Source organism: Manihot esculenta, chromosome 9, assembly GCF_001659605.2.
Source record: "Manihot esculenta cultivar AM560-2 chromosome 9, M.esculenta_v8, whole genome shotgun sequence".
NCBI classification, from domain to species: domain Eukaryota; kingdom Viridiplantae; phylum Streptophyta; class Magnoliopsida; order Malpighiales; family Euphorbiaceae; genus Manihot; species Manihot esculenta.
The window spans coordinates 4,927,510-5,071,688 of NC_035169.2; the positions used below are offsets into that span (position 1 = coordinate 4,927,510).

At 32.2% G+C, this 144,179-nt stretch overlaps 7 protein-coding genes across 19 annotated transcripts; 5 read left to right on the plus strand and 2 right to left on the minus strand.

The window, feature by feature from the left end:
- Positions 1-13,175: 13,175 nt before the first annotated feature.
- Positions 13,176-18,530, minus strand: LOC110622829 (calcium-dependent protein kinase 32). 2 transcript variants are annotated; one of them, XM_021767498.2, is made up of 9 exons: positions 17,340-18,530; positions 16,507-16,630; positions 16,254-16,397; positions 15,481-15,633; positions 15,245-15,360; positions 14,949-15,116; positions 14,589-14,819; positions 14,121-14,316; positions 13,176-13,611 (listed from the first exon to the last, which is right to left on the minus strand). In XM_021767498.2, exons 1-8 carry the CDS (start codon positions 17,841-17,843, stop codon positions 14,161-14,163), a joined length of 1,596 nt encoding a protein of 531 aa, XP_021623190.1. In that variant the 5' UTR covers positions 17,844-18,530; the 3' UTR covers positions 13,176-13,611; positions 14,121-14,160. The 2 variants fall into 2 exon arrangements, with proteins under 2 accessions (XP_021623190.1, XP_021623189.1); XM_021767497.2 differs by lacking the exon at positions 13,176-13,611 and having other exon boundaries at positions 14,010-14,316.
- A 7,705-nt stretch (positions 18,531-26,235) lies between these two features.
- Positions 26,236-31,971, plus strand: LOC110622108 (pentatricopeptide repeat-containing protein At5g27110). Of its 2 annotated transcripts, XM_021766498.2 has the most exons (3): positions 26,236-28,871; positions 29,113-29,255; positions 31,671-31,971. In XM_021766498.2, exon 1 carries the CDS (start codon positions 26,414-26,416, stop codon positions 28,721-28,723), a length of 2,310 nt encoding a protein of 769 aa, XP_021622190.1. In that variant the 5' UTR covers positions 26,236-26,413; the 3' UTR covers positions 28,724-28,871; positions 29,113-29,255; positions 31,671-31,971. The 2 variants fall into 2 exon arrangements, with proteins under 2 accessions (XP_021622190.1, XP_021622189.1); XM_021766497.2 differs by having other exon boundaries at positions 26,236-29,255.
- A 342-nt stretch (positions 31,972-32,313) lies between these two features.
- Positions 32,314-34,199, minus strand: LOC110621974 (remorin 4.2). The gene is made up of 2 exons (XM_021766294.2): positions 33,332-34,199; positions 32,314-32,830 (listed from the first exon to the last, which is right to left on the minus strand). The coding sequence occupies exons 1-2, from the start codon at positions 34,016-34,018 to the stop codon at positions 32,639-32,641; spliced, it is 879 nt and encodes a 292-aa protein (XP_021621986.1). The 5' UTR covers positions 34,019-34,199; the 3' UTR covers positions 32,314-32,638.
- Positions 34,200-54,700: 20,501 nt separating this feature from the next.
- On the plus strand, positions 54,701-69,855 carry LOC110608418 (putative disease resistance protein RGA1). Of its 2 annotated transcripts, none has more exons than XM_043960058.1 (2): positions 54,701-56,130; positions 68,222-69,833. In XM_043960058.1, the coding sequence occupies exons 1-2, from the start codon at positions 55,013-55,015 to the stop codon at positions 69,546-69,548; spliced, it is 2,445 nt and encodes an 814-aa protein (XP_043815993.1). In that variant the 5' UTR covers positions 54,701-55,012; the 3' UTR covers positions 69,549-69,833. The 2 variants fall into 2 exon arrangements, with proteins under 2 accessions (XP_043815993.1, XP_043815994.1); XM_043960059.1 differs by having other exon boundaries at positions 55,189-55,315; positions 66,689-69,855.
- A 7,112-nt stretch (positions 69,856-76,967) lies between these two features.
- Positions 76,968-80,956, plus strand: LOC110607577 (putative disease resistance protein At1g50180). 2 transcript variants are annotated; one of them, XM_021746719.2, is made up of 2 exons: positions 76,968-77,341; positions 80,820-80,956. In XM_021746719.2, the coding sequence occupies exons 1-2, from the start codon at positions 77,039-77,041 to the stop codon at positions 80,844-80,846; spliced, it is 330 nt and encodes a 109-aa protein (XP_021602411.1). In that variant the 5' UTR covers positions 76,968-77,038; the 3' UTR covers positions 80,847-80,956. The 2 variants fall into 2 exon arrangements, with proteins under 2 accessions (XP_021602411.1, XP_021602412.1); XM_021746720.2 differs by lacking the exon at positions 80,820-80,956 and adding an exon at positions 77,890-78,225 and having other exon boundaries at positions 76,972-77,341.
- A 17,119-nt stretch (positions 80,957-98,075) lies between these two features.
- On the plus strand, positions 98,076-101,598 carry LOC110607575 (putative disease resistance protein RGA3). Of its 5 annotated transcripts, none has more exons than XM_021746715.2 (3): positions 98,076-100,555; positions 100,973-101,047; positions 101,343-101,598. In XM_021746715.2, the coding sequence occupies exons 1-2, from the start codon at positions 98,080-98,082 to the stop codon at positions 101,002-101,004; spliced, it is 2,508 nt and encodes an 835-aa protein (XP_021602407.2). In that variant the 5' UTR covers positions 98,076-98,079; the 3' UTR covers positions 101,005-101,047; positions 101,343-101,598. The 5 variants fall into 5 exon arrangements, with proteins under 5 accessions (XP_021602407.2, XP_021602406.2, XP_043815857.1 ...); XM_021746714.2 differs by having other exon boundaries at positions 100,973-101,042; XM_043959922.1 differs by having other exon boundaries at positions 100,976-101,047.
- A 9,864-nt stretch (positions 101,599-111,462) lies between these two features.
- On the plus strand, positions 111,463-114,940 carry LOC122721244 (putative disease resistance protein RGA1). 5 transcript variants are annotated; one of them, XR_006352037.1, is made up of 3 exons: positions 111,463-113,862; positions 114,339-114,417; positions 114,739-114,940. XR_006352037.1 is itself a non-coding variant. In XM_021746713.2 (3 exons), the coding sequence occupies exons 1-2, from the start codon at positions 111,505-111,507 to the stop codon at positions 114,368-114,370; spliced, it is 2,442 nt and encodes an 813-aa protein (XP_021602405.2). In that variant the 5' UTR covers positions 111,463-111,504; the 3' UTR covers positions 114,371-114,417; positions 114,739-114,940. The 5 variants fall into 5 exon arrangements, 3 of the variants coding, with proteins under 3 accessions (XP_021602405.2, XP_043815858.1, XP_043815859.1); XR_006352038.1 differs by having other exon boundaries at positions 114,342-114,417; XM_021746713.2 differs by having other exon boundaries at positions 111,463-113,914.
- Positions 114,941-144,179: the final 29,239 nt, after the last annotated feature.

Here is a 144,179-nt window from a genome sequence, read left to right on the forward strand (position 1 = left end):
ATCTCCGAGTTTAGGTCGTCTCTCTCTCTATCATCAAGAGGTAAGAGCCGATCTTAAGCTCATTGTATGTTTTAAGTAAGTTTTAAGTTGTTTTATGGGGTAGAATGGCATGTATTGGGTTGTATGAGTTTTTAAGCAAATGTTATGTTTTTGAACAATGTGGCATGTTTGAAGTGTTGTAGTTGGGGTATTTGATAGTTTGAGACCCCTAGGTGTGATGTATGATGTGTATGCATGTTTTAGAACAAGTTTATGCATGATTGGTTAGTTTTGGAGGCATAAATGCATTAGGGAGCCAAGTTTCTGCCCTTTGGCAGAAACCAGGTTCGGCAGCTGAAGGAGCTTTTGGCCGCCGAACATGGCTGGGGAGGCAGGCCTTTCGGCTGCCGAAGTTGCCCCCGAAAAGAGACTTTCATCTCTGTCTGGGAGTTTTGGCCGCCGAAGGTGCCGCCGAACCTGCCTGACTTTCGGCTCTGGAGGGACTTTCTGCCGCCGAACCTGCCGCCGAAAGTGCCCTGTCCAGCCATTTCTTGCATGTTTTTATGTAGTTGTTTTATGAAGTTTTAGGGAGTTTTTGGGGAGTATATTAGAGTTATGTTTATGTATGTTTGGTCCCTCATTGGAGTCCACCTGTGTAGGTTCGGACCCGAGGAACCGAGGACCCCAGCAGTGAGCCAGCTGCTACAGAGTTTGTTAGAGCTAGCCAGAGGTGAGTGGAATAAACCTTAAGTTTTAAAATAAATGAAATATAAATTTTGAGCATGATCCATGCATCATGAATGCCATGAGATGTAATAGGTTGTTTGCATTAGTATTCACGAATATGTTGCATTGCATTTATGATGTTGATGTGGATTGGTTATTGGATGATCCTTTAGTCCTCATATGGTATGATGATGTTACGGCATGATATGGTATGGAAGTCCAGGTTGTACCCATTCTACGTCCCTGGCACGATGTAAGAGAAAGTCCAGGTTGTACCCATTCTACGTCCCTGGCATATTGGTATGTATGATATGTTATGTTAAGAGAAAGACCGGTTGTACCCATTCTACGTCCCGGCACTTTGGAATGTAGAGGACTATTGGTGACAATACCATCCGAGATGTGATTAGTTGTGATGTGTTGCATTACATAATGGCATGAGATTTTTAAATATATGATTTCACTATTCTGCTCATTGGGCTTTGTAGCTCACCCCTCTCCCCTAACCCCAGCTGTGCAGGTACAGGGTAGACCAGGAGGTTAGCCAGAGTTTTGAAGTATGTTTATGTAATAGTTAGATGGTGGACATGACAATTGTACTATGATGTAATGTAAGAGATTACAGTATGTTATGTAATGAGGTATATTGAGGTTATAGATGTGCTTGACCCTATGAGTATTGTTATCCCTTTTGATGCATGATCTTAGATATTTGATGATACAGATGTTAGCCAACTCAACACATGTTTATCGCCCATTGGGGCATTGATGAGATCCCACAGAGGGGTCAACTTTATGATTATGAGTATGTTTAGTGCATGCACAGGTTGAGTTTGGTGTATGAGGAATGAATGAAAGAAAAGTTTAAATTTTTATGCATGTTGTTGATCATGTATGGGATTATACAGGTTTACAGGTTATATGTCAGGCTTGCTACGGGTCCCGGCGGCCTTAAGCCGATCTGGATCCTAGCGCCGGTAGCGGTTCGATTTTCGGGTCGTTACAACAGAGGCAGGGGCATTTTGGATAGGAACATCTGGGACTTGGTCCTCTATGAGGATGATCTCCATCCCTGTCCCAGAGGCCTCCTTCTCTTCAGTAACGGGGGACTTAGATTTTCCCCCTGACACCCCTTCCGGAGAATGGACAAGACCCGACTCCACTTGTTCAATGACTTGGGTCTGCTCCACAATGGCTAGGGAGGTTTTCCTCGCACCTTCCGAGGAAGCTGGAGTAGATTTAGACTCTTCAGCGAGCTTAAGAGTTGAGCTCGATCCACCACGGCTAGATGGCCGACCTGACTTGGTGCCGCGCGAGCTTGGTTTAGAAGCCCGAGAAGAAGCTTTGGCAGGAGGTCGGCCAATCTTTTTGGAGGAAACAGCTTGAACCACCTCCGCCGCAGCCTCAGACACCGAACGCCCAGCCGAAAAAGCATCGAAAACTGCGTGCATATTGTCCCGAGACAGGACAAAGTTCTTGGAGAACTTGATGTCATCCATTTTAACCTCAGAAGCTGCAAAAAACACGAAATTATAAAGAGTCAGCATACTTTCCGATATCATGAGCAAAGAAGAAACAGAATCACTAGACAAAGCAATATACCCGTGTCCCGGATATCCCTAAGGTTGGACACGAACATACACTTCTCGATGTCATACTTCCTTTCAACGGAAGTCAGTCGAAGCAACCCCACCTGCTCAATAAGGCTCAATTGGGGCAGCTCATTGCAACCCGGATGGACCTCCTCCCAACTTAGATCCACCTCCCACGATCGGGCGGACTCTAATTTCAGCTCCACCACAAGGAAATTCTCTACCCATCCCTTTATGGAATCCTTGTAGCCCGTGAAAAGAGACAACCCACTACGGGGGGAAAAGTAATAAAAATTCTGAACTGCTCTAACCAGACGGAAAAAAGTGACAAACAGACACGCTGTGGGAGTAAAACCCCAACTCAGGCAGATAGACTCAAAACAGGACAGAAACAAAATGGAATTTGGGGATAACATCCGAGGGGTTACCCCGAAGTACCAGAAAACCTCAATAAAGAAAGGGGTAAAAGGAAACGGTAGACCGAAATCCCTCTGTTTGAGAAAGAACACTATACAGAGACCCCTTTGGGGATCAATCAAACCAGGAGGAGGAGGGTTAGGAAGGACTATCCTTTCGTTTGGAAAAGGCGCTCGAATGAGATACAGAGGAGTATCTAAGAGCCTCTGGGAAATGTGCTTAGTTATGTTGGAAGAAGTAATATGCGACCTAATATTAACGACATCAGGGAGCTTTGGACCCTCCATAGAAGAGCAAAGAAGCGTACCTGAAAGCACGATAAGATGGAAGAAACAGAAGAAGTTGCAGGAAAACAGAGAGCAGAAGAGAGCGAGTTTCTTCAGAAGACAGGGAGAATTCGAAGGAAAAGGCAATAATGAGATGAAACGTTGTTCTGAGCAGTTTTGTCTTGGAGCGGCGCGATCATTAATTGCTCTCGAAGTTTACCCTCTCAACGGTTAGATAGTAACCGGCGAGAAGGTAAAGGGGCAAGGAGATGACCGCTGGGCTTCTCCACCTCTACAAAGGGCTAGGCCCACGACAATGGCCCACCAGCTGAAGGCCTATAATACCCGGCTAGACTCCAGTATCGGAATTCCTACCGTCCGGTGGGATCTCGGATGTCGGAGACCTCTAGAAGGGTAAAATCATGTTTTTGTAAAATGTTTTCATGTTTTTAATGGTTTTAAGTATGAAATTAAATGAGTTTTGCATGAAAAGTCCTTGGAGGAAAACCCAGGTTCGGCCGCCGAAAGTCAAGTTCGGCCGCCGAACATGCATGCGCTTTGGAGGCACGTTAGGCCCCCGAAAGCATGAGTTAGGGAAGTCCAGGTTCGGCCGCCGAAAGTCAAGTTCGGCCGCCGAACATTGCATGGATGCGGAAGCGCATTCGGCCCCCGAACGTGGCCTGGCCAGCCACCTATAAAAGGGGCACTTAACCGAAATGGGCGAGTTTTCTCCCATTTTCGGCCACAGCAAGCTTCCGACCTTCCCTTTTGCAACTCTCATGTTCTTCCTCCAAATCTCTTCCATTTTCTTGAGTTTTAAACTCACGTTTGCAAGTTTGAGCATTTAAACCAAATTTTGGAGCTTTGGGAACTCAGGAGCTCATTTTCGTGGATCTCCAAGTTTAGGTCGTCTCCCTCTCGATCTTCAAGAGGTAAGGGTCGATCTTAAGCTCCTTATGTGTTTTAAGTAAGTTTTATGCAAGATCTATGGGTAGAAATGCATGTTAGGTTATATGTTGAGTTATGGGTTAATATTGATGTTTTGAACAATGTGTGTGGATTTTGTGTGTTTGAAGTGTTGTAGTTGGGGTATATGACTGCTTGAGACCCCTAGGAACTTGTATGCATGTTTTAGTTGAGATTTATGCATGATTTGAGGTTTTGGGAGGCAAGAGGTTCATGTGAACCAAGTTTCTGCCCTTCTGGCAGAAACCAGGTTCGGCCGCCGAAAGGAGTTTCGGCCGCCGAACCCCCTTGTGGAGGCAGCATTCGGCTACCGAAGCTTGCCCCCGAAAGAGGACATTCGGATCTGTCTGGGACTTTCGGCCGCCGAAAGTGCCTGACTTTCGGCTCTGGAGGGACTTTCGGCCGCCGAACCTGCCGCCGAAAGTGCCCTGTTTAGCCATTTCTTGCATGTTTTTATGTGATGTTCTCATGATGTTTTAGGGGGTTTTTGGGGAGTAGTTTATAGTTATGTTCAGGTGTGTTTGGTCCCTCATTTGAGTCCACCTGTGTAGGTTCGGACCCGAGGAACCGAGGACCCCAGCAGTGAGTTCAGCTGCTTCGGTGTTGTCAGAGTCAGCCAGAGGTGAGTGGAACTAAACTTAATCTTTTAAATTAAATGTTTTATCATGTTTCATGCATCATGATTATGCAATAGGGTGATTGCATTAGTTTCACGAATATGCCGCATTGCATCATGTGTTGTTGATGTGGGTGAATGTTGGATGACCCAATTAGTCCATGACAGGAAGACCAGGACCCCATTCTACGGCCTGGCACGGAAATGAAAGACCAGGACCCCATTCTATGGCCTGGCACGATTGTGGACTCGAAGACCAGGAGCCCAGAGGAGGCCCTGGAATAATGGTAAGTAATGTATGTATGACAGGAAGACCAGGACCCCATGCTACGGCCTGGCACTATGTTAGCTTGGACTAATTGGTGACAAGTTCACCCAACCCTTATGTGAATTGTTTGTGTTATGATGCATTTCATAGAGCATAGTATTTATGTGTTTTAATAGTTCAGCTCACTGGGCTTTTAGCTCACCCCTCTCCCTTTACCCCCAGGCTTGCAGGTACAGTATAGTGCAGGAGTCTGGATAGAGTAAAGAAGTCATGCTTATGTAATAGCTAGCAATGGACATGATCAAATTGTAATGTAAAAGTACAGTATAGTCATGTAATGAGGTTTGTGGATGTTAGTGTGTGCTTGACCATAAATTGTGCTATCCCTTTAATACATGATCTTAAAGATTTTGATGATGTTTATGTAAACCAACTCAACAGATGTATGTCACCCCTTGGGGGCACTGATGAGATCCCACAGAGGGATCAATGTTATGTTAATGTTTATGCACAGGTTGAGTTTGGTTGATGTTCATGTAAAGAAAAGTTTTAATTTTTATGCATGTTGTTGATCATGTATGGGATTATACAGGTTTATAGGTTTTATGTCAGGCTTGCTACGGGTCCCGGCGGCCTTAAGTCGACCCGGATCCTAGCGCCGGTAGCGGTCCGATTTTCGGGTCGTTACACACACGCTATTCGCATAAGACAAACAAGTTGTCAAAACCTCAAAACCGAGCTCCAGTCGAATCTCTCCCTCAGGACGACCTGACGCGCAAAATGCACATCATCACCGCTCAGGCAGTAAAAACCAAGGAAAAAGAATAAGTCATAGAAAAGCCCAAGGAGACAAACAAGAGGAAGCATGGTAAAGGTCCGACCAGCCCATCACCTAAGAAGGATCATCATTAAGCAAAGGCCAGGAGCCCAAAAAGACGCGATGAAGACGTCTCGGAATCTTACAAAGTTAGGGGTCAGAAGCTCAACCTCTTTGATTAAAAACAAAGCTCATAGGTCAGTCAGATCAGCTCGAAAAAAGAAAAATCGAAAGTTAAGGAAACTTAGAGCTCGGATCAGTGAACACAGATAGAGCTCAGAGGTCGGATTAGTCTCGCTCGGACAAAGTAAACCGAAAGTAAGCTCGCAGGTCGGTCGGTACAGCTCAGAAAGAGCAAACTAAAAACTCAGACTGGCTAAATAGATTCCAGGTTGGATCAGAGAAAACCATGAAGAAAAAAGTCATCTCATGCATAATAAAGAGCAGATCGGATATGAACGAAAAAACGAAAGTTTCATTACAGCGCGTTACAAATACCCACATTACAGAACAAAAAGCTATCCTTAGAGGATTTACATGACTAGATACATCGTCTACGTTTACATCACTATCGCCTATCACTATCCTAGTCTCCGACACAGAGAACCTCTTGAATACGGGAAACGAGCTCAGTAGGTCGGCCGAACCCTGCGTCGTTATTATAGGAGAACTAAACAAGTTGATTCCCATAAGCATTTCTCACTGTTCCCCTATGGACAAACATTCGGTTGCCCAAATGTGATGCGCAATACATTCGAACAAGCTCAGATATTATATGCTGTCCGGATGTCGCGCATGAAAAACATAAGTCTTCGAGTTACGGCCTCAAGAGGATCACAGAGCATATATTCGAAGGCATCGCCAAAAGCTTGACTGAGTGCAGCAGATCTCAGCCTTTCATAATACAGGTACTTCACACCAGAGGGGGTAATAAATTGATCATTTTCGCCACTTCCATTTATATCAAAAGCAGACAACATGGACATCGGGGAAATTTCCTTCTTGAAGGAAGATAAAGTCAAAACAAACCTCCCAACAGCCCATAGCCTCTTTGGAGCCCGAACAACAACCAAAGGGGGAGGCCAGCCAGACGATCTGGGTAAAACAGTTTCAACGACCTGCCGGATGACTCCACCCACCAACCGCCCTGCTAGAAGGACCTCAGAAGCAACATTCATACTCCCTCGAGGTAATATCATATTTTCAAGAGTTTTGGACTGATCCATCTTTATCTCAGGTACTGCAAAAAGTTCCAAACAGAGAAGTCAGGATAAAGAAAGCAAGGTTGAAGCAAATCCCTGGGACAGCAAAGCAATGAAGCCTCCAGCTCACCTTAATCTGCGTGAAGAAAACATCAAATACATCCTTTGCGGAAAAAACAGGAGAATCTCGCTGGAAGGAAAGACTCCTTTTCTCCGACAAAGGACCTAGAAGTGAAGAAGAGTCCACACTGATATATACTCGAAGTCCGAAGTCTTAGCGCAAAGTAACTCTAGACCCTAAGACCACAATGTCAGGATCTTTAACAGATATTCATGGAAAAGGAAAAAGAAGTGCGTCCAGGCAATAATGATAAGAAAGTAAAGAAGAGCAGAGTATTTGAGAGGTAAGGAAAGGCCAGAAAGGGAAAGAGGCAGATAGAATTCAAGAAATGAGGAATGACAAAAAGATGAAAGGGAGTTATGAAGGCATCTGTACGCGAACAGACGCGGTCATAATGGCTCTCGATATTCGCCCCCTCGGCAGTCAAAACAATAACTACCGAGAAGGCGAAGGGGCAATTGATGACCGCTGGATCCCTTCATCCCGGCCCAGGGCCTCGACCACAACCTAAAGCCCACAAAGTAAAGACCCATGTACTTGGCACCCAAAGTAGGTCCGGCTCATCCAACTTCCAAGGTCGGGCTCGACCAATCCTCCTCACTCAGATGGGCTCAGTCTGCGCAAAACAGGCCCTTTCCTCTCTGGCCCAACTCTCAGCCCGACCCAGTATCCAGAATGATACTCACCAGACAGCCTGGCAGATCCGTTCGAACGTACGCCCAGGGAGAATCAGAGGCCGTTACGCATGGGGCAGGCGCCTGATACCCTCGTACGCCCGAATCTGTATGGCAGAGACGCGTGGCCCAATCCTGGAGAGACCTTTACACGTCACCAGCAAGCAAGACGAAATGGATAAAAGGGGAGTCCCCTCCTCAGAATGTTGAAGCTTTATTCTCTAATACAAAAACTCTTGTAAAACCCTATTCTATTGGATCTCAGATCATCAATATAATTAAAATTTTATAGATTGAATAATATAAATATTTAAGATAAATTAATTATTTTTTGATATAAAAACTAAAGAATTTCATTTTAGGTGACTTTCAAATAAAACCAATTAATAAATTTTAAAAAATTAAAGAAATTAATAATAGTTTTTTTGAGTAAAAAAAATTAAATTCCTCTAAATATCTTAGAAGATTTCAGGAGGTCATGGTTCGCCTTGTTACATGGCTCCGCTCCTGACTCCACCATTGGTTGGGGCCAAAATTAGATAAGTAGGTGTTTGATGCATGACCTGACTGAACCACCAACTTTCACTTAAGTGCATGACTGTTGATATTTATACGTGCATGGTTCTCTGAGTTCCCTCTTCCCTATTTCTTCGGGCGTTCTTTAATATTTAAGGAGAATACATCAACTACATATGGTTTTTATACTTATTGCTATCTCTTATCATTTTTGCTATATAAATAATAATTTTTTTAATAAAAATTACTTTTTAAATGACTGTTTAACCCTTTTCATTTTATTAATTAAAAAATCTAAAAATTAATACAATAAATATATTACCACTAATAAAATAAAGAGCGTTAGATAATTATTTTTATAAATATTTCTCTATATAAAAAAATTTTAATTTTTCTTCCTAAATCTTTACATGAAATTATAACCATGGGCATATTATATAGCATACTACTGGAGCATATGACTTTTCCTCTTATTTTTCCTATATTTCTTTCTGGCCTTTGACTTCTTTTACAAAACAACGCCGTTTTGATGCTTGGATGTTTTTTCTTTTTTTTGTTTTTTCTCCATGGACAAAGATCAATATTTAGTCGGTTTTGTTTAAAATTAAACCGAATTGAATATTTCGAAAACTGAAATTTTAGTATTTATAAAAATCAAATCGAATTGATTTTGATTAAAAACTAAATTGAATCAAACCGATTTGATTCGATTCAATTTAATTCAATTTGATAGATTTAAATTTTTAATAAATTTTTTATTTTTTATATTTTATTTTTAATATTTTAAAATTTAATTAGAATATTTTAATATTGATTTGATTTAATTTCTTTATATTATTAAAAATAATATATTATTATCGCTAATCGGTTTGATTTAATTTTTTTAATTTTTTTCAAATTAAAATCGAATACTGAAATAACTGAAATTTTTAAAATTAAAAACTAAATCAAATTGAAATAATAAAAAATCGAATCAAATTGAAATAACTAAAATTTTAAAAATTAAAATCAAATCAAATTAAAATAAATAAAAAAATCAAATTAAAATTTTAAATTAATTCAATTCGATCATTTTTTTGATTTAAACCGAACATTACCCCCTCCCTTTTACATTTGTGATGCTTCTAAACTTCCGAGAGGCCACGCTTTGCATTTGAGTCCGGTTCTGCTGTGCTTTGTCTTCTGCAATCTCAAATCCATTTGAGAGAAAAATTAAAAATAAATTATTTTTCGTGACAAATAACAAGTAAATTTGATATTAAAAACAGAGAAGGTTGTTCAACACATTTTTAACTTATTGAGTATTTGATTCTCATGTATCAAATTGAAAACATTTATTTGTTAATGTGTTAATTTGATGCGAATAAAAATTAATTTTATAATTAAAATTAAAATATAAAAATAATTTATTAAAGTAAAAATTAACCAGTTGTGAATCTCTAGCAGTTATTTTTCTAAAATCAAACTGTGATTGTGGAATTTTGGGATAGAAATTGAAGATGAAAATGCATCATTGAGTGAATTATGTATATACCATTATGAATTATTGATTTGAAAACAACAACTCAATCTTAGAATTTTTCATTTCATGCCAATCCTAAGCATGAATGGATCCATTCACAAATCAACATTTGTCATCTGCCAATTTGTCCTGATTTGGAATGTCTACCTCAAGACAATAAGTATTCATAATATAGGCTTGTAAAAGTACGGAGTAACCATCAATGGATGAAGACAAATGAAAATGTGGACACAGTAAAATCCATGTGTATGGCTAATCTATACCCAATTCATTGGAATGAAAATTGCAGACAGCAACTTGCTTCATCTCACAAATTCTCGGAATCATGAAGGTGTTGATGATAATGATGATGATAAGGATGATGTCTGAGTTTAGAGAATACAACACTATTCATCCAAATGGAATTTGCAAAGCCACATTTTCTTATTAATAATTTACAAGACAAAAGGTAAACACAATCCTTCCAAATCAATCCCATTCAAAATTGGAGCCGAGCTTTGATTGTTGGAGTTTTCAATCACACGTAGACCGTCATCAATGATACTGTTTAATCATCGTTAGAGTTTTCAATTGCCCATAAATTGTGTCATCAATGTTGTAATTGTCAAATTTATTATATTTTGAGTGAGACTGGATTCTAAAAAAGAACACAGACCCAAAACTCATCAAACCATTATCAAGCAGACCGACCTAATACTATAAACTCTATTCCGAATATGTAGAGCAGGCCATGCCAGCCATGAGCGCAGGTCCAATAGAAAATAATCTAGTTTGGTAATATGACGTGAGAGAGAAAAGCAGACCCAGTCATTTTACAGTCCTATCAGCATGCGTGTTGAGAAAATTAAATGGTCGTCTGGCATGAAGAGGTGCTCTGACTCGTCCGTATGTACGATCTGAATAATAGAAATAAGTGGCACTCTAACAGGAATATGGTTATATGTCGCTAGCAGACAAAAGGAAAATTGGTGATTTTTCCTAGCCAATCTTATACACACGATAAAACTATTCACAAAATATCAAACCTTACCGTCTAATAATAATAGTGTTTAGTGTTTAAATTAAATTAAAATATTATTTTTATTATTTATTATTTTATTTAAAATTTAGATGGATGATTATAGAAAAGTTATCATACCATGATATTTAGTGTTTGATAATAATTAATTATACTTTTTTTTTACTTCAATTGGTTAAAATAATTCAAATTTTAACTACCCAATATCAAATAAATTTTATATATATATACATATATATATATATATATTTCGATAAAAAGGGAATTTAGATTCTTAATTAGCTGGATTACAGGATAAACATGTATGTATTTATCACCAATTTAATTAAAATTCTAAGTTATCAATTAGGGATTTGCATAAAAATAAAAAATGATTCCAATAAAATTTGGCAATCTCCATTTTATAAGAGAATTTTTGAAAGTGGACTTATACTTGATTTGTCTTATCAACATTATATTATTTGTCAATCTTATGTCGATTTGAGTCATTTAAAGTTTTATAAATTTTATGCTCTAAATATTTAATTTTAAATTTAAATATTTTAAATTTATTAATTTTAATATATTTTAGGACGTAAAAGTAATTTTTTAAATAAATATATATGTCTGAAAGGAATATTAATTATGAGATATAAATGCCCAAATTAATATGAGAATAATTCATAGTGAGGGTGGTGAGTCCCAGAATTAATATTGCGCATCTAGTTCTCTCCCTGGATATGCCCTTTGTACATAGGAGAGGCTAAGACTGAATTAAATTTTCTTTCATAATGGAGCAACTGACTCCATGTCCTATATTAATAATCTCTTACTTTACCCAACTCAATAATTGTCATAATTCCTTTTTTTTAAACAAAAAATAATTTCATTTGAAAAATTTTTTATTTAATTCTATAAAAATCTCATTATTTAATTTTTAAATTTTAAAAAATATATTAAAAAAATTTTTAAAATTTATTTATAATTTTAATCGAAAACTTTAAAATATTAAAACAATATAGAGGTAAACGTGGCCAAAGCTCAATTCTAAATCAGTTTCAATTTGAATTGATTTATGGGTGGAATTAAAATCAATTTGATTTATAAAGGATGGAAAATGATTTTAATTTTTTTACCGTTTCAGTCTAATTTTATAATGGTTATCATTACGATTTTTTACTGGTTATCATTACGATTTTTTACGATTTTAGTTTCGGTTTAAATTAAATCTAAATAGTAAATGACCAATTCGATTTTAATCTAAAAAATTTTTTAAAATAAAAAATTTAAATAAAATATAAAAAAATAAATATGAGCCTTAAATATTATTAAATATATATTTTATTAAATAAATAAAATATATAAAATGCATCCATTTATATAATATAAAAAATAAAATAATATTATATTTAAATGTAAACAATATTTTTCACAGTGGTACAATTTTATAAGAAGATTTATTTTAAAAATTAAAAATTAGATTAAAATTAAACTGAATTGTCAGATTAACTGGTGTTTATAAAAAAAAATTGGAATTGACCTCCTTTTCAATTTATTTTGGATTCGAGTTGGTATATACGAAAAACTAATTAATAGATATTTTTAAAAAATTAAAAATTTATTAATAATTTTAATCGGTTTTGAATTTGAATTTGAAATGATTAATTAATAGATATTTTTATAAAATTAAAAAATTAACTAATAATAATTTTTTTATATCATAAAAATTAAATAATAAAATATTTAATGTCTAAAGACTAATTAATAAAATTTTATAAATATTTTAATATATTTTTTTGAAATCTAACAATTAATTAATGAGTGTTTTTATAAGATTAAATAAAAATTTTCTATTTATAGGGACAACAGACTAAATAAAAATCAACAATTCATTTTATAACATAAAGAATTTAAATAAATTCTTATAAAATTATATATATTTAATTTTTTAAATGAAAATTTTGTTAAATTAAAAAAATAAAATTTTTTTCTTTTAAATAAGAAAATTAATAAAAAAAACCCATCAAATTAAAATCTTGCTAAATTGTTAATTTCAAATGATTTTGAAAGAAGATGACTGATCTTAATTAATTTTTCATATCATAACTAGCAAATATTTAATATTTCCTGTTCTCATACAGATAAAGTGGTATTTATTCTTATTATATAATAGAATATAATTAAAATAATAAATTTTATTTTTTTTAATATATTTTCCACTTAAATTGCTTACTAAAAAAATCAAATAACTTGTGTTATTTGGGATATAAAATTAATAAATAAATTAAAATCTCAAAAATAATTTGAGAAGAATAAGAAAAAAATATGCATATATTTATAGGCTATATTGATTTTTTTTTTCATACTAATTAAAGAAATGTAGTTAATATAGTTTTTTTTTCAAATATTTAATATTTTTGTAATATACCATCCACTCAAATTATTTTCTTAATATTTAAATAATTTTATGTTAATAAAAAAAATTAAATAATTTTATGTTAATAAAAAAAATTAAATAATTTTATGTTAATAAATTACAATGCTTACGTCAATTGAAATAAGATACTCTTACAATCACAATCCTTGTCTAAACCAAACACCATAAGTCCACTGGTTTTCGACCTGGATTCCCATCTTCTTAGATGCTCATCTTCCCATCGTCCCTATACTGTCGCCGGGCTGATTTGAGATCAATGATTGAAGCAAGCTTCCCTCACCATCACCCCATCGCTTTTCCCTAAGGGTGAAGAGATGACTGCAACTAGTCCCAATAAAATTGGGACTTGAGCCAATGCTAGAATATCGGTAGGCAGATATGGTGCATTCAGGAGGAGAGAAGGGCAAATGATCCATTTTCAACGACCAGCCAATGGTAGCTACAACCCTTGAAATCCTTCGTTGGAGAGGAAAGAAGGTACATGCAAGCATTCCACTGGAAAACAAAACTAAACATCAACTTTGTTTTATTTTTATCGATTTATTATAACACAGAGATTCCTTCCACCATTTTCGAACAGAGAGGTAAGAGAAAAGTGCTAGAGAGAGAGAGCTCTCTTTCAAAGTAACTTTGGTAATTTTTTATTTTTTTAAATGAAATTTAGAAATTGAAGGAGTAAAAAACCGAAACCTTTCATATTTACTCAGATGCACTTAATATTAAACTAACTCTATTTTATAGTTGAGGAAGTGGTTATAGCATTTAATACTTGTTAACTACTATAACTAATAACTAATAACTAAAATAATCTCAATTAAATCAAAGTTTTTTCATGTAAACAAAAGCCAGTTAATTAATTTGATGGAATTTAATAACTACATTTACAAAGAACATTCCAAACCAACAAATTCTAATTACTAAAAAGATTTTGCAAAAGGGACCAAGAATTAAAAATAGAACAAGATAGGAGAAAATCTGAAAAAAAAAACAAACAAATAGTGTACTTTTAGCCTTTTCAATGAGTCATGATCCTCTCATGTTGAGTTATCTGGCCTCATTGTTCAGCTGTAATGAGCCATCCTTCATTAACTTGAGGCTCAGACTATTGAACCGCTCGCGTGAATACTGCCTTGATGCTTTTCTCCAATCTGTACCAGCTTTCATCATTGTGGCAAACTCATCGTAACTTATTCTTCCATCCTGCAAGTTTTAAAGAAAATATCAGGCGAATTCAAGAATGCAAAATACGAAGTGAACTGAGAATTCTGCGAGGCATAAAGGGAAATGAGATTGATTAGGCTGCATAAGAACACTAATTCTAGATATCCCATGTCGTCTCTGTATGTGTATTCGCAAAGATGAAATAACTTTAGCATAGATCTGCATGAGCATGCCTATGCAAACGCAGAAACTTGGAAATGCATATGCTATAGAACTAAAAGCTGACCAATTGACAAGAAAGTAGGACCAACCTTATCTGTGTCCACATCATGAATGATAGCATTAATGATCTCTTCGCTGTTTTGATCTACTTCATCAGCCAAGGCATCTCTTAGCTCTTCGATTTCTATATACCCACTTTGGTTTTTATCAAAGAATTCAAAGGCTTTGCGAAGGTGTTCATCGTTGCCCATCTTTCTTAGATGAACAGAAATGGTCACAAACTCCCCATAGTCCAGATGCCCATCACGATCTACATCACCCTGTAAAAAAATTATAAAAAGCTTGTTCAGAACAAATTTTCTGAGACCCAAGTGCAAGTTCTCATTAAAAGAACAGTACATAAGCATGTATAAAAGCTTTTTGCAATCAAAGATATTATAAGCACTTACAGCTTCCATTAGCATTTGAAGATCAGTTTCAGTGATCTGATGACCTAGTTTCTGCAACCCAATTCTTAGCTCATCAATGTTAACTTTGCCTTTATTGCTTGTATCAATCACTTGGAAGCCCTCCTTTATGCCAGCAACTTCCTCTACTGGCAAATGCTCAGCTATTACCTGTTATTTTGAAATTGAAAAGAATTAACAAATGAATTATAAGGATGGAAATGAACTAAACTTGGCATCAAAACAAAAGGAAAAATAAAGGTTTCTTTTAATTGGAAAGCAAAGATTCAAGACATTACCCTAAGAGCTCTTTTCTTGAGTTTGTTCATTACAGAGAATTGCTTGAGCCTTGCTTTCACTGTTTCACCCAATGAAACATTAGGCGCCTTCTTTGCATTCTGCAACCAAGGATGATCTGCACTCAAAGAACAAGCAACTATCAATTTTGGGAAATTTCAAGCGTAGTCACTTGATGCTGTAAGCAATATAAGCTCCATAAACACAAGGCACCCATTTCATCAGAATCCAACTTTACCTAGCACTTGTTGTGCTGTAAGCCGACGCTTTGGGTCAGGATTAAGCATCTTCTTCACGAGGTCTTTGGCATTATCAGAAACCTTTGGCCAAGGATCCCTTTTAAAATCTAGAACAGACCTAATGATTGCCTGTGCAACCCCCTGTTCAGTTTCTGCATAGTTAAGGAGGAGAAATTATGAGATCTCATACGGGAACAGATGCAAATAATTTATTTATGAAAGATTTTTTTAACATAGAAGTTTTAACAGTTCAATTAAACCCTATTTATCATTTTTTTTTCATTAACTTGCACAAACAGATGCAAAACATGAGTATTGTAGACTATGCATGATATGCTGCCCCATGTAGGATGTGGATAGTTCAATGAATAATAACCTCTAATGAAGGTCATATCTGATGTGTTTTGGAGCTAAAAGACATTAATGATCCAAAACAGGAACTCAGATTTTCAGATAATAAATTCATGATACATCAATTTTAGATGAGAGGCCATTCTGACTTTTTCAATTTACATTGTCAATAACCAAGTGGGTGGTGATTTCTTGGCCATTCAGAGATTGCGATGGATATGAAAGGGAGATGAGAAGATTATATAATTAGAGGAACATGTCTTCCTCAAATGTTTGTACAGATCAACATCAAGTTGGTTTCTTCTGTATGAATACAAATGCATTTGCATTTACGTATCAGCATTTTTTTCTCATGCACTTAATAAAACTTTCCTGACATTTAGAAATTATTTTTTCTCTAACCAAAACACAAGATACCAACCTGCCCAGAAAGGTGGGACACCACAAAGTAAGATGTAAAGTATGACACCTGCACTCCAGACATCTACTTCTGGGCCGTAATTCCTCTTTAACACCTCAGGAGCCATGTAGTATGGACTTCCAACAATTTCATTGAATTTTTCACCTGCAGAAAGTAATCAAACTTCAGCATATGTACATGGAAGGTGAACACCCACTCATTGTGGCTAAAAGGTGGAATCACAAAATACTATAGGTAATAATAGTGGCATTACCGGGTTTGAAAAACACTGACAATCCAAAATCAATTGCCTTCAAAGCTGCAGTCTCCTTCTTGTTTGCAAACAAAAAGTTCTCAGGTTTTAGATCCCGATGCATCACTCCATGCTTATGGCACATCTGGCAGACAACAAAATATAATTAGAATCAATAAGAAATACACTGCAAATCAAATAAAAAGTCTCTGTTGGGATGTTATATAACTTCAGCATTTAGCATGCTACATAAACAGGGAATCAACTCTCTATTAGCCACGACTCCAATAAAAGTATGATAAAATAGACCAAATTGACATGAAATTAATAACTTATAGCAAATTCTACCATTTCCCAGAATTTTATTCGGCCTTTTATGGATTCCCAGCTCTCAACAACAATACAAAAGTGATAAGAGGACATAATAAATAAGGCTAATAAGGGACGATACACAAAATAAGCACAAGAGGAAAAGGGAACTTGGAGAATAGGAAGTCTATAGAAAAGGAACCCATACAATAGAAGTCAAATTTGCAGATCACTAGAATCATATCATCTGCCTTTGCCATGTATATTCTTCAAAACAAATTACCTCTAAACAACAAAAACTCCATAATTCAATCAGATAATTTTCCATTAATCACATCCAAGTTATCAGATTTTTCTCAATTAAATTTCCGGATCAGTCCTAGGGACCTACACTCAGGAAGAGCAAACATCATATTTCATCAAAATAGGTAGAAGCCTCCAATTAGATCCCTCTCGTTTGGCCAATACCCACGTAAATTGAAGATCAAAAGCAACAAAAGATCTAATCCCCAAATCAAAAGGAGGAGAAAAAAAAGGGTTCTTACCTGAACAACTTCCACAATGGTCTTTGTAACAGCAGCAGCAGCTCTCTCGGTGTAATGCCCTCTAGCCACGATTCTATCAAACAACTCGCCACCCTCGCACAGCTCCATCACCAGATGCACTGCGTTATCATCCTCATATGTGTCCTTCAAACTCACAATATTAGGATGCTTAGGCAAATGCCTCATGATCTGTACTTCTCTCCTCACATCTTCGATATCTACTGCTGTTCTCAGCTTCTTCTTAGAGATTGATTTGCAGGCAAAATTGTCTCCAGTCTCCTTGTCCGTACACAAATACGTGACTCCAAATTCACCTCTACCGAGCTCTCGGCCTAGCTCATATCTTTGCTCGATTTCTCGCCCTGTTGGGTCTTTTAAGACGGTGAGTTTGTGCTGGACTCCATTGCTGTGACCATAATCGACAGCAAACGGATTTTGTTTCTTCTTGTTCTTCTTATTATCGTGATTTACAGCTCTTGACGGGGTCAAACAGCAATTACCCATGAATCAGAAATTAAAAAAGATATAAATTTGACGAGAGAATTTCTTGTTTGTTTGGATTTCTGTGGCTCCTGGTGAGATGGTGTTTGGATTTGAAGCGAAATCTTTTCAGTCAAAATCTGACGATTTGATAAAAAGAAGAAAATGGGTATATGTAATTATGAAAGAAGATCCAATATCTAGCTATAAATTATCAAATCTCAGGAGAATAAGTGAAACGGAAAATGAAGAATTTGACTTTCTAGGAAAACTATAGATCAGCAAAAGAGAAAAATACATGAAGGCAAGTGTGAACAACAAAGGTAGAGAATTGAGACCAGAAATATAAGCTTAGGAGGTGGGGAATAAATTTAAAGAAAGGAATTTACAAGGCAAGAGACATGATCATGAATATGAAGATGAAGAAGAATTCAAAAGGAAGATTGGATTGATTCAAAGAGGAGGAGGAGGAGAGAGAAAGAGAGGTCAAATCTCTTTCCCAGAGACTTCCCTCTCTAACCTCTTTTTCCTTCCTTCCTTTCTCTTGACAAAATTTCTTGTTTTATGCAATTGTTTATTGATTTTGATTTTGTTTTCTCCCCCTTTCTTGGAAAAGAGAAAGAAAGAAAGAGGAGGGTGAGAGTGATTGTCTCTGAATTTTCCCAAAATATCCACTTTAATTTCTCTCTCTCTTCTTTTTTCTCATTCAGGATTCCCTCGTTCATACACCACTTTCTTCCCTATTTATAGTTTTTTTTACTATATATAATCATTAATTAATATTAATTATTTAATTTGATTGATAAATACCAAAATTTCATAAATACTTTACTTAAATACAATAGTATGAACCCATTAAACTTTCTGTAAGAAAATTTGAATAATTAATAAATGGTTCATAATTCAAGTAAAAATATATGAAATTTTATTAATAAATGGTTCATAATTCAATAATTAATATTTTAAATAATCAATAATTTATTTTATTAATTTTTTTAAATAGAAATTAGAGATTAAAAATTAGAGAATAAAATATAAAATCTCACAGATTTACTTATATGTATTAATCTGTATTTGCTACAGGCTTTGCTATCAAAAGTATGTGAGGATTCAATATATATTTTTTATAATTGAATTAATAAATTTTATAATTATTTTTATTTTAATTTTAATATTTATAATTATGATCAGTAATTAGTCAATTCGATTTAAAATCAAATTAAATCATATAAATCAAAAATTAAAATTTTAGTATTTATAAAAATTGAATCAAATTGATTTTAATTAGAAATTAAATTGAACTGAATCAGATTGATTCAGTTCAGTTCGATTTGATCGTTTGAATTTTTGATAAATTTTTTTATTTTTTATACTTTATTTTTAATATGATCTAATTTTTCTATAGTATTAAAAATATTATATTATTATTATTAATCGATTCAATTTAATTTTTTATTAAAATTAAATTAAAATAATTTAAAATTAAAAATTAAACTAAATTAAAATAAATAAAATTTTAAATTAATTTAATTTGATTACTTTTTTTCTGAACATAATACTGCTAGTTTTAGTCACATATTCACTGCTAAATAATGGAATGCAAACAGTGAAAACGGTGATGTATTTTGACTAGAAGACAAGTATAATTTGAAGGGGTTAATGAACTTTCATCAATGCCATTCAAGAGTATTAGCAACACAATCATCTTCATTTCTATCATCATTTTGGGTTTTTGTGGTCACCTTCTTCATCATCACTCCCATATCAATTCAAAAAATATCAAGAATGTGAAAATCAATAGAATCTAATTTCATGTCTAGAATAAAAAAATTAATATAAATTATTTTTTTAAAAAATACATCCAATATAAATTTGATGAAATGCTAAATTAAATATTTATATCCAATTATAAAAATTATATTAATTTAAATATAATTTTTTAAAATTTATTATTATTATGTAATCCAAATATAATTTCTAAATTAATTTTAAAATTAATAAATTTATTTTTAATATAAATTAAAAAATAATAAATCATTACATAAAAGAAGTGGCTTTTTAATTAATAAGAATTAAAAACGCGTTATTTATAAAAAGTAGTTACCGAACAGGGAATGGAAAATGAATTGTGGGTAAGATTGTAAATTCGTTGAAATGGTTCTCAGTCAACATCCTTAACCGACACGGTGGTGCTTTTAGCTGAAAAAGTTATAACTCGGTTTTAGCCGTTTGGCCGTTTTGGAGGTGACGTCATCTTCTAGAAGTCTACGTCTTCGCATTACCAAATAAACCCAGTCTATTTCTAGTGCGAAATTAAAATCAGATCAATATAATTTAAATTCAAAATTAAATTTTAAAAAATTAAATTAATTAAAAATTCACTTCAAAAATCAATGGATTTATTTCTTAATATAAATTTTAATAAATTTATTCAATTTAATTAGAAATTATATTGAATATAATATTTAATACAAACTCTGATTTTTCCAATTCAAAGAAAAAAACGATTTTTATATGAAAATAATGCTTAACTATAAAAATTAAATAACAGAATATTTAATATTTAAAATTAATAAATGACGAGTCAATAATTTTTTTAATACATTAAAAATATTTTAATAGAGTGTTTATATATTATATAAATTAAATAATAAATTACTGATTTAAAAATAATTAAATAAACATAATAATCTAATTTTATTTTCACACATTACTTTTATTAAATAAATCGTGCAAGTAGATAAATAAAGTTATCATATTAAATTTATTAAAATTTATATATAAATTAGAACTCAAACTCATTATAATCATGATAAAGCAAAATCTAATTATATATATATAAAAATCAAATAACAACACGTTTTCCATATGATTATTTGTTTGTAGATTAATAAATTAAGAAGGAGAAGAAGACTTGACCTGTAAATATATTTTATTATGTAAATCCATTGACCGTTGACTTGGTAACTATGTATGAATTTTTGCAGTCGAAAGCCATAAAAAAAAAAAAAAATTTTTTTGAATTATTTATATTTTTAACTTTTAAACGATAACTATTAACTAAATTTTACTTTATAATAAATTTTACATTCACAATTTTTTTTTAAAATAAAAATTAAGAGAATAAAACTTAAAATCTCTTAAATTTACTCAGATACACTTATCACCAAATTAAATCGCATTCACAAAATTTAATGATCTCTTTTAATAAAAAAAATATTATAAAGTGATTAGAGTATGCACTCCATTAGGTCAAAAATAAACATTTATGCTTTGAAGGGAAGCCAAGATATCTCAATGCCAAAGGGCAATATAATTGCAAAATGTGCAAACACTTATGACCTCTTTTTAAAGATGCTCTTTATTTAATTTTTTATTTATTACAATTAAAGAGTTTTTTTTCATTTATATTAATTAAAATCAATGTACAAATAGAAATAAAATTAAAATATTGCATAAGTAATTATCCCATTGCGCTATAGGAGTGAATGACCAAAATGTGATTTTTTATAATTAAAACTTATTCACTAATGTTGAAATCTATTTATTCAAAGGTGATTCTTTTAGATCGTCACGATTTCAAATTGCGATAATATTTAGTCGTGATGGTAAATTGTAATCGGATTGACGCATTACTATTAAAATTAATAGTAACTTAAATTATAAATTTAAAAATGGACGCAACTCAAAATTAAAGTCGAAAATTAAGATTAGATGTGAATTTAAATTATATTTAATTCCGATATATCATTCTAATTGTAATTAATTTTTTAATAAAAGAATAATCAGACATAATTTTGAATTGTAAAATTACTAAATCTTAATAAATAAGTTTCAACTCGATACTTTTGTTAAATAAGTTTTTTTTATCGATTATTCTTTTTGCTATAAAATAAAATATACCCAATTGAGCATTGTTTGCACAAGTTGTGCAAAGATCCATAGAGACCAAAAGGTGAGCAAAATCTATGAGCAATGGAATATATGAGAAAAGATGAATAGAAGAAGCGATGGGTACAATGGCATGAGAAAAAGAAGAGAGGGAGTTTAAAGTTTGAATTTTGGTAGGGTTAGCAAGAAACAAGGGTGGATTCAAACCTAAATAATTAAAGCACCACAGAGAGAGAATAAAGCTAATCTATTTCATTGGTCAGACAAAAGATAAATTTATATAATATTGATTTTAATATTATTAATGTAGTCCAAATAAATCAAAACTTTTAAATGTGAACATATGAAATTGTTTGGGTATCAAATTGGAATTTGCATCTTTGAAACTTCCACTCTGTGGGCTTTCTTAACTCTTTATGCCTCTAGATTATGATTAATAATTATATAATAAAAAAAATTCAATTTTAGTTTAAGAGAAAATCTATATGTTGCAGAGATAATAATTTTCTTTGGCAACTTTTTTTTCTCAAGTGGTGTTTTATTTCTAGAAGTGCAACATTGTCTTTTGAAAGAGAAGAAGTTTCTTTAATTTTTTTTTTCCACACTTTCCTTTCTAGAAGGGCCATAGTCTGTCTTATAGTCAAGCCATAATTAATGTTACCTTGTCTTATAAGATAGGACTAGTAAGAGCATCAAGACTAGTGTTTAATGAAATGAAAATTATTTTTATGCATACTTTTTAATGGGAAGGAAAAGCAGTCATTTGCTTTTGTGTGTTTGTTGTTTTTCATAAAAAGTCATATTGCTACACTATTTATCTTTGATGATTAGGAAGTCGAGTTAGTTATCCCTGCTTCTGTTCAGGTTGAAACATCTGAAAATTATGAATTATGTTTGGTTGGGCGGTTTCTTAAAAAGATTATAGACCTATTGTTTTATGTAATGTGATTTATAAATTGATTTTAAAAGTATTGGCCAATCAATTAAAAATGATTCTACCCAAAATCATATTTTGCGATCAATATGCTTTTGTGACCAATATGCTTTTGTGTTTGGACGAATGATTACAGATAATATATTGGTTGTTTTTGAATTGATTCATTCTACGAATAGGACGACAATGTGATAATATGATGATATGACTCTTAAAATAGACATTAAGTAAAGCCTATAATCAAGTCAATTGGGAGTTTTTAAGAAGAATGCTATTGAAATTGGATTTTGCATAAAAATGGTTAATGCAATGATCCTCTATGTAACATTAATTCAGTGCTACGTGTTCTTTTTCTTTTTCTTCTCCTCTTCCTTATAAGGAAAAAGATGAGAATGATGAACTATTTTATTAATGAAGAGAAAATATAAGAATATTTTAATAAATTTTTTAAAATTTAAGAACTGATTTGTTAATCATAAGCATAAAATTAAATTTTAAAAATTTTTTCTCTTATTTTATTTATTTTTAATAAAAAAATGAAAATAATATTTTATTGATAAAATTATTTTAATAAATTTTTAAAAATATAAAAATTAATTTTTGAATAATAATAATAACGGAAGAATAAATAGTAAATCCATCATACCATTAAATTTTGTCACATTGAATAAATGACAGAAGGAGAACAAATCCAATGGAATGTTCATAAACCCAATGCCAATAATACCAAACAGAAAGAATAATAGACAACTTCTTATATTAAAAAAAATTGTAAAAAATAGCTACATAAGTTCATAGATAAACCTTCCTTATTTCATATAGTCGATAAATAATTGATAATTTATTTATTAATTATTTTTGTATAATTTAATTAATAATTTTTATTATTATTTATTTTTATTATTTTTATAATATTTTTTAAAAAAAATGAAAAAAATAAAGAAATAAAATTGAAATGAGAAATACTCTATTTTTTTATTCTCTTTATAGACATTGAAGTCTAGGGTAAATAAGGGGAAGCATGAATAATATATAACATAGTAAAGAAGGAAGCTTCATTTTTCATATACTCCATAGAAAATGAATCTCTTTTCTTTAATTTCATGTTGTTGGTTGGAAAATTAGGTCAATAATGGTGTGTGGTAATGTGAAGAAGAATCTTTCATACTTGTTCACCACACACTTGTCTCTCAACCCTTCATTAAAATCAATCACATCCACTGAATTATTGTCCCTAAAAATTCTTAATTTTATTTTCAAACATTTTTTTTTCTAATTGTGTGTACTATTATTTATTTTCTTTTTTAAAAAAATATGATTATTAAAGGGTTATTTAATTACATAAATTTAACAAAATTATTATTTTATTAATAAAATAGAAACTTAAAAATTAAATTATTTAGTATTAAAAATATATGAATTAAATTGCTAAATATGATGGAATAATATTCAGATAAATCTAAAAAAATTAAACTTAAAAATGGATTTTTTTTTCCTGGACGGTAATGTCAATAATCTATACCCATTTGAAGTCAACTGTATTAATTGGCATGTGATGGAAGATGCCTACCTTTGCTTAATTTGTATTTATATGCAAGTACAAAAAGTCTATGGTTTAGAGAGATGGAGTAGTCATTCACGTCATTGATTGACTCTCCATCAAATAAATAACAAAATTTTAATTTTCAAAGTCCTTCGTCAGTTTTCGATTTAAATGAGAAAAATTAATAAAATTAAATTAATTTAAAATTTTAATTTAATTTAATTTTTAATTTTAAAATTTTTTATTATTTAAATTTAATTCAATTTTAATAAAAAAATTAAATTAATTAATAATAATATACTATTTTTAATAATATAAAGAGATTATATTATATTAAAATTAAAATATTTTAATTAAATTTTAAATATAAAAATTAAAAATTTATTAAAAATTCAAATCGATCAAACTGAATCGAATTAAACTGGTTCGATTCGATTTAATATCTGATTAAAATTAATTTAATTTGATTTTTATAAATATTAAAATTTTAATTTTTGATTTATTCGATTAGGTTCATTTTTAACCAAATCGATCGAATATTCATTTATTTAATTTATTTTATTTAAATTAAAATAATTTAAAATTTTAATTTAATTTTATATTTATTTAAATTTAATTAAGTTTTAATTTTTAAAAATTTATTTTAATTCGATTTATTTTATATTTTTTATAAATTTTAATAAAATCAAATTAAAATAATTACTTAGTATTATTATGTCTTTTTAATAATATTGAAAAATTAGATTTTTATTAAAATTTAAACTTTAAAATATTAAAAATAAAAATTTTAAAAATAAAAACATTATTAAAAAATTTAACAGATTGAATTAAATTGAGTCAAACTAATTTGATTCATATTGATTTATTCTTATAAATATAATCTTATTATATAAATAATCCAACATGATAAATTTGTGCTTAGTTGTTAATTTTTTTTTATATATTTAGATTTTTAATATATTTTAATTCAGATTAATTTTAAAAATTAGTTACGTGGATTTTATTAAGAAATTAAAATAGGACGTGGACTTGCTAACCATCAACGGATACATGCATATGTGAGGTAGTTGGCAGGACGGACGGCTCCTTTAGTCTTTTCTGCCATCACCAATTAATCCCTTTGCTGTTGAAAATTGATTTGTTTTTAACAAATCATATAGGTAGTTTCCTAAGCTTCTTGGTGAGCTAACTCTTTGCCTGAACTTCTATTTTCCTAACAGGACAAAAAAATATTTGACCATTTCAATCTATTGTTTATGCTATTTTCTGGGTTTATGAATTCTTTTTCTTCAAAATGTCATGACGTTTTTACCAAAAATATTTCAAGACATGATATATAATAACTCCAATCAATTTTCTTTCGATAATAATCTCGAATCGATTAAATAGATAATGAGGTGTAATTGATTAAATATTTAAATGAAATTATAAAAAGAATTTAAATATAAAATTAAATTGCTATTATTATTATTTTTTTGAAATGGAGATTGAAATTGAAGAAATAGAACTGAAATTTCTTAAATTTATTCAAATGCGCTTATTAACATATTAATTCTTCTGAGTGCAAATTGCTATTATTTTATTAATTTAAATTTTAAAATATAGAAAATGATGTAGCATTTGGGTCTAGATGAGCTAAGACCAGTAAATCCCAAATGGGTCCATACAGTTGGGTGCCATATCACGAGAGCCCAAGCTTAGGGCTTTAAGCCCCAGCTCAGAATCCATTTGGAGGGCCTTTGGGGGATTAAGCAGCTCAAAAAACAGTTGAAAGCCTTCAAAATTCATTTACTCGGAAAATTAAGTCAGGAAAAGGTTAGAGATCCAAACGCCCACTTTCAATACCTTTGCTGGTTCAAACTGAAATAACATACCAAATTAAATCAATTTAGAACTTCAATTAGATTTTATATATTTTTTTCGATTTAATTTTAATTTTTAAATAATTTAATAATTTAATTTAATTTTAATAAAAAATTTTATTAATATCAAACTGAATAGATTAGTTGATAATACTATATCATTTTAATTTTTACACATTCTTAAATTTGGTTTCCTGTACATTTGACCGAAACCCTGGACCCAGACATTTTCATATTTTAGTTCTGGAGATGAGATGCTAAGTCCTGGGATTTATTGAATTCTTGATTTTGTCATTTTGCAATTTTGCATCTTTTATTTACTAATTTGATTGATTTTCCATCTCCTTGAATTGGGAGTTATGCAATGACTATCCTTCTTCCTCCCATTTCACTTCCTTGTCTTTCAAAACCCCAGCATTTGTTCCTTCCATTTAAACCAGAATCATCCAAAACCATCTTCACTGGCTTCTCCTCTTGTAAACCATTACCCAATTGCAGTGTTCAAAACCCAAAACTAAAAGTAACCCAATGCTGTACCAGCTCAGGTGTATTTCCCTCTGAAGACACTTTTCTCTTTAGTGACTGGCCTGAGCTTGTAAAAATCTCAACTGAATTTAGAGATTTTTTATTGGGCCAGGCAATTCATGCCTACCTAGTGAAATCTGGCTCTCTAAACGATGCATTTGTAGGCAATAATCTCATTAGTCTTTATGTAAAATTCAATAGATTAGATTTGGCACAGAGAGTGTTCGACAAAATGCCTGTCAGAAACACAATTACTTGGACTTCATTGATGAAAGGGTATTTGGCGGATAACGATTTTCAATCTGCGTTTTGTATTGCGGGTGATATGTTTGAATTCGGGGAGAAGTTCAATGAGCATACTTGCACTGTGATTTTACAAGCATGTAGCACCTCGGGCGATAAGATACTGGGGGAACAGATGCATTCTTTTGTCATTAAATCTGGGTTTGTCCATAATGTTTATGTTGGTACTTCCTTGATTGCTATGTACGCAAGAAGCGGACCCTTTGGTGATGTGGAGAAAGTGTTTGATTGCATGGCTTGTAAAGATGTGCGGTGTCTAAATTTTATGATTTTGGAATGTGGAAAGGCCGGAAATGGGAAGAAGGCCTTTAAGGTTTTCATAAATTTACTAAATTCTGGTCTGGAGCCAAATGATTATACATTCACCAACATAATTAGCTCGTGCAATGGAGATTTAGGTGTAGAGGAAGGTAAGCAATTGCAGGGGCTTGCTTTTAAGTATGGTTTTCTGAATGAAACTTCAGTTGGAAATGCAATTATTTCCCTGTATGGAAAAAATGGAATGGCAGATGAGGCCAAGAGGATGTTTTCTCTAATGACTGAGAGGAATGTGATTTCATGGACTGCCCTTGTATCAGGCTACACGAGGAGTGGCTATGGAGAAAAAGCTGTTGATGCATTCATGGAATTGCATTGCCTTGGTGTAAACTTTGACTCTAGTTTGTTAACTACCATTCTTGATTGCTGCTCAGAATACAACAAATTGCAATTGGGACTTCAAATCCACGGGTTGGTGATAAAGCTCGGTTATAAAAGTGATGTTAATATTGTGACTGCTTTAATAGATTTATATTCCAAATCTGGGAAGCTGCAGTCTGCAAGAATACTTTTTAATGGTCTTTCAAGTAAGAGTACTGCTTCTTTCAATGCCATTCTGGCAGGATTTATAGAAGACAGAGGAAATGATGAACAAGATTCCATGGTTTTGTTTAATCAGCTGAGGATAGCTGGTATTAAACCAGATTTTGTGACTTTTTCACGATTCCTTTGTTTGTCATCTAATCAAGCTTCATTACAAAAAGGGAGAAGTTTTCATGCTTATGCTATTAAGACAGGACTTGAAGCTGATTTTTCTGTAGCCAATGCTGTGATTACAATGTATGCCAAATGTGGAAGCATAGAAGATTCACATAAAATGTTTATGGCTATGAATGGGCGTGATTTTATATCTTGGAATGCGATGATTTCTGCTTATGCTCTTCATGGCCAAGGCCAAAAGGCTCTATTGCTATTTGAAGAAATGAAGAAGAAAGGAGTTGCTCCTGATGAGCTCACAATATTGTCCATTCTCCAAGCTTGCACTTACTCTGGTCTGTGGCAAGATGGACTAGGCTTATTCAATGTGATGGGGCCAAAATATGGAATTAAACCTTTACTTGAGCACTATGCTTGTATGGTTGATCTTTTAGGTCGTGCTGGGCACTTGTCTGAAGCAATGGATATAATTAACAAAAGCCCCTTTCCAAATTCAACCCTGCTTTGGAGAACTTTAGTCAATGTGTGCAAGTTATGTGGTGATTTAAATTTTGGCAAGTTGGCTTCAAAACGTTTGCTTGATTTGTCACCTTCTGAGGCTGGTTCTTACATACTAGTTTCAAATATGTATGCTGGAGAAAGAATATTAGATGAGGCAGCAAAGGTTAGAACAGTTATGAATGACTTGAAGCTAAGCAAAGAAGTAGGTTGTAGCTGGATTGAGATAGAAAATAAGGTACACCATTTTGTGGCAAGTGACAAAGATCATCCAAAAAGTAGAGAAATTTATGCCGGATTGGATCTATTGAGGGATGAGATGAAATGGAACTATGATAGAGCTGATATTCATCTGATCTCGGAACTTGTATGAATATGAAAGAAGAGCACCTGTCCTGCAGACTTACTCACAATTCATTGGCAAGTACTTCATAATCTGTACAGACAATTCTGGGTGATACCCTTATGGATCAACTGTTCAAATCATGGAGTAGATGCCATTATCAAGAAATCCTCCCCCTGTAAGTAGTGCCATTTTTCTAATTCAGAAAGGATACTGCGATTCCAAATGGCAAGTTATGTTTCCAGCTAATTCACATGCTTGAGAAAACTCATGCACTCAACTGATCATAATTATGTTTTAACGCTTGAATGATAAGGTGAGGAGAAGACTTTCTGTCTTGGACAAGATACTCATTCTTCGGGATACAATAAAATTACTCATTGGTGATGCTCATACGGATAATGATTATCTTATGTCAGTGTGCTTAGGTGCAATGGAGACATCTTTGAATTATATGCACATTAAGTGTTCAGCCAATCAGCTTGAAGCCTCATTGGTGGGATCGTGCTGCTCTCTGGCCTCAGTTATAAGCATATGGCAGTTTGTAAATTACAAATTCAAGGTTTGTGAAAATTGATTTATGCCTTCAAATGTTGTGAAAAATTTGAACAGAAATATTTTGTTCCCAAGGGAAATTAACAACATCATACCAGCATTACTAGTCTGTTTGTGTTATGGCTAATGGATAGACTAAATCCATAACAAATAGATTATGTTTATCTATTAGTTTATTATCTCTATTATCTTATCTTATTAGTTTGTTATTAAATTTTGATGATCTTATATTAATAATTTATTATCTAAATAATTACTTGTATTAGTCTTCTATTTTTATTAGAAGTCCTATAATTGTATGAACTTCCACTGTACAAGGGGTTTATTGTTATTCAATAAAATAAGTAGAAAAATTACAAACACAATTGAGATTTAGGATTCTCTCATAAATGAGTCTAAGGTGTTAAAGAGTTTCCACTAACGAGCTTCTTTTCTGTCAATCATCCCGCGATGCGATCTATGACCTGAGACTCTAACAAGTTGGTATTAGAGCAAGGTGTCATAGGAGATCAATCTAGTTTACAACAAAAAATGGATTTTTATATCTAAGTATCTAAAGAATTGTATCAACAATAATGTCATGAGCACAGAGAGATATGAGCTTTGTTTGAAACTATAGCTTAACATTTAACCTTGGAAGAAAAGCCGGACATCATGGGTGATTCAACAAATCTAGAAGAGAAGCTAAATTCCTTTATGCAACGATGTGATGCACGTGTGGATGAGTTAGCTCAATAAATTTCTGAATTAATTCGAACCTTCAATAAGGATCGAACTAGAATCAAGATAGATTGAATAGTAGTCAGTAAAATTTTAGTCAATAAGCAAATGAGAGGATGGAGGTATCTATGGTGCCTCAAATTGCTCATCAATTTTTGCTCATGTGATGAATTCACAAAGTTGTTGTTTTTTATTCAGACACCCGAATTTGGAAAGCATTAGTTAGTTGGTAAGACTATCCTGAATCCGAAGTTATATGGGAGTATATCAATTATTTTCAGACTGTATATTCTATCTTTGAACTTGAGAACAAACTCCTTTTCCTAGAAGAAAGTAATCTTGTGGATAACGGATAGACCAAATCCATAACAAATAGATTATATTTTATCTACTAGTTTCTTATCTCTATTATCTTACGTTATCTTATTAATTTGTTATTAGACTTTGATTATCTTATCTTAATAATTTATTATCTAAATAATTACTTGTATTAGTCATTTATTTTAATTAGAAGTCCTATGATTGTTAGAATCTGGGTTTTATTTTTATTCAATAAAACATGCAGAATTTATTTTCAAAATTGTGAGTTTCAAGACTCTCTTATTAACGAGTCTGAGGTGTTAGGAGTTCTCTCTGATGAGCTCCTTCTTTTTCCATCGTCTCATGACGTGATCCATTACCTGGGACTGTAACAGTTAGATTTGGGTAGGATTCAGTTAATTCCTTTTGTATATTTTAGGTGGATTAAAGAACTACATGACAATTTATTTATCATCAAAGGCCACTAGTAGTCTATATTAATCATGGTGCTCTTTATTGTATAATATCATACTGTTAGCTTTTCAACTGCTTTTTATACCTTCTCTGCATAAAATAATGAAGTTGGGAAGCCAAGACAAGAACATCTTCTCTTTTCCAACTTTATAATGCACCTAGTACTGCTGGACTTTTACTCAAGATCACATGAAATAGCTGCATAGCCCAATACCGTACTAGTTATGTGCATTATTAGTCATGAGGAGATAATGCGCAGGCACTGAGATTTCAAATTGATACATGTGAATTAAAAATATCCTCATATGATCTTTTTCTTCCAAATTTGGAGACAACACAAATCACGGTCAGTAAAAACCAAGTTTTTTGTTTTTTATATTTTTTGGGATGCTGAATATGATATTTTATATAAAAGTGCTTTCATGTTTGTAATAGTTACGCCATGGATGATCTTCAGGTCTTAGTTTTGCATTATACTGTTATCCACCTATCCCTAACAAAATCCCAGACTCATTTAAAAAGTTGATCTGTTGTTTGAAGATACAGCTATGAAATTCTCATTTGTTGAAATGCAAAAGATTGAAACATAGTTTCCAGATTGTTGATGGCTAAAGCTAAACTATTTTTCATTTGAGTGATGAATTTTAATTCCCAAGCATGGGATTTATTTTCTCAGTCGACTCGATGTGGTTTGTCTGTGCATATATCTATTCATCTGTCTGTGTATATTTACATTTTCATCTTAAAATGCTTGCATTTCTGTCATCTAGAATGTAGTACTAAACCTACAGATTTGTTGACAGGTTCAATAAACATGAACAGGCAAGGGCATGGTACTTGATTACTTGTAGGGACAATTTCTCATTTAGAATGTTAAAGGAGAAATTAGGTGCATTTTGTTCTTGACATTTTTTTCTCGCTTTTGCAGGATAAGGGCTATGATACCTAAAAGTTCAAGTTTTACATTGAAGACCCATTTTCAGAGACTAGTAGCCAGTAATTGATTCGACATGGTGATCAGTGATGCTGTAAAATTGTTCAACAACCTAGTTGGAAACATGGTTTCAGGTCATTATAAGTTTAAATTTGAAGAGCAGATACAGGAAAAATGTTACAAGGGTTTTGTTGAAGTGATTCCTATGATGGTAAATGTTGAAACTTGTACATTGGCAAGAAATCAATATTGTACAAGACCATCTCATTGCAAAAAGATCAGAATTTTAAATTGATACTCTTTTTTCCCCAAATTCAAATTATTAAACTCCCAAACACATTGTTTTCTTATGATGGCCAAAATACTCCTATTTAAGGGTTGAATGAGTAAACTATAAAAATTTCTTTCATATAATTTTTGGCTAGCTACTACTATTTGTACTAGAACAATAATCCGTTACTAAAATAACTAATATTACCGAACAAACCGAACCGATAGTGGATGTTCAATACCCAGCACAACTACCAAGTGGGTATGCAGTTGAAACAAACATTGCTAGAGCCAATGTACTTTCTCAGAAAGCACCTTCACAAGAACATATGCATATAAACAAACAATTTATCCATTGAGTGGTAGATGAACCAAAAACTGAAAATCTTGATTAATTATCTTTAAAACAAGTATTAATTGGCATTTAGTAACTTGGTTTCTATGAATAAGAAACAGTATAACTGTACAAGGCAAAATGTTTGTTCCACCACTTTCAACCAACAAGCACTTACCATAAACACACTTGAAAGTTCAAACTCTTCATTGCCCCATTTCGTGTAGGGTACCCTAAAGTTCAAAAGATACAGACACCCTAATTTTTGGGGGCAATTATTTTGTGCACCACTCTTTTTCTTTCTAATTTTGTAATTTTTTTAGTTAAGAATATGTATTATAGAGTAAACTAAGACTCATCAAAAGAAGGACCGTTTTGCAGGAGCTCTCCCAACAGCTCTCATCAAATTGGCTATTTCAAGAACTCTAGCAACTTTTGTTCCTCTTTTAGCTTCAGCTGATGCCCTTCTTTCTTCAGCTTTTCTATGTGCTTTTGCTATCTCATTCTGCATCTTCTCAAGGGCTCTTGCCCTTTTCTCCTCCAGCTTCCTCTGCGCATACAAAATTTAGTTCAGTGGTATTGGAGTCTTCTTATCTCCAAAAAAAAAAAAAAAAAAAAAACAAATAGTAGAAAGAACTAGCTTCAGAAATAAGCCAATAGGAAAAATTCCTTATCATTTGAGCATAACTTATCATTATAGTGCTTCAAGTTTCAAAAATCACTTGTCTTGTGGAAAAGTTAACTGTGTTTTTCTCAGTGCAATAAGTACAAAATTAGAAAAAATTGAGCCAGAAACCTTCTTCTATTAGGTAAAATTCTATCTACTCAATCATTTGACCATCAACTAACTCTCCATTTTCACCTTGATAAATACAACTGATGAAGATCTTGTTCTAAAATTCAACTAAGAAATTATGATGGGTATCTCTTTAATTAATCAATTAATTATTCCACAAGTCCTTTGTACATCAATTCAAAAGTTAATCAACAGCAAAATTATATAATTAATTAGTTAATTAACTAACTAATTACCATAATAATAATAACTTACCTCAATTTTCTTCATCCAAGCACTAGACTTCTGCACTTGTTCATTCTCCCATCCATTAATTATAGCATCTTCTCTCTTGAATCTGTTATTGATCTTAGCAACCTTGGCGTTTTGCCATGCAGATATCTTTGTTTCAACCTCCTCTTTCTTCACTCTCTGCACTGACACCTCCATCCCACCACCACCACTACCCCCGCCGCCGCCGCCGCCCCCCACCTGATTGTTCCCAACTCTTCTTGAGCTTGAGGTGGGGTCTAAGGCCAAAGGGGTATTATCAGGCACAATAGCTAAAGGGTTAGTCTCTTCAGGCACATCATCTTCTCCAATCATAGCCAACAAGTTGTTTCCATGAATATCATCGTTATTATGATCAGAGCTACTGTTGTTGTTGTTGTTCATACTGGTTCCTATAGCAGAACCAGCAAGAACCAAAGCATTGAATTCTCTGCTCATGGTAGTAAAGTTCTCACTTGAAGCTCCTTCACTGCTCATGGACATGGAGTATGACTGGTGGTGGTTGCCAGTTTCCCAGTGGCTACGAGATACAGGAGGCGGTTGCGGTGGGGTTAGAGCGTGGATATCACGGATATGTTCAGTTTCATGATCTTGGTCTTGGTCATGGTGGTGTTGATCGGTTTCTACGGTGGTAGTGGCGGTGCTGGTGGTGGGTCTTTGAGCACTTAGCATTGAGAAAGGTGGTTTAGTTTAGCTTTAAGAGAGGGTGGAGAGGATAGTGATGACGGAGTGGGATTATTTGAGAGATGAGATGATTTGGAGATGGCTTAATTTTTGTGATTTAGCAAAATGAATCACACACATGATAGAGGAGGAAAATTTATTAATTATTTCTTAATTTGGTAGAGTAATTAAGTCTAAAATGAAGGGTGCATTGCAATTAGCATAGCTCAGGATTTTTCTTCTTCCTTTTTCCTTTTTCTGTTTGTTTTACTCCCAAAAGTATTATAATTTAATTGATTAATAATAATTTAAAAATAAATTTAGATCAATTTAATATTTTTTGTTTTTATTATATAATCTAAAAGTGAATTTAATTTTTTATTAGATTTTATTTTCTTTGTGTTTCATTTAATTATATATAGTTAAATAAATAAAATTAAGTTTCATGGAACTTAATTCGTTAAAATCTTATTTTTTAGAACAATTTTTTGTAAATATATAATTTTTTAATAATCAATTTTGACAAAAATTTAAATCATTAGATGAATTTAGTACTAACTATTTTTGTCATAAAAATATAAATTTCATAATTAATTAAGAAATGAAGATACTCAAACTACTTTTGACATTTTTAGGGATTAGTAGTATTTGATTTAAATGAAAAAAATTAAATTGAATTAATTTAAAATTTTAATTTGATTTTATATTTATTTTAGTTAGATTTTTAATTTTAAAAATTTTTAATTATTTTAATTTGATTTTAATTTAAAAAATTAAAAAAATCAAATCGAATAGATAATAATATATTATTTTTAATAATATAAAAAGATTAAATTATATTAAACTTAAAATATTTTAATTAAATTTTAAAATATTAAAATAAAATATAAAAAATAAAATATTTATTAAAAATTTAAACCGATCAAATTAAATTGAATCAAACCGAATAAAATTAATTCAATTTGATTTGATTTTTAATCAAAATTAATTTAATTTAAATTTTTATAAATACTAAAATTTTAATTTTTAATTTATTCAATTCAATTTGATTTTAAATAGAACCGACCGGATGTTAAAGAAAACTTCACTATCTAGAAAAATAAGGGAAGTAATAATAATAATAATAATAATAAAAAGGAAAGAATTCCTTAATGGGATAACAATTATTTTCAGAATCATATAACTTGTAACAACCTATAAAGTGATACATTCTATAATGTAATGATTATGTTAAATAGAATGAATGTATTTTAAGTGTCGTGGCAATTTCTCATTATGTTCTAATCCCACTTGTCAACATGAGAATTCAAGTTTTAGTGTTTTCACATTTTCATTCAAAACCATAAATCATTATGTATTTTATAAAATTTTAATTTGAAAATATTCTATAAAGTTTAATTTATAATTCACACCCATTATTTATTATAGAGTTTTAATTATTGGAAACTATAGGAATTTAAAAAATAAAGGATGATATCCGCAAATGAATTCATTGTTCTTGGCGAAAAATGATAAAATTGAAATTCTTTCAGGTGAGAGGTATAAATGGACAAAACTTTGAGGACTAGTCTGCAAAAAGGCTTCAAAAAGGAAAAACTTTTATTTCATTTTTGTTAGAAGTGTCGGCCGAAAGACAATGGGAGTGTCCCCACCAAAATTAGGTTGTGGTGGTGAACCAGTCACACAGTACACACGCGTATCAGGGTATCAATCAATGTTCTGTAGATAAAAGACACGTGGCATAATCCACTCCGATTAGGGCCTATCTCTAGAACCTACGTAAGTTTCTTCCATGCAAACGCTGACCTAATCCACCAGAATTCTGCCACGTGTATCCGTCAATGTTTGGATTTATTTTCTTGCCCTTTAACCCTTCTTTGGGTTTTCAAGATGCCCACGTCTCACGTGATATATTAATGTTATCTTGTTGGGCATGTCAATTAAATCATTAATCAATTAAGAGGAAGGATAAAATTTATTTTTTCATTTTAACAAATATAATTTTTTTTAATTAAATTTAATATAATATATTAAAAACATTTTATTAAAATACCAATAATCAAACTGAATATATATAACTTTATTATGTAATAATAATAATAAGAAAAACAACGTATTACTCGAGGATTATATTTTATCAAAAATTTTAATTAATTTTGTTTGGTTAAAATAATATAAAATAAATAATAAATTAAAAATTAAAAAAATTATTAAAATTCTTTAAAAATTAAAACATAAATTTCAAATAATTAAGAAAACTATTTATAATAAAAAAAATTTTAATATTTAAAATTATAAAAATATTTTAAAAAATAATTAAAATATAAAATTAATCTCTAAATTATAAAATTTTTTCATTAAATTTTATAATAGATCTAAGACTTTCATCACACTTTCAAAATTGTGCTATCTCAAAATTTATTTTTTAAAAAGTTACTATAAATTTTTATCGAATATTGATAATAAAAATTAAGACCGGTCTAAATATTTATAAAATCTAAAATTAATTCGCACGTGTGAGTTTATTTATACTTTTATTGAATTAAGAATTTTAATATGATTAATTAAATCAATATTATGATAAATAATTTTAAAATGGGTTTTTGTTAAATACTTTTAATTTACTTTAAATTTTTATAGTGGGATGAAAATGTTAATTTAATTATCCAATGGGAAATGCACAATTAGATTGTTGGAGATATCCAGTGATGTAATAGAAGTGTGGAATGTAACATGTGTCCACTATTAAGAAGCAAAGTTTTGTGATCCTATTGAGACTTAGGTGTATGAGAGTGACCATTTTTATATATCATATTGGCTTGATTAGAGCTTTTATAATAATTTAAAATTAAAAAAAATATTTTGATAATAACAACTCAGGAATTGTTTTGGCCAATAAACTCCAAAGCCTTGGTGAAGAGGGCTTCATCAAACCATGATCAAAGATTTTTGATATATGCTTTATATTTTGGAGATAAAAGATAGTAGTATTATATTAGTATTACTAAAGCAATAGTTTTAAAATTAGCACGGTTTGATTTAATTTCTAAATCGAATCAAAATCAGTCAAATTTTAATGGTTTAAAAATAGTTTTGATTCGGTTTCAATCATGATTTAAAGTCATAGAATTATAATTGTTTATCATTTTAGTTTCGCTTTTGATGTGGTTTTAAAGTATTTATAATTTGTCCAAATTTTAAATCGACATCTTCAATAGCTCATGCCAACTGCTTAAAGTTTTCTTTTACTGCCTATGAATTTGTCTTCTCTTGCAAGAGTCGATTTGTTCATAGATAATTTCTGCAACACTTTCAAAAACTTTTTAAAATTCGAATTATACCCTGAGTGAGGTATAAAGATTGAAAACCGTTAACAAGATTAAACAACTTCTCACTACTGACCTATTCCATATGAACTAGCTAACCATTGAGTGAAAGTCATATTCCTATTCTATGTTCCCAACCCTTAGCTTTCTTTCAGTATTCAGATAGGTCATTTCTTACCTATTATACAAGATTTTAGATTTGATCAAATTCAAAAATCAAAATCAATTGGTTAATTTGATTTTATATTTGATCGGTTCAATTTTAATTTAGATTACAGTTCAAATTCAACCATAAATAAACTCTAAACTGATTGAACGTTTCTTAAATCACTCAGACATAAATATAATTTAAATATATATAGCTTATATTTTTAGCCATAGCCTTGAATGCATTTTGTAATAGTGAATTATAGGGTACCCTTCCCTCATGGGAAAGAAGGATGTACCTCCACCACAAATACCTTCCTTCTCTCTCACTGTATTTATTGTGTGCATAAATTCGTAGTACGTATATCAAATTCTATTATTGTAAATTCTAATTTATAATTTTTTTTTTCCAAATACAATATTTTAAAAAGTCCTCTACATTTATAATAACTTCGGCTTATATTTAAGTTAAGTTTATTATAAAAAATATTTTTCATAAATTTTTTGATGTTTGAAATATTTAAAAACTTTATTTAATAAAAAATATTTTTTGAATGAAAGAAAAAAAAAGCTATTTTAAGAAAAATAAAGATTTTCTTATATAAATTTATTAATAAATTTTATTTTTTTAAATTAAAATTAAATAATAAAAAATAAATTATTTTGTTAATATTAACAAAAAATATTTTTTAAATAAATAAGTTATTCTCTTGCCGCCTTAATTTGCTGAAAATAATCTTCTTCCTTTTTTAAAACTTTTTTTTATGAAAATGTATTTTTAAAAAATAACTTACTTTTATAATATTAAAAACAAATAATATCTTTTTATATATATACACCTTACTCCTACTATCGAATTCGAGAATTTTTAATTTTAGAAATGATTCTGATAATTCATTGATTAAAAAAATATTAATATATTTATATATAAAATAAAAAATAATAAAATTATTTAGTTTAAATTTTGATAGGATTTTAACTAAAAATCAAAACACAGAATTAAACCATCAAGGGATATTTAGAAAATCAAATTTCAATATAATTTTAAAGAATTTTGATACGGTTCTATTTATTATTTTAATTTAAATTTTGATTGCTAAACGTAAAACTTATAATGTTTTTATATTTATTTTTAATAGTAAATAACTCTTGGATCTGGAATGGTCTCTTGGCAGGAAGAGAGGTTTTGAAAGAGGGTGGTCGGATAAGAATAGGTTATAGGTGATGGAATGAGTACCCTCATTTGGAATGACCCATGGATTCCTAGTGTACTAGATTATTCGGTCCCCCGACCAGAAGTTTGCCCCCTAAATATTAATCTGGTGGCAGTTTTAATCAACCATGACAGGCTTAATGGAAAACAGATTTGATCTTTGCCCTCTTTCAAAGGCCACTAGCCCAGTCAATTGTGGCAATGCCTGTAGCTCCTATTGGTTTTTCTTATAGTTGGATATGAAGTATGTGCTGAATTAAAACAAATAAAGAAAACTTGTGCTTCTGTTTTTAGAGAAATTAAATTATTAAATTTAATTCATATTAATTTAGGAGATTTAAAATAAACTATGACTAGAGGTGGAAAAAGATACTATGTAACTTTTATTGATATTTTTCTAGATATACTAAAGTATATTTATTAAGAAATAAAGATGAAGCCTTTGACATGTTTCTTGCATATAAAAATGAAGTAGAAAATCAATTAAATAGAAAAATTAAAAGAATTAGATCAGATAGAGGAGGTGAATATGTCTTACTTAATGATTATTGTGAAAAATATGGCATAATCCACGAAATTACCCCACCATATTCACCTGAATCAAATGGGATAGCAGAAAAAAAAATAGAACTTTAAAGGAAATGATGAATTGTTTACTTGTTAGTTCTAATGCACCAGATAATCTATGGGGTGAAGCCATTTTATCTGCATGTCACTTACAAAATAGGATTTCTTATAAAAAAACTGGTATTACACCTTATGAATTATGGAAGGGTTATCCTCCTAACTTCAAATATTTAAAAGTGTGGGGGTGTTTAGCCAAAGTTATGCTTCCTGAACCAAAGAAAAGAAAAATTGGTGCAAAAACTTCTGATTGTTTATTTATTGGTTATGCTAATTGCAGTGCTGAATATAGATTTCTTGTGCCTAAAAGTGATATTTTGGATTGTAACACTATTATTGAAACTAAAAATGCTGAGATTTTTGAAAATAATTTTCCTTTGAGAAATAAAGTTGTTTCTAATGCATCTGTTAGTGAAAATATAAATGAAAGTGAAGTTGAAGAGTTAAGAAAATTAAAAAGACAAAGGAAAGAAAAATCATTTGGAAATGATTTTTATACTTATCTTTTGGAAGATGATCCTTTAACTTTTTCAGATGCAATTTCTTCTTCTAATGCATCATTTTGGAAAGAAGCTATTAAAGTTGAAATTGATTCTATTTTATAAAATAATACTTGGGAACTTGTTAATCTACCACATGGAGCAAAACCAATTGGTTGCAAATGGATTTTCAAAAAGAAATTAAATCTTGATGGTTCAATTAATAAATACAAAGCTAGACTTATTGCAAAAGGTTTTACTCAAAAACAAAATATTGACTATTTTGATACATATGCTCCTGTTACTAGAATTTCTTCAATTAGAATTTTAATTGCTTTAGCTTCTATTTACAAACTTTATATCCATCAGATGGATGTAAAAACTGCATTTTTAAATGGTGATTTGGAAGAAGAGATCTACATGGTACAACCTGAAGGTTGTGTTGTTTTGGGCCAAGAAAATAAAGTTTGTAAATTGCTTAAGTCTTTATATGGTTTAAAACAAGCACCAAAATAATGGCATAAAAAATTTGACAAAGTTTTGTTAAGTAATGGTTTTTCTTCTATTGATATTGATAAATGTGTTTATACAAAACTTATTGGAAATGATTGTGTAATTATATACTTATATGTGGATGATATGCTCATTTTTGGTTCATGTCTTGATATAGTTCAAGAAACAAAACAATTTTTATCTTCTAAATTTGAAATAAAAGACATGGGAGAAGCTAAAGTAATTTTGGGTGTGAAAATTGTACGAAATGATAATGGGTTAATGTTGACTCAAGAACATTATGTTGTAAAACTTCTAAAGAAATTCGAGAATTTTGATGTGAAACCTGTAAACACTCCATTTCATGCTAACAGTCAGTTAAAGAAAAATGTTGGAGATGTTGTATCCCAGTCTAAATATGCTCAAATTATTGGAAGTTTAATTCATTTGATGAATTTTACTCGACCAGATATAGCTTATGCAGTGTGTAGACTGAGCAGGTACACTCAAAGTCCTAACCATGATCATTGGAATGCTTTGGTACGTTTAATGAAATATTTGAGAGGTACCATAAATTATGGTATTCTATATAGTGGATTTCCCGCTGTGCTAGAAGAGTATAGCGATGCAAATTGGATTTCAGACTCAGATGAGATCAAATCCACTTGTGGTTATATTTTCACCTTAGGTGGTGGAGCAATATCGTGGAAATCAGCAAAAAAAACTGTTATTGCTAGATCAACCATGGAATCAGAGTTTATTGCTCTAGATTTGACTGGTAATGAGGCCGAGTGGTTGAAAAACTTGTTGGCAGGCATTCCATTGGGAATGAAACAAACACCTTCTGTGTCTATTCATTGTGATTGCCAAGCTGCAATAGCCATTGCAAAAAATAAAACCTTTAATGGTAAAAATAGGCACATTCGGTTGAGACATAATGTGGTAAAGCAGCTGCTAAAAGATGGAGTTATATCTATTGATTATGTGAAGTCAGAAGTGTAATACCCGGCTAGACTCCGGTATCGGAATTCCTACCGTCCGGTGGAATCTCGGATGTCGGAAGCCTCTAGTAGGGTAAAACCATGTTTTTATAAAATGTTTTAATGTGTTTTATGTTTTAAGCATGAAAGAAAATGAGTTTTTGCATGAAAATAGCATTAGAGGAAAACTCAGGTTCGGCCGCCGAACCTCAAGTTCGGCCGCCGAACATGCATGCGTTGCGGGTGTGCTTTAGGCCCCCGAAAGCATAAGTGAGGGAAGTCCAGGTTCGGCCGCTGAACCTCATGTTCGGCCGCCGAACATGGCATGCATGCGGAGGCACATTCGGCCCCCGAACGTGGTCTGGCCAGCCACTATAAAAGGGTCCCTTAGCCGAAAACGGGCGAGCTTTCCCCATTTTCGGCCAAGGTGAGTCTCCGCCGCCCCTCACCCATCTTTGACGTCTTTCCTCTAAATCTTTCAAGATTTTCATTTGTTTTAACCTTATTTTGAAGATTTGAGCTTTTGAGCAAAGTTTTGGAGCTTGGAGGTTCAAGAACCCAATCTCTCCCAACTCCGAGTTTAAGTCGTCTCTCTCTCGATCTTCAAGAGGTAAGAGCCGATCTTAAGCTCATTGCATGTTTTAAGTAAGTTTTAAGTAGATCTATGGGTTAGAATGCATGTTTAGGTTATGGTTATGCTTATGGGTATAAATGTATGTTCATGAACAATGTGAGTTTCTTGATGTGTTGTTGAGGGGGTTTATGATGGTTTGAGACCCCTAGGAACATGTATGCTTGTGCTTGTGTGTTGTAGAATAGGTTTGATGCATGTTTGATAAGTTTGGAGGCGAAATGTGCAAAGGGAGCCAAGTTTCTGCCCTTTGGCAGAAACCAGGTTCGGCAGCCGAAGGATTTTCGGCCGCTGAACATGGCTGGGGAGGCAGCCTTTCGGCTGCCAAAGCTTGCCCCCGAAAGGAGACTTTCGTCTCTGTCTGGCAGTTTTGGCAGCCGAAAGTGCCGCCGAACATGCATGAGTTTCGTCTCTGTCTGGGAGTTTCGGCCGCCGAAGGTGCCGCCGAACCTGCCTGACTTTCGGCTCTGGAAGGACTTTCGGCCGCCGAACCTGCAGCCGAAAGTGCCCTGTCCAGGCCTCCTTTGCATGTTTTTGTATGGTTGTTTCATGATGTTTTAAGGGGTTTTTGGGGAGTAGTTTATAGTTATGTTCTAGTATGTTTGGTCCCTCATTTGAGTCCACCTGTGTAGGTTCAGACCCGAGGAACCGAGGACCCGAGGACCCCAGCAGTGAGTTCAGCTGCTTCGGTGTTGTCAGAGTCAGCCAGAGGTGAGTGGAACTAAACTTAACCTTTTAAATTGAGAAATGAAATGTTTTATCATGTTTCATGCATCATGATTATGCAATAGGGTGTTTGCATTAGTTTTCACGAATATGCCGCATTGCATCGATTGTTGTTGATGTGGGTGAATGTTGGATGACCCAATTAGTCCATGACAGGAAGACCAGGACCCCATTCTACGGCCTGGCACAGAGTAAGGAAAGACCAGGACCCCATTCTACGGCCTGGCACGGTTATGGGACTCGAAGACCAGGAGCCCAGAGGAGGCCCTGGGACAATGATAAGTAATGTATGTTATGACAGGAAGACCAGGACCCCATGCTACGGCCTGGCACAGAGTTAGCTTGGACTAATTGGTGACAAGTTCACCCAACCCTTATGTGAATTGTCTGTGTTATGATGCATTTCATTAGAGCATAGTGTTAATATGTTTTATAGTTCTGCTCATTGGGCTTTTAGCTCACCCCTCTCCCTTTACCCCCAGGCTTGCAGGTACAGTATAGTGCGGGAGTCCGGATAGAGTAAAGAAGTCATGCTTGTGTAATAGCTAGCAATGGACATGATCAAATTGTAATGTAATGTCTTAATCAGTATAGTTATGTAATGAGATGATGTATATGGATGTTAGAGGTGTGCTTGACCATAGACAGTTGTTATCCCTTTTAATACATGATCTTAGAGATTTTTATGATGTTTATGTAAACCAACTCAGCATATGTCACCCATTGGGGGCACTGATGAGATCCCATTGAGGGATCAATGTTATGTTATGTATAATGTATATGCACAGGTTGAGTTTGGTTGATGTATATGGAAAGAAAAGTTTAATTTTTATGTATGTTGTTGATCATGTATGGGATTAAGCAGGTTCACAGGATGCATGTTAGGCTTGCTACGGGTCCCGGCGGCCTTATGTCGACCCGGATCCTAGAGCCGGTAGCGGTCCGATTTTTGGGTCGTTACAGAATGGTATCAGAGCCCTAGGTTCATATGGTCGGACCTAGAGTGTCGGGCTCATAGATGTTATAGAAGGTCAAGCACAATAGGATGATCATGTCCACTAGGATAGGATGTGGAGTCCTGTCTTGCATGATGATGTGAAATGCCATGATAATATGCATGTGCATTAATGATATGCTATGATATGTGATGTATGTGATGCGGGTTCATGTGTGCCCACATGAACCATATGATGCTAATGTTTGCTTGTGATGTGTATTGTTTTTCAGAAAACAGGATGAGGGGAACTCGTCGATCAACAAGATTGACTGGAGTACCACCTGAGGATGAGGGCACGAGCGCCCGTCCTCCAGCATTGCCTAGGGCAATGTCTAGTAGGTCTAGCAGAGAAATAGCAGCAAGAGACCCTAGAAGGTCTTTGGATCTGGGTAGAAGCAGATCAGTCAGAGGAACAGTTCAAGGCGGAATGTCAGAGGATGTGGGGGACCAGATGGATGTAGAGCAGAGGAGGGATGGCAGTTTGGGAGTTAGTATGTCAGAGGAAGGTATGGGAAAGTCCCAAGGAGGCACTCAGGCCTCGGGATTTGTTCAGCCACCCCACTACCCACACTTCTCACAACATCCTGGGTATTCGATGGGAGGTACATCGGATTACCCTAGCTTCACCCCTTATCCCACACAGATGCCATACCCACCTTACTACCCACCATACTCTCAGTACCCAATGTACCCACCTCCACCCTACTATCCAAATCCAGCAAACTCTACCTCAGAAAATGTTGCACCACCTCCACCACCTACAGAACCAGCAGCCCCAGTTGCTCAACCATCTAGACCTAGCTCAGCCAGTGGGAGCAAGGTTAAGATGACTGACTACATGAAACTGGGTGCTCCTCAGTATGAGAAAGGGGATGACCCATTTGTGTATCTTGAAAGGGTTAAAGTGATCACAGAGGAGATTGGGGCTGATAATAGCAGAGCCATTCAGATGGCCGGGTTCACGCTTAAGTGCAAGAAGGCACGAGAGTGGTTCAAGAATTATGTGAACCCGAGGGTGGACAGCATGTCTTGGGAAGAGTTTGCAAACGAGTTTGCAGGATGGGCTTTTTCCGATAGTTCAAGAGAGCTGAAGATGATAGAGTTTGAACAGTTGAGGTAGACTGATGAAATGAGTGTAGAGGAGTACACCGACAGATTCTTGGAGCTGTTGCCTTTTGCTGGGCAGAGTCTGGATACAGATTCGAAGAAGTCAAGGAGGTATGTCATGAAACTTCATTCCAGGTATTCCTCCTTGATTCAGTCCGTGGACAGGGAGAGCTTCCATGCCATAGTAGATATGGCCAGGAAAATGGAGGCCAGTGCCATCATTCAGGGGACAGTTAAGCAGACAGTGGCACAATCTTCTGGTTCAAAAACTCCGGGTGGGGGAAGGTTAGATCCCTCTACCTTGAGTGCAGCAGCTTCAGGCAGTAAGAGATGGGGTAAGCCCAAGGGTAAGAAGAATAAGTTCTGGAGTAAGGTTAAGTCCAGTCTGGGATTTGGAAGTGGCTCAAGCTCTGGTGCGGATAATGCAGTTTGTGCGAAGTGTGGTAAGCCACACAGGGGAGTATGTCGGTTTGGGACGAACGCCTGTTTCAGATGTGGTCAGGAGGGGCATATGGCTCGAGAATGTCCAAGAGCAGTCCCGATGGCTCAGTCCCAGCAGACAGCCTCAGGCAGTGTAGCGCAGCCAGCAGCTCCAGCCATGACTCAAGCCAGTGGCAGAGGCAGAGGGAGAGGGACAGCCTCTTCCTCAGCGGGTTTCAGGGGTGAAGGTCCATCAGCTCCAGCACGGATTTTCACAATGACTCAGCAGGAGGTAGATGCATCTAACACCGTGGTGGCAGGTAATTTAGTCATTGGTTGTTCAGATGTGTATGCCTTGATGGACCCTGGTGCATCTCATTCTTTTATTGCTCCGAGAGCCGTTCAGAGGTTGGGATTGATGATCTCTGAGTTAGAGTGTCCTCTCTGGGTCAGTGGACCCAAGTGTGACCCATCAGTGGCAGAGTCAGTCTGCCAGTGCAGTCCAGTCTTTGTTGAGGGAAGATGCCTTTCCGCCGACCTTGTGGTTCTAGACTTGACAGATTTTGACGTCATTCTAGGGATGGATTGGTTATCTACCCATGGTGCTACCTTGGACTGCAGGGACAAGGTAGTCAGGTTCAGAGGTCAGGATGGGTCAGAGGTTGTCTTCAGGGGAGACAGGAGGGGTACACCTAGAGGTCTGATATCAGTTCTTCAGGCTCGTAGGTTGCTTAGGAAGGGATGTCAGGGGTATTTGGCTCATGTGAGAGAGCTTAGCAGTCAGGTTAGAGAGCCCGCCTCGGTGCCAGTGGTTAGAGAGTTCTTAGATGTGTTCCCAGACGAGCTGCCAGGTTTACCACCTGCTAGGGAGATAGAGTTCGAGATAGAACTGATGCCTGGAAGCCGACCGATCTCTATCCCTCCCTACAGGATGGCGCCAGCAGAATTGAAGGAGTTGAAGGAGCAGTTACAGGAGCTGGTAGACAAGGGCTTCATCCGACCGAGTACCTCACCCTGGGGTGCTCCAGTTTTGTTTGTGAGAAAGAAGGATGGATCCCTTAGGCTTTGTATCGACTACAGGCAGTTGAACAAAGTCACTACCAAGAACAGGTACCCTTTGCCAAGGATCGATGATCTATTCGACCAGCTAGCAGGAGCGGGTTGTTTCTCTAAAATAGATCTGAGGTCCGGGTATCATCAGTTGAGGATCAGGGAAGAGGACGTGCCAAAGACAGCTTTCAGGACCAGATATGGGCATTTTGAGTTCCTTGTGATGCCGTTCGGGTTAACCAACGCCCCTGCAGCATTCATGGATCTCATGAACAGAGTGTTTAGCCAGTACCTGGATCACTTCGTTATTGTCTTCATAGATGATATCTTGGTGTATTCCAGGAATGTAGAGGAGCATGCCCATCATCTGAGGTTGGTTCTGCAGACCTTGAGGGAACATGGCTTGTATGCCAAGTTCTCTAAGTGTGAGTTATGGCTGAGGAGCATTTCGTTCTTGGGGCATGTAGTGACAGAGAATGGGATAGAGGTGGACCCCAAGAAGACAGAAACTGTGGCTAACTGGCCTAGACCCACTTCAGTGACGGAGATCAGGAGTTTCTTGGGTTTAGCAGGTTACTACAGGAGGTTCGTTCAGGACTTCTCAAAAATTGCAGCTCCTCTAACCAGGTTAACCAGGAAGAATCAGAAGTTTGTGTGGACCGACCAGTGCGAAGAGAGTTTTGAAGAGCTTAAGAAGAGGTTGACTTCATCACCAGTGTTAGCTCTGCCGTCTAGTGATGAGGACTTTACAGTCTTCTGTGATGCGTCCCGTGTGGGACTTGGTTGTGTACTGATGCAAAATAAGAGGGTGATTGCTTATGCTTCGAGGCAGCTAAAGAAGCATGAGTTGAATTACCCCACACATGACCTTGAGATGGCAGCAGTAATCTTTGCACTCAAGATGTGGAGGCACTACCTCTATGGGGTAAAATGTGAGATCTTACAGATCATAAGAGCCTGCAGTACATCTTGAGTCAAAGAGATTTGAACTTGAGACAGAGAAGATGGGTAGAATTGCTGAGTGACTATGATTGCAAGATTCAGTATCATCCGGGCAAGGCGAATGTCGTGGCAGACGCCCTAAGCCGGAAGTCACTAGGCAGTCTATCCCACATCACGGCAGAGAGAAGACCAGTGGTGAAGGAGTTTTACAAGCTCATCGATGAAGGTCTACAGTTGGAGTTGTCTGGTACAGGTGCCTTGATCGCTCAGATGAAAGTGACACCCGTGTTTCTGGAGCAGGTGGCTCAGAAACAGCATGAGGACCCAGAGTTAGTGAAGATTGCCAGGACTGTTCAGTCAGGCAAAGACAGTGAGTTCAGATTCGACAGTAAGGGGATCCTCCGCTATGGGAGTCGATTGTGTAAACCAGATGACATAGGGCTAAAAGGAGACATTATGAGAGAGGCTCATAATGCAAGATACAGCATTCACCCCGGAGCCACCAAGATGTATAAGGATCTAAAAAGGGTTTATTGGTGGCCAACTATGAAGAGAGAAGTGGTAAAGTTTGTGTCAGCCTGCGAAGTGTGTCAGAGGGTGAAGCTGGAACATCAGAAGCCGGCTGGAATGCTTAACCCGCTACCTATTCCAGAGTGGAAATGGGAGAATATAGCTATGGACTTCGTAGTGGGGTTACCGGCAGCGTCCAACAGATTGGACTCCATATGGGTGATTGTGGACAGACTCACCAAATCTGCTCACTTCATCCCTATCAGGAGTGGCTATTCTGTGGACAAATTGGCGCAGGTGTATGTTGAAGAGATAGTCAGACTGCATGGGGTTCCTGTTTCTATAGTGTCAGATAGAGGACCCTAGTTCACCTCCAGGTTTTGGCGGAGTCTGCAGGATGCCATGGGTACCAGGTTGGATTTCAGTACTGCCTTCCATCCACAGACAGACGGACAGTCAGAGAGGACCATCCAGACCATAGAAGATATGCTAAGAATGTGTGTGCTGGACTTTGGCGGTTCTTGGAGGCAGCATCTACCTTTGGTGGAGTTTGCCTACAATAACAGCCATCATGCTAGCATCGGGATGGCTCCATATGAAGCTTTATATGGAAGGAAGTGCAGGTCACCTGTTTGCTGGGAAGAAGTTGGAGAAAAGGCCTTGGCAGGGCCTGAGCTAGTAGAGATCACCAGCAGGGTGGTACCCTTAATCAGAGAAAGAATCAAGACTGCTGCAAGCAGACAGAAGAGTTATGCAGACATCCGCAGAAGGCAAGTAGAGTTTCAGGAGGGGGATCTGGTATTGCTCAAGGTGTCTCCAATGAAGGGAGTGGTTCGCTTCGGGAAGAAAGGTAAACTAGCCCCACGATACATCGGACCCTTTGAAGTCTTGCAAAAGATTGGGAATGCATCGTACAAGCTGGATTTACCTGCTTCAATGGAGAGAATCCATCCGGTTTTCCATGTTTCTATGTTGAGAAAGTTTGTGTCAGATCCGGGCAAGGTTCTTAGTGAGCCTGATGTGGAGATCCAAGAGGATCTCACCTATGTTGAGCGGCCGGTACGGATCCTAGACACCCAGATCAGAAAGCTAAGGAACAAGGAAATCCCGATGGTGAAGGTCCTTTGGAACCACCACAATCTGGAAGAGTGCACTTGGGAGACACGGGAGTCCATGCTCCGGCAATATCCTCATCTCTTTTAAGGTTAGTCTCTATGTGTTTTATGTTGTATGCCTTGCATGTGCTAGTTGAGGAACATTCGGGGACGAATGTTCTTAAGGGGGAGAGAATGTAATACCCGGCTAGACTCCGGTATCGGAATTCCTACCGTCCGGTGGAATCTCGGATGTCGGAAGCCTCTAGTAGGGTAAAACCATGTTTTTATAAAATGTTTTAATGTGTTTTATGTTTTAAGCATGAAAGAAAATGAGTTTTTGCATGAAAATAGCATTAGAGGAAAACTCAGGTTCGGCTGCCGAACCTCAAGTTCGGCCGCCGAACATGCATGCGTTGCGGGTGTGCTTTAGGCCCCCCAAAGCATAAGTGAGGGAAGTTCAGGTTCGGCCGCCGAACCTCATGTTCGGCCGCCGAACATGGCATGCATGCGGAGGCACATTCGGCCCCCGAACGTGGTCTGGCCAGCCACTATAAAAGGATCCCTTAGCCGAAAACTGGCGAGCTTTTTCCCCATTTTCGGCCAAGGTGAGTCTCCGCCGCCCCTCACCCATCTTTGACGTCTTTCCTCTAAATCTTTCAAGATTTTCATTTGTTTTAACCTTGTTTTGAAGATTTGAGCTTTTGAGCAAAGTTTTGGAGCTTGGAGGTTCAAGAACCCAATCTCTCCCAACTCCGAGTTTAAGTCGTCTCTCTCTCGATCTTCAAGAGGTAAGAGCCGATCTTAAGCTCATTGCATGTTTTAAGTAAGTTTTAAGTAGATCTATGGGTTAGAATGCATGTTTAGGTTATGGTTATGCTTATGGGTATAAATGTATGTTCATGAACAATGTGAGTTTCTTGATGTGTTGTTGAGGGGGGTTTATGATGGTTTGAGACCCCTAGGAACATGTATGCTTGTGTTTGTGTGTTGTAGAATAGGTTTGATGCATGTTTGATAAGTTTGGAGGCGAAATGTGCAAAGGGAGCCAAGTTTCTGCCCTTTGGCAGAAACCAGGTTCGGCAGCCGAAGGATTTTCGGCCGCCGAACATGGCTGGGGAGGCAGCCTTTCGGCTGCCGAAGCTTGCCCCCGAAAGGAGACTTTCGTCTCTGTCTAGCAGTTTCGGCCGCCGAAAGTGTCGCCGAACATGCATGAGTTTCGTCTCTGTCTGGGAGTTTCGGCCGCCGAAGGTGCCGCCGAACCTGCCTGACTTTCGGCTCTGGAAGGACTTTCGGCCGCCGAACCTGCAGCCGAAAGTGCCCTGTCCAGGCCTCCTTTGCATGTTTTTGTATGGTTGTTTCATGATGTTTTAAGGGGTTTTTGGGGAGTAGTTTATAGTTATGTTCTAGTATGTTTGGTCCCTCATTTGAGTCCACCTGTGTAGGTTCGGACCCGAGGAACCGAGGACCCGAGGACCCCAGCAGTGAGTTCAGCTGCTTCGGTGTTGTCAGAGTCAGCCAGAGGTGAGTGGAACTAAACTTAACCTTTTAAATTGAGAAATGAAATGTTTTATCATGTTTCATGCATCATGATTATGCAATAGGGTGTTTGCATTAGTTTTCACGAATATGCCGCATTGCATCGATTGTTGTTGATGTGGGTGAATGTTGGATGACCCAATTAGTCCATGACAGGAAGACCAGGACCCCATTCTACGGCCTGGCACGGTTATGGGACTCGAAGACCAGGAGCCCAGAGGAGGCCCTGGGACAATGATAAGTAATGTATGTTATGACAGGAAGACCAGGACCCCATGCTACGGCCTGACACAGAGTTAGCTTGGACTAATTGGTGACAAGTTCACCCAACCCTTATGTGAATTGTCTGTGTTATGATGCATTTCATTAGAGCATAGTGTTAATATGTTTTATAGTTCTGCTCATTGGGCTTTTAGCTCACCCCTCTCCCTTTACCCCCAGGCTTGCAGGTACAGTATAGTGCGGGAGTCCGGATAGAGTAAAGAAGTCATGCTTGTGTAATAGCTAGCAATGGACATGATCAAATTGTAATGTAATGTCTTAATCAGTATAGTTATGTAATGAGATGATGTATATGGATGTTAGAGGTGTGCTTGACCATAGACAGTTGTTATCCCTTTTAATACATGATCTTAGAGATTTTTATGATGTTTATGTAAACCAACTCAGCATATGTCACCCATTGGGGGCACTGATGAGATCCCATTGAGGGATCAATGTTATGTTATGTATAATGTATATGCACAGGTTGAGTTTGGTTGATGTATATGGAAAGAAAAGTTTAATTTTTATGTATGTTGTTGATCATGTATGGGATTAAGCAGGTTCACAGGATGCATGTTAGGCTTGCTACGGGTCCCGGCGGCCTTATGTCGACCCGGATCCTAGCGCCGGTAGCGGTCCGATTTTCAGGTCGTTACAAGAAGTGAATTTGGCCGATCCTCTGACTAAACCCTTGGGAAAGAAATTAATAAACGAAACATCGAGGGGTATGGGACTACAGCTTGTTGGAGGAAGTCAACAATGATGGTAACCCAACCTATATGATTGGCGATCCCATGAAATAGGTTCATATGGGTAATAACAAATCATTAGTTAATTTCAGCACTTTATAAAGTCCTACCTATGGTGTTAGTGCTAAAACTGCAAAGAAAGTGAGGTTGAGTTAAAACTCTTAATTATTTCCATATCCTTTATAGGTGGTGTATAATCTGCAGTATATACTTGATGGAATGACCTATATGAGAGTGGAGTAGAGCCACTCCTATGAAATTGAAGGCAAATTTCTAGAGCTCTCATGACCTTCCAGGCACGCGTATGGCTTATTAGCGCAACACCGCGTCAAACAGCAGAATTGTGAAAGTACATTGTGATTGGTGAAAAGTTTAATTTACACTAAGAATTGTTTGGTTCATAGAAGTTTAAACTTCACCAAATATTCAATAAATTATCTTTCACTTAATCAAATTTTGGTTCATAGTTCAAAAGACACCAAAATTAATACATTGTACTATACCCAGAAACTATTTTACTTAAATTTATGATCCAATTCTTTTGAAATAAGTGGGGGATTGTTGGATATTTAACAGCATACACGGCTAAATCTGTGGAGAAGGTATAGAATCAGTTTAACATGCCCTCTTTTGGTGTAATCACGCCAGAGCATCCTGGTTTTCTAGTCCATGTGCATACAAACCAAACCTAAATCCTATTGGTTTTGAATCCTTTTAAAACGAGTGGATTTCCTTACTGAAAATTTGGATCAAACTTAATTTTTGTTATAAATTTTCGTTAGAAATCCACTATAACTATTCGGAAAGAATATTTCGAGAAGGACAATTTTTAAAAATGTGATGAAAACCTTAGGTTTGTCACAAAGTTTGAGATTCAAATTGTATAATTTCGGAAGTTAATTTTGTATTTTAAATAATTTTTTAAATTTTCTCATACCCAGTGTTGAATGATGATTGCAGCCGCTACCGAAGAGCAATCACTTTGCATCACATACCCAGTGTTGAATGCGCCCCTAGATTGCAAACATGTATAATTCATATGTTACCAAAATTTTAAGAGTTGAAGAATGAAAACTCACATCGCCATCTGAAAAATCTTTATGTGATTTGTTCAATTATGAGACCACATGAGATAATTAACAAATAAATCAGGTTAGTTGAAAACTAGTGAGGTATAAAGGTTGAATACCATTAGCAAGATTAGGCAACTTCTCGCTACTGGCCTATTCCATATGAGCTAGCTAACCATTGAGTGAAAGGCATATTCTTATTCTATATTTCCAATCCCTTCCTTTTTTTCAGTATTCATATGGATTCTTTCTTACCTACTATACAAAATTTTAGATTTAATCCCGTTAAAAAATCAAAATTTAATTAAAAAATTGAAATCAAACTAATTTAATTTTAGATTTGATCGATTCAATTTTAATTTAATTTACAGTTTAAATTCAACCATAAATAAACTCGAAACAGATTGAACAATTCTTAAGCATTCAAACAAGCCTATATTTTTAGGCATAGCCTTAAATGCATTTTGTAATAGTGAATTATAGGGTACCCTTCCCTCATGGGAAAGAAGGATGTACCTCCACCACAAATACCTTCCTTCTCTCTCACTGTATTTATTGTGTGCATAAATTCGTAGTACGTATATCAAATTCTATTATTGTAAATTCTAATTTATAATTTTTTTTTCCAAATACAATATTTTAAAAAGTCCTCTACATTTATAATAACTTCGGCTTATATTTAAGTTAAGTTTATTATAAAAAATATTTTTCACATATTTTTTGATGTTTGAAATATTTAAAAAATTTATTTAATAAAAAATATTTTTTTAATGAAAGAAAAAAAGCTATTTTAAGAAAAATAAAGATTTTCTTATATAAATTTATTAATAAATTTTATTTTTTTTAAATTAAAATTAAATAATAAAAATAAAATATTTTGTTAATATTAACAAAAAAATATTTTTTAAATAAATAAGTTATTCTCTTGCCGCCTTAATTTGCTGAAAATAATCTTCTTCCTTTTTTGTATTTTTAAAAAATAACTTACTTTTATAATATTAAAAACAAATAATATATTTTTATATATATATACACCTTACTCCTACTATCGAATTCGAGAATTTTTAATTTTAGAAATTATTCTGATAATTCATTGATTAAAAAAATATTAATATATTTATATATAAAATAAAAAAATAGAATTGTTTAGTTTCAGTTTTGACAAGATTTTAACTAAAAATCAAAATACAGAATTGAACCATCAATGGATATTTAGAATCAAATTTCAATATAATTTTAAAGAATTTCAGTATGATTCTGTTTATTATTTTAATTTTATTTTAAATTTTGATTGCTAAATGTAAAACTTATAATGTTTTTATATTTATTTTTAATAGTAAATAACTAACACCGAAATAATAATAATAATAATATATATTATATACAATATAAGAATATTATATTATTTTTTATGTATTTATTAATTATATAATTTTAATTAAAAAATATATATGCAATTAATCTATAAAAATATAATATATTACTATTACGTAATTCACTCATATAATTAAAAATTATAAAATAATTAATATATTTATAACTAAAATGATAAATACCACATAAAACCCCAAGGAAGGTTGCTTGTTGGCTACGAAAACAAAGAAGGAAGCAATGCGATCAGCCAAGGATTCTCGTAGTGGGTCCTCAAGAATGACGGAAGAGAAAAAGAAAATCAAGATGGTTTTGGAGTGGAAGCGAAGTTGGAGAATAAAAGTGGGCGGCTGCATGGGATTTTGGCTTGTAGAATTTAGCTCGACATCAATTATTGTTGTAGCTTGAATGAACTTTAATGCCATTTTTAATTAAAATTTTTTTTTTCAATGTTTATTAAATTTTATTATCTTATATTTAATAATAAAATAATAAAATAATAAAATAAAAATTAAATTAAGAATTTTAGTACAATATACATCCATATTTAAGTCCAAAGAATTCTTTTATCGAACTTTTTCTTTTTCAATATTTTCTTTCTCAATAATTTTATTTTTTAGTATAATTAGATAAAAAAGAAATGACAATTTTTTTTAATTATTCTTTATTATTTTTCATATATAAAATATTAAAATTTAACAAATAAATATATTAATTTATAAATATAAGAACTTATGAATAATTATAACTTTTAAGGACCAATTTATAAAAATATTGAGATTAATTTTTAATTTAAATTTTAAATTTTAAATTAAAAAATTATTTTAATAATTAAATAAAATTTTAAAAATTAATGGATTTATTTTTTTTTATAAATTCAGTAAAGCATAGATTCAAGTCGCAAGAGAATGGATTTATTTTTGTTTTTTTATTGAAAAATTCAATCATTTATGTCTTGGATGCCTTATAAATTAAGATCTCCTATGGTTCAAATTAATCTATTTCTTAGGAATTTGAGCTAATTTCCTCCAAAACAAACAAGACCTAAGTCTTGATAAGTTTGTATTATTCTTTTGGCATTTAAATTATTGAACAAGCTCATCAAATTATAGCGGAGAAGAAGAAAAGAATCTTTGTTAAAGACAGACATAGCAGGACTTGGAATTTTCTTTTTCCCAAAGTCAGGTTCTCACATAGATCTCCATTAAAAGAAGCCATTGGAAATGATCATTTCATCATTTCTTCTCTTCCTAATCCAAACTAGAAAAATCAATGGCGGACTCTTTTCTCCTCAGCATTGCAGAAAGTGTTCTTGGGAAGTTGGGCTCTCTTGCTCTTGAAGAATTCTTCTTGGCATGGGGACTTGAAAGTGATCTTGAAAAGATCAAGGAGAACTTGAAGGTCATCAAAGCCGTGCTTTTGGATGCAGAGCAGCAGCTGTCACTGAATCCACGGATAGAGATTTGGCTGGAGAAACTCAAACAAGTCCTATATGATGCAGAAGATGTGGTGGATGAGTTTGAGTGTGAAGCTTTGCGAAGGAAAGTGGTCAAGTCTGGGAACACCACTCGAAAGGTACGCCGATTCTTTTCTAGCTCTAATCCACTTGCGTTCCGATTTAGAATGGGACATAAACTCAAGCAGATTAGAGAGAGGGTAGATGAAATCGCAGCTCTTAAGTCCAAATTTGGTCTTACTGAGCGAATTTTTGATAGGCCTGTCATTCATAGGGAGAGGGAGATGACCCACTCCTTTGTAGATGCTTCTGATGTCATTGGGAGGGATCAAGCTAGAGATAACATTATTGAACTGTTGCAACATGTTGATGGTGAAAAAGTCTCCATTATTCCAATTGTTGGAATTGGAGGTCTTGGGAAGACCACACTTGCTAAATTGGTGTATAATGATCAAAGGGTAGCTACTCTTTTTGAGTTGAAATTATGGGTCTGTGTTTCAGATGTCTTTGAATTAGACAAGCTGATTATTAAAATTCTTACTTGTGCAAATCCCGGGAAAAAATGTATGGACATGGATATAGACCAGCTACAAAGATCCTTGCGAGAGGCTTTGAATGAAAGAAAATATTTACTCATCCTAGATGATGTGTGGAGTGAGGACCCTAGAAAATGGCTTGAACTGAAAGCTTTGTTAATGGGAGGTGCTAATGGAAGTAAAATTGTAGTCACCACTCGTAGCAATCATGTTGCTGAAATCATGGGCACAGTCTCTCCCCAAAATTTGAGCCTGCTTCCACATCGAGATTGTTTGTCTTTATTCTTTAATTGTGCATTTAAAGGATATGAAGTAAAACAAAATCCAAATTTGACAACAATTGGGGAAGAAATAGTGAGAAAATGCAAAGGAGTTCCGCTAGCAGTCATAACTTTAGGGTCGTAACTGATGAACGCGAGTGGAAATTTATAAGAGATAGTGAGATATGGGAATTAAAGCAGAAGGAAAATGATATTTTGCCTGCTTTAAGATTGAGCTATGAACATTTGCCATCTTACTTAAAAAGATGCTTTGCATATTGTTCAATTTTTCCCAAGGATTATGAATTGCACGATATTGAATTGGTTTATTTGTGGATGGCAAATGGACTTGTTCAATCTTCCAATGAGAATCAAGAGTTAGAAGATGTTGGCTTTCGCTACTTTAAAGAGTTGTGTTCTAGGTGTTTCTTCCAAGATTTTTCTGAAGATTATGTTAATGTTAAGTGTAAAATGCATGATCTAATACATGATCTAGCATTATCCATTACACAAAATGAATGCTCAATGTTTCTCGACAGCACTCAACAGATTGCCAAGAGTGTTCGACATGTATCTTTTCCCCATCCTGAATCACTTCCGAAAGATGTTCCTAAATCCTTACAAAACTTGGAATGCATGCGGACCATTTGCTTTATAAATGAAAGAAGAGAGGGAATAAGCAGTGAAATGTTCATTAAGACATGTTGCTCAAAATTTCAGTGCTTGAGAGTCTTTGATTTGACTTATTCAAGCTTTGAGGAGCTGCCAGCAAGTATAGGCAAATTGAAGCATTTGAAATATCTTAGTTTATGGATGAACTCTAACATCAAAAGACTCCCTAATTCAATATGTAAGTTACAAAGCTTGCAGATTCTACTTCTCTATCAATGTAGGAATCTTCAAGAGTTGCCCAAAGATATAAGGTGCATGATTAACCTCAGAATTCTTTGGATAACTACGCGTCAGAAGTATTTTCCAACGGGTGGAATAGGTTGCTTGAAGTCTCTTCGATTTCTTTTCATCACTGGATGTCTCAATCTGGAATATTTGTTTGAAGACATGCAAGGTCTCAAAAAACTTCGAAGACTGGTCATCTCTGGTTGTAGAAGATTGATCTCTTTGCCACAAAGTATAAAATGCCTAACAACATTAGATACTCTTTGTATTGCTCGTTGTGAAAACCTGGAATTGAGAATGGAGGAAGGAGAAGAAACGCAATTCAGCCTCCTAAGATTAGAGTTAGGATGGTTGCCAAAAATTGTGGACTTTCCAGAATGGCTTATTCGAGGATCTACCAATAGTTTAAAAGTGTTGGAAGTTCAACGCTGCAACAACCTCAGAGAATTGCCAAATTGCCTACAGAACATAGCGTCACATCCAGAGGTTCGAATCATAGATTGTCCGGAGCTAATCAATGATCCTTTATGAAAAGCTGGTGAGAGTTAATATATAGAACTATGAGTCAAAATTTCTTCTAACCGTTTGTGTTATACTTTATTTTTAAACTAAGTAGATAAGTACTATTTAATTTATAAAGTCTGCCACTTTTTTTTTATTTTATTTTTGTTAGGGAAACTTCATTAATTCACTTTCGTTTTTTTATTTAGAATATTTGATTGTATTATAAATATAGTCAAATAATGTTATAATTTAGATTATATTAAAAAAAAAAGAATATTAAGGGTAATGTTATAATTTTATCATATAGCAATTTAAATTATGTTTTTTGTTTCCAAGGGAAAATGATTAGCCTAATTAGTTATTATTGCTTTTATGGTAATTTGATATTTCTCTTATATCTCTGGTCAGAAGAGGGTAGTCCAAGCACATCCCTGAGTTGAGCATTTTGAAATTAGAACATTTACTGGTGAGGTTTCCTCCTAAAATATTTAGAAATTCAATCAGCATAATATTTATACTTGTATATATGCATTGATATAATGCAAACTTCTTCTTTTTTTTTTTTTTTTCCATTCACTTAAAATATTACAATTCTCTAATCAAAATTTTTTCCAATAATTAATACAAAAAAATGAAGACTCAGAAAAAAACCAACACTAAGCCGGCTTAGAAACCACTCGAGGTCAAGCACCATTTCTTTTATGAAAGAAAAACTATATATAAAAAATCTTTTGAAAGGAAATGGTAGAAAGCTTCGCATTGCTATTCCTTTCTTTTAAGTTTTTTTTTTTTTTTTTTTTTTCCGCAGGAGATAGAAAAAGACGTTTCAGTGTGCATGGCTTCTATTTATATTCCTTGAATGATTTGTTGTCTTAATATGTATTGTCGTCTCCTAGAACTGTATTTTCTTTTAATTGTAAAAGATTGTTGGGATGACTGTTTAAGGATTGATCTAAGATTCTCAAATATTATAGAATTATTGTTGTATTTACGTATGGATTTAGAGGTTGAGCTTTGCTCCCTCAATTATACATTATTGTATGTTGCACTTAATTGTGGATTTCTATAGACGATAGACAGTTGCTTTATCAATTGGTAAATTAGACTTCGAAGTTTTTGACGTTGAACTGGTGAGTGCGCCTCATGCACCGGAGAAAGTTTTTGACATCATCCCACTCACCGACAGTGAAGGCACGTCCGATGTCCGGTGCTGCTCTACTTCTTCTCGCTAGCGTCACACATTGATCCTCTCTTCAGTTCTATGGTTGGTTTTCAATTCGGGTGATTTTGCTTTGATTACCATTCTGCCACTATTCACACTTGTTATTCTTAAGCTTCTGTTCATGTGATTCTTTGGGGTTTCAGGTACTGTTCATCCCTATTGCTCACAAATACTATTTATTGCTATTGTTCAGCAAAGGGTTTGTATAAGGTATCATTTGGCTTGGAATTAGCCTTAGAGTTATTTTTTGATTTTAGATTTTTTGGTTTCTATCGTATCAGTTAGCATAACTCATTAAGAAATTGCCTAATTTAATTTAAACAAATCACGCGATTGGATTTGTTAAGTCTCTCTAATTTTTAATGCAATTAATAAATCAAATTCGACAAACTTTTTTTGAATTATTTATTGGCTAGATTGAATATTTTCTAATTAATTTATATGTAAGTAGAGATTGATCGTGAAGAACGTTTTTCATAATCGAAATTAATTTATTGAAATTAATAAGAATTTATTTTTATTTCAGTTATCAATTTTCACGATTAAAATAGATTGAAATTTATTTATATTAATTTTTTCTCAAGTTAATTATTTGATTTTCACTTGTTATTAATTTCTTCACTCTTTTGATATCTCCTTTAGTTTTATTTTTATCAAAGTCTCTTTTTATTTATATTTATTTACATAGTTATTAATGAAATGTTTTTAGTGTTGTGGATAAAATCCTATTTACTCTATATTATTTTTTGTGAATTTGACACCCATCAACGTTAATTATCAAATTATATTAGAATATTAATATTTGAATTTGATAATAATATTTTATATTTTTATTTAAAATTGATTTAATTTTATATTTTATAAGAATATTTTATTAATAAGTAAATTATGGAATTGACTGTTGGAGAGAAAAAACATACGTGATTATGGAGAAAAGATAAATGACTAATTAGACGAAATCCAAGACGAAATAAGATAAAAGATAGGCTAGAAGATGAAAAGTCTTATTGAAATTCCTCAAATATTGAAAAGTGAGTTTCTAATAGATAAGGGAGACTATTTATAATAGAAACAAAATCCTAATATATAAAATTATGAAAATACTCAAAATATCCAAAAAAATAATTAAAATGCAAAATTGACCCCCTAAACGATGGAATTTTCATATCGACTTTTGAAAGTCGTGCATATTGAAATTCTCTTTTCGAAAAGCTATCAAGGGTCTCTATTGGATGTCGACAGCAAAAGTTAAGCTCAATCCAAATCTGTTATAAAGTCCAAAACTAGTTGCTCCATGTCAAAGACTCTTTAATTTGTTAACTTCAGTCGCACCATCCCTATTCCCTCGAAATCCCAAAGCTGCCGTGTCTTACCCAAATTGGAAAGAAGCCATGTTAGCTTAATATAATTCTCTTATTAAAAATAAGATGTGGAATTGGTGCCCCATCTAGCTAATGTCAATGTGATTCGTTCAATGTGGATTTTGAGAATTAAAAAGAAGTCTGATGGTTCTTTTGAGAGGCACAAAGCCCGTCTTGTTGGTGATGGTAAGTCTCAATAGTTTGGTGTCGATTGTGATGAAACTTTCAGTCCTGTGGTAAAATCAGCTACAATCAGGACTGTTCTTAGCATAGCTACTTCTAAAGCATGGAGTATTCATTAGTTAGATGTTAAAAATGTATTTTTGCATGGACATTTACATGAGACAGTTTATATGCGATTTCAAAGATCGAGCTCATCCAGATTATGTGTGCCTTCTTAAAAAATCTCTATATAGTCTGAAACAGACTCCTCGTGCCTGGTATCAATGGTTTGCATACTTTGTTTCTACCATTGGTTTTTCGCCTAGCAAATCAGATCATTCTCTTTTTATCTATAGCAAGAGTGCTGATTTGGCATACATCTTTTTATATGTTGATGATATCATACTTACTGCTTCTTTTGATAAGTTTCGTCAATTGATTATGTCATTACTGGATTCTGAATTTGCTATGAAAGATTTGGATCCACACATCATCTAGGATGGATAAATATTTTCTTTCATTCAAAGCTTCTCGCAAGGATCTTTGCAGCTGGTCCATATCCATATCCATATATCTTTCCAGGAGATGCAGAGTTGAGAATTTTAATAATCACCGTATGTAGTTCAAACACATCAGAAAAACAAACCCACAATTTGTATTTTTTTTTTTATTAAGTATCGTCATCTCCTAGGAGTCTAAAGTCTATTTTGATTCTGTATTTCCTTTTAATTGTAAAATGTTTTTCGGATGACTGTCTAACTAAGGATCGACCTGAACTCCCCAAAATATTATACAATTATTATTGTATTTATGTATTGATTTGGAGGTTGAGCTTAGCTCCCTTAATTATATTTTATTGCATGTTGCATTATGGGTTTCTATAGAGGTTAGACTTGCAATAGATTGTAGATTTTAAAACTGACCTAAGTCTTATAGTATGTTTGGACAGGTGGAATAGGGTGAAAGAAAGAAAATAATCTAAAGATAAAAATAAACAGGAAAAGATATTTTCTCTTGTTTGGTTAGAAGAGAGGATGAGCAATAAATAATATATTGAATTCAAAAGTAAGTTCTTTGGATTAAAAACGAATTGAGAGTGAGTAAAGAATATAATACGTATAAAACTAAATAGTATATATATTAAAAGTTATTAAGAATTTATTTAATAAAAGAATTAAAATTTTTAATTTTATAAAATATGAAATATTTTAATGAAATAATTTGGTCGTCATTAATATCTTTAGATAACTGTGTCAAATTCAGTCTCCTAGAGACAATAGCATTTTATATATAAATAGAAAAAGGATATAATTAAAATAATAATAATTTATATTATAAATATTTCAAAATATTTTGCAATTATATGTATAATCAAACAACTTACATATATTTGTCTTCTCCTTTGATCAATAAATGTCTCATTATCATGAGCGTATAAAAATTAACTAACTCATTTGCAGTCGTTGGTCAGCCAAATTTTTTTTCTTTTGAATAAATATCATATATATTAAACATTTAATAAAATATTAATAATTATTATAAATCTAATATAAATCAAATAGAGAATTGATAACACGCTATGTATGTATAAAGAAGAGTAGACGAATCCAACCGAGTCAAATTTTAAAAAGTTTAAGTTTATTTTATTAAATTTTTTTGAACTCGAGTTAGAACTTGAAATTTATTTATTTTGAATTCAAGTAAAATATTAATAGAATTAAATTTAATTTATTTAACAAATAAATTCAGATAAATTGAATTTTTATCGAATTTAATTTTAAACAATTTATAAATAATTTAATTTATTTACAAAATAATAAATTAAAAAACGAGATCTTAAATCTTAAGCAAATATTTACAACCTCTAAAATTGTACATAACTAAACTTTAAAAAACTCAATTTGAATCATAAAAATTTATGCAGGTTTTATATTCAATTTTCTTATAACATTAAACTGAGTCTACTTAACGAATTTATTCACGAGCTAGTTCATAAGTATACTAATAAATTTAGAAACGGGTCAAATTTATGAGTTTTAACAACCTGAATATATTGAGTATAATTTATTGAATATAAAATGTTTTATTGAATAATTAAAATTTATTGAATATAATTTATTGAATATATTGAGTATAATTAAAATTTAAGAATTTAATTTTCAAAGTATAAAAATTAATATATTAATTATATTAAAATTAAAAATATAAAATATAATTTATTAAATATAAAATGTTTTATTCAGTGAAAATTTAAGTATTTATTGAGAGTATTTTAAATATTTAAAATATTTATTTTTTATGATTTTTTGACTAATATAGTCGGAAAAACTTTTCATTTGGATGGACCGATTATTAAAAAATTTAAATGTTTAATTTTAGTTATTAATTTATAATAAAATTTAAAGATTAAAAAATTTAAATTTTTAATTTTAGTTATTAATTTATAATAACATGCAAACTTTTCGACAGTAATATTTAACTTATTTTAAAAAATAATTATTAGAGTACTTAAAATTTACCGATGACTTTTTATTTATATTTTTATTAAATATAAAATTTAAATTTTATATTTAATTGGATAAATTATTTTAAAAATTAATTATATTATAATAAATTTAAAAGCTAATAAATCTGAAAAAAAGAACATTGCTTCTTGGCTCTTATTTTTCATTTTTAATTTACCATTTTTCTGCTTGAACAAATCTTTGAGTTTTTAGTAAAATTATCGAATATATTCCAATACTTTTAAAATTAAATATTTTAATTTCTTAAACTTAAATTTAATATCTAAATTAAATGTCTTTCCATCCATAACATTTATTAATCAATTATTTAAATATACTAAAAAAACATTTAAATTTTAATAATATCCTCTTTCCTAATAACTAGGAAACTGTACTAGTTATTTTTTATTATTCATTAATTATATTATTTTATTTTCTTTTTAAATTCCAATAATAAATAAATAGTTTAACTAGATAAAATATTTAAATTATGTTTAATAATTGTAGCTTATAATAATTATAATAATAAAATAAAAATAATATTTAACAAAATATAATTAAAGTTAAAATTAATAACATTCATAATAATATTTACAAATATATGAATTATTTTAATTTAGTTAATATTGAATATTTAATTTATAAAAAAGTAAATGAATAATAAGAGTAAAAAAATTATAATTCTATTTAAAAAAAATTAAAAAGTTTATATTTTTCCATTTAATAGCTAAAACATAATAAAAAAAAGGGAATTTTATATGATATGGTTAGTGTAAAGATATCATTATTAGTGTAAATATTTAAAATTGAATAAATTTTAATTAGAAACATGAACTTATATGAGATGTAAGGAGAGAGAAATAATATGTTAATTGAATTAGGGAGTTGAATGATATTTAAATTAAAGTTGAAGGGGAATTTAAATAATATGCTGAGGAAATGATGAATTAGGGAGTTGAATGATTAAATTAAAAATATGATAAATTTTATTTTTTAAATTAAAATTAAATAATAAAAAATAAATTATTTCATAAAAAATATTAACGAAAAATATCTTTGACAAGAAAATATTTTTTTATGAAAAATAATTTTTAAATAAATAAGATATTCTCTTGCCGCCTTAATTTGCTGAAAATAATCTTCTTCCTTTCTTTAAAACATTTTTTTTTTATGAAAATGTATTTTAAAAAAATAACTTACTTTTATAATATTAAAAACAAATAATATATTTTTATATATATACACCTTACTCCTACTATCGAATTCGAGAATTTTTAATTTTAGAAATTATTCTGATAATTCATTGATTAAAAAAATATTAATATATTTATATATAAAATAAAAAAATAGAATTGTTTAGTTTCAGTTTTGACAAGATTTTAACTAAAAATCAAAATACAGAATTGAACCATCAATGGATATTATTTAGAATCAAATTTCAATATTCTGTAATTTTAGTGGAAGCGAAGTTCGAGAATCAAAGTGGGCGGCTGCATGGGATTTTGGCTTGTAGCTTGAATGAACTTTAATTCCATTTTTAATTTAAATATTTTCTTTTTTTTTTTTTTCAATTCCCACCATAATAAACTTTCTCGTAAACACTTCAACACCTAATTATTATCGGTTTAGAGTACATTGGATTTAACTTTTTCACTCTATTGATAGCTAATACTCTTTTACATAATATTTTTTTTATTTGGTAAATTCTGATAGCTACATTTTTAATTAATTTTAATATTAAATTTTTTTCACACAAAAAAATTCATCCTTTTAAATATTCTAATCAACAATAAAAATTGAAAAAAATTTACAACATTCTAAATTAATGTATCTTGTTTTTTTTATAATAAGTCGATCAATCTATCAGTCACTTTATTTACTTTACGATAATACTATCTCATATCAATTTGTCAAATTTGAAAAATCATATGACAATATTAGCAATTGGGTAAGTTTAATAACACTATCTCATATCAATTTGACAAGTTTGGAAAATCATCTCACAGCATTAGCGGTTAATAGTCGATTACACCTTATTTTTTATTTGAATAGTATTTATTTTTTAATATATATTAATTATAAAATTTTTATTTAAATAAATTTTAATATAATAATAAATTATTTATAAACATAAATAAGTAAATATAAAATATTATAATAATTATACTAATAATAATGTTTATTTTCTATATAATAAAAATATATATATACATAAGAAATTATTTTTTAACACTAAATTATAATATATATGATAATAACCCATTAATTACATATATATTTTAATAATAAATAAATAAGAATTTAAGCCAATTTTATTCTTTTTAAAATGCTATTAATTTTTTTAAAAAAAGAAATAATTATAAAAAAAAAGCCTATGATTTATCAGTAATGTTTTGTTATTTAATTTGTGAAAAAAAATTGTATAGTTTCACTCATTAACAAAGTGAAACTTTTCCTTCTAATGCTGTTAATAAATGCTTATGAGTCTTTTCAAGATCAATCAAATATATCTTTAATTAGATTAAATTACATTTTAATTTTTGTAGTTTAATAAAATATATAATTTAGCTAGTCTATATATTTTTAAATTTAATTATAAAATTTTGTTTTATTAATAAAATAATTATTTTAATTATAATTCGTTCTATATTTTTATAAATTGATTCTAAATATTATAATTATTTATAAATAAGCACTTGTATTTTTTATAAATTAATTTTTCAATGTTTATTAAATTTTGTTATCTTATATTTAATAATAAAATAATAAAATAAAAATTAAATTAAGAATTTTAGTACAATATACATCCATATTTAAGTCCAAAGAATTCTTTTTTCTTTCTCAATATTTTCTTTCTCAATAATTTTATTTTTTAGTATAATTAGATAAAAAAGAAATGACAAATATTTTATTTAATTATTATTTATTATTTTTCATAATTAAAATTTAACAAATAAATATATTAATTTATAAATATAAGAACTTATGAATAATTATAACTTTTAAGGTCCAATTTATAAAAACATTGAGATTAATTTTTAATTTAAATTTTAAATTTTAAATTAAAAAATTATTTTAATAATTAAATAAAATTTTAAAAATTAAATTTAAAAATATTATTAAAAAGTAAATTATAATTTATTAATAATATTTAATGATGTTTGAGAAAAAAAAATTTACTAATGACATGAAAATAGAAAAATCTTTTTATTATAAATTAAATGGGGCAATGGGAGGCAGTTGCCTCCCCTGTCCCCCATAATTTGCATTATGTACCCGTAGCATTACTTCCATTAAAAAAAAAATTTTTGCCTCGTATTTTGCCCTCGTATGTCCAAAATTTATATTATAATTATATATAAATTGCACTCATAAATTTAATTTAATAATAAATGCATCGGTAAATATAGAATATCAAATTTTACTTTCTAATTTTCAATTTCCATTTAAAAGAAAATTATATATAAATTTTATTAATAATTTTATTCTGATAATATATTTAAGTCTCATTTATTATACTCTAAATAAATACTAATATTTTTTTTATGGTACATGATAAATTAGTAATTTTTTTAACAATATTACTTATTTTACTTATATATATATATAAAGTTAGGATTAAAATAATATAATATATTAATTTATAATTTAAAAAAATTTAAAATTTAAAATTAATAATATTTTTAAAATAATTAATAAAAAATTAATACAGATCTACTTTTCTAATTATAAAATCTGGGAAATGATATATTTAAACTTGTAACTAGTCTTTTTATTTCTATCATTAATAAATTTATTTTCATATATATTAATAAATTTATATTTTTAATTTCATTTATATTTTTATCATTAATAAATTTATTTTCATATATAAAATGTGAAAAATGATATAGTTTTCAAGCTTAGACAATCATCCGAAAAGAAAGGGATTGTAGTGCATAGGTTGCTACAATCCCAATTGATGAATGCATAAATTAACCTCTGATTTTTATCAAAAAAGCTTAAATTCATCCTTAAGTAATTTAATTTCTCCTTCAATTTTGAAGTTGGCTAAGATTGTAAGATCTAAGACAAGAACCACTGCAACAAACCAGCAAAACACTGATCAAAACAGGGACCCAAATCTCCATGGATTCATACAACAACGCAACAAAGGACCACTGCGTCAACCCAAATGCTGTCCAAATGCAAACTCAAATGCTTCTTTGCTTGAAGAATCCATGGATGCCTTATAAATTAAGATCTCATTTGTATTATTCTTTTGGCATCTAAATTATTGAACAAGCTCATCAAATTATAGCGGAGAAGGTGAAAAGAATCTTTATTAAAGACAGACATAACAGGACTTGGAATTTTCCTTTTTCCTAAAGTGAGGTTCTCACATAGATCTCTATTAAAAGAAGCCATTGGAAATTATCATTTCATCATTTCTTCTCTGCCTAATCCAAACGCCAAAAATCAATGGCCGACTCTTTTCTCCTCAGCATTGCAGAAAGTGTTATTGGGAAGTTGGGCTCTCTTGCTCTTGAAGAATTCTTCTTGGCGTGGGGACTTGAAAGTGATCTTGAAAAGATCAAGGAGAACTTGAAGGTCATCAAAGCCGTGCTTTTGGATGCAGAGCAGCAGCTGTCACTGAATCCACGGATAGAGATTTGGCTGGAGAAACTGAAACAAGTCCTATATGATGCAGAAGATGTGGTGGATGAGTTTGAGTGTGAAGCTTTGCGAAGGAAAGTGGTCAAGTCTGGGAACACCACTCCAAAGGTACGCCGATTCTTTTCTAGCTCTAATCCACTTGCGTTCCGATTTAGAATGGGACATAAACTCAAGCAGATTAGAGAGAGGGTAGATGAAATCGCAGCTCTTAAGTCCAAATTTGGTCTTACTGAGCGAATTTTTGATAAGCCTGTCATTCATAGGGAGAGGGAGATGACCCACTCCTTTGTAGATGCATCTGATGTCATTGGGAGGGATCAAGCTAGAGATAACATTATTGAAATGTTGCAACATGTTGATGGTGAAAATGTCTCCATTATTTCAATTGTTGGAATTGGAGGTCTTGGGAAGACCACACTTGCTAAGTTGGTGTATAATGATCCAAGGGTAGCTACTCATTTTGAGTTGACATTATGGGTTTGTGTTTCAGATGTCTTTGAATTAGACAAGGTGATTATTAAAATTCTTACTTGTGCAGATCCCGGGAAAAAATGTATGGATATGGGTATAGAGCAGCTGCAAAGATCCTTGCGAGAAGCTTTGAATGAAAGAAAATATTTACTCATCCTAGATGATGTGTGGAGTGAGGACCCTAGAAAATGGCTTGAACTGAAAACTTTGTTAATGGGAGGTGCTAATGGAAGTAAAATTGTAGTCACCACTCGTAGCAATCGTGTTGCTGAAATCATGGGCACAGTCTCTCCCCAAAATATGAGTCTTCTTCCACATCGAGATTGTTTGTCTTTGTTCTTTAAATGTGCATTTAAAGAATATGAAGTAAAACAAAATCCAAATTTGACAACAATTGGGGAAGAAATAGTGAGAAAATGCAAAGGAGTTCCGCTAGCAGTCATAACTTTAGGGTCGTTGCTCTACTCTGTAACTGATGAACGTGAGTGGGAATTGATAAGAGATAGTGAGATATGGGAATTAAAGCAGAAGGAAAATGATATTTTGCCAGCTTTAAGATTGAGCTATGAACATTTGCCATCTTACTTAAAAAGATGCTTTGCATATTGTTCAATTTTTCCCAAGGATTATAAATTGAACGAGATTGAATTGGTTTATTTGTGGATGGCAAATGGACTTGTTCAATCTTCCAATGAGAATCAAGAGTTAGAAGATGTTGGCTTTCGCTACTTTAAAGAGTTGTGTTCTAGGTGTTTCTTCCAAGATTTTTCTGAATATTATGGTATTGTTAGGTGTAAAATGCATGATCTAATACATGATCTAGCATTATCCATTACACAAAATGAATGCTCAATGTTTCTCGACAGCACTCAACAGATTGCCAAGAGTATTCGACATGTATCTTTTCCCCATCCTGAATCACTTCCGAAAGATGTTCCTAAATCCTTACAAAACTTGGAATGCATGCGGACCATTTGCTTTATGAATGAAAGAGGAGAGGGAATAAGCATTGAAATGTTCATTAAGACATGTTGCTCAAGATTTCAGTACTTGAGAGTCTTGGATTTGAGTGATTCAAGCTTTGAGGAGCTGCCAGCAAGTATAGGCAATTTGAAGCATTTGAAATATCTTAATTTATGGATGAACTCTAACATCAAAAGACTCCCTAATTCAATATGTAAGTTACAAAGCTTGCAGACTCTACTTCTCTGTGGATGTTGGAATCTTCAAGAGTTGCCCAAAGATATAAGGTGCATGATTAACCTCAGATTTCTTTGTATTACTACACAGCAAATGTATTTTCCAACGGGTGGAATAGGTTGCCTGAAGTCTCTTCGATTTCTTTCGGTTACTGGATGTTCCAATCTGGAAAATTTGTTTGAAGACATGCAAGGTCTCAAAAAACTTCGAAGACTGGTCATTTCTGATTGTAGAAGATTGATCTCTTTGCCACAAAGTATAAAATGCCTAACAACATTAGATACTCTTTGTATTGCTCGTTGTGAAAACCTGGAATTGAGAATGGAGGAAGGAGAAGAAACGCAATTCAGCCTCCAAAGATTAGAGTTAGGAAGGTTGCCAAAAATTGTGGACTTTCCGGAATGGCTTATTCGAGGATCTACCAATAGTTTAAAAGTGTTGAAAGTTGAAGGATGCAACAACCTTAGAGAATTGCCAAATTGCCTACAGAACATGGCGTCACATCCAGAGGTTCAAATCATACGATGTCCGAAGCTAAACAATAATCCTTACAAAAAGCAGGTGAGAGTTAATATATAGAACTATGATTCAAAATATCTTCTAACTGTTTGTATTATACTTTATTTTTAATCCAAGTGGATAAGTACTATGTTTCCTTAAGTTCAAAAAGTGTTTTTAAATTCACTTTCATGAATGTTTTAATTTATAAAGTCTGCCACTTTTTTATTTTATTTTTGTTATGGAAACTTCATTAATTCACTTTTTTTTAGAATATTTGATTGTATTATAATTATAGTCAAATAATGTTACAATTTAGATTATCTTCAAAAAAAAAATTTAAGGATAATGTTATAATTTTATCATATAGCAATTTAAATTATGTTTTTTTTTCCTAGGAAAAATTATTATCCTAATTAGTTATTAACTGCTCTTATAGTAATTTGATATTTCTCTTATATCTCTGGTCAGAAGAGGCCGGTCCAAGCGCATCACTGAGTTGAGCATTTCAGCTTGCATTTGGACATTTTTTAAATTAGAACATGGAAACTCAAGAACAAAACCAACACTAAGCCGGCTTAGAAACCACTCCAAGCACCATTTCTTTTATGGAAGGAAAACTATATATAAAAAATCTTTCGAAGGGAAATGGTAGAAAGCTTTGCATTGCAATCCCTTTCTTTTAAGTTTTTTGTTACAGGTGATAAAAAAAAAGGCGTTTCAGTGTGCTGCTTCTACTTATATTCCTTGAATGATTTATTGTCTTAATTTGTATTCTTTAAATCAATATATTGTCATATTCTAAAACTCTGTATTTTCTTTTAATTTTAAGGATTGAGCTTTGCTCCCTCAATTATATATTATTGTATATTGCACTTAATAGTGGATTTCTATAGACGATAGACGGTTGCTTTATCGATCGCTTTATCAATTGCTTTATCAATTGCTTTATCAAGCGCTTTATCAAGCGGTGACTACAATTTTACTTCCATTAGCACCTCTCATTAACAAAGCTTTCAGTTCAAGCAATTTTCTAGGGTCCTCAATCCACACATCATCTAAGACGGATAAATATTTTCTTTCATTCAAAGCTTCTCGCACGGATCTTTGCAGCTGGTCCATATCCATATCCATATATCTTTCCAGGAGATGCAGTGTTGAGAATTTTAATAATCACCTTATGTAGTTCAAACACATCAGAAAAACAAACCCACAATTTCAACTCAAAATGAGTAGCTATCCTTCAATCATTGTACACCAATTGGAATAAATGAGACATTTTCAGCGTCAGCAGAATTGCCAAATTACCTACAGAACATGGAGCATCTCTAAGTTGAACATTTGAGCTTGTGCATATCTTACTGAATAATTTTATCGTCTCAATTTGAATTTTTTTTTATTAATTACTGTTATCTCCTAAGTGTCTGGAGTCTATCTTGATTCTGTATTTCCTTTTAATTGTAAAATGTTTTTCGGATGACTATCTAAGAATTGACCTGAACTCTCTGAAATATTATACAATTATTTATGCATTTGATTTGGATAGGTGGAAAAGGGTGAAAGAAAGAAAATAACTTAAAATAAAAATAATCATGAAAAGACATTTTTTCTTATTTGATTAGAAGAGAAAATAAAAAGAGATCATTGGCGGATGCAGCCTATTTGAATGAGTGATAAATAATATATTGAATTCAAAAGTAAGTTCTTTGGATTAAAAACGAATTACAATATGTATAAAATTAAATAATATATATATATTTAATAAAAGAATTAAAAAATTTAGTTTTATAAAATATAAAATATTTTAATGAAATAAAAAGTGACTAATAGATTTTCTAAACAGGGACTTTAATGCTAATATATGCAAATAGGCAAGCTGAAGCAGTACTCTTTTATCGACTATTGATTGTCATTGTTATTTCTTTTTTCAAATATTTTGATATTTTTATTTATAAAAATTTCCTTGGTAAATAATTGTTTTCTGTCACTAATGTTATCATTGAGAAAATTTCTTCTTATCAAATAGTGATATTTTTACCAACGTCATATGTCGTTGGTATAGTTTTCACAAGTTCTTTTAATATTACCGATGGATTATGCAATTCAAAATTTTATTTTTATTTCTAATTGTGCAATTCAAAATTTTATTTTGTTCTTATTGCTGTAAACTAAGATTATGTGATTCAGCTAATAAAGACCATGCAGATATCAAAGAAGATAAACCCTTCATTTCTTGCTACCCCAACAACATCTATGTAAATTTGGTTGTCATTAATATTTTTAAATAACTGTGTTAAATTCAGTCTCCCAGAGGCAATAGCATTTTATATATAATTAAAATAATAATAATTTATATCATAAATATTTCAAAATATTTTGTAATTATATGTATAATCAAACAATTTAAATATATTTGCCTTTCACCTTTGATCAATAAAAATCTTATTATCGTAGAGTTAATTTTAAAAATCTCGTTATCATGAGTATAAAAATTAACTCATTCACAGTCATTGGTCAGCCAAATTCTTTCTCTTCAATAAATATCATCTATATTAAATATTTAATAAAATATTAATAATTATTATAAATTTAATATAAATCATATTAGAGTGTTCCTCCTATTTTATATAGGAGAGTAAGACCGAGGAGAGTAAAACCGAGTCGAAGAGTTTAAATTTATTTTATTAAAAATTTTTCGAGTTCGAGCCGAATTTAAAATTTATTCATTTTAAGCTCGGAGCTGAATATTAATAAACTATTTAATTCGTTAATTTATTTAGCAAATAAATTTAGGAAAATTGAGCTTTTATGAAATCAAACAGTTCACAAACAGTTTAATTTACTTACAGTATAATAAATTTTAATTTAAAAATGGTAAATTTAAAATTAAATAATTTTAATTAATTAAACTATAAATTAATTCGAAAATCTATAAAAATTGAGATTTTAAATCTTAAGCAAATATTTGCAACCTCTAAAAGTGTAATTAAATTTATGCAGAACTAAACTTTGAAAAGCTGAAGTTTGGATCATAAAAATTTATACAGGTTTTGTATTCAATTTTCTTATAACATTGAATTCAGCCTATTTAACGAGTTTATTCATGAGACAGTTCGCATGCATATTTATGAATTTAAAAACAAGTTAAGTTCATGAGTCTTAACAAGTGGAATGCTGTAAAGTTTAAACTTGACCAATTTAAAAGTCGAAAAAAGCTCAATTAAGTTTTTAACGAGTCAAATTTTAAATAGCTCACAAATTGTTTAGTTCATTTATCGTCATAATTTTATATATTCACCCATTATTAAAAAAAGTCTTATCCATTATTAAATTTTTATATTATAATTAATATGTGTATAACTAATTTTATCCGTATAACTAATTGATCCACTTATATCGATGAATAGTCCATGACCGTCTATGGCACCATGACAATTTTGAAAGTTCTATGCTGAACGGCGAATGACAACAAGCTCATTCTAGTATTGCTCCCATTTTCCCTTGTTTCCTCAGTGATGAAAATAGGTCTTTCTCTCTTTTACTTAAAATTGGACATCATATCTTTATATTTATTTGCCGATTTTGATTTCCAAGCTTAGCAATTCCAATCCTAGCATTGACCTCCTGAGCGTCAGACCTTATGGATGATTGGACCTTATAGATTTATTTATCTTAAAAAAACTGTAATTTTAAATGAACAGAAAAATTTGAAAATTTAATTTTAAAAAAATAAAAATTAATATGTTAATTATGTTAAAATTCAAGAAAGAAAGTGTAATTTATATAATATAAAATAATTTATCTACATTGATAAGGGTTCACCAATGTTGAAAATATTTTAAATATTTATTTTTCTACTAATCTATTGATTAATAGAATTATAAATGGAAGGACTTCTCATTTGAATTAACCTATTGATTAATAAAATTATAGATAAAAGTACTTCTCATTTAAACAGACTAATTATTGAAGGACTAATTATTGAAGTATTTAAATATTTAATTTTAAAAATATGAAAACTAATTCATTAATTATGCTTAGATTTAGAGATTAAAAAATAATTTATTTTTTATTTAAACATCCAAATTTTTATTTTTAATTATTAATTTATTTTACCCATGCAAATCTTTTCGACAATAATATTTAACTTATTTTAAAAAATAATTATTAAAGGACTTCGATGACTTTTTATTTATATATTTATTTAAATATATATTTTATATTTTATATTTAATTTGATAAATTATTTTAAAAATTAATTATATTATAATAAATTTAAAAGCTGATATTTTATTATTTAAAATTAAAAATATAACTGTAATAGTAATTAAATATAAAATTTTAACATTTTATATCTAATAAATCTGAAAAAATAATATTGCTTCTTGGCTCTTATTTTTCATTTTTAATTTACCATTTTTCTGCTTTAACAAATTCAATATTGCAAAGCTTATATTATTTGGTATTTTTATTGCATAAATCTTTGAGTTTTTAGTTAGAGTAGTAAACAAATCAAACTATTTGTGAGACTCGATTCGATAAAAACTCGATCGGATTTGATTCGATTTTTAAACGAGATTAATTCGAATTTAATTTTTAGATTCATTTATTAAACGAGTCAAACTTAAATTTCATAATATTTGACTCGTTAAGATTCGTGAGATGACTCATTAAGAAATTCGTAAATGGGTTCATCAAGAGACTCGTGAACGGACTCGTTAAGAAACTCGTGAACGGACTCGTTAAAAGACTCGTAAATAGCCTCGTTAGAAGATGCTCGTCGAGCAGACTCGTTAACATGATCATCGAACAGACTCGTTAAAATACTCGATTCGATTCGATTACATTCCGCCGCTTAATCTATTTACCATATATATATATCGTTAATTTTTATATTTTTATTATTTAATTATATAACTATATTATTAATTTATATATTTATTTTTTTATTTATTATATATATTATTAATTTTTATATTTTTATCACTTAATTATATAACTATCTTTTTAAATTATTAAATTTTTTAATAAATTATTATTATTATTATTATTATTATTATTATATATTTATATATACATTTGTATTATTATTTTTCTACTTAATATTATTCGTTTAATTTTATAAATTAAATTTTGTATATAATTTAAATATAAATTAATATAATTTTATTAATAAAATTTGAATATAATTATATATATATATAATTATATAATTTAAATTGATTATACTTGTATTAATATATTTATTTTATGTAATATTTTATATTTATATTATATGTATAATATTTTTTATATAATAAAATAATTTAATATAAATTATATATTTAAATAAAAATAAATAATGATATATAAATAATAAAATAATAACGTGTGAATAATTAATAATAATATATTAATAAATTTTATATAAAAATATCTATTAATATTAATAATAAAATTATACAGATTTAATTAAAATTATATAATTTTTTAAAAAAATATGTAATTTAAAAAAAACTCTTTCTCTTTTATTCACATTGACTATTTATATATAAATTTATATATTTATTATATAATTTTAATTAATTTTTCATATAATATAAATATTTAAATAAATAATTATTAAAATTAATATTATACCGTTAATTTTATATTAAATATATTTCATATAATTAATTAAAAATTTATAATTAATATTTAAATAATAAATATTATTTGATGTTATAAATAAATAAATAAATATTTAAATATTAAAACTTAAATAATGAAAAAATAAAAAATTTAAATATTAAAATCTAAATAATAAAAAAAATTTAATCATTTGTTGTGGATAGGGAGAGCATAAATCGGTCTGAACCGAAAAATTGAATCGAATCGATCAATTTCGGTTTAATGGTTCGGTTAATCGAAAGGTTCGGTTCGGTTAGTATTTTTTAATTTATTCGATTTTCGGTTCGGTTCGGTTTAAACATGTTAAATAATCAAAAAATCAAAAAATCGATTTTATACATAGAAATACTGATTTTATATGGATTTTTATGAATTTTTTAAGTATTATTATTATGTATTCAAATAATATTTATTGATAAATTTATGTGAAATATTTATTAAATTATTCTACTGAAATTAAAAGCAGAAAATTAAAAAAAAATTACAGATTTCAGTTTGAATCGAATCGAACCGAACCGATTTTTAAATGTTTGATTCAGTTCAATTATATTTTTATAATCGATTTTTTCGGTTTTTAATACTTTTACAATTCGATTTTTTATTTTTTCGATTTGGTTCGATTCGAAACCGAACCGACTGATTACACAGCCCTAGTTGTCGATACGAACATAACTCAAAACATTTGAAAAATCAAATTTCATTAATCACTAGACAACAAATCTACTTTCATAAAATCACTACACCTTATTTTAAATATAAAATATTAAAAATTATTGAAATAATATCTTTTATCCCAAATCAAAAATTTATAGAGATAGAAGATAAAATTTTTTTATTTTATTTTGTATTATATTTTAAATTATAAATTTGATTACAGTGTATTTTAATTAAATTAAATTTAATTTTATTAAAATCTCTTTAATCTTTTAATTTAAAATTTTAATATTTAAAAATTTTATATTAGAAACATGAACTTATATGAGATGTAAGGAGAGAGAAATAATATGTTAATTGAATTAACTTAAAAACTTGCAATAACATGTTAGAGGGAGTTGAATGATATTTAAATTAAAGTTAGAAGGATTTAAAAAAAAATTAAATTGAGTGATTAAATTAAAAATATGATAAAGTTGAGGGATTATTAATGTAAATTACTTTGATATCAAAATAAAAAGTTAATAAATTAAACCACTTTGAAGTTTTGTTACATTTAGTTTTTCATCTTTAATTTATTATCATAAAATTCTCTATCTTTAAAAATATTACATAAAAACCACTCCTCTTCATAGACATTTAATAAAAATTCTTAAATATTATTTATTTATTTATCAGGTAAAATTAATATGTAACAATATCACTATGAAAAATAAAAAATTAAAATAATATGTGAGGAGAGATAATGCTATTAATATCTCATGTGAAACTTTTCAATTTTTTTATTTTTTATTTTTATATAAGTATTGTGGGTATACCAATTCTATAAAATAAATGAATAGAAAATATCTTGAGTATTTTTCTTATGTAATATTTTTAAAGATAAGATGTTTTATGATAATAAATTAAAGATGACAAGCTAAAGTATTTCATTTTTAAAATTAAGAAATAATGCTATTATTGTAGATGAAAGTTTTGCATTATTTAAAGTGAATAATATATTTTTGGCTCCATCCTCTGTTTGTTTTTTAAAAATCAGAATTACAATGATACCTGACAGAACTGAGTTTTTTTTTTTTTTTTAATATTTTTTTTTTTGTCTTTAAAGTGAACTTTGTCATGTCTCCATCATTGATAAGTAATGTGGGCCTATATTGGAAAAAGAGTCTCAATGGTTCAATAATTTCTACCAATTTCTTAGCTTTGCTTTCTCATTGGACTAATCATTTCATCATTTCTTCTCTTCCTAATCCAAACTACAAAAATCAATGGCGGACTCTCTTCCCCTCAGCATGGCAGAAAGTGTTCTTGGGAAGTTGGGCTCTCTTGCTTTGGAAGAATTCTTCTTGGCATGGGGACTTGAAACCGATCTTGAGAAGATTAAGCGGAACTTGAAGGTCATCGAAGCCGTGCTTTTGGATGCAGAGCAGCAGTTGTCGCTGAATCCACGGATAAAGATTTGGCTGGACAATCTCAAACAAGTCCTATATGATGCAGAAGATGTGGTGGATGAGTTTGAGTGTGAAGCTTTGCGAAGCAAAGTGGTCAAGTCTGGGAAAACCACTCGAAAGGTATGCCGATTCTTTTCTAGCTCTAATCCACTTGCGTTCCGATTTAGAATGGGACATAAACTCAAGCAGATTAGAGAGAGGGTAGATGAAATCGCAGCTCTTAAGTCCAAGTTTGGTCTTACTGAGCGAATTTTTGATAGGCCTGTCTTTCATAGGGAGAGGGAGATGACCCACTCCTTCGTAGATGCTTCTGATGTCATTGGGAGAGATCAAGCTAGAGATAACATGGATGAAATGTATGGACATGGATATAGACCAGCTACAAAGATCCTTGCGAGAAGCTTTGAATGAAAGAAAATATTTACTCATACTAGATGATGTGTGGAGTGAGGACCCTAGAAAATGGCTTGAACTGAAAACTTTGTTAATGGGAGGTGCTAATGGAAGTAAAATTGTAGTCACCACTCGTAGTAATCGTGTTGCTGAAATCATGGGCACAATCTCTCCCCAAAATTTGAGTCTTCTTCCACATCGAGATTGTTTGTCTTTTTTCTTTAAATGTGCATTAATGATAGATTTATAGCGGCTAAAACAGGTTGTTTTTGCAGTCAGATGGAGGTTAAGTGTGCTGAGGCAGTGACTTTTCGAGAGGTATTGAGCTGGATTAAAGAGTGCGGATGAGATCGAGTTCTTTTCAAATCGGATGCTCAGTTTCTTATTGTGTCCCTTTTATCACCTTTTGGTCTTTTGGTTTAAAATTGTAAATTGCTTCTATCCAGTTATGAGGAAGCAAGATGTGCTTTTATTCACAAGTGGTCTGCGAATGATGTCGCTCATATTCTAGCAACATCGGCTCATTCTGAGTCAAGTCAAGGAATTTGGGTTCATATCCCTCCTCATTGTACAGTTTTCTTGATAGCTTTGAATTAATAATATTTTTTTCATTTAAGAAAAAAAAAAGAATATGAAGTAAATCAAAATTCAAATTTGACAACAATTGGGGGAGAAATAGTGAGAAAATGCAAAGGAGTTCCGCTAGCAGTCTTAACTTTAGGATCGTTGCTCTACTCTGTAACTGATGAACGTGAGTGGGAATTTATAAGAGATAGTGAGATATGGGAATTAAAGTAGAAGGAAAATGATATTTTGCCAGCTTTAAGACTGAGCTATGAACATTTGCCATCTTACTTAAAAAGATGCTTTGCATATTGTTCAATTTTTCCCAAGGATTATGTATTGGACGATATTGAATTGGTTTATTTGTGGATGGCAAATGGACTTGTTCAATCATCCAATGAGAATCAAGAGTTAGAAGATGTTGGCTTTCGCTACTTTCAAGAGTTGTGTTATAGGTGTTTCTTCCAAGATTTTTCCGAATATTCTGGTCATGTTAAGTGTAAAATGCATGATCTAATACATGATCTAGCATTATCCATTACACAAAATGAATGCTCAATGTTTCTCGACAGCACTCAACAGATTGCCAAGAGTGTTCGACATGTATCTTTTCCCCATCCTGAATCACTTCCAAAAGATGTTCCTAAATCCTTACGAAACTTGGAATGCATGCGGACCATTTGCTTTATAAATGAAAGAAGAGAGGGAATAAGCAGTGAAATGTTCATTAAGACATGTTGCTCAAGATTTCAGTACTTGAGAGTCTTGGATTTGAGTTATTCAAGCTTTGAGGAGCTGCCAGCAAGTATAGGCAATTTGAAGCATTTGAAATATCTTAGTTTATGGATAAACTTTAACATCAAAAGACTCCCTAATTCAATATGTAAGTTACAAAGCTTGCAGACTCTACTTCTCTGTTATTGTAGGAATCTTTAAGAGTTGCCCAAAGATATAAGGTGCATGATTAACCTCAGATATCTTTGGATAACTACGCATCAAATGTATTTTCCAACGGGTGGAATAGGTTGCTTGAAGTCTCTTCGATCTCTTTTCGTTACTGGATGTTCCAATCTGAAATATTTGTTTGAAGACGTGCAAGGTCTCAAAAAACTTCGAAGACTGGTCATCTCTGATTGTGAAAGATTGATCTCTTTGCCACAAAGTATAAAATGCCTAAAAACATTAGATACTCTTTGTATTGATGATTATGCAAAACTGGATTTGAGAATGGAGGAAGGAGAAGAAAAGCAATTCAGCCTCCAAAGGTTAGAGTTAAGATGGTTGCCAAAAATTGTGGACTTTCCAGAATGGCTTATTCGAGGATCTACCAATAGTTTAAAAGTGTTGAAAGTTGAAGAGTGCAACAATCTTAGAGAATTGCCAAATTGCCTACAAAACATGGCGTCACATCCAGAGGTTCAAATCATACGATGTCTGGAAGCTAAACAATAATCCTTTACAAAAAGTAGGTGAGAGTTAATATATAGAACTATGATTCAAAATATCTTCTAACTGTTTGTGTTATACTTTATTTTTAATCCAAGTCGATAAGTACTCTGTTTCCTTAAGTTAAAAAAGTGTTTTTAAATTCACTTTCATGAATGATTTAATTTATAAAGTCTGCCACTCTTTTTTTTTATTATTTTTATTACGGAAACTTCATTAATTCACTTTTTTTTTAGAATATTTGATTGTATTATAAATTTTAAGGGTAATGTTTTTTTTTCCAAGGAAAAATGATTATCCTAATTAATTATTATCAGCTCATATGGTTCTATATGCACTTATGGTAATTTGATATTTCTCTTATATCTCTGGTCAAAAGAGGGTGGTCAAGCACGTCCCTGAGTTGAGCATTTGAACTTCCATTTTGAAATTAGAACATTTACCGGTGAGGTTTCCTCCTAAAATATTTAAAAGTTCAGTCAGCATAAATATTTATACTGCAATTTTTTTTTTCATTCACTGAAATTATTACAATTCTCTCATCAAGATTTGGTCAAGCACCATTTCTTTTATGGAAGGAAAACTATATATAAAAAATCTTTTGAAGGAAATGGTAGAAAGCTTCGCCCTTTCTTTTAAGTGTTTTTTTTTTTTACAGGCAATAGAAAAAGACGTTTCAATCTGCATGGCTTCTACTTATAATTCTTGAATGATTTGTTGTTTTAATCCATATTTTTTAATTAATATATTGTCATGTCTTAGAACTCTGGATTTTCTTTTAATTGTAAAAGATTGTTGGATAACTATTTAAGGATTGACCTAAAATTCCCAAATATTATAGAATTATTATTGTATTTAAGTATGAATTTAGAGGTTGAACTTTCTCCCTCAATTATATATTATTTGTATACTGCACTTGATTGTGGATTTCTATAGACGATAGATAAGTTGCTTTATCATTGGCTAAATTAGACTTTGAAGTTTTATAGATACATTTTTTATATTTTAAAAATCGAAAATTTTAGTTTCAAATTTCTTTCTACCCATAAAATCTGTAATTAATTACTTGGATATGGTAAAAGAAGAGCGAATACCTTTTAATTTCAACGGGAGAAATTGTTAATCCTTTTCTTTTTGTTTATTCTTTTTGGGTGGAAGTAGTGATTTGTAAGTTACTGCCCTTTTCCTTTTGCAGGTTATAAGAAGAGGCCTTCCATTGTGAATCGCTTCTGTTTGTTTTCTTTAAATAATTTATTGTCTCCATCTATTTCTTTTTATTAATATATTGTCATATGCTATAACACTGTATTGACTGTGTATTTTCTTTTAGTCTTTATTTATTTTAAAAAAATAATTTTTCTTTAAAAAATATTATCCATATAAAATAATTTCTGCAGAAAATATTTTCTGTAAAAAATATATTCCGTAGAAAATATTCTCCCGAATCAATTCATAATTGCAGCCTCTATCTTTCTTACCTTACTAATTGCTATTAATCCTCACCACTATAATTCAAGAAGCAACGATAGCTCAAAAGCCCATAGACATCTTCCTATTAGCTTTGTGAAAGCAACGTCATCTTGCAATGCACTTGCTCTACATTGTGCATTCTCATCAAACCCTTAACTTAAAAGGATTTTTATCTAAATATTTGTCAAATGAGGTATTTTTTGCCAAGCTGTCTAGAAAAACTCCTTTTTGCTGCCAATTTTTAAAATTTTTTTAAAATCATTCTCCATGTCATCAATCACGCTTAGTGTACAAGAGGTAAGATATGATTATTTATTATTATTATTATTATTATTATTATTATTATTATTATTATTATTATTATTATTATTGTAAAATATATTTTTAGGTTTGATCTTAGAATTAATAGCTTTATTTTTAGGTTTAATCTAGGACATTAGTATTTCTTCCTTGATTAGGACTCTTGTATATAAATTTGTATCATCTTTTATATTAAAATACACATAAATTAAAAAATATATATATATTTTCCTGTTTAGAGACTTAGGGCTCTATTTGTTAGCGTGTTCTTTAGGTAACCTTTAAACAGTGATATTTGGTTAATTTTCACCTCACCCTAGAAGGAAGTTGGAGGTCCAGCGACTTTGTCCAAGAGATTCGACTATCATCTAAGTGGAAAGTGCACCTCATGCGCTGGAGAAAATTTTGGAGGTCATTCCACTCACCAACGGTGGAGGCACATCTAACGTCTGATGCTACTCTACTTCTTCTCGCCAGCATCGCACGGTGATTCTCTCTTCAATTCTGTGGTTGGTTTTCAATTTGAATGACTTATGGAGGTGATTTTGTTTTGATTACTATTCTGCCACTGTTCGCACTTGTTATTCTTAAGCTTTTGCTTGTGTGATTCTTTAGGGTTTCAGGTATTATGAATTGGCATTATAGCTATTTTTTAGTTTTAGATTTTTTAGTTTCTACAGTATCAATTAGCATAATCTACTAAGAAATTGTATAATCTAATTTAAACAAATCACGCAGTTGAATTTGTTAGATCTCTCTAATTCTTAATGCAATTGATAAATGAAATTCAATAGACATTTTTTGAGTTGTTTGTTGGTTAGAATTAATTAGTGAATGTTTCCTAATTAATTTATATATAAATAGAGATTGGTTGTGAGGAGCGTTTTTTAAAACTAGAATCAATTTATTAAAATTAATAAGGATTTATTTTTATTTCACTTGTTATTGATTTCTTTACTCTTTTGATATCTCCTTTAGTTTTATTTTTATCAAAGTCCCCATTTTATTTCTTTGTTTATTTACATAGTTATTGATGGAAAACTTTTAGTATTGTGGATAAAATCCTATTCATTCTATATGCAATTATTTTTTATTAGATTTGGATAGATTATTTTTTTAGATTTGACGCCATCAACATTAATTACCAAATCATATCAAAATATTAATATTTGAATTTGATAAAAATTTAAAATTGATTTAATTTTATATTCTATAAGAATATTTTATTAAGTTTCACTTTTTTCACTTGGTAAAATTTCAAAATACTCATCTAAATAAATAAATGTATAGCACATATATCTTTTCAGCATAGTTAATATAATTGATATTTACATAATAATTCTTCGGATATGAACCTGCAAGATAGGAGAGAACAGTCTCCCTCTCCGATACTTAAATAAATATATATGATGAGTAAATTATAGAATTGACCGTTTGATAGAATAATGTACCTTATTATTGGAGGTTGTTAGTTCCTTGTATAATGTATATTAAATAGAATTTGAATATGATATGAAATTCTAGATAAAATAGGATATAAAATTCTATCAAATAAATATAATATTATGATATAGATAATGTCCTATTGTAATTAGGATTCTACTACTTTATTAAGAGTTATAGAGTATTTGAATAATTGATGTGATTTGGATTATTGAGATCCATATTTAATATATTTTAATATTGATCTAATCAGTAGTCCCTCCTATAGTGGTCGAATCTTTAGGTTCGATACTAGATTATTTCCAGTGACAAACTTGTCGTCTTCCAGGAATTTGGTGACAAATCACCTTATGGGAATTTGGTGACAAATCACTTTGGTGACTACATTGATTTTTCCCTTGACGAACTTGTCGTGTTTTGACCTTGGAGGCCTTAGTTTCTTTGCTACTTGTTTTGTGGTAATGATGTTTCATGGGTGCATTTTAATCCAGATGAGAGGACTAAAGTTACTAATATGCAACCTAAATATAAGTGTTTCAGCATATGAACTTACCCTATTTGTGGTATCGACATTCATTTACCCTACTTGCAAAATATTTTAAATCAAGAAAAGGAAAATCAATTTTAAATTGATGGATTCGACGCCCGTCAAATTTTGGCACCGTTGTCGGGGACCTCTAACAATTTATTTTTATTTTTATGACTAGATCTGAAAATAATAAATTCAGTTCGATCTACAAATTAAAAAAACTGCAAAACGATTCAGAAAAGCAACCAAGTTGCAAAAAAAGACCAATTCGAGAGCCTCTCAACTGCCTGCCTGATCACCTCTACATGGGTCTCAACTGCCTGCCTGATCACCTCTACATGGGAACGCCGAAGACCCCACATCCCCAAGACCACCCAAACACCCAGTTGAGCCCAATAAAAAAGAAATGATGATTGCAGTTGCTACCGAAGAGCAACCACTTTGCATCACATACCCAGTGTTGAATGCGCCCCTAGATTGCGAACATGTATGATTCATATGTTACCAAAATTTCAAGGGTTGAAAAATAAAAACCCGCATCACCATCTGAAAAATCTTTATGTAGTTTGTTCAAGTATGAGATTACAGGAGGTAATTAACAAATAAATCAGGTTAGTTGAAAACTAGTGAGGTATAAAGGTTGAAAACCATTAACAAGGTTAGGTAACTTCTGGCTACTTACCTATTCCATATGAGTTAGCTAACTATTGAGTGAAAGCCATATTCTTATCCTATGTTTCCAATCCCTATCTTTTTTTCAGTATTTATATAGGTTATTCTTTACTTGCTATACAATATTTTAGATTTAATCCAGTCCCATAATCGAAATCCACTTCAAGAATTAAAATCAACAAACTAATTTAATTTTAGATTTGATCAGTTTAATTTTAATTTGATTTAATTTTAATTTAATTTAATTTTAATTTAGTTTACGGTTCAAATCAAACTATAAATAAACTCGAAAAAATTGAACAATTCCTAAATCACTCAAACAGGCCTATATTTTTAGCCTTAGCCTTAAATGCATTTTGTAATAGTGAATTATAGGGTACCCTTCCTTCTCTCTCACTATACTTATTGTGTGCATAAATTTGTAGTATATCAAATTCTATTATCGTAAATTCTAATTTATTAATTTTCTTTTTCCAAATACAATATTTTAAAAAGTCCTCTGTATTTATAATAACTTCGGCTTATATTTAAGTTAGATTTGTTTTTAAAAAATATTTATTAAAAAAATAGTTTTTATATTCTCTGATGTTTAAACATCTAGAAAATCTATTTAAAGGAAAATATTTTTTTATAAAAAAATAAATTATTTTAAGAAAAATATAGATTTTTTTATATAAATTCATTAATAAATTTTATTTTTTAAATTAAAATTAAATAATAAAAAATAAATTATTTCATTAAAAAATATTAATGAAAAATATTTTTTACAAAAAAATATTTTTATGAAAAATAATTTTTAAATAAATAAGTTATTCTCTTGCCGCCTTAATTTGCTGAAAATAATCTTCTTCCTTTTTAAATTTTTTTTTTATGAAAATGTATTTTAAAAAAATAACTTACTTTTATAATATTAAAAACAAATAATATATTTTTATATATATACACCTTACTCCTACTATCGAATTCGAGAATTTTTGATTTTAGAAATGATTCTGATAATTCATTGATTAAAAAAATATTAATATATTTATATATAAAATAAAAAAAAATAGAATTGTTTAGTTTCAGTTTTGACAAGATTTTAACTAAAAATCAAAATACAGAATTGAACCATCAATGGATATTTAAAATCAAATTTCAATATAATTCTAAGGAATTTCGGTATGATTCTGTTTATTATTTTAATTATTTTAATTTTAATTTTATTTTAAATTTTGATTGCTAAATGTAAAACTTATAATGTTTTTATATTTATTTTTAATAGTAAATAACTAACACCGAATTAATAATAATAATAATATATTTTTTATACAATATAAGAATATTATATTATTTTTTATGTATTTATTAATTATATAATTTTAATTAAAAAATATATATGTAATTAATATATAAAAATATATTATATTACTATTACGTAATTCACTCATATAATTAAAAATTATAAAATAATTAATATATTTATAACTAAAATGATAAATACATATATATATTTATTACTATAGTTTCAATTAACAATGGTTAATTATATATAAGAAGAATAAATTATAACTAATTAATTAAATTTTTTTAATAACTAATAAAAACGCACAGTTATTTTATAATTTTGTTAATAGCTATTCAAAGTTATTTATTAGTAATAAATATTTTCCTCTTCCTGGTCCATGATAGATCTGGTTTTCTTCTGGGTCCCTTCTTGCTGGGCTCCCTGGTGGATCTCTCCATGTTCTTCCTGGTGAAGGGACCTGTAAAATAAGAAAGAATGGTCAGGGGCCTACCGGGTGTGCCCCGGCAGAGGCCCTCCGACGCTCAAGTCAGATTTTATGGCTCAGAGTAGTATATTTAGGCAAGGGTTACAGAAAGAATAAAAATGGTGTCCAGGAAGGAAAAGGAAGAAGAAGCGAGCCTCCCCTGCGTGGCCTCTACCGTGATATATATATCTGTCTCTCTGCCACAATGCTAGCTGTCTTCTGTAGCCTAGCTCTGTATGTACGGATGTGTCAGGCGCCTGCTCCATGCGTAACGGCCATTAATTCTCTTCTGATACGTATGATTCTCCTCTGATACGCATGCGAAAGGACCTACCAGCGGGGCATCTTGGTCATTTTCCCCTTTCCGGGCTGGGTTGAATGGTAGGGCTGAAGTTGAGCCTGGTGAGGGCCTGATTACTGGGCCGAGAGGTTTGGGCCGGTTTGATTGAGGAGTCTAGGCGGAGTCCGGCCCTGTGACTGAGCGGGCTGGACCTGGCTCTCGAGGGGAATATTGAAGCCTTCGGATCATGGACTGTTTTCATGGGCCTGGCCTTTATACCGGGGTGAAGAAATCCAGCGATCATCAATTGCCCCTTTATCTCCTCAGCAGTTATTCCATGACTGGTGAGGGGATAAATCTTTAAACTCTATTCATGACCGTGCGGTCTGAGAACTGCTCTTGTCGAAAGTATCCCTTTCTTGCCTTTTTATTATTTTTATCTGAGCGTTGGACTCTCGTGTATGTTTTTTGCCCCTGAGTATTTATGGGCTGTCTTCTTTCGAGCGTTTTGCGGGCTCTTTGTTGCTTGGACCTTTCTCTAGGTCAGCTGAGTTGGTTTAGTGTGAGCGGTCAATTCTCGAGGTCGTTGCCTCTCATGATTGCCCCTGATTCTCTGTTTGGCTTTGTATTTTGGTATGCAGTTTACTTAGGAATCGCCTTGCCTTAATTCGGTCTGTCTTATCGGGTTTACCAGTACTGCGCTCGTTTTCTTGAGATCGGCATGATGCTTTGGTACTTTTGGTTGTTGTGTGAGATTAAAGTCTCTCTACCTGATGACTTGAGCTCCTTTGGGAGGTCGGAGTTTAGCTTTTTCATTTATGGTCCCGTGCCCCAATTTTTTTATGTGAGATCAGAACTATGTTCTTTATGAGTTGTTTTTGCTTGTTGCACCGGATGATCTTAGGGATTCTGGCTATTTTTGCTCCGGGAGATCTTTGAGATCTTTGCCGGTCTTCTACCTCAGTGAGGTCTTCTGCCTCATTGAGGTCTTCTGCCTCTTTGAGGTCTTCTGCCTTATTGAGGTCTTCTGCCTCTTTGAGGTCTTCTGCCTCTTTTGAGGTCTTCTGCCTCATTGAGGTCTTCTGCCTCTTTGAGGTCTTCCTTTGTCAAGACCTTATTGAGGTCTTCTCTTGCCAGGAGATCTTGGGAACCCTGGTCTTCATGCTCCGGGAGGTCTTTTAAGATCCTCACCGGCCGTTTTTATTTTATTTTCCCGGGAGTTCTAGGGGATCCCGGTCTTCTTTGTTTTTCCGGGAGTTCTAGGGGATCCCGGTCTTCATGCTCCGGGAGGTCTTTTAAGATCCTCACCGGCCGTTTTTTATTTTATTTTTCCGGGAGTTCTAGGGGATCCCGGTCTTCTTTGTTTTTCCGGGAGTTCTAGGGGATTCCGGTCTTCATGCTCCGGGAGGCATCTTTAAGATCCTCACCGGCCGTTCCGGGGTGACCTCGGGGCCCCGCCGGCAGTTTTTTGTTTTGTTTTCCCGGGAGTTCTAGGGAATCCCGGTCTTCTTTGTTTTCCCGGGAGTTCTAGGGGATCCCGGTCTTCATGCTCCGGGAGGCATCTTTAAGATCCTCACCGGCCGTTCCGGGGTGACCTCGGGGCCCCGCCGGCTGTTTTTTATTTTGTTTTCCCGGGAGTTCTAGGGGATCCCGGTCTTCATGCTCCGGGAGGCATCTTTAAGATCCTCGCTGGCCGTTCCGGGGTGACCTCGGGGCCCCGCCGGCTGTTTGTGCTCCCTTAGGAGGTCTTGCGCAAGGTTCAGGCTCATTGGCCTTACTGTCGCTTCGTCATCTCAGCTGGTTTTGTGCCTAACTGAGGTCTTGTTTATTTTTCTGAATTTTTCTGCAAAATAAGAGCTTGTACAGAGCATATATAATGAAGATGCTCGTTGTTAATTCAATAATATTCATCAATAAATAGTATGTCGCCCAAGACATTTTAACTCTATATTTCCGTTTTCAATTTATAAAATACTATTCTCGAACATGTAAAATATTGTGAACAGTATAAGTATTATTTACACTTTATAATTCTGTGATCAATAATAACTGCAAAATGATAAATGAAAGTAGCGTAAAAGACTCTTGATTTTGAGGTCTGTCTGGTTGTGATGATGATTAATAATTAATTGCCCGCATCAGTAATGGATCATGCATAAGCTAATAAATCATTTATGATGGCATTTTTGTAATATTTATAAAGAATTTGGGTACTTACCTCCCAGCATTTAAGAGCCACGTTGACCACTTTTGCATGAGTTGTGTTGATGCGTCATTTTTACTCCGATCCCCTCAAGCTCAATCTTGAAAAATTGATAATTTTAGTGTTTGGTCGACCTGCTGTAGCCCGAGATCTTCACTCGTGTTTTTCTGCTGTTTTGCCCCACCGCAGCCTTATAGCTTCACTGGGATCGTTCGATCAGTTGTCCTCTTTCTGAGGCCATGCGTGACCAGCTCTGTGTAATTCATGGCTTTACAAGCTTTTGGAGCCCTCTAATCATGGTTAGCCGACCTCGTCTATTTGCTTTTTCAGAGCTCCTTCCAATGTTGGGATAAAGGCTAGAGATGATCCTATCTTCATCATTAGAAAAATCTCCCTGCTTTGATGTTGGGTCAGAGATAGCTTAAGCAACTATTGGACTTCGTTGTCCTTGGTTGTCAGCGGTCGCCATCATGCCATAAAATACCTGTAGCTAAAAAATTCAATATCATTTATAGGTTCTTTCCAGGAACCAAGCTGGCGTATTCTTCTGCTCGTTGATCATTGGTTGTGTCTTATGCACCACAAGCATGAGCTATTTATGCTTCCTTCTAAGCATAGGATTGCTCATGATTCTCTGTAAAAATTTGTAAGCGAACAGGTTGTATAATTTTTACAAGCCAGGGAAAAAATAGAATCAAAATAGTAACTTAACCCAGCCCAAGAATGGGAAAACAACAATCAGTAGCCTAAGCAGCAATGGTGTGTCCCTGTCCCCCAATCATTTCAAGAAATAATTCAATAGCTCCCTTATCACACCCTCCACTTTGCACAAATCCAGTAATAATTGCAGTCCAAGACATAACATTATGATCTGACGTCCGATCGAAAACCTTCCTAGAATCACCCATAGATTCATCTCTTGTGCACTTTGCATACATATCCACCAAACTACAGCCAACACAAACGTCCAAAACCAAGCCTGATTTTATGGCCCAAGAATGCAACTGTTGCCCAGCTGATAATAATCCCAATTCTGCACATGCAGAAACAACCCCACTCATTGTATATCTATCTGTTGAATATCCATTCAAAACCAGCATTATAAAAAGGTGAATAGCATCTCTGGAATAGCCAAATTGTTGAAGCCTAGCTATTACCAAAGTCCTAGCAACAATATTTTCTTATTCATTTTATCGAACACCTTATATGCAGAGTCAAATTCTCCACTTCCCTTCACAAATTCAATTTCCTCCTTCTGCCTTTTGTAATCCTCATTGCATGCCTTCCTCCGAAACGTGCTCTTCCTTCTCCCAAGCTCCATCTCCGCACTCAGTGTCGCGAAAAAGGGTACAGGGACGACATCAGCCGGATCAACATCAACTATCCTTTTCGCAAACGATTAAGGCCTCAAATGCTCGAGGGTCATCAGGTCCCTCGTCATATAGTACTTCGCACTGTACTGCTTGATCAATGGGTTCTTGGGATATGGAGGGAATTTGGAGCTTTTGTACCCATAAATCTGGGAGTGATCCGGGTCGTAGCTAATGTGGGAGTCGAGTTCAGCGAAGGACCAGTACTGGTCAAGGAGGCCGTAGTTAAAGGATCTAGGAAGGTCTGACTGACGGCATTACGCGAACCGCAGCAGAGAGCGGCGCTGGACGTGACGATCATTTTTATCCGACCTGAATTGTGAGCCCGATCTCAAACACGGCTCCGACCTCAATCACAGATCTGAGCTCGAGCACGGATCCGACCTGAACGAGCAATCTATCGCTGTGGTCGTCGGATTTGCCGAGCTCCTTCCTGTCTTGCTATTTCAACCATCCGACCTGCTTCATGTTGACGCCGGCCTACATGGTCGCATCGCTACATGGTCACGCCGACCTCACTTGTTGGAGCTCAACCAGACCCGCGACTTCCTCCTCAGGTCGGCACGTCTTTGGCAGCTCGTGGAGCGCTGGTGACGCTGGTCATATCAAGATCGATGGCGGCGAGATCGGCAGCACCGACATCGTTTATTTCCGTGCCGACCTCACTTGTTGGAGCTCGTCCAGACCAGCAACTTCCTCCTCAGGTCGGCGCATCTTTGGCAGCTCGATCTCCTTCCTGTCTTGCTATTTCAATCATCCGACCTGCTTTTTCCTCGCGGACTCCTCTTATCTAACCTGTTACCTGGGACTTCACAATAGATCTGCCCATCCAATCTCTACATATGTGTATTGTTGATCTCACAGTTTTTAACAAAGATATTCATCATCTGAAATTTCACTTCGTTAAATCTCAAAGAAAAGATTAGTAGTAATAAAATTTAATAAATATTAAAATAAATTATCTAAAAGATTATCAAAATATTCTTGAACCAGCTGGGTCTTTCTTTTCAGCTGGGTTGTCTTCCCCATCCTCGAGGTGACCGAGCTTTCTCTGCTGTTGCAACGCACGGTTTCGGGCTTCGCCGGTGACACCCATGACTGGACGCGACATTGGGTCATCACCTTCCCGCGCCGGTTGTCCCGACGCCGTTCACCAGATATGAAGTCACTGTTTTCATGAACCCAAAGCAACAGATTCTCAATTTTTACTTTTGCTTTTCCGACCTACGGTCTTAACTATACAGATTCCTCGATGCCTCGATCAAGCGTCCGAGTTCCGACCTTGATCACAGATCTAAGCTCGAGCACGGATCCGACCTCAACAAGTAATCTAACGCTGTGGTTGTCGGATTTGCCAAGTTCCTTTCAGTTCTGTTACTCCGACTAGCGAAACCATTGACGGTCTTACTAGTGGTGCTTAATCAGTCGTTCTCTCGACAATCAGACGGACTAATGCCGACCATGCCGACCTGGGTATCTCATCTCACCTTGTCTTTGAGCTGAACGGCATACCGCGTCCGAGCTTATCCACCTTGCCTGGATATTTGATTATTTCCTATTATCTCCAGGTTGCTCTGATACTTGAGGGGCGTTGCTTTCCAACAGAGTTGGATGGCTATGAATCGTGTATCCTCTGACCTCATGTCCTATCCGACCTGAAATGTTAGTCCGACCTTGTCTATTTTTTATTTATTAATTTTCTCTTTAACTTGCTAACCTGATATTTTACAGCCGACCTCACAACTTCGACAAATATATATATATACTTCTCATTCATTTTTTTTTTTTATAAAAAAGATTAAAATCTACACTCAGAGACAAGCATTTCGATCTGAAGTTTCACCTCGTCAGATCTCAAAGAAAAAGTTAGTAGTAATAAAATTCAATAAATAATAAACAACGAGGGTAGGAAAATGAAGATTAAGAGACTGTCAAAATATTCTTAAACCAGCTGGGTCTTTCTTTTCAGCTGGGTTATCCGCTCAAACTTTCATACCTCATGTGGATCTCAATGGAAGGATCTAGAAACTTCAGAGATAGTACAATCTCTTTCGTTTCCCACAGACGGCGCCATTTGATAAATATTTTCCTCTTCCTGGTCCATGATAGATCTGGTTTTCTTCTGGGTCCCTTCTTGCTGGGCTCCCTGGTGGATCTCTCCATGTTCTTCCTGGTGAAGGGACCTGTAAAATAAGAAAGAATGGTCAGGGGCCTACCGGGTGTGCCCCGGCAGAGGCCCTCCGACGCTCAAGTCAGATTTTATGGCTCAGAGTAGTATATTTAGGCAAGGGTTACAAAAAGAATAAAAATGGTGTCCAGGAAGAAAAAGGAAGAAGAAGCGAGCCTCCCCTGCGTGGCCTCTACCGTGATATATATATCTGTCTCTCTGCCACAATGCTAGCTGTCTTCTGTAGCCTAGCTCTGTATGTACGGATGTGTCAGGCGCCTGCTCCATGCGTAACGGCCATTAATTCTCTTCTGATACGTATGATTCTCCTCTGATACGCATGTGAAAGGACCTACCAGCGGGGCATCTTGGTCATTTTCCCCTTTCCGGGCTGGGTTGAATGGTAGGGCTGAAGTTGAGCCTGGTGAGGGCCTGATTACTGGGCCGAGAGGTTTGGGCCGGTTTGATTGAGGAGTCTAGGCGGAGTCCGGCCCTGTGACTGAGCGGGCTGGACCTGGCTCTCGAGGGGAATATTGAAGCCTTCGGATTATGGACTGTTTTCATGGGCCTGGCCTTTATACCGGGGTGAAGAAATCCAGCGATCATCAATTAGATAATCCCTCTAAACAGATCACACAGTCGTCCGATAATCGACCATCATCATCGCCCTTCTTCGCAAAAACACCTCTGCTGTTTCAACTTGTTTAATGCGGAACTCGATGCACCTCTGCAAACCACTGTTTGGCGCTCTTCAATCAAGTCTACATGGGTAAATTCCAAGTCAGCGACCTCATAAAAGCCCAAGGAAGGTTGCTTGTTGGCTACGAAAACCAGGAAGGAAGCAATGCGATCAGCCAAGGATTCTCGTAGTGGGTCCTCAAGAATGACGGAAGAGAAAAGAAAATCAAGATGGTTTTGGCAGAGTGGCTGTGCAAATAGGTGATGGGGATGAATTTGGTGGAGGAAAAAGGAGGTTGGAGCAATTGGGTAGGCTTCAATTTCGATCAAGTCTCCTTCAAGGTTTCTGAGCAATATTCAGTAATTGGAGTGGAAGCGAAGTTCGAGAATGAAAGTGGGCAGCTGCATGGGATTTTGGCTTGTAGAATTTAGCTCGACATCAATTATTGTGGTAGCTTGAATGAATTTTAATGCCATTTTTAATTTAAATATTTTCTTCTTTTTTTTTTTTCAATTCCCACCATAATAAACTTTCTCGTAACACTTCAACACCTAATTATTATCAATTTAGAGTATGTTGGATTTAATTACTATTTATTATTTTTTTATATATAAGATATTAAAATTTAACAAACAAATATATTAATTTATAAACTTATTAATAATTATAGTTTTTAAGGACCAAGTTATAAAAATATTGAGATTAATTTTTATTTTAAATTTTAAATTTTAAATTAAAAGATTATTTTAATAATTAAATAAAATTTTAAGAATTAAATTTAAAAATATTATTAAAAAGTAAATTATAATTTATTAATAATATTTAAGGATGTTTGAGAGAAATTTTTTTTTACTAATGACATGAAAATATAAAAATCTTTTTATTATAAATTAAATGGGAGGCAGTTGCCTCCCCTGTCCCCCATAATTTGCATTATGTACCCATAGCATTACTTTCATTAAAAAATAAATTTTTGCCTCATATTTCCAAAATTTATATTATAACTATATATAAATTTTATTAATAATTTTGATTCGATAATACATTTAAGTCTCATTTATTATACTCTAAATAAATACTAATGTTTGTTTTTTATGGTACATGATAAATTAGTAATTTTTTTAACAATATTACTTATTTTACTTATATATATATAAAGTTAGGATTAAAATAAATTATAAAAAAATTGACAAATGACAATGTTTAAATTTATGTAATTATATCGCATATCTAAATTTATATATTTGTGTTAAGTGGCACACTTAATATATTTTATTTTTATTTTTAAATTATATTTTTATTTATATATTTAATATATTTTATTTTTATTTTTAAATTATATTTTCATATTTAATAATGTTACTAATTAATATGTCTATGATAAATGTAATTTATTATTTTGTTATTATAATTTATATATAATTTTTAAATTTTCTAACATTATTATTGGTATATGATTTTTTTAATTTTTTATAATATTTTTAATACAATATATTAAATTTTTTTTTTAATGAAAAATTAGAGATTGGGAAAGTAAAGCACTTACCATCAAGCTAAGCGTGTGAGTGCAATATATTAATTTATAATTTAAAAAAATCTAGAATTACAATTAATAATATCTTTAGATAGACATTTGAGACTTATATATGGTTTGATTTTAAATGATTGTAAATATTTATTAGATTTTAAAACTGATATTTATGTTAGATAAATTCATCGTAGTGCTACTGTAACTACTCATATTTTAGCTAGAGGATCTATTATGCATAATCGTCTCTCTGTTTAAGATGATATATCTATTTATTTAATGAAATTTTATTAATATAATAAGTATTTTTACTTTTAAAAAAAATATCTTTCTATTTACAAAAGATGAGAAATGATATATTTAAATTTATAACTCGTCTTTTTAATTATATTTCTATCATTAATAAATTGATAAGGAATTGATAAATGACACAATTAAATATTTAATGATATATGGTAAAAATATATTTATGATTTTTTATATATTTTTAATTTTATTTTTATATAAAATAAAAATTAATGCAGTTGTAATAAATATATTATTTTTTAATCACTATTAATATATAATCTTTTAATTTTCTATTATTTTCTAATATAATAAATACAGTTTTATTATATTTATTGCGGTTTGATATCCTACTATTTTCAATATATTTTATTATTAATATTACAATAAAAATTTTATTATATTTTTTATTTTAATAATAAATAAAATATTAAAAATATATTTATAAAAATTAAATAAACATTAAAAAATATTATAAAAATTAAATAATATTAAAAATATATTTATAAAAATTAATATCCGCGTGAGTAGTTTAAGTAAATAAATTTTAAAAAATTGCCCCCATGAAATTAAATCTTGGATCCGCCACTGATTTTGGGGTTGTCACAACTCCATCCTTGGATACATCGTCTCCCACAAGACCTCATTTTCACTTCATCGAGAAGAATGTTGTTTATCCCGACAAAGTTCTTAAGGGGCATTTGCTTTCAGACGCCAGATCGCAGAGAGCAGCTCAAAATAAGTGTCTGCCAGACGCTCCTCCCAAGCTTCCACCTTTTGCTATAGCTTTTTTTTCTCTCTTGGGTTAGGCCAGCTACCTGCACTTTTAGAGTTGTCTCCTTGGCTCTAGTGCCTCTTTTTTCGCCTGCTCTTTCAGAAGTTGCTAGTGGAATGTTGCCACTAATTTTGTCGAGCACTTCAAAAGTCTCCTGAAGCTTGGCATTTTTTACGGCAACTCCCCTACCCTTTGCTTAGCAAGACGTGCCTGTGGCTGTTTCAGTATGCCATGAAGCTCTTAGATCATCTTGTTCACTTCCACAGCTTCACGGTTCAAGGAATAGCTCAAATCATCAGGTCATTATTTTATTCCAGATCATAACAATCTTGATCTCTTGATAGTGAGAATCTTTTTGCCACTATGTCTGCTAGTTAATGGTTCTTAATTGTTTGGCAATGGTAACAGAGTAGTTGATCCAGACAATTTCTCAACCTACTTCGAAAATCCAAAAATAGTAACTTGGGGGGGTGGGAGGGTATACCTTGAAAGATTTCATCTTACTGCCCAGCAGTGGGATCTTGGGGCTCCGACTCAATTTCATCTTCAATAATAAGCAAGAGACGATCGTGTCTCACATTCTTGGATGCCTCGACAATCCTTGTTTGTTGCGGCTCTTTTGGCCAGCAGTATTCACTACAAGACAGCCTTCTTCCCTGTCTTTTGCCATTCTTGCAAGAAACAAAAGTAGATAAGTGAACAATGCTCCGAGTTAGAAAATTTTGGGGTTTTTGTCAAATGGGATTTCTTGTACCAAGAGTTACATAGTTTTGGTTTTTATGTTGCTTGGACAAATCTTATTATCAATGCATAACAACGGTCAATTTCTCAATCCTGGTGAATGGTAATCCTTCTCCTCCCTTTCATCCATCGTGAGGCCTTCGTCAAGGAGATTCTTTGTCTCCATATCTGTTTATTCTGATATCTCAAGCTCTCTCCTATCTTATAATTAAAGCAAAAAAAGGTGTTTACAAGGAATGAAGCTCTCTCGGTTCTCTCCTGCTATTACAAATATTTTGTTTGCTGATGACATCCTCTTATTTGGCAAGGCATCTAGAATGGAAGCACACAATATTCTCTCAATCCTTGCAAAATATAGTGCTGCTTCAGGTCAAAAGATAAATTATCACAAATCCAGTATATTTTTCAGTAAGAACACTCCTCAAAATCTTAAGTCTGAGATTCTCAGGAGCATGGGCATGAAGGAGAAATATTTGGGCCTTCCAGCTATGTGGGAAAAATCAAAATGTCAAGCGCTTGATTTCATAAAGGAGAGAATCGTGAGTAAGACACAGGCGTGGAGACAAAAACTCCTTTCACAAGCAGGGAGAGAGGTTCTTATCAAGTCTGTGTTGAGTGCTATTCCAGCATATTCGATGATAATTCGAGAGTATCCAAAAAGTTTCTGTGCTCAGTTAAATGCAATGTTATCTTCTTTTTTGGTGGGGAAACAAACAAGAAGGTAAGAGTATGGTTTGGATGAGTTGGATGAAGGCTTGGAGATCTAAATTTCATGGTGGAATGGGCTTCCGAGAATTAGAAAAGTTTAACTTAGTGCTTAGCAAAGCAGAGTCGGAGGTTATTGCATAATCCATATGCTCTTTGGGCAAAAGTTATAAAAGGTCTTCATTTTCCTAGAACTTCTTTTTGGCAGGCTGTTAAATGACACAATAACTCTTGGATCTGGAATGGTCTCTTGGCAGGAAGAGAGGTTTTGAAAGAGGGTGGTCGGATAAGAATAGGTGATGGAATGAGTACCCTCAAGTTCATGTTGATGTTTGGAAACGAACTTGGAATCTGGGTATTGCTCTAAAAATCAAAGTGTTCCTGTGGAAGGCGATACATAAGATACTCCCTATTAGAGAATCTCTGTCCAGAATAGGTATTAAGATAGACCCCTTGTGCTCTATCTGTGGAGAAGGTATAGAATCAGTTTAACATGCCCTCTTTTGGTGTAATCACGCCAGAGCAACCTGGTTTTCTAGTCATGTCCATACAAACTAAATCCTATTGGTTTTGAATCCTTTCAAAACTGGTGAATTTCCTTATGGAATACTTGAACTGGTTTTGAAGCCTACAATAATTTTTCAAAAAAATAATTTTAAGACGGTGAACTTTAAAAAATGTGATGAAAACCTTAGACTTGTCATAAAATTTAATGTCCAAATTCTATTATTTTGGGATCATTTTTATATTTTAATTATTTTTCAAAATTTTTTATAAATTTTCGCATTAAAATTTTTGTTATTATAAATAGTTATTTTCTTAATTATTTAAAATATTTTTTAATTTTCAAGAACATAATACTAATATTATTTACGTATTACAACTTCAAAGTAATATTATAAAATTTCCATTTAAAATATATGAATACACTAAATAACTAAATATAATATAATTTTTCTATTATAATTTTTAAATTCTTAAAAAAATAAAAATTTTTAATAAAGCTTTCAAAAATTTCGTTTAATTTTATTTATTATTCCTTTAATATGTTAGAAATATATTTAATTTTATTTATTTATTTTATAACAAAATTACATAAATTAAAATAAAATTACATAATATTTAAAATTATATAATTTAATTTAATAATATTTTTTTAAATAATTATAATTAATTTAATTTAATTTATTTCTAATTTGATCGAATTATATTTTATTATTATATAATTTAATTAACAATTTTCAGAAAAATTAATAAGACTGCGAACTGACTCGCTTGGCACAAGAACTTTTCTCTGACGTTCATATCATTGACTTGTTATTTTTTATAAAATTAAAATTTGAGACTAATTAATTTTTTTTTTAAATTAATACTCTCCTCAACATTAAAAAAAAATAATAATAAAATTAGGGTAAACGTGATCTTTGCTTTTAATTTAATAATTTAAAAAAATGATTAAAATTTTAAAAGAGAAATAAATAGTGGATCCCACTTGGAATTTTCTTTTTCCTAAAGTGAGGTTCTCACATAGATCTCCATTAAAAGAAGCCATTGGAAATGATCATTTCATCATTTATCCTTTTCCTATCCAAACGCAAAAAGTCAATGGCCCAATCTTTTCTCTTCAGCATTGCAGAAAGTGTTCTGGGGAAGTTGGGCTCTCTTGCTCTTGAAGAATTTTTCTTGGCATGGGGACTTGAAAACGATCTTGAGAAGATTAGGGAGAGCTTGAAAGTCATCAAAGCCGTGCTTTTGGATGCAGAGCAGCAGTTGTCGCTGAATCCACGGATAGAGATTTGGCTGGAGAATCTCAAACAAGTTCTATATGATGCAGAAGATGTGGTGGATGAGTTTAAATGTGAAGCTTTGCGAAGGAAAGTGGTCAAGTCTGGGAACACCACTCGAAAGGTACGCCGATTCTTTTCTAGCTCTAATCCACTTGCGTTCCGATTTAGAATGGGACATAAACTCAAGCAGATTAGAGAGAGGGTAGATGAAATCGCAGCTCTTAAGTCCAAGTTTGGTCTTACTGAGCGAATTTTTGATAGGCCTGTCATTCATAGGGAGAGGGAGATGACCCACTCCTTTGTAGATGCTTCTAATGTCATTGGGAGAGATCAAGCTAGAGATAACATTATTGAAATGTTGCAACATGTTGATGGTGAAAATTTCTCCATTGTTCCAATTGTTGGAATTGGAGGTCTTGGGAAGACCACACTTGCTAAATTGGTGTATAATGATCAAAGGGTAGCTATTCTTTTTGAGTTGAAATTATGGGTCTGTGTTTCAGATGTCTTTGAATTAGATAAGGTGATTATTAAAATTCTTAAGTCTGCATCTCCTGATAAGAAATATTTGGATATGGGTATAGATGAGCTGCAAAGATCCTTGCGAGAGGCTTTGAATGGAAGGAAATATTTACTCATCCTAGATGATGTGTGGAGTGAGGACCCTAGAAAATGGCTTGAACTGAAAACTTTGTTAATGGGAGGTGCTAATGGAAGTAAAATTGTAGTCACCACTCGTAGCAATCGTGTTGCTGAAATCATGGGCACAGTCTCTCCCCAAAATTTGAGTCTTCTTCCACATGGAGATTGTTTGTCTTTGTTCTTTAAATGTGCATTTAAAGAATATGAAGTAAAACAAAATCCAAATTTGACAACAATTGGGGAAGAAATAGTGAGAAAATGCAAAGGAGTTCCGCTAGCAGTCATAACTTTAGGGTCGTTGCTTTACTCTGTAACTGATGAACTTGAGTGGGAATTTATAAGAGATAGTGAGATATGGGAATTAAAGCAGAAGGAAAATGATATTTTGCCTGCTTTAAGGTTGAGCTATGAACATTTGCCATCTTACTTAAAAAGATGCTTTGCATATTGTTCAATTTTTCCCAAGGATTATCAATTGGACGATATTGAATTGGTTTATTTGTGGATGGCAAATGGACTTGTTCAATCTTCCAATGAGAATCAAGAGTTAGAAGATGTTGGCTTTCGCTACTTTAAAGAGTTGTGTTCTAGGTGTTTCTTCCAAGATTTTTTTGAATATTATGGTAATGTTAAGTGTAAAATGCATGATCTAATACATGATCTAGCATTATCCATTACACAAAATGAATGCTCAATGTTTCTCGACAGCACTCAACAGATTGCCAAGAGTGTTCGACATGTATCTTTTCCCCATCCTGAATCACTTCCGAAAGATGTTCCTAAATCCTTACAAAACTTGGAATGCATGCGGACCATTTGCTTTATAAATGAAAGAAGAGAGGGAATAAGCAGTGAAATGTTCATTAAGACATGTTGCTCAAGATTTCAGTACTTGAGAGTCTTGGGTTTGAGTGATTCAAGCTTTGAGGAGCTGCCAGCAAGTATAGGCAATTTGAAGCATTTGAAATATCTTAGTTTATGGAGGAACTCTAACATCAAAAGACTCCCTAATTCAATATGTAAGTTACAAAGCTTGCAGACTCTACTTCTCTGTCATTGTAGGAATCTTCAAGAGTTGCCCAAAGATATAAGGTGCATGATTAACCTCAGATTTCTTTGGATAACTACGCATCAGAAGTATTTTCCAACGGGTGGAATAGGTTGCTTGAAGTCTCTTCGATTTCTTTTGATCACTGAATGTCACAATCTGGAACATTTGTTTGAAGACATGCAAGGTCTCAAAAAGCTTAGAAAATTGGTCATCTTTGGTTGTAGAAGATTGATCTCTTTGCCACAAAGTATAAAATGCCTAACAACATTAGATACTCTTTGTATTGCTCGTTGTGAAAACCTGGAATTGAGAATGGAGGAAGGAGAAGAAACGCAATTCAGCCTCCAAAGATTAGAGTTAAGATGGTTGCCAAAAATTGTGGACTTTCCAAAATGGCTTATTCGAGGATCTACCAATAGTTTAAAAGTGTTGAAAGTTGACAAATGCAACAACCTCAGAGAATTGCCAAATTGCCTACAGAACATGGCGTCACATCCAGAGGTTCGAATCATAAATTGTCCGAAGCTAAACAATAATCCTTTACAAAAAGCAGGTAAGAGTTAATATATAGAACTATGATTCAAAATTTCTTCTAACTGTTTGTGTTATACTTTATTTTTAATCCAAGTAGATAAGTGCTCTGTTTCCTTAAGTTGAAAAAGTATTTTTAAATTCACTTTCATGAATGATTTAATTTATAAAATCTGCCACTTTTTTTTTTATTTTATTTTTGTTACGGAAGCTTCATTAATTCACTTTCTTTTTTTTTATTTAGAATATTTATTGTATTATAAATATAGTCAAATAATATTATAATTTAGAGTATCTTCAAAAAAAAAAAATTTAAGGGTAATGTTATAATTTTATCATATAGCATTTTAAATTTTTTTTTCCAAGGAAAAATGATTATCCTAATTAGTTATTATCTGCTCATATGGTAATTTGATATTTCTCTTATATCTCTGGTCAGAAGAGGCTGCTCCAAGCACATCCCTGAGTTGAGCATTTGAGCTTCCATTTTGAAATTAGAACATTTACTCGTGAGGTTTCCTCCTAAAATATTTATACTTGTATATATGCATTGATATACTGCAACTTCTTTTTTTTTTTTTCCATTCACTGAAAATATTACAATTTCCTGATCAAGATTTTTTCCAATAAATAATACAAAAAAATAGAGATTAAAAAAAAAAACCAACACTAAGCCGACTTAGAAACCACTCGAGGTCAAGCACCATTTCTTTTATGAAAGGAAAACTATATATAAAAAATCTTTTGAAAGGAAATAGTAAAAAGCTTTGCATTGCTATCACTTTCTTTTAAGTTTTTTTTTTTTGCAGGTGATAGGAAAAGACGTTTCAGCGTGCATGGTTTCTATTTATATTCCTTGAATGATTTGTTGTCTTAATCTGTATTGTCATCTCCTAGAACTATATTTTCTTTTAATTGTAAAAGATTGTTGGGATGACTGTTTAAGGATTGACCTAAGATTTCCAAATATTATAGAATTATTGTTGTATTTACATATAGATTTAGAGGTTGAGCTTTGCTCCCTCAATTATACATTATTGTATGTTGCACTTGATTGTGGATTTCTATAGACGATAGACAGTTGCTTTATCAATTGATAAATTAGACCTCGAAGTTTTTGACGTCTAACTGGTGAGTGCGCCTCATGCACCGGAGAAAGTTTTTGATGTCATCCCACTTACCGACAGTGAAGGCACGTCCGACGTCCGGTGGTGCTCTACTTCTTCCCGCTAGCGTCACACATTGCTATTGTTCAGCAAAGGGTTTCTATAAAGTATCATTTGGCTTAGAATTAGCCTTAGAGTTATTTTTTGATTTTAGATTTTTTGGTTTCTACTATGTCAGTTAGCATAACTTACTAAGAAATTGTCTCATTTAATTTAAACAAATCACGCGATTGAATTTATTAAATCTCTCTAATTCTTAATGCAATTAATAAATCAAATTTGACAAACGTTTTTTGAATTATTTATTAGCTAAATTGAATATTTTCTAATTAATTTACATGTAATTGGAGATTGATTGTGAGGAATGTTTTTTATAACCGGAATCAATTTATTAAAATTAATAAGAATTTATTTTGATTTCAGTGATCAATTTTCACGATTAAAATAGAATGAAATTTATTTATATTAATTTTTTCTCAAGTTAATTATTTGATTTTAACTTGTTATTAATTTCATCACTCTTTTGATATCTCCTTTAGTTTTATTTTTATCAAAGTCTCCTTTTTATTTATTTATTTACGTAGTTATTAATGAAATGTTTTTAGTGTTGTGGATAAAATCCTATTTACTCTATAACTTTTTTTTTTGAATTTGACACCCACCAACATTAATTACCAAATCATATTAGAATATTAATATTTGAATTTGATAAGAATATTTTATATTTTTATTTAAAATTAATTTAATTTTATATTTTATAAGAATATTTTATTAAATTTCACTTTTTTTACTTAGTAAAATTTCATAATGGCCATCTAAATAAATTAATGTATAGAATATATACCGCTTCAACAAAATTAATATAATTCATATTGTTCACATCATAATTTTTCGGATATGAACATACAAGATAGAAGATAATACAATATGAATTGCCTCAACAACCTCTCTAATACTTAAATTAATATATATGATAAGTAAATTATGAAATTGACTGTTGGAGAGAATAACGTACATGATTATGGAGGTTGTCAGCTCTATATATAATGTATATTAAATGAAGTTTGGATATGATATGAAATCCAAGATAAGATAGGATATGAAATCTTTTTCTGATAAAGATAATATTATGATATGGGTAATGTCCTAATATGATTAGGATTCTATTACTTTATTAAGTGTTATAGAGTATCTGAATAATTGACGTGATTTAAATTATTGAGACTCGCATTTAGTATATTTTAATATTGAATTAATCAGTAGTCCCTCCTACAATGATCGAATCTTTAGGTTCGATACTAAATTATTTCTTATCACAAACTTGTCGCCTTGCAGAAATTTGATGACAAATCACTTTGGTGATTGCATTGACTTTTTCCTTGACGAACTAAGGATTGACTCTACTATTTACCCTCGGGTTCAATTATCACTTGGGTGCAAATTAGAAACTTTATTTTAAGAAAGATTTGTTTCAACAACTAAAACTTCATCTATAAGATATAAAAAAGAAAATAAGTGGAATCAAAGTTTCATCTACAATAAAGGAAATAAGTAGAAAGATTTTCTAGGGTCCTCAATCCACACATCATCTAGGACGGGTAAATATTTTCTTTCATTCAAAGCTTCTCACAAGGATCTTTGCAGCTGGTCCATATCCATATCCATATATCTTTCCAGGAGATGCAGAGTTGAGAATTTTAATAATCACCTTGTGTAGTTTAATAATCACCTTCTGCAGCTGGTCCATTTATCTTTCCAGGACATCAGAAAAACAAACCCACAATTTCAACTCAAAATGAGTAGCTATCCTTAGACCATTTTCAGCGTCAGCAGAATTCCCAAACTGCCTACAGAACATAGCATCACATCCAAAGGTTCGAATCATACAATGTCCGAAGCTAAACAATAATCCTTTACAAAAAGGAGGTGAGAATTAATATATAATTGATCATTATGTGATTGTATTGTAAAATTTTTCCTTTATATATATTTTTCTTTATTTTTATTTAAATGAAAGAAAATTAAAAACTTAGAAATGAAAATCAGATTTTTCAATTTCTTAGTTTTAAAATGTTTGAAAATGAAAAGAGGAAGCACATTTGAGATGAATTTCACAATTTTGTTTTAATATAATTTTTTTTTACAAAAACAGAAAAAAAAAACACAAATGTTAAGGGTAATATCATAATTTTATCATACAGTAATTTAAAATATATTTATTATTTTTTTCTCCAAATAACAAAATTGATTATATCCTAATTAGTTATTTGAGTTTGAATAGTAATTTGACATTTTTCTCATCTCTGGTCAGAAAAGGCAAGTCCAAACGCATTTCTGAGTTGAATATTTAAGCTTGCATTTGGACATTTTTAAAATCAGAAAGTTACTGGTGCATTTAAGTTTCTACATATCTTACTTGAATAATTTTATCGTCTCAATTTATATTTTTTTATTAATTATTGTCATCTCCTAGAGGTCTGGAGTCTATCTTGATTTTTTATTTCCTTTTAATTGTAAAATATTTTTCGGATGACTGTCTAACTAAGGATCTATCTGAATTCTCCGAAATATTATACAATTATTGTTGTATTTATGTATATCTTGATTTATATATTATTGCATGTTGTATTATGGGTTTCTATGGAGGTTAGACTTAGGATAAATTGTAGATTCTAAAACTGACCTAAGTCTTATTGTCTGTTTGATAGGTGGAAAAAGGTGAAAGAAAGAAAATAACCTAAGATAAAATAATCATGAAAAGACATTTTCTCTTATTTGGTTAAAAGAGAGAAAATAATTTAATTCAAAAGCCCTATTTGAATGAGCCATAAATAATATATTGAAATTTTAAAAATAAAAAATAAATTCTTTAGATTGAAAACGAATTGAAAATGGAAGTGACTAAATAATATAATATGTATAGTTAAATTATATGAATTAAATAGCATGAATATTAAAAGTTGTTAAAAATTTTAATTAATAAAAATACTGAAGAATTTAATTTTATAAATACAAAATATTTCAATTAAATAATTTTAAAATAAGAACTAATGAATAGATTTTCTAAACATATAAAGATCTAATGTTAATTTTTTTTTTCTTTTTTATGTAAAACTACTCTAATACACCTAGCTAATTTGTAAATTTTCAAAGGTTCCATCGTCTCCTATAGTGAAAGAGAGTAGAAAATTATCCTTATTTTCCTTCAAGTATTTTATTCTTTTTTGAGAAAAAATAAAGTGGAAAAGTGGAAAAGTGACATCAAAAGAATAATAAAGTGGAAAAGTGACATTAAAAGAATTATAAAATTATTTTATTCGAACATATAGAAAATTTTTATTATTTAATTTTTAAATATTATCATTATTAATAAATTAATTTATTAAAATATTTTTATATTTTTTTATCTATTTAATTTTATTTATTTTTATCGTTAAAAATATATTAAAATATTAAATTATAACAAATTACCAATAATATTATTGATGCTAGCTTTTGGAGAGTATTTTATTTGAAGATTTAACAAATTTACTGATGCAAATAGGCAAGCTGAAGCAGTACTCTTTTATCGACTATTGACTGTCATTGTTATTTTTTTTTTTTTCAAATATTTTGATATTTTTACCTATAAAAATTTTCTTGATAAATAATTATATTTTGTCACTAATGTTATCATTGAGAAAATTTTTTCTATCAAATAGTAATGTTTTTACCAACGTCATATGTCGTTGGTATAGTTTTCACAGGTTTTTTTTAATATTACCGATAAATTATGCAATTCAAAATTTTATTTTTATTTTTATTTGTGCAATCAAAATTTTATTACAAAGAAGATGAACCAACACGAGGATAAATCGTTTACAGATTGGGATCGAAGACTATAAATTTTTGTCATTAATATTTTTAGATAACTGTGTTAAATTCTGTCTCCCAAAGGCAATAGCATTTTATATATAATTAAAAAAATAATAATTTATATCATAAATATTTCAAAATATTTTGCAATTATATGTATAATCAAACAGTCTTTCACCTTTGATCAATAAAAATCTTATTATCGTAGAATTAATTTTAAAAATCTCGTTATCATGAGTATAAAAATTAACTCATTCAGTCATTGGTCAGCCAAATTCTTTCTCTTCAATAAATATCATCTATATTAAATATTTAATTAAATATTAATAATTATTATAAATCTAATATAAATCATATAAAGTGTTCCCCTATTTTATATAGTGAGTAAAACCTAGTCAAATTTTTGAAGAGTTTTAAGTTTATTTTATTAAAATTTTTTCAAGTTCGAACTGAATTTAAAATTTATTCATTTTAAATTCGAGCTAAATATTAATAAACTAATTAATTGGTTTAGTAAATAAATTTAGATAAATTGAGCTTTTATCGAGTCTAATATTGAATGATTTATAAACAATTTAATTTATTTACGGTATAATAAATTTTAATTTAAAAATAATAAATTTAAAACTAAATAATTTTAATTAATTAAAATACAAATTAATTTGAAAATCTATAAAAATTGAGATCTTAAATTTTAAGCAAATATTTGCAACCTCTAAAAGTGGAATCAAATTTGTGCAGAATTAAACTTTGAAAAACTAAAGTTTGGATTATAAAAATTTATGCAGATTTTGTAATCAATTTTCTTATAACATTGAGTTCAACTTATTTAACGAGTCTATTCACGAGATAATTCGTAAGTATATTCATGAATTTAGAAATAAATCAAGTTCACGAGTTTTAACGAATGAAATACTGTGAAGTTCTAACTTAACCGATTTAAAAGTCAAAAAAAGCTCAATTAAGTTTTTAAAGAGTTGAATAACTCACAAATTATTTAATTTATTTACGCTTCTAATTTTATATATTCACCCATTATAAAGAAAAAGTCTTATCCATTATCCAATTTTTATATTATAATTAATATGCTATACGTAGGGTGTTTAGAAATTTGAAAAGATGACACTCACCATTTTCTCCGTATAACTAATTGATCCACTTATATCGATGAATAGTCCATGACCATCTATGGCACCATGACAATTTTGAAAGTTCTGCGCTCATTCTAGTATTGCTCCCATTTTCCCTTGTTTCCTCAGTGATGAAAATAGGTCTTTCACTCTTTTACTTAAAATTGGACATCATATCTCTATATTTATTTGCTGCTTTTGATTTCCAAGCTTAGCAATTCCAATCCTAGCATTGACCTCCTGAGCGTCAGAATGAACTTATGGATGATTGGTGCTTATACATTTATTTGTGTTTGTAGTTATGTTTTGCTTAAAATGGTATATGGCAATGAAAATATTTATTTAACTTAATTAGCAATACCAAAATTTTATCAGCAAATTAAAAGAAATGGCAAAGAAAGGCACCCAAATCTCAACAAAGCCATGGAAATAATTCAAGTAAGGTAAAATCCTTTAACACCAAGTGATGAGATTGCCAAAAGAATTGGTGACAGCCACTATATACTAGGTAAAATCCACAAGCAAGTCCCTGTTCTTTATACCAAATTAATTGCGCAATCATATTGTACAGAGAAATTCCATTATCAAAAGCAGCAATACAACTAGCCAATCTTTAATCCATTCTTATGACATAAAAAATATGCAAGGGTAACATGAAAAGCACATTGGCTGCTAGATGATGAATGAAGGACCAATCAAAAAGTTGCATACACATGTTATCAGAATCACAACAGTATAACAATATAGATTGCAGCAAAATTGGATTTTTAAATGACACCCAATTGGTATATTTTGATGCACAAAGGTAATTTTCAATTACCCATTTAAGCTGTTAATTTTTTTTTTTTAATTCAGGCTCATATCAATTCATGTATTCTCAAACACTCGTACCAATTAAGGCTCACATAATCTAACCCTGAAAACAATTAATCAACAGTTAATAGAATATAAATTCTGAACACCCACTAACCTGCAGTTATGCCATTGTGAGGGATGATGAGAATGAAACACTAACCTGAAAAACCCAAAGAAAAACACACCATATTAACAATCCCAAACCCCTAGAAAATCAAATAAATAACCATGTCAAAACAAACCACCATTGCGAGTACCAGGAGCGACAAATGAGAGGAGACAGAGTGAGAGAGGCCGTGTGGGGCTGGGAAGAGAATGAGAGCAACAAAGAGAGAAAGAGACACCGAGAAGAAGAGGGAAAGCGCCTGAAACCTGGTTTTCTTTCTTTCTTTTTGTTTCTGAATTTAATTATTAAAATGTGCTGTGATTGCCCTTTCTTATTTATTTCCTTTTTTTTTACAGGAAATTTTAAAAATTATGTATTTCAGTTTTTTATTTTCAATTATTAATTCATTTTACTCACGCAAAATTCCATCGTTAATATTTAATTTATTTTTAAAAAGAATTCCCCAGTATTTATTATTAAAACCTTTCAATTTTTATTTTTAATTATTAAATTTATTTAACCGACGGAACAATTTCCTTTTTAATATTTAATTTATTTTAGAAAATAATAAAAGAGTACTGAAAAAATTATCAACGGCTACATTTCGTTGGAATGTTTTATTTGAGGATAAATTATATTTTAATTTTTAAATGTTAGTTTAATTAAGAGACTAATTTTTATATTTTTAAAATTAAATAATTAAAATATTTTATAATTAATCTATTAAAATAAAAAAAAATTATTCATTTTTATTGTTATTTTTTTTATTATTTTTAAATGAATAAATTATATGTTTATCCTTAAGTTTTAATATAATTAACAAATTGATTCTTATATTTTTAAATTTGAACTCTTAAATTTTTTTATAATTAATATAATTATATTTTAATTTTTTTATTTTTTTATAATTAAAAGTATGAAAATATTTTTATTATTATTTTTTAAATTAAAAATACTAAAAAGTTAAAATTTTATTTATTTTCACTCATTTATTAAAATTTAAAAACACTCACTTTTATGCAAGTTATCATATTTAATTAAATTTTAATATTTTTTACTTTTCAATACCCATTCATTAAAATATTTCAGTTTTTAATAATTTTAAAATTTTTAAAAATATTTATAATTTTATTTATTTTTAAGTGGTATCACATAACATTTAAATAAATTATAAATTTTTATAAAAATATTTTAAAATTAAATTATACCTTTAGAAGTTTGACCAATTAATAATTTTAAATTAATATTTATAATAAATGGAATAACTGTAATTTTGAACGGATTGAATATAAAAAAATTTAATGATTTAATTTTAAAAATAAAAGTATAGTTTACACAATATAAAATATTTTACCCACGTTAGCAATAATTTAAGTATTTATTGAGAGTATTTTAAGTATTTAAAATATTTATTCTCCTTTTGATCTGTTGACTAATGGAATTATAGATGAAAAAACTTTTTATTTGAACAAACTGATTATTGAAGGATTTAAGTGTTCGATTTTAAAATATAAAAACCGATTTATTAATTATATTATAAAATTAAAAAATTTAAACACTCAAATTTTATTTTTAGTTATTAATTTATTTTAACATGCAAACTTTGTCGACAGTAATATTGAATTTATTTTAAAAAATAATTATTAAAGTACTTAAAACTTACCAATGACTTTTCATTTATATGATCTAGGGAGAGGCTTCGGGACCATAGATACTTGGAAATTTTTAAATTTTATATTTAATTAGTTTTATATATATATATATATTAAAAAAAATTATTATTAAATCCATATATATTTAAAAAATTTATTAGTTAACCTTTATTTGAAAACTACTCAATTAAAATATTTTATATTTTATAAAATTAATTTTTTAATTTTTTATTAAATAAATTCTCATCCGCCTTGAATACCCTTTAATTCATTTAATTTTAATTATTTATTTTATTTTATCCATCTCATTTTCTATTTTTTCCAATCAAAAAATTTATTTTTCATCATTAAAATTTCAATTCCAATATATAAATTTATTTTTAAAATTATACATTTGCTACATAATTTAATTCTATACGTTATTTTAATTATTAAGAAGTAATTATTTCACTTAATTTCTAATCTATTTATATAATTAAAATTATTTATTAAACTATTTAAATTTAGAGAAATTAATTTTAAATTTTTATAAATAAAAGTATTTTATAAATAATATTTTATTAATTAAGAGTTTCATGGACTATTTAAATTTAAAAAATAATTTAACTTTAAAAATATAAATTCAATGGATAATAAGTTAAATAATTTAAATTTAAAAATATTTAAATATAAATTAAATATTATTTTTATCGATAATAGGTTAGATTATTTAAATTTAAGAAAATAAAATAAAAATATTATTTCTATAATTAATGGATTAGATAATTTAATAAATAAATTTTATAATAAATATTATATTAAATAGTTATGTTACTTTAATAAAATTATTTTTTTATGAGTTTGCATATCACCACTATAGTAGAAATAGTATTTTTTATAATAAATATTATTAAAATTTAATTTTATAATAAAATAAGCGATAACCTATTTATCCGTTTGAAGATATATTTTAAATAATAAAAATAAGAGTGTTATTAATATATTTTAATTAATAAAAAATAGATAAATTGTAATTTAATTATAATATATTATTAATTTTTTATAAATTTTTGAATATATATTTATTTTATATATTTTATATTATTCGTTAAAATCGGCTTTTGAACAAAATTTTTAAATCGGTCGCTGTTTATATTTTTATTTAAATATAGATTTTAAATTTTATATTTAATTGAATAAATTATTTTAAAAATTAATTATATTATAATAAATTTAAAAGCTAATATCTTATTATTTAAAATTAAAAATTTAACTGTTATCATAATTAAATATAAGATTTTAACATTTTACATCTAATAAATCTGAAAAAATAATATTGCTTCTTGGCTCTTATTTTGCATTTTTAATTTACCATTTTTCTGCTTTAACAAATCTTTGAGTTTTTAGTAAAATTATGGAATATATCCCAATACTTTTTTTTTTGAATCAAATATCCCAATACTTTTAAAATTAAATATTTTAATTTCTTAGTCTTAGATTTAATATCTAAATTAAATGTCATTTCATTTATAACATTTATTAATCAATTATTTAAATATACTAAAAAAATATTTAAATTTTAATAATATCCTCTTTCCTAATAACTAGGAAACTGTACTAGTTATTTTTTATTATTCATTAATTATATTATTTTATTTTCTTTTTAAATTCCAACAATAAATAAATAGCTTAACTAGACAAAATATTTAAATTATGTTTAATAATGGTAGCTTATAATAATTATAATAAGAAAATAAAAATAATATTTAACAAAATATAATTAAAGTTAAAATTAATAATATTCATAATAATATTTACAAATATATGAATTATTTCAATTTAGTTAATATTGAATATTTAATTTATAAAAAAGTAAATGAATAATAAGAGTAAAAAAAGTCTAATTATATTTAAAAAAATTAAAAAGTTTATATTTTTCCATTTAATAGCTAAAACATAATAATAATAAAAAGGGAATTTTATATGATATGGTTAGTGTAAATATTTAAAATTCAATAAATTTTAATTAGAAACATGAACTTATATGAGATGTAAGGAGAGAGAAATAATATGTTAATTGAATTAACTTAAAAACTTGCAATAACATGTTAGAGGGAGTTGAATGATATTTAAATTAAAGTTGAGTGATTAAATTAAAATTATGATAAAGTTGAACAAGTCCACTCATTTCATCATTTATCTTTTTCCTATCCAAACGCAACAGGTCAATGGCCGAATCTTTTCTCTTCAGCATTGCAGAAAGTGTTCTTGGGAAGTTGGGCTCTCTTGCTCTGGAAGAATTCTTCTTGGCATGGGGACTTGAAAGCGATCTTGAGAAGATTAAGGAGAACTTGAAGGTCATCAAAGCCGTGCTTTTGGATGCAGAGCAGCAGTCGTCGCAGAATCCACGGGTAGAGATTTGGCTGGAGAATCTCAAACAAGTCCTATATGATGCAGAAGATGTGGTGGATGAGTTTAAATGTGAAGATTTGGCTGGGAACACCACTCCAAAGGTATGCCGATTCTTTTCTAGCTCTAATCCACTTGCGTTCCGATTTAGAATGGGACATAAACTCAAGCAGATTAGAGAGAGGGTAGATGAAATCGCAGCTCTTAAGTCCAAGTTTGGTCTTACTGAGCGAATTTTTTATGGGCCTGTCATTCATAGGGAGAGGGAGATGACCCACTCCTTTGTAGATGCTTCTAATGTCATTGGGAGAGATCAAGCTAGAGATAACATTATTGAAATGTTGCAACATATTGATGGTGAAAATGTCTGCATTGTTCCAATTGTTGGAATTGGAGGTCTTGGGAAGACCACACTTGCTAAATTGGTGTATAATGATCAAAGGGTAGCTACTCTTTTTGAGTTGAAATTATGGGTCTGTGTTTCAGATGTCTTTGAATTAGATAAGGTGATTATTAAAATTCTTAACTCTGCATCTCCTGATAAGAAATATTTGGATATGGGTATAGACCAGCTGCAAAGATCCTTGCGAGAAGCTTTGAATGAAAGAAAATATTTACTCATCCTAGATGATGTGTGGAGTGAGGACCCTAGAAAATGGCTTGAACTGAAAGCTTTGTTAATGGGAGGTGCTAATGGAAGTAAAATTGTAGTCACCACTCGTAGCAATCGTGTTGCTGAAATCATGGGCACAGTCTCTCCCCAAAATTTGAGTCTTCTTCCACATCGAGATTGTTTGTCTTTGTTCTTTAAATATGCATTTAAAGAATATGAAGTACAACAAAATCCAAATTTGACAACAATTGGGGAAGAAATAGTGAGAAAATGCAAAGGAGTTCCGCTAGCAGTCATAACTTTAGGGTCGTTGCTCTACTCTGTAACTGATGAACGTGAGTGGAAATTTATAAGAGATAGTGAGATATGGGAATTAAAGCAGAAGGAAAATGATATTTTGCCTGCTTTAAGATTGAGCTATGAACATTTGCCATCTTACTTAAAAAGATGCTTTGCATATTGTTCAATTTTTCCCAAGGATTATCAATTGGACGATATTACATTGGTTTATTTGTGGATGGCAAATGGACTTGTTCAATCTTCCAATGAGAATCAAGAGTTAGAAGATGTTGGCTTTCGCTACTTTAAAGAGTTGTGTTCTAGGTGTTTCTTCCAAGATTTTTCTGAACATTATGGTATTGTTAAGTGTAAAATGCATGATCTAATACATGATCTAGCATTATCCATTACACAAAATGAATGCTCAATGTTTCTCGACAGCACTCAACAGATTGCCAAGAGTGTTCGACATGTATCTTTTTCCCATCCTGAATCACTTCCGAAAGATGTTCCTAAAACCTTACAAAACTTGGAATGCATGCGGACCATTTGGTTTATAAATGAAAGAAGAGAGGGAATAAGCAGTGAAATGTTCATTAAGACATGTTGCTCAAAATTTCAGTACTTGAGAGTCTTTGATTTGACTTATTCAAGCTTTGAGGAGCTGCCAGCAAGTATAGGCAATTTGAAGCATTTGAAATATCTTAATTTATGTATGAACTCTAACATCAAAAGACTCCCTAATTCAATATGTAAGTTACAAAGCTTGCAGGTTCTACTTCTCTTTGGATGTAGGGATCTTCAAGAGTTGCCCAAAGATATAAGGTGCATGATTAACCTCAGATGGCTTTGGATAACTACGCGTCAGAAGTATTTTCCAACGGGTGGAATAGGTTGCTTGAAGTCTCTTCGATTTCTTTTCATCACTGGATGTCACAAACTGGAATATTTGTTTGAAGACATGCAAGGTCTCAAAAAACTTCGAAGACTGGTCATCTCTGGTTGTAGAAGATTGATCTCTTTGCCACAAAGTATAAAATGCCTAACAACATTAGATACTCTTTGTATTGGTGATTGTGAAAACCTGGATTTGAGAATGGAGGAGGGAGAAGAAACGCAATTCAGCCTCCAAATATTAGTGTTAGGATGGTTGCCAAAAATTGTGGACTTTCCAGAATGGCTTATTCGAGGATCTACCAATAGTTTAAAAGTGTTGGAAGTTGAACGCTGCAACAACCTCAGAGCATTGCCAAATTGCCTACAGAACATGGCGTCACATCCAGAGGTTCGAATCATAGATTGTCCAAAGCTAAACAATAATCCTTTACGAATAGCTGGTGAGAGTTAATATATAGAACTATAATTCAAAATTTCTTCTAACTGTTTGTGTTATACTTTATTTTTAAACCAAGTGGATAAGTACTCTGTTTCCTTAAGTTTAAAAAGTATTTTTAAATTCATTTTCATAAATGATTTAATTTATAAAGTCTGCCACTTATTTTATTTTATTTTTGTTACGGAAATTTCATTAATTCACTTTCTTGTTTTTTTTATTTACAATATTTGATTGTATTATAAATATAGTCAAATAATGTTATAATTTAGATTATCTTAAAAAAGAAATAAATTTTAAGGGTAATGTTATAATTTTATCATATAGCAATTTAAATTATGTTTTTTTTTTCAAGGAAAAATGATTATCCTAATTAGTTTTTATTTGCTCTTATGGTAATTTGATATTTCTCTTATATCTCTGGTCAGAAGAGGCTGGTCGAAGCACATCCCTGAGTTGAGCATTTCAGCTTGCATTTGGACATTTATGAAATTAGAACATTTACTGGTGAGGTTTTCTCCTAAAATATTTAAAAATTCAATCAGCATAAATATTTACACTTGTATATATGCATTGATATACTGCAACTTCTTCTTCTTTTTTTTTTTTTTTCATTCACTGAAAATATTACAATTCTTTGATCAAGATTTTTTCCAATAAATAATGCAAAAAAATGGAGACTCAGGAGCAAAATCAACACTAAGCCAACTTAGAAATATTTTCATTTCTTGTATGGAAGGAAAACTATATATAACAAATCTTTTGAAGGGAAATAGTACAAAGCTTTGCATTGCTATCCCTTTTCTTTAAGTTTTTTTTTTTTCGCAGGTGATAGAAAAAGACGATTCAGTGTGTATGGCTTCTACTTATATTTCTTGAATGATTTGTTATCTTAATCTCTGTTTTTTTAATTAATATATTATCATCTCCTAGAATTCTGTATTTTCTTTTAATTGTAAAATATTGTTGGGATGACAGTTTAAGAATTGATTTAAGATTCTCAAATATTATAAAATTATTATTGTATTTACGTGTGGATTTAGAGGTTGAGCTTTGCTCCCTCAATTATATATTACTATATGTTGCACTTGATTATGGATTTCTATAGACAATAGACCGTTACTTTATTATTGGGTAAATTAGACTTTGAAATTTTATAGATACATTTTTTATATATTTAAAATCGAAAATTTTAGTTTCAAATTTGACGAGTGTCAGAATTCGTCAATTTAAAATTCACTTTCTTTTTCTTAACCGGTAAGAACTTATAGATAGGGTAAGTGAGTATCAATCCCACGTAGACCTCAATTTTATTTAATTTAAATAACCAAATTGAAATAGAGAAATAGTTTAATACGAAAAAGTGAGAAGAATATAGTTTTCTTTTTCTTTTTTATGAAAGTGGTTGTGCATTGGACAAACCAATAAAAATAAACTTGAAATGAACAAATAATAATAAATAATGCAATTGAAATTTGAGAAACAAATAAATAGTTAAAATTTTCGGCTGAAGGTAATCAAATTGAGGTGTTTTGCAGATGATCATTAGTTAGAATAGTGGTCAAATACGCGAATCCCACCAATTCTTCCTTATGAATAAATTAATTTATTTCGCGCTTAAATTAATTTCTAGTTAACTAACAACCCCAATACGCGTATAGATTTAATTAGTCAACTGCGTTAAGAGAAAAAAATCCAAACTTATCAATAAAAATACGCGTTTTATTTAAATCAAATCTGTTAATTTCTTAACATAAACTAATATATTAATTACTACTTGTTATTAACCCAATTAAACAATTACAGACTTAATTAGTTTAATTAGCTATAAGTTGTTTTCCCAAGAGATTCGATAGGCCTCTTGAATTCTCAAGAAAATAATAATGGAGGTGGTGTTCCTCGAAATCAAAAATTGACAAAAAATAGAAATAAAATGAATAGAGTTAGAGTGCATAACCTCACAACTTGAACAAATCTCAATTTAACTTAACTTTCAACTGAAAATAAATTGTGTAGTCACTCATGACCATAATAAAATTATAAAAATTAAGCAAAAGGAAGAGAAAAAATGGAGAAGAGAGTGGGGGGCAGCAAGAGAGGAAATAAGAGCGAGAGGTAGAATATAATTATCGATTTAATGTTATGAACCTTTATATAGGTACAAAAAAGATAAAACTTAATAATTTAAAATAAAATCTACTATTTTTATCTTATCTCTATTTTAATCTGATTGAGTTTAATTCATCTTTGAAACTGATTTTATCCTTACTTAGGTGACAAAATTTAGCTTTAGATTACAGGTTTAGATTACAGGTTTGGTCAAGATTGTAGCTCTCAGTATAAAAAATCATTTAATTCAACATTTTTTCTTTCTTTTCTCAATTTCTCTTTATAAACTGTTAAAAATAAAATTTAAATTAAAATTAAATATTTATATTAAAATACAGTAAAATCAAGAAATTAAATGAAAAAAAAATTGTGAGTTTTTGTAACTCATCAAAATTTCTTTCTACCCATAAAATCTGTAATTAATTATTTGAATACGGTAAAAGAAGAGAGAATACCTTTTAATTTCAACGGGAGAAATTGTTAATCCTTTTCTTTTTGTTTATTCTTTATGGGTGGAAGTAGTGATTTGTTTTCTTTAAATAATTTTTTTCCTTTTGCAGGTTATAAGAGGAAGCGTTCCATTGTGAATCGCTTCTGTTTGTTTTCTTTAAATAATTTATTGTCTCCATCTATATGTTTGTTTATTAATATATTGTCATATGCTATAACACTGCATTGATTGTGTATTTTCTTTTAGTTTTTATTATTTTTTAAAAAATAATTTTTATTTAAAAAATATTATCCATATAAAATAATTTCTGCAGAAAATATTTTCTATAAAAAATATATTTCATAGAAAATATTCTCCCGAATCAATTCATAGTTGCAGCCTCTATCTTTCTTACCTTACTGATTGGTATTAATCCTTACCATTATAGTTCAAGAAGCAACGATAGCTCAAAAGCCCGTAGACATCTTCCTATTAGCTTTGTGCATTCTCATCAAAGCCTTAACTTAAAAGGATTTTTATCTAAATTGTGTTGAAAAAAAAATAATAATAAAGGAGTGAGATTCAAAAATATTTGTCAAATGAGGTATTTTTTGCCAAGCTGTCTAGAAAAACTCCTTTTTGCTGCCATTTTTTTAAAATCATTCTCCGTCAGTCATCGATCACATCTTGCTGCTAAATATACAAGAGATAAGATATGATTATTTATTATTATTATTATATTTTTTATTGTAAAATATATTTTTATAACTATGATGCATAATATATTTAATTACTTTTTACATATTAAAAATTTTGAAAAATACTTCTTAAACATGTTAATTTTTATCATATCAATTAGTGTAACCCATTAAGAAATTATATAATTTAATTTAAATAAATCACGTGGTTAAATTTATTAGATTTTTTTAATTTTTAATATAATTAATAAATTAAATTTAATAGATATTTTTTAAATTATTTATTAATTATAATTAATTAATGAATATTTTCTAATTAATTTACATATAAATAGAGATTGATTATAAGGGAAGTTTTTTATAATTAGAATTAATTTATTGAAATTAATAAAAGTTTATTTTTATTTCAGTGATTAATTCTCACAAATAAAATAAATCTAATTTTTAACTAAAATTTATTTATATTATTTTCTCTCAAGTTAATTATTTAATTTTTTACTTATTATTGATTTCTTTAGTTTTATTTTTATCAAAGTCCCCTTTTTATTTCTTTGTTTATTTGCGTAGTTATTGATGGAAAGCTTTTAGTATTGTGGATAAGCTTTCATTAGATTTGGATAGATTACTTTTTGTAGATTTGACGCCATCAATATTAATTACCAAATCATATCAAAATATTAATATTTGAATTTGATAAAAATTTAAAATTGATTTAATTTTATATTCTATAAGAATATTTTATTAAGTTTTAAAATTTTCACTTGGTAAAATTTCAGAATACCCATCTAAATAAATTAATGTATAGCACATATACCTCTTCAGCAAAATTAATATAATTGATGATGTTCACATAATAATTCTTCGGATATGAACCTGCAAAATAGGAGAACAGTCTCTGATACTTAAATCAGTATATATGATAAGTAAATTATGGAATTTACTGTTGGAGAGAATAATATGAGGTTGTTAACTCCTTATATAGTGTATATTAGATAAAATTTGAATATGATATGAAATTCTAGATAAACTAAGATATGAAATCCTATCAGATAAAGATAATATTATGATATAGATAATGTTCTATTGTAATTAAGATTCTACTACTTTATTAAGAGTTATAGAGTATCCGAATAACTGATGTGATTTGAATTATTGAGACCTATATTTAATATATTTTAATATTGATCTAATCAATAGTCCCTCCTAAAGTGGTTGAATCTTTAGATTCAATACTAGATTATTTCTAGTGCCGAATTTATCGTCTTATGGGAATTTGGTGACAAATCACTATGGTGACTGCATTGACTTTTCCCTTGACGAACTTGTCGCCTTGTGTTTTGACCTTGGAGACCTTAGTTTCTTTGCTACTTGTTTTGTGATAATGATGTTTTATGGGTACATTTTAATCCAAATGAGAGGATTAAAGTTACCAATATATAACTAAAATATAAGTGTTTCAACATATGAACTTGTATGTTTAAATAAATATTACCTGACTTATGTTTCCATCTACTTTGATGGCTTGACATTGATTAGATTTGGTATTATGTTGCCATAATGAGAAGCTACATGAGTATCGTGTAATACCCGGCTAGAGTCTGGTATCAGAATTCCTACAGTTCGGTGGAATCTCGAATGTCGGAACCCTCTAGAAGGGTAATAGATATGTTTTCTAAAGTGTTTTAATATGTTTTAATGTTTTAAGTGAAAAGGAAATGAGTTTTTGAAAGAAAAGCACCAAGTGAGAAAGGCCAGGTTCGGCCGCCGAAAGTGATGTTCGGCCGCCGAACATGCATGGCTTTGGAATCACGTTTGGCCGCCGAAGGTGGTCTGGCCAACCACCTATAAAAGGCCACATGTCGGTCAATGGATAAGATTTTTCTTTGCATTCCCACGGACAGAGCTTTTGAGCTAAAAACCCAAGTTTTGAAGCTTGAAGACTTTGAGAGCGAGTTTCTCCATATTTCCACGTTAGGATCGCCTATCCTCTCGATCTTCAAGAGGAACGGACCAGAGGAACCGAAGAGATCAGCAGTGAGCACTGCTTCAGAGTTCTCAGAGTCAGTACAAAGTTAGCCAGATGTGAGTGGAACTAAACTTAATTTTTTTAATATGAGAAATTAAATGTTTTTAGCATGTTTCATGCACCATGATTATGCAATAGGTTGATTGCATTAGAATTCACTAATATGTGCATTGCATTATTTATTGAAATTGCGAACGGACATAAAGTTTGTTTCATTAGCACTCCCAGTAAAGTCCTGAGGAGCCCCATTGAAGGCCGGGCATAGTAAAGTCCTAAGGAACCCCGAGAGGGCCGGGCACAGGGTACTTCGGTACTATTGATTATATAATAAAGTCCTGAGGAGCTCCTTCGCGGGCCGGGCACTGAGGGATTTTTGATTCAGTCCGTTCGGTATGTGATTACTTGTGATGTGATGCATTTCATGTAAGCATGTTTATTAACATGTTTTTACTGTTCTACTCACTGGGCTAGTATAGCTCACCCCTCTCCCCTAACCCCAGTCTTGCAGGTTCAGAGAGCAGTGGGAGTTCCGTAGAGTACAGAAAAGAGTAAAGAGTTGTGTAATAGCATAGTGTGGACATGTAATATTTGTAAAAGAGATGTTTTAGTATTGTACAAAGTATAGTATTGTGCTTGACCCATATGTTTTGTAAGTCCCTTTTTGTATACATGGTCTGTTTATGTAAATATTTTATTGATGAGTATGAAAACCAGGCTTAATATGGTAAGAGTTTGACCCGTCTAGAGCAATGATGAGAGCTCTAATAAGGGGTTTTGTAGTACAGAGATAGTGCATGCATAGGTTGAGCCTTGGTACAGAGTAAAGTTTTATTTGTTTTACATAAAATGTATGATCATGTATGAGATTTTATAGGTACACAGAGAGTATAGCAGGCTTGCTACGGGTCCCGGCGACCTTAAGTCAATCTGGATCCTAGCGCTGGTAACGGTCCGATTTTCGGGTCGTTACATATCGGTTGTTGATGATGGTGTTCTGATTGCTTAAGAGGTGCATTAGTTACCTGAAAGGACGCTCTTACATCGCTTAGGGGCACTCTTATATTGTTTAGTGGCACTCTTACATACAATGCCTAGGGGCACTTTTATGTTGCCTAGAGCCACTCTTATATCGTCTAAGTGGGTAATTAATTACCTAAAATAGGGCTCTTATGTCGCCTAAGGACGCTTTTACATTATACAAGTGAGCAATTGATTGTCTAAATGGTGCTCTTATGTTGTCTAAGAGAGCAATAGGTCGCTTGAATTTAAAGAAGAGTCTTTCAATATGTGGAGCATACTATCACTTTAGAGTTGTGCCTCTTTTATAAGCGACATAACTTGCTAAATTCATCTGCGAAATAATTCTTGTACAATATATAAAATTATAAAAATTAAATTTATATGAAATAAATCATAATGACATATGGTCCTAAAGTTAATGCAAAGTTAAAATATCAAAGTGAAAAGTAATTATTGCTTATCATTGATTGTTAAATAAAATATATGAGATTACCGTCTTGCAATAAGATAACATGTAGTTTTTCTTTCTTCTTTTTTTTTTTTTTATAATGAAATACTCTTTTTAAGCCATTAACATAATTGCAGATCTTGTAAAATTCATACTTAACAAGGGGCTTGAGGGATATTTAAAAGTAATAATGCATGTCATTTAACGACAGTAAAATTTCGTCACTAATTTAGCAATGTCATCACAAAGTCCATCGCTTTAGTAGCAACAAATACAATTTGATCGCAAAAGATATCAAAATACATGATTAATTTCATTGCAAATTTGTCACATAAGCTTTTTGTAACGAAATATAACCCTTTAGCGATAAATATTGTTATCACAGGAACTCAATTTTCTAATTATTTTATCAGAGTTTCCTTTAAATAATACTTTAAAAAATGCGAGGAAAATACATAACTTTTTGTATTATTTTCCATAGACAATGCCAATAATGTTATTAGCATTATAATTTTTTGGACATAAACCTAGATAAGAAAGAACACTACGTTGATTATTTTGATAATGTCTCCAATACTTAAATCAATATATGATAAGTAAATTATGAAATTGATTATTGAAAATGATAATGTACTTAATTATGGAGATTGTCAGCTCCTTACACATTGTATATTAGATAGAATTTAGATATGATACAAAATTTTAGATAAAATAAAATTCTATCAGATAAAAATAATATTCTGATATTTATAATATTTCATATTATTAAAATTCTACCATTTTATTTAAAATTATAAAATATATGAATAATTGATATAATTTAAATTATTAAAATTCATATTTAATATATTTTAATATTAATCTAATCAATAATAATTCAATTAATTATTATAATATTTAAAAAATATATAGTCATTTGATATATAATAGTTCTTTTATATTATATAGTTCTATAACTTTTAATTTTATATATTATTTAATTTTTATAATTTTAAATATATATATTATTTATTAGTTTCTGTAAATTTAAAAAAATTATATATAATATTATTTAGTTATTATAATTTTAAATAATAATTTAATAATAAAATATTTAACAATATCTTACTGTTTCATAATCAGCAGTAAGACATAATTGATGGCGGGCAGAATTCTCTACATGCCATCAATCATTATTTATAAAAAAAAATGGTACCCGCTAGTGTAACTATTGAATTTTTTTTTCCCTAATTTGTCAAAAAAAAAAAAACCTCCGATAAATATTTTTGAACTCCAACCCTTTAAAAAAATAAAAAAATAAAAAATATCTCTTAGCCTTTCCCTTCTTTGCAATTGTGTTTTTAGGACAACCAATTATATCCTTTAAAGGCAGAATAATTTTTTATTTGAATTTATTCCCTTTAGTGTATAGAAAAAGTTGACTTTTCCACTCGAATTTACAAAAAAAATAAAAGAATAAATTAAAATTATGTACTTGAAATACAATTAATTACCTCAAAATTTCATCACAACTCTCCCACTTTATTTTTTTTATAAGCTGAACTTTATTAAATAAATATAGAAGGAAGGAAATAAGAAAAAACTCCAAAGTCCCAAATACAACTCCATAATCTGGCAGCTCCTGTGAAGTAAAACCCAGTAGCTAGAGGAGCAAAGGCGTCCTATCCAAAAGATAAGAAACAATAGGCAACGGAAAGAAAACAAAAGAAGATTTAATACAAAATTTTTACAATCCAAAAGGCAATACAGAAAGAACGATTAAAAAAAGTTGTTTAGATATATATATATATATATTTAAAATACACAGAATAAGAAAATTAGTTTTCAAAATAATTCTGAACCTTTTGAGTGAGCAATTATATGGTTAAAGAATTAATGAGTGAGCAAAAATATGACAATAATAAAATAAATCTGACTTTCAACAATCACGGATGGAGATAAAAGAGATCATTCGTATTTCATCCGCCTGTCTCGATATAGACTATCAAGTGAGATTTCATCGGCTAGCTCGGCAATATTATACCATAGGATAATATTAACGCAAGAGAAGTAAATCTAGCTATTTTGAGCTAGCAAAGAGACACACAAACAAGAATGACACGTAATCTATAACAACACAAAATCAAAGTAAGTCGGCTTGAGGACTCCATTCATAATACTGTGTCATAAGGAGAAAGTTACTACCAGATTAGGAGAAAAGAAAAAACCTGGTTCTAAGAAGTATAAGAACTTGTAGAAAGTTCTTAGCAAACTAATGTAAATTTACTCATATATATATATATATACTTCACGAAAACTTCTATCTAAACCCTTGGAACTAGACCCTGAATTAATTTATTCTCACTCAATTTCATGCTAATATCTTCCTTCTTTTTTTTTTTTTTTAAACCATAGATATTTTGAATATGTTATAAAATAATTTTATTTATATAAGAAAATGTTAAGATATTAAATTATAAAACTATTTTTCGGTCTAAATTAATTTAAAAATTAAAATAACCAAATTCACATAAATATTAAAATCAATAATTAATTTCCATAAAATTCAGATTATATTTGTTGCAAAACTTACCGCTTTTTCCATATTAAATTTCATAATTTTGATATAAATAATTGATTTTTACTTAAAATTTAATTTTGAATAAATTTTGAGCTGCAAATAAAAAAAAGACTAAAATAGGCTATTTTAAAATTTTTTCTGACTGGAAGATACACTCTTACCCAAGATTGTAGCCCAACACAGATCGTAGGATTTCTATCTTGCCAGCTATAGAGAGTTTCAAAACTGTTTCATTTCATATAGATGCAAATATAATCAGATCAGGATTAGGATAAGGTCATCATAGGAGTAGTGAATTTATTTTACTTTTTCTTTTAAATTGTGAATAATTATATTTTTGTTTGAGAAAAGTCTATATAAAAGTTGCCTTAGAAATAGTAAAATATCTCTCATCTCTTCTCTTCTTCTCCACGATCACCTTTCGGTTTTTCTTTAGCCAAATGCCCTTTCCCCTTCTTTTATTTTATGCGGTTTTTGCTATGCCCCTTAGAGACTAAACTCTTTTATTCAGTCGAAACTTAATCAAATTGAGATTTAATTAAGTTGTGAGATTTTATTTTTAATTTTTGTTCATCTCAATTTATGTTTTCAATTAATTTTTATTTTTAAGGAACATCACCTCTATTGTTGTCCTTTTAAAAATTCAAGAGATCTATTGAATCTCTTAAGAAGACAACATATAACTAATTAACCCAAGTAAATACGTAATTGTTTAATTAGGTTAATACAAATAGCAATTAGTATATTTGTTTATGTTAAGAAACTAATTGATTTAATTTAAATAATGCGCTTGCTAGTATTGATCAAATGTGGGTTCTTTTAATTAATTAAATCTACAAGCTTGATGGAGTTATTAATTAACTAGGATTTAATTTAAGTGCTACGCGAATTAATTTAATCTTAAACAAAAATTGGTGGGATTCACTTATTTGAACACTATACTTAAACAATGGATAATTAAATATACTATCTTTCTAATTAATGATCAACTGCAAATTTACCAACCTTGATTACCTTAAATTGGTGGGATTTCAATCATATTATTTTATTTCTTCTTTAGTTTATTCTTAAAATCAACTTCTCTAATAGCAATTTTATTTTTCTCTCATAAAGATTAAATAATTTTAAGATCTTTACGGTATCGACACTCATTTACCCTATTTGCAAAATATTTAAAATCAAGAAAAGGAAAAGCAATTTTAAATTGATGGATTCGACTCCCATTAAATTTTGGCACTGTTGTCAGGGATCTCTAACAATTTGTTTTTATTTTTATGACCAGGTCTGAAAATAATAGAATTCAGTTCGATCTATAAATTAAAAAGACTGCAAAACAGTTAAGAAAAGTAATCAAGTTACAAAAACAGACCGATTCGATAGCCTCTCAACTGCCTGCCTGATCACGTCTACATGGAAACGCCGAAGACCCCACATCCCCAAGACCACCCAAACACCCAGTTGAGCCCAACAAAAGAGAAATGATGATTGCAGCCGCTACCGAAGAGCAACCACTTTGCATCTAGGGGTGAGAACTAATTGGTTAGAATCGAAATAACCGACCGAATCGATTTGATTTAATAATTTAGTTCGATTTTAAAATTAAATCGGTTCGATTTTAATTTTTGAAAATTTCAGGTTGGTCGGTTCGGTTCGGTTTTGGAGACAAAATAGTTCGGCCAAACTGAATCGACCGAATTAGCCTTAAACGTTGCGTTTTATAATAGGGTTATATCACTTCACTTTGCCACTTCCCAAGTTCCCATCCCGCATACAACCACGAGCCACCTACCTCCCTCTCTCTCAAACCTCAGTCTCACTCTCAGTTGAAGCACTCACGACTCCTCAGTGTTCTCGTCCCTTCTCTGTTCCCTTCCCTTCTGTGTTCTCGTCCTTCAATTCAGTCCCGCAGCTACCCACCCACTCGCCAAAGCCAGCCAGAGTCTCTTCTCTCCATCCTTCACGTCTTCAGTCCCGCAGCCACGGCCACCCACCCACCCAGTCGCCAGTCCCGCAACCACGACCACCCACCCACCCACTCGCCAAAGCCAGCCAGAGTCTCTTCTCTCCATCCTTTGCGTCTTCAGTCCCGCACCCACGATCACCCACCCACCCACTCGCCAAAGCCAGCCGGAGTCTCTTCTCTCCATCCTTCGCGTCTTCAGTCCCGCAACCACGGCCACCCACCCACCCAGTCGCAAGTCTCGCAGCCACCTACCCACCCACTCGCCAAAGCCAGAGTCTCTTCTCTCCATCCTTCGCGTCTCTCTCTCATGGCCATCGCTTGCGGCTCGCGTCTCTCTCTCACGGCTGTTGCTCGCGACTCGAATCTCTCCCTGATGGCCGTCGCTCGCATCTCTCCCTGATGGCCGTCGCTCGCATCTCTCCCTTACAATCGTGGTAAATTATAATTATGGTGTAATTTAAACTTAATTTTCTTTATATTTTTTATGGATATTTTGGAATTAACTATTTTATTAGGTTTTATGTTTATTAAATGGAGGATATCCGGATATGGATATATGGTTGTTAGTGGATTATATGAAGTATATGGATATATGTAATATGGAGTGTGGATTGCTTACTATTATATTTTGATGCTGTTTGAATTATTTTATAATTTAACTTTTATATTTGATTAAGTATATTAGGTTAGAAGTTGTTGATTAATTTGAATTTTATGATTAATTGATTGGATTAGGTTCAAATCAATTCTTATTAGACTCAAATTATAGTATAATTCAATGAAATTAGAGAAAAGAGCAAAAATCGATTTCGAATCGAACTGAATCAATTCGGTTCAGTTTGATTCGATTTTCTATCTTATTTGATTCGTTTCAGTCTACAATTTGAAAAAATTAGGTTAAATCAATTTTGGTCGGTTTGATTCAGTATCGAACCGAACCGACCGATGCACACCCCTATTCACATCACATGCCTAATGTTGAATGCGCCCCTAGATTGTGAACAATTCATATGTTACCAAAATTCCAAGGGTTGGAAAATGAAAACCCACATCACCATTTGAAAAATCTTTATGTGGTTTTATTCAAGTATGAGATGATAGGAGATAATTAACAAATAAATCATATTAGTTGAAAACCAGTCAGGTATAAAGGTTGAAAACCATTAGCAAGATTAGGCAACTTCTCGCTACTGACCTATTCCATATGAGCTAACTAATCATTGAGTGAAAGTCATATCCTTATCCTAAGTTTCCAATCCCTACCTTTTTTTCAGTATTCATATGGGTTCTTCCTTACTTGCTATACAAGATTTTAGATTTAATCTAATTCAAGAGTTCTTCCTTACTTGCTATACAAGATTTTAGATTTAATTTTAAATTTGATCGGTTCAATTTTAATGTAATTTACTGTTTAAATCGAATCATAAATAAACTCGAAAAAAATTTAACAATTCTTAAATCACTCAAATAGACCAATATTTTTAGCCATAGCCTTAAATGCATTTTGCAATAGTGAATTATAGGGTACCCTTCCCTCATGGGAAAGAAGGATGTACCTCCGCCACAAATACCTTCCTTCGCTCTCACTATATTTATTGCGTGCCTAAATTCATAGTATATCAAATTCTATTATTGTAAATTCTAATTTATAAATTTATTTTCTAAATATAATATTTTAAAAACTCCCCTGTATTTATAATAACTTCGGCTTATATTTAAGTTAGGTTTGTTTTAAAAAAATATTTATTAAAGAAATAATTTTTATATTCTCTTATATTTAGACACTCAGAAAATTTATTTAATGAAAAATATTTTTTTAATAAAAAAAATAAATTATTTTAAGGAAAATAAAGACTTTTTTATATAAATTTATTAATAAATTTTATTTTTTTAAATTAAAATTAAATAATAAAAAATAAATTATTTCATTAAAAAATATTAACGTGAAATATTTTTTATAAGAAAATATTTTTTATGAAAAATATTTTTTAAATAAATAAGTTATTCTCTTGCCGCCTTAATTTGCTGAAAATAATCTTTATATATACACCTTACTCCTATTTTTATATATATAATATATAATATATATTATATATAATATATTTTTATATATATACACCTTACTCCTACTATCAAATTCGAGAATTTTTAATTTTAGAAATGATTCTGATAATTCATTGATTAAAAAAATATTAATATATTTATATATAAAATAAAAAAAAAGAATTATTTAGTTTCAGTTTTGACAAGATTTTAACTAAAAATCAAAATACAGAATTGAACCATCAATGGATATTTAAAATAAAATTTCAATATAATTCTAAAGAATTTATTGATAATTCTGTTTATTATTTTAATTTTTTAATTTTAATTTTAAATTTATTTTAAATTTTGATTGCTAAATGTAAAACTTATAATGTTTTTATATTTATTTTTAATAGTACATAACTAACACCGAATTAATAATAATAATAATATATATTATATACAATATAAGAATATTATATTATTTTTTATGTATTTATTAATTATATAATATACAATGTCTAATGCGGAACTCGATGCAGCTCACTGTTTGGGGCTCCTCAATCAAGTCTACATGGGTAAATTCCAAGTCAGCGACCACATAAAACCCCAAGGAAGGTTGCTTGTTGGCTACGAAAACAAGGAAGGAAGCAATGCGATTAGCCAAGGATTCTCGTAGTGGGTCCTCAAGAATGACGGAAGAGAAAAGAAAATTGCAAATAGGTGATGGGAATGAATTTGGTGGAGGAAAAAGGAGGTTGGAGCAATTGGGTAGGCTTCAATTTCGATCAAGTCTCCTTCAAGGTTTCTGAACAATATTCTGTAATTGGAGTGGAAGCGAAGTTGGAGAATAAAAGTGGGCGGCTGCATGGGATTTTGGCTTGTAGAATTTAGCTCGACATCAATTATTGTTGTAGCTTGAATGAACTTTAATGCCATTTTTAATTTAAATACTTCAATTTGGATTTAACTTTTTCACTCAATTGATAGCTAACATTCTTTTACACACTATTTTTTTTTTTTAAATAAGAGACTGAAAATTAAAATAATAAAAATATAAAATATTCTCAAATTTATTTAGATGTATTTTATTATCATATTAATCCATAATATTTTTTTATTTAATAAATATTTATAATTATATTTTCAATTAATTTTAATTTAACTTTTTAATAAAATAATTCAATCTTTCGATTCACGATAACAATGTCTCACAACACAACACTTGGAGTTGTAGTTAACAGCGGATTATACCTTATTTTTTATTTGAATAGTATTATTTTTTAATATATATTAATTATAAGTTTTTTATTTAAATAAATTTAAATATAATAATAAATTAATTATAAATATAAATAAGTAAATATAAAATATTATAATAATTATAGTAATTATAATGTTTATTTTCTATATAATAAAAATATGTATATACATAAGAAATTATTTTTTAACACTAAATTATAATATATATCATAATAACTCATTAATTACATATATATTTTAATAATAAATAAATAATATAATATATATTTTAAATTATATCTTTAATTAGATTAAGTTATATTTTAATTTCTATAGTTTAATAAAACATATAATTTAGCTAGTTTATATGTTTTTAAATTTAATTATAAAATTTTGTTTTATTAATAAAATAATTATTTTAATTATAATTCATCCTATATTTTTATAAATTGATCCTAAATATTATAATTATTTATAAATAAGTACTTATATTTTTTATATTTATTAAATTTTATTATCTTATATTTAATAAAAAATAATAAAATTAAATTAAATTAAGAATTTTAGCACAATATGCCTCCATAAGTTCAAAGAAATTTTTTTGTCGAACTTTTTATTTCTTAATAATTTTATTTTTTAGTATAATTAGATAAAAACGGAATGATAATTTTTTTATTTAATTATTATTTATTATTTTTCATATATAAATTATTAAAATTTAACAAAAAAATATATTAATTTATATATATAAGAACTTATTAATAATTATAATTTTTAAAGATATTGAGATTAATTAAAAAACTATTTTAATAATTAAATAAAATTTTAAATTGTTCACCTTCACAGCTTCACGGTTCAAGGAAAAGCTCAAATCATGAGGTCATTAATTTACTCCAGATCATAACAATCTTGATCTCTGGATAGTGAGAATTGTTTTGCCACTATGTCTGCTAGTTAATGGTTCTTAATTGTTTGGCAATGGTAACAGAGTAGTTGCCCCAGTCAATTTCTCAACCTACTTTCATCTTCCAGCCTAGCAAGAGAAGATCGTGTCTTATATTCTTAGATACAGAGCAATTAATTTTAAATTTTATGAAAAATTTGAACCGATCTAAAATTTTACTGTCGATATTTATTAGTGGCCAATAATAGTTTTTTGGAAAATAAATTTCAAAACGCACTATTTTAAAAGTGTGACGAATCCACAAGTCTGTCATAACATACTCAAATTCTATTATAATTAATTTTACATTTTAATTATTTTTTAAAATTTTTTCATAAATTTTTTGATATAGGACTATTTAGACTCCGTCAGGAGTTTTAACTAATATCGTTTAGTTAAGACGAAATAAGAGAAAAAATAAGGTAAAAGACTAAAAGTCTTATTGAAATTCTTCAAATATTGAAAAGTGTCTTTCTAATAGCCAAGGGATGCTATTTATAATAGAAACAAAACCCTAATGTGCAAAATTATGAAAATACTCAAAATATCCAAAAATAATAATTAAAATATAAAAGTTAGGTCCGATCCAAGTCTACCGTAAAGTCCAAGGCTAATTGCTCCATATCATTCCCTTCCACTTGTAAAGAACTCGACCTCGAGTTGTTTTCAGCAGGATAGTAATGAAATAGATCCGCCACGTTAAACGTCTTGAAAATTTTCATCTCATGTGGGAGGTCAAGAACATAGGCATTGTCATTAATCTTCTGAATGATCCGGAATGAACCAATCTTCTTGGCGTCCAGCTTTTTCTGTCCTCCATCACGTTTTTTGCGTAAATACACCATAACTTGATCACCGATATTGAAGGATTTGAAACGCCTATATTTATCAGTTGTAGCTTTATATTTATCATTGGCTTCTGTAAGGCATTGTTGTACTTGCTTAAAAATATCCATGTACTGCTTTGCCAGGTTGCTTGCTGCAAGACCGTTGTGATAACCTGTGGGAAGTGCGATAAGATCAACTGTATGCTCTGGGACTTTCCTGTACACAATAGCAAACGGTGACATCATTGTGGAGCTGTGAATCGCACTGTTGTAAGCAAATTCTGCTTGGGCAAGAGCAAGATCCCAAGCAGTTTTCTTGTTACTGCAGATGTAGCGTAGAAGATTGCCAAGCGTTCGGTTCACGACTTCAATTTGTCCATCAGTTTGGGGATAGGCAGCACTGCTGTATCGAAGTTCAGTCCCAAAATATTTCCATAAAGTCACCCAGAAGTGAGCTAGAAACTTCACATCTCTGTCAGTAGTAATGGTCTTGGGGACACCATGTAAGCGAACAATCTCCTGGAAAAACAGTTTTGCTACATGAGAAGCATCATTAGTTTTCTTACAGGGAATGAAATGCGCCATTTTAGAGAACCTGTCAACAACAACAAAAATGGAATCAGATCCACATTGAGTACGTGGAAGACCAAGAACAAAATCCATAGACAAGTCCTCCCAAGGATGGGCTGGAACAGGCAGTGGAGTGTATAAGCCTGTATTTTGCGAATGTCCCTTCTGAGTTTGACACATTGGACACTTATGAACCATCCGACCTGTATCCTTTTTTAATTGAGGCCAGTAAAAACGCTCCTCCAACTCAGCAATAGTCTTGTCACGCCCCAAATGACCACTCAAACCTCCTCCATGGATCTCGCGAATCAACTTTTCCCGCAAGGAAGCTCGAGGGATGCATAACCTGTTCTCCTTAAAAAGAAAGTCATCATGTATCAAGAACCAATCAGTAGGTTGGTGAGTCTGGACTCTAGCCCATATATCCGCAAAATCATCATCTGTAGCATACAAATCCTTCAGGAATTCAAAACCTACAACCTCCTGATTAACTGTAATCAACAGAGCAGCCCTCCTACTCAAAGCATCTACCACCTTATTACTATGGCCAACCTTATATTTGATGACATAATGAAAGGCTCTAAAGTAAGCTGCCCATCGGGCATGCATCTTATTCACATGTTTTTGAGTTTTAAAATGGATCAGAGACTGATGATCTGTGTGAATAATAAATTCTCGTCCCATCAAATACTGCTCCCAAGTTTTAAAAGCCCGGAATACTGCATATAGTTCCTGCTCATAAGTAGACCACTTCTGTAAGGACCCGGAAACCGGACCGCTACCGGCGCTAGAATCCAGATCGGCTTAAGGCCGCTGGGACCCGTAGCAAGCCTGCTATACTCTCTGTGTACCTGTAAAAATCCCATACATGATCATTTCATTTTCTGTAAAAGCATAAAACTTTGCCCTGTACCACGGCTCAACCTGTGCATGCACAAACTCTGTACCACTGAACCCCTCTTATTAGAGCTCTCAGCAATGCTCTAGACGGGTCAGCACTCTAACTGTTAAGCTTGGTTTTCATTTTCATCAAGAATACATTTATAAAAACAGACCATGTATATAAAAAGGGATTAACATTACATACAACTAGGTCAAGCACCATACTATACATCAAACTTTACAATAACTCTTCTATCTCTTATACAATAGATACATCAAATACATGTCCACTCTATTCTATTACAAAAACTCTTCCTGTACCCATCTGAACTTCTCCTGTACACTAGACCTGCAAAACTGGGGTGAGGGGACTGGGGTGAGCTACTATAGCCCAGTGAGTAGAACAAAATAAAACATGCTCTCATGAAATGCATCACATCACAAACATATCACAACAAGGATGAATTTGTCACCAAGAGTCCTTTATACCTTCCAATAGTGCCAGGGGCGTAGACTGGGCTTCGACCTGGTCTTTCTCTTACATGCCAGGGGTGTAGAATGGGCCTCGACCTGGACTTCCTGATCTCATCATATCATATTCTATTGAGGACTAATGGATCATTCAACATTCATCCACAACAACATCTTAATATGCAATGCAGCAAATTCGTGAAACTAGTGCAAGCAACCTACTATATCTCATGGCAGTAATGATGCGTGAATATGCTTAAATTCATTAATCTTTTTGTCATAAAAAGTTGTGTTCCACTCATCTCAGGCTGACTATGAACTGGTTCTGAAGCAGTACTCACTGCTGATCTCTTTGGTTCCTCTGGTCTGTTCCTACACAGATGGACTCAGATGAGGGACCAAACACACTCAAGAACATTACTAGGAAACTTCCCAAAACCCCTCTAAAACATCTTAAAACAATCACATAAAACATGCAAAAGAAGGCTGGACAGGGCACTTTCGGCGGCAGGTTCGGCGGCCGAAAGTCCCCTCCAGAAACGAAACTCGGGTACCTTCGGCGGCCGAAGCCTCCCTTTCGGCGGCCGAAAGTCCCTTCCTAGCCCGAAAGCCCTGCTTTCGGGGGCGAGGTTCGGGGGCTGAAGGCATTCCAGAGACGAAAGTCTCCCACCTTCAGCGGCACTTTCAGCGGCCGAACCTTCCCTCCAGAGCCGAAAGTCCAAGCTTTCGGGGGCAAGGTTTGGCAGCCGAAACCACCTCCTTAGCACCTTCGGCAGCCGAACCTTCCTTCGGCGGCCAAAGCTGGTTTCTTCCGTAGGGCAGAAACTTGCTCAACACATGCACAACTTCCCCCAAACTCACTCAAACATGCATCAAACAAAACCATATCAGCATATACTCAAATATATGCACAAAGGGGTCTAAAACTAACTTAAAACCCCAAACAACAACTCAAACACATCATATATCATCCATATACACAAAACCCTCCAAAAACATACTTACACCTAAACATGCATATCTACCCATACAAACTCCATAAAACCTTCAAAAACATCAAAGAAGCTAAGGATCACCACTTACCTCCCAAAGAGCTCGAGGATAGATGATCCTAACGTGGAGATATGGAGAAATCTACTCCCAAACTCTCCAAGCTTCAAACTTTGGGGTTTTTTCTCAAAAACTTCAAAACAACATAAAACTCATCAAAACTGTGTAAGATTTGGAAGAAAACATGTAAATCACCCAAGGAGGATCAGAGCCTCACCTCTGGTGGCGAAAATGGAAGAAACTTATCCAAATCACCGACCTTTGACCATTTTAAAGATGGCTGGCCAGACCACCTTCGGCGGCCAAACGTGAAGCCGAATGCCATGCATATTTGGCGGCCGAAACTCATCTTCGGCTGCCGAACCTGGCAAATCTCCCTTGGTTCTTTTCTTTCAAAAACTCATTTTCCTTGATACTTAAAATCTTAAAACCATCTTAAAACATTTAGAAAACATACCTATTACCCTTCTAGAGAATTCCGACACCCGTGATTCCATCGGACTACAGGAATTCCGGTGTCAGACTCTAGCCGGGTATTACAACTTCTTTCTAGCTTCATTCAGTTTCTCACTAATGAAGGCAATAGGCTTTTTAGACTGTGACAATACTCCTCCAATCCCAACTCCACAAGCATCACATTCAATCTCAAACAGTTTATCAAAATCAGGTAGAGCAAGAATAGGGGCAGAAGTAAGCTTATCTTTAATCTCTTCAAAGCTCTTATTGGCAGCTTTAGTCCATGCAAATTTCTGCACTCTCTCTTTCTTCAAGCAATCTGTGATAGGGGCAACGATGCTGCTGAAATTTCTGATAAACCGTCGGTAGAAAGTGGTAAGGCCATGAAAGCTGCGAACTTCAGAAATAGTTTTGGGGATGGGCCAATTCCGTATTGCTTCTACCTTCGTCTCATCAACATGTATCCTTTCTACACTAACAACGAATCCCAGGAATAGAACGCGCTCCGTCATATAGATGCACTTCTTAAGATTAATAATCATCTCACTTTCTTGTAGGGCCGTCATGACTTGACGGAGATGCTGTAGATGTTCTTCCTCACTGCGACTAAATATCAAAATGTCACCAAAATAAACAACCACAAATTTGCGTAAGAAAGGACGCAAAACCTGGTTCATGAGTCGCATAAAAGTGCTAGGTGCATTTGTTAAACCAAAGGGCATAACTAGCCACTCATACAAGCCTTCCTTAGTCTTGAAGGCAGTCTTCCATTCATCTCCCTCCTTGATCCAAACTTGGTGATAGCCACTTTTGAGGTCGATTTTAGAAAAGACTTTAGCCCCGGATAGCTGATCTAGCATGTCATCCAATCGTGGGATAGGAAATCGATATTGAATTGTAATTTTGTTGATGGCCTTACTATCCACGCACATTCTCCAAGTCCCATCTTTCTTTGGAACTAATAGGGAAGGTACTCCGCAGGGGCTAATGCTCTCCCGAATATGCCCCTTCTTCAGTAATTCTTCCACCTGTTCTTGGAGGATTTCACTCTCCTTTGGACTCATCTTGTAATGAGGCAGATTCGGTAATTTTGATCCAGGAATGAGATTAATCTGATGTTGGATATCCCGCAGGGGTGGAAGCTTGGATGATTCCTCTACTATCTTAGGAAACTCCTCCAACAACTCTTTGACGGGCGGTGGTAAAGATGGTACATCCTCCACTGTACCTTTTGCTCTCACCAATAAAGCTAGTGTGCCTCTAAATTTCTCAACTGTGCCTAATAGCTTCTGCACTCCCGTAGAAACAGCAACAATATGCTTCCCTTCCACCTTAGAATGTTTCGCAGAACCGGAAGGCAAGATAGTAATCTTCTTTTGATTTCACGTGAACATGTATGAATTCTCCTTCCCTTTATGCAAAGCATCAACGTCGAATTGCCACGGGCGACCTAGCAAAATGCCACAACAATCCATATCCACAACATCACAATAACAGGTTCAGTATAAGATTTACCGATCGAGATAGGCACATTGCAGAATCTGTTGACCTCAATTGTCGGTCCTTCCTTAATCCATCCGACTTTGTATGGTGAGGGGTGAGGCTGTGTAGGCAACTGTAATTTTTCTACCAACTGCTTAGCTATCAGATTCTCACAACTACAGCTATCTATAATTAGCCTGCAAATTGCCTCTCCTACTCGACACTTTGCCTGGAAAATCTTTCTCCTTTGTGTCTCGTCCTCCTGTCTTGTTGAGCATAAGATCTTTTTCACCACATAGGTGACCTCTCCATCTTCAGAACCAGTAATAGATCCGTCATCGTCATCCTCTTCCTCGTCAGTTTCAGCCACCTGCTCAACTATATTTGTAATACCCGGCTAGAGTCCGGCATCGGAATTCCTATAGCCCGGTGGAATCTCGGGTGTCGGAACCCTCTAGAAGGGTAATACATATGTTTTCTAAATGTTTTAAAGATGTTTTAATGTTTTAAGTATAAAGGAAAATGAGTTTTTGAAAGAAAAGAACCAAGGGAGAAAAGTCAGGTTCGGCCACCGAAGGTGAAGTTCGGCTGTCGAACATGCATGGCTTTCGGGATCACGTTTGGCCGCCGAAGGTGGTCTGGCCAGCCACCTATAAAAGGCCATAGGTCGGTGGAAGGATAAGATTTTTCTTTCCTTTCCCACTCAAAGAGGTGAGACCATGATCTTCCTTGGGTGATCTTCATGTTTTCTTCAAATCTTTCAAAGTTTTAAGAGTTTTGATGTGGTTTTAAAGGTTTTGGACAAAAGATCAAAGTTTTGAAGCTTGGAGACTTTGGAAGCTTGCTTCTCCATATCTCCACGTTGGGATTGCCTATCCTCTCATTTTCAAGAGGTAAGTGAAGATCCCTAGCTTCTTATCAAGTTTTATGTAGGTTTTATGGAGTTTGAGGGGTAGTTATGCATGTTTAGGTTAAGTAGGTTTTATGTGAGTTTTGTGTAAAAGCATATTTAAGTGATGTTTTGATGTTGTTGTTTGGGGTTTTAAGTTAGTTTTGGACCCCTTTGTGCATGTACCTGAGTATATGCTTGTTGTGAAGTGTTGAGATGCATGTTTGAGTGAAGTTTGGGGGAGTTGTGCATGAGTTGGAGCAGGGTTATGCCTAACTGGAGAACCCAGTTTCGGCCGCCGAACGTGCTAAGGAGGTGGTTTAGGCTGCCTAAGCTCGCTCCCGAAAGTTTGGACTTTCGGCTCTGGAGTGGAGTTTCGGCCGCCGAAAGTGCTGCCGAAGGTTATGGACTTTTGGCTCTGGAGTGCCTTTCAGCCCCCGAACCTTGCCCCCGAAAGTTGGACTTTCGGATCTGGAGGAGACTTTCGGCCGCCGAAGGTGCCGCCAAAAGTGCATGAGTTTTGGCTTTGGAGAGGACTTCGGCTGTAACGACCCGAAAACCGGACCGCTACTGGCGCTAGGATTCGGGTCGGCTTAAGGCCGCCGGAACCCGTAGCAAGCCTGACATACCTTCTGTAAACCTGTTTAATCCCATACATGATCAACAACAACCATAAAAATTTTAAACTTTTCTCATTCATTGATTCCTCTACCAAGCCTAACCTGTGCATGCACATAACATAACATAAACCTCACAATGGAGTTCTCATCAAATACTCCAATGGGGTAACATAACATAAAAAAGGAGGCTTGGATTTCAGAGACATTATTAATCATCATTACACATTATGGACCATGTACTCAAGGGGATTAACAACATACTATGATCAAGCACAATTCTAAACTTTCATAACTGCCTTTACATTACATTAGATTCATTACAAATCATGTCCACAACTACAAGCTATTACAAAAACAAGACTTCTACTCTTGACGACCACCCGGTTTATCCTGTACCTGCAAGCCTGGGGGTTAAGGGAAAGGGGTGAGCTACTAGAGCCTAGTGAGCAGAATAATAAAATAGTATATTCAATTCATGCTTTCATGAAATGCAACATATCACAAACAATTCACATCAAGTATGGTATTGTCACCAGTAGTCCTCTACATTCCAAGGTGCCGGGACGTAGAATGGGTCAACCGGACTTTCTCTTACATAACATAACATAACATTCCAATATACCGGGACGTAGAATGGGTCAACCGGACTTTCTCTTACATAGTGCCGGGATGTAGAATGGGTCAACCGGACTTCCATACATATCATACCGTATCACATCACATCGTAACATATCGAGGACTATGGATCATCCAACATCCATCCACATCATTATCAAATTATGCAATGCAACATATTTGTGAATTCTAATGCAAACAACCTATAATATCACATGGCATTTGTGATGCATGAACGTGCTTTAAGATTTATTTATTTACTTTAAAACATAAGTAGTTATTCCACTCACCTTTGGCTGAAGCTCTAAAGACTCTGGAGCAGCTGACTCACTGCTGAGGTCCACGGTTCCTTGGGTACGAACCTACACAGGTGGACTCAAATGAGGTACCAAACCAACATGAACATGACTCTAAAAATACTCCCCAAAAACCCCCTAAAACACCTTAAAACAACCATAGAAAACATGCAAAGGAAGACTGAACAGGGCACTTTCGGCGGCAGGTTCGACGGCCAAAAGTCCCTCCAGAGCCGAAACTCAGCCACTTTCGGCGACACCTTCGGCGGTCGAAAGTGAGCTCCAGAGACGAAACTCATGCATGTTCGGCTGCACCTTCGGCGGCCGAAAGTTCCCTCCAGAGCCGAAAGTCCACTTTCGGGGGCAGGGTTCGGCAGCCAAAAGTTGGCCTCCCCAGGCAGGTTCGGCGGCCGAAAATCCCTTCGGCTGCCGAACCTGGTTTCTCCCAAAAGGGCAGAAACTTGGTTCCAACATGCACAAAGCCTCCCAAACCTTTCAATCATGCATTTACCTATTCTACAACATGCATTCTCAAGCATACAAGCTCCTAGGGGCTTCAAACTATCCTAAACCCCAACTACAACACATCAAACATGCATATCCAACATACATTGCTCAAAAACTCAACATTTCCATCCATAGCCTAATCATGCATTTTCTACCCCATAAACTTCATAAAACTTGTTTAAAAACATGAAATGGGTTAGGATCTACTCTTACCTCTTGGAGATCGAGAGGGGAGGCGATCTAACTCGAAGGTGGAGGAAATCTCGTTCCTTGGGCCTCCAAGCTTCAAAACTTGTTCCTTTGCTCAAAACTCTTCAAAACCAAGATAGAACTTGTTAAAACTTGAAAGATTTGAGAAAACATCAAAAATCAACAATGGGAGAGCATGAACTCACTGTTGGCCGAAATAGGGGAGAAAACCTCGCCTGTTTCGGTTACGGGGTCTCTTATAGGGGCTAGCCCTACCACCTTTCGGCGGCCTAACGTGCCTCCAAAACTCATACAAGTTCGACGGCCGAACATGAGGTTCGGCGGCCGAACCTTGACCCATTCAAACAAGGCTTTCGGAGGCCGAAAGCGCTCCCAAAACCTTCCCATGTTCGGCGGCCGAACTTGACTTTCGGCGGCCGAATCTAGCAGATGCCTCCTTGGTCTTTTTCATTCAAAAACTCAATTTCTTTCTTACTTAAAACCATAAAATACATCAAAAACATTCCATAAAACATGATTCTACCCTTCTAGAGGTTTCCGACATCCTAGATTCCACCGGACGATAGGAATTCCGATACCGGAGTCTAGCCGGGTATTACATTCTTCCCCCCTTAAGAACATTCGTCCCCGAATGTTCACCAACTAACATACATAGCATAAAACATAACATACACACAAAACACATAAAACACACCTTAGAAGAGATGAGGATATTGCTGGAGCATGGACTCCCGTGTCTCCCACGTGCATTCTTCTATGTTGTGGTGATTCCAAAGGACTTTCACCATCAGAATTTCCTTGTTACTTAACTTTCTGATCTGGGTGTCAAGAATCCGTATTGGCTGCTCAACATAATTGAGATCCTCTTAGATCTCCACATCAGGCTCACTGAGAACCTTGTCCGGATCTGACACGAACTTTCGCAACATGGAAACATGAAAAACCGGATGGATTCTCTCCATTGAAGCAGGTAAGTCCAGCTTGTACGATACACTCCCATTCTTTTGCAAGATCTCAAAGGGTCCGATGTACCGCGGAGCTAGCTTACCCTTCTTTCCAAAACGAATCACCCCTTTCATAGGAGACACCTTGAGCAAAACCAAATCCCCCTCCTGAAACTCTACTTGCCTTCTGCGGACATCTGCATAAATCTTTTGCCGGCTGACAGCCGTTCTGATTCTTTCTATGATTATGGGCACTACCCTGCTGGTGATCTCTACTAGTTCAGGCCCTGCCAAGGCCCTTTCTCTAACTTCTTCCCAGCAGATAGGCGATCTGCACTTCCTTCCATACAAAGCTTCATATGGAGCCATCCCTATGCTAGCATGATAGCTGTTATTGTAGGCAAACTCTACCAGAGGTAGATGTTACTTCCAAGAACCGCCAAAGTCTAGCACACACATTCTGAGCATATCTTCTATTGTCTGGATGGTCCTCTCTGACTGTCCGTCCGTCTGAGGATAGAAAGCAGTGCTAAAATCCAACCTGGTACCCATGGCATTCTGTAGACTCCGCCAAAACCTGGAGGTGAACTGGGGTCCTCTATCCGACACTATCGAAATAGGAGCCCCATGCAGCCTCACTATTTCCTCCACATATACCTGCGCTAACTTATCCACTGAGTAACCACTCCTGACAGGAATGAAGTGAGCAGACTTGGTCAATCTGTCCATTATCACCCAGATGGAATCCAACCTATTGGATGTTGCCGGTAACCCCACTATGAAGTCCATAGCAATATTCTCCCATTTCTATTCTGGAATCGGTAGTGGGTTAAGCATTCCAACCGGCTTCTGATGTTCCAGTTTCACCCTCTGACATACTTCGCAGGCTGATACAAACTGTGCCACTTCTCTCTTCATAGCTGGCCACCAATAGACTCTTTTCAGATCCTGGTACATTTTGGTGGCTCCAGGGTGAACACTGTATCTGGTATTATGAGCTTCTCTCATAATGTCTCCCTTCAGACCTGCGTCATCTGGTACACATAATCTACTCCCATAGCGGAGGATCCCCTTGCTGTCGAATCTGAACTCATCATTCTTACCTGACTGAACAGTCCTGGCAATCTTCACTAATTCGGGGTCCTCATGCTGTTTCTGAGCCACCTGCTCCAGAAACACGAGTGTCACTCTCATTTGGGCTATCAAAGCACCTGTACCAGACAACTCTAACTGTAGACCTTCATTGACAAGCTTATAAAACTCTCTCACTACCGGTCTTCTCTCTGCGGATATATGAGATAGACTGCCAAGTGATTTCCGGCTCAGGGCGTCTGCCACAACATTCGCCTTACCCGGATGGTACTGGTGTAACAGCCCGAAAATCGGACCGCTACAGGCGCTAGGATCCGGGTCGACTTAAGGCCGCCGGGACCCGTAGCAAGCCTAACATACATACTATAAACCTGTATAATCCCAAACATGATCAACAACATACATAAACTGTAAACTTTTTCTTTTCTATATCCAAGCTTATCCTGTGCATGCACAAAACTATAAACATAAACCTCCACTGGAGCCCTCATCAAATGCTCCAATGGGGTATCTCATCATACATTAAGCTTGGACTATCATGAACATCATAAACAAAACTATAGATCATGTGAAAAAGGGATAACAATACTCATAGGGTCAAGCACCACTATAACCTCAATATCTCATTACATAACATACTATACTGTTTCTTACATTACATCATAATACAAATGTCATGTCCACAACTATCTATTACAATCATAGGACTTTACTCTTCTTGACTTCTCTGCCTAGCCCGTACCTGCAATCCTGGGGTCAGGGGAGAGGGGTGAGCTCTAAAGCCCAGTGAGCAGAATATATAAAACATATATTTAAAATTTTCATGCTTTCATGAAATGCAACACAGCACAAACAAATCACATAAGGATGGTATTGTCACCTATAGTCCTCGACATAGTCCAATCGTGCCAGGGGCGTAGAATGGGCCTCACTGGTCTTTCTCTTACTATAACTGTATCATAACATAACATTCCATATTGCCAGGGGCGTAGAATGGGCCTCACTGGTCTTTCTCTTACTATGTTCCAGGGGCGTAGAATGGGCCTCACTGGTCTCTCTCTATCATGATCTCATCATATCATAACATAAGAGGACTAAATGATCATTCAATAACCAATCCACATCATCATCAAATATGCAATGCAACATATTCGTGTGTACTAATGCAAACAACCTAATATATCTCATGGCATTCATGATGCATGTGTCATGCTCAGAATTCATATTTCATTAATTTAAAACTTATGGTTTATTCCACTCACCTCTGGCTAGCTCTGACAATACTCTGTAGCAGCTGACTCACTGCTGGGGTCTTCGGTTCCCCGGGTCTGAACCTACACAGGTGGACTCAGATGAGGAACCTAACAAACATAAACATAACTCTAAACTACTCCCCAAAAACCCCCTAAAACATCATGAAAAAGCATAGGAAAGCATGCAAGAAATGGCTGAACAGGGGACTTTCGGCGGCACCTTCGGCGGCCGAAAGTCCTTCCAGAGCCGAAAGTCGGGCACTTTCGGCGGCACCTTCGGCGGCCGAAAGTCCCAGACAGATCCGAAAGTCCTCTTTCGGGGGCAAGTTTCAGCAGCCGAATGCTGCCTCCACAAGGGGGTTCGGCGGCCGAAAGTTCCTTCGGCTGCCGAACCTGGTTCCTCCCAAATGGGCAGAAACTTGGTTCACATGAACCTCTTGCCTCCTCAAGACTTCAAAACATGCATATACTCAACCAAAACATGCATACAAGCTCCTAGGGGCCTCAAACACACATATACCCCAACTACAACACTTCAAGCATACTCAAACAACACACATTGCTCAAATAAACTCATAAAACCTAACATAGCTCAACTAACACAAACAACTCTATACATGCCATTCTACCCCATAAAACAACTTAAAACTTACTTAAAACATACATTGAGCTTAAGATCGGCTCTTACCTCTTGAAGATCGAGAGAGAGACGACCTAAACTCGGAGATCCAAGCAAAAGAGCTCCTGAGTTCCCAAAGCTTCAAAACTTGTCTTAAAAGCTCAAAACTTGTAATGTGAGGTTAAAACTCAAGAAAAAATGGAGGAGATTTGAAGAAAGAACACAAGATCTGGAAAGAGGGAGGTCGGAAGCTAGCTGTGGCCGAAAATGGGAGAAAGCTCGCCCATTTCGGCTAAGTACCCCTTATATAGGTGGCTGGCCAGGCCACGTTCGGGGGCCTAAAGTGCCTCCGCATCCATGAAATGTTCGGCGGCCGAACTTGAGTTTCGGCGGCCGAACCTGGACTTCCCTCACTCATGCTTTCGGGGGCCTAACGTGCCTCCGTAACGCATGCAAGTTCGGCGGCCGAACATTGACTTTCGGCGGCCGAACTTGAGTTTCCTTCTCACCTGCCTTCGGGGGCCTAAAGCACTCCCGAAGCGCATGCACGTTCGGCGGCCGAACCTTGAGTTTCGGCGGCGGAACCTGATTTTTCCTCCAAAGCTGTTTTCATGCAAAAACTTATTTCCTTTTTATTCAAAACCATGAAAACCATTAAAACATTTTATAAAACATGCTTTTACCCTTCTAGAGGTTTCCGACACCCGAGATTCCACCGGACGGTAGGAATTCCGATACCGGAGTCTAGCCGGGTATTACATTCTTCCCCCCTTAAGAACATTCGTCCCCGAATGTTCCTCAACTAGCACATGCATAACATAAAACATAACATAAACACATAAAGCACATAGAAACTAACCTCTAAAAGAGATGGGGATATTGCTGGAGCATGGACTCCCGTGTCTCCCAGGTGCATTCTTCTATATTATGGTGGTTCCACAGGACTTTCACCATCGGGATTTCCTTGTTTCTCAACTCTCTAATCTGGGTGTCTATGATCCGTACAGGCTGCTCAACATAGGTGAGATCCTCTTGGATCTCTACATCAGGCTCACTAAGAACCTTACTCGGATCTGACACAAACTTTCTCAACATTGAAACATGGAAAACCGGGTGGATCCTTTCCATTGAAGCAGGCAAATCTAGCTTGTACGACACATTCCCAATCCTTTGTAAGACTTCAAAGGGTCCGATGTATCGTGGAGCTAGCTTACCCTTCTTCCCGAAGCGAACCACTCCTTTCATTGGAGACACCTTTAGCAATACCAGATCCCCCTCCTGAAACTCTACTAGCCGTCTGCGGATGTCTGCATAACTCTTCTGTCTGCTCGCAGCAGTTCTGATCCTCTCTCTGATCATGGGCACCACCCTGCTGGTGATCTCTACTAGCTCAGGCCCTGCTAAGGACCTCTCTCCAACTTCCTCCCAGCAAACAGGTGACCTGCACTTCCTTCCGTACAAAGCTTCATATGGAGCCATCCCTATGCTAGCATGATAGCTGTTATTGTAGGCAAACTCCACTAAAGGTAGATGCTGCCTCCAAGAACCGCCAAAGTCTAGCACACACATTCTGAGCATATCTTCTATAGTCTGGATGGTCCTCTCTGACTGTCCATCAGTCTGGGGGTGGAAGGCAGTACTGAAATCTAATCTGGTACCCATAGCACTTTGCAGACTCCGCCAAAACCTGGAGGTGAACTGGGGCCCTCTATCCGACACTATTGAAACAGGAACCCCATGCAGCTTGACGATCTCATCCATGTATACCTGCGCCAACTTGTCCACAGAATAGCCACTCCTGACAGGGATGAAGTGAGCAGATTTGGTGAGTCTGTCCACAATCACCCATATGGAGTCCAACCTGTTGGACGCTGCCGGTAACCCCACTACGAAGTCCATAGCTATATTCTCCCATTTCCATTCTGGAATAGGTAGCGGGTTAAGCATTCCAGCCGGCTTCTGATGTTCCAGCTTCACCCTCTGACATACTTCGCAGGCTGACACAAACTGTGCCACTTCTCT

Bases quoted from the DNA above. Each gene is read 5' to 3' on its own strand.
- LOC110608418 (XM_043960058.1), top strand. From the start codon at position 55,013: ATGGCGGACTCTTTTCTCCTCAGCATTGCAGAAAGTGTTCTTGGGAAG. The intron at 56,131-68,221 runs GTCGTAACTGAT...CATAACTTTAGG, and splicing joins CTAGCAGTCATAACTTTAGG to GTCGTTGCTCTACTCTGTAA.
- LOC110607577 (XM_021746719.2), top strand. From the start codon at position 77,039: ATGGCGGACTCTCTTCCCCTCAGCATGGCAGAAAGTGTTCTTGGGAAG. The intron at 77,342-80,819 runs GTATGCCGATTC...TTCCTTTTGCAG, and splicing joins CTGGGAAAACCACTCGAAAG to GTTATAAGAAGAGGCCTTCC.
- LOC122721244 (XM_021746713.2), top strand. From the start codon at position 111,505: ATGGCCGAATCTTTTCTCTTCAGCATTGCAGAAAGTGTTCTTGGGAAG. The intron at 113,915-114,338 runs GTGAGAGTTAAT...ATCTCTGGTCAG, and splicing joins TAATCCTTTACGAATAGCTG to AAGAGGCTGGTCGAAGCACA.
- LOC110621974 (XM_021766294.2), bottom strand. From the start codon at position 34,018: ATGCTAAGTGCTCAAAGACCCACCACCAGCACCGCCACTACCACCGTA. The intron at 32,831-33,331 runs GTAAGTTATTAT...TTGTATGCGCAG, and splicing joins CTTGGATGAAGAAAATTGAG to AGGAAGCTGGAGGAGAAAAG.
- LOC110622108 (XM_021766497.2), top strand. From the start codon at position 26,414: ATGACTATCCTTCTTCCTCCCATTTCACTTCCTTGTCTTTCAAAACCC.
- LOC110622829 (XM_021767498.2), bottom strand. From the start codon at position 17,843: ATGGGTAATTGCTGTTTGACCCCGTCAAGAGCTGTAAATCACGATAAT. The intron at 15,117-15,244 runs GTAATGTCTTGA...TCAAAATAACAG, and splicing joins TCAAGAAAAGAGCTCTTAGG to GTAATAGCTGAGCATTTGCC. The intron at 14,820-14,948 runs GTAAGTGCTTAT...ATTTTTTTACAG, and splicing joins TTCAAATGCTAATGGAAGCT to GGTGATGTAGATCGTGATGG.
- LOC110607575 (XM_021746712.2), top strand. From the start codon at position 98,080: ATGATCATTTCATCATTTATCCTTTTCCTATCCAAACGCAAAAAGTCA. The intron at 100,556-101,342 runs GTAAGAGTTAAT...TTTTTTTTGCAG, and splicing joins TAATCCTTTACAAAAAGCAG to GTGATAGGAAAAGACGTTTC.